At 43.5% G+C, this 144179-nt stretch overlaps 4 protein-coding genes, 3 long non-coding RNA genes and 1 pseudogene across 9 annotated transcripts; 5 read left to right on the plus strand and 3 right to left on the minus strand.

The window, feature by feature from the left end:
* Positions 1–12154: 12154 nt before the first annotated feature.
* crfb4 (cytokine receptor family member b4) lies at positions 12155–22884 on the plus strand. Of its 2 annotated transcripts, none has more exons than XM_077239071.1 (7): positions 12155–12424; positions 13118–13244; positions 13555–13721; positions 20494–20648; positions 21216–21363; positions 22015–22169; positions 22244–22884. In XM_077239071.1, the coding sequence occupies exons 1-7, from the start codon at positions 12361–12363 to the stop codon at positions 22484–22486; spliced, it is 1059 nt and encodes a 352-aa protein (XP_077095186.1). In that variant the 5' UTR covers positions 12155–12360; the 3' UTR covers positions 22487–22884. The 2 variants fall into 2 exon arrangements, with proteins under 2 accessions (XP_077095186.1, XP_077095197.1); XM_077239082.1 differs by having other exon boundaries at positions 12165–12424; positions 13127–13244.
* Positions 22885–39490: 16606 nt separating this feature from the next.
* LOC143747110 (uncharacterized) lies at positions 39491–49145 on the minus strand. Its single transcript, XR_013206671.1, has 4 exons — positions 48766–49145; positions 48248–48657; positions 40340–40406; positions 39491–40231 (listed from the first exon to the last, which is right to left on the minus strand). It is a non-coding gene; the product is annotated as an uncharacterized LOC143747110 (long non-coding RNA).
* A 41973-nt stretch (positions 49146–91118) lies between these two features.
* Positions 91119–96814, minus strand: LOC143746566 (tripartite motif-containing protein 16-like; annotated as a pseudogene). Its single transcript, XR_013206579.1, has 6 exons — positions 95926–96814; positions 94597–94692; positions 94276–94509; positions 92843–92996; positions 92654–92701; positions 91119–92121 (listed from the first exon to the last, which is right to left on the minus strand). The product of XR_013206579.1 is annotated as a tripartite motif-containing protein 16-like (transcript).
* Positions 96815–107708: 10894 nt separating this feature from the next.
* On the minus strand, positions 107709–115827 carry LOC143747096 (uncharacterized). Its single transcript, XR_013206668.1, has 3 exons — positions 115679–115827; positions 115300–115397; positions 107709–107801 (listed from the first exon to the last, which is right to left on the minus strand). It is a non-coding gene; the product is annotated as an uncharacterized LOC143747096 (long non-coding RNA).
* A 12568-nt stretch (positions 115828–128395) lies between these two features.
* LOC143747138 (uncharacterized) lies at positions 128396–128848 on the plus strand. Its single transcript, XR_013206678.1, has 3 exons — positions 128396–128493; positions 128636–128680; positions 128767–128848. It is a non-coding gene; the product is annotated as an uncharacterized LOC143747138 (long non-coding RNA).
* Positions 128849–129113: 265 nt separating this feature from the next.
* LOC143747254 (uncharacterized) lies at positions 129114–130695 on the plus strand. The gene is made up of 4 exons (XM_077239914.1): positions 129114–129864; positions 129952–130091; positions 130222–130423; positions 130529–130695. The coding sequence occupies exons 1-4, from the start codon at positions 129114–129116 to the stop codon at positions 130693–130695; spliced, it is 1260 nt and encodes a 419-aa protein (XP_077096029.1).
* Positions 130696–130784: 89 nt separating this feature from the next.
* LOC143747262 (uncharacterized) lies at positions 130785–132934 on the plus strand. Its single transcript, XM_077239926.1, has 6 exons — positions 130785–131017; positions 131141–131288; positions 131667–132365; positions 132459–132577; positions 132709–132870; positions 132920–132934. Exons 1-6 carry the CDS (start codon positions 130892–130894, stop codon positions 132932–132934), a joined length of 1269 nt encoding a protein of 422 aa, XP_077096041.1. The 5' UTR covers positions 130785–130891.
* Positions 132935–133212: 278 nt separating this feature from the next.
* LOC143746925 (uncharacterized) lies at positions 133213–135825 on the plus strand. The gene is made up of 11 exons (XM_077239217.1): positions 133213–133285; positions 133530–133604; positions 133686–133774; positions 133887–133989; positions 134080–134196; positions 134283–134386; positions 134466–134621; positions 134693–134756; positions 134899–135027; positions 135256–135351; positions 135509–135825. Exons 3-11 carry the CDS (start codon positions 133728–133730, stop codon positions 135599–135601), a joined length of 909 nt encoding a protein of 302 aa, XP_077095332.1. The 5' UTR covers positions 133213–133285; positions 133530–133604; positions 133686–133727; the 3' UTR covers positions 135602–135825.
* Positions 135826–144179: the final 8354 nt, after the last annotated feature.

A 144179-nucleotide genomic window follows, 5' to 3' on the forward strand; every position in this document is an offset into this window, starting at 1 on the left:
CATCCGGTGCAAACCGGCATTAGCTTCGAAAATTGCCGAAGCAAGCCGATCACAGGGATGCAGGAAGTATGGCAGGGTGACGCATCGTCTCGTTCCCTGTTCTCAGGGAACTATGGTTACAATAGTAACCTGAGACGTTCCCTTACGAAGGGAACTCAACGATGCGTCCATCGACGCAATGGGAACGAGAATACCCAAAGCGCCAGACTTTCAAATGCCTGAGTGTCAGCCTGTTGTCACACTGCACCAAGCACCTGGGATCCTGGGGCAGCATCCAGGTCCAAGCTGTAAAACCTCATGAATGTGAGCGGTGAGGACCAGCCCGCCGCATCACAAACGTCTTGGAGAGAACTCCAGATAATACGCTTAGAAGCCATACTCCTAGTGGAATGAGCCCTGACCACCAAATGGTTGGCCAGAAGACTCACAAGCAAGAAGAATAGTCTCGACTATCTATATGCTCAATAGGTTGGATTTTCTCGACAGAGAAGTCCGATGAACATAAGTGTCCAGTGCTCGCACTGGCACAAGAGGTTCAGCTTTTCCTGGTCCGAAAAATGGGGGAGGACAGAAACCTGCAGCACAATAGGCCTCGGAATAATGGTAGGCACCTTTGGAACATATCCATGTTTCGGGTAAGATTGCCTTGGCCATCCCGGTGCACTCAAGGCAGGTGGGGACCGAAAGGGCCTGAAGGTCTGACTCTTATAGGGACGAAATAGCTAGCAGAAAATAGTCTTAAAAGAAAGGAACTTCTCTGAGACCAAATCTAAGGGCTCGAAGGGAGCCCCAGATAGGCCTTCTAGAACTATTGCAAGGTCCCAAGCCAGCACCTTAGTGCAAGTTGCATGCCTCAGCCTCAAAGTGCCACGAAGGAAACGAGTGATCAGGGGGTCTCGACCCAAAAATGTACTACCCACCAGGGCGTGGAAAGCCGCAATGGCCGCCACACATATTATACCTTAAGCGTGGAAGGACATAGACCTGATACAAAGCGTTCTTGCAGAAACTCGAATACTGTGTTTACTGAACAGTTAACCGGATCCCACTGACGCTGGTAACACCAAGAAGTGAAAAACTCTCGAAATAGTGAATATAGTTTCCTCGTAGCGGGAGCTCTGGAGCTTAGAATGGTCTAAACAACCTCGGTTGAGAGACCACTCTCTATGAGTTGGGCCCCCTCAGAGGCCAAACCCACAGTTCCCAAATCCCCTGCCGGGGGTGCAATATTGCATCCCCTGCCTGAGACAGAAGGTCTCTCCTGATCGGGACCTCCAAGGGAGGTCCGTCGAGGAGAAAAATTAGGTCCGCAAACCAAATTCAGCTCGGCCAGGGTGGTGCTACTAAATAGGCTTATTCCATCCTGGCGGATTCACTCCAGAACTCCTGGGAGCAGAGCAACGGAGGGAAATGCGTACAGACGTAGCCTCGGCCACGTCTGCACCATAGCATCCAGCCCCGAGGGGACTGGTTGAGTGAGGGATAACCAGAGTGGACAGTGCGTCGTATGCTGAGACGAGAACAAATCCACTTCTGCCTGGCCGTAAAACTCCCATATTTGCTCCACCGCCTCGGGGTGGAGTCCCCTGGCCTCAGCCCCTGCCTCGACAGGGTGTCTGCTCCAATATTCTGGCCCCCCCCCGGAATATACACTGCCCTCAGACAGCGTAATTTCTTGAGGGACCAAAATAAGAGGCCACCAACGTGTTGTCTGTGGGTCAAGAACCAGAGTTTCCTCCATATAACCAAGGCGCGGGGATACTGCCGCGTGATCTTGATCGTAAGGAGTGGGTTTCCCCTCAGGGAGAACCCTCTGGTCCTGAGCCACCTCTGTAAAGGTCTCACGTACAGCAGGTCAAAGGGTATCACATTGGACGCTGCTGCCCTGAGGCCTAACAGTCACCAGAACAACACATGATGGCCCCTCAGGTCTGGGAGGAGATGTCTCAACGCATTGAAGACGACCATCATCTCTAGGCAATTCATGTGCCAAGAGAGATGATGACTCCTCCACAAGCCCTGAGCTGAGCGGCCTTCCAATACCGCTCCCCAGCCGGTGAGGGAAGCATCTGTCGAGATCAAAACTCGATGGCAAAGAGCTCCCAACACCGGACCCTGGGTTAAGAACCAGTGTTTCCTCCATATAACCAAGGTGCGGAGACACCGCCGCGTGATCTTGATCATACGAAGTGGGTTTCCCCTCGGGGAGAACCCTCTGGTCCTGAGCCACCACTGTAAAGGTCTCATGTACAGCAGGCCAAAAGTTATCACGTTGAACGCTGCTGTCACAAGACCCAACAGTCTCTCTAACTGTTTTACAGTGCGTGACTGGCCTAGCCTCAGCTCTTTTGTGGCTGTTAGGATAGCAGCTACACGAACGGGCGACAGAGTGGCCCGCATCGTCACTGAATCCCATACCACACCAAGGAAAGTGGTTCTCTGTACTGGAGAAAGCACACTCTTCTTGGCATTGAGCCTCAACCCCAACATCTGCATAGGAGCGAGAACGACACCTCGGTGCCGAACCGCTAACTGTTCTGATTCCGCTAGAATCAGCCAGTCATCTATGCAATTCATAATGCATATGCACTGCAGCCTGGCGGGGCCAGAGCTGCGTCTACACGCTTCGTGAATGTGCGGGGTGATAGAGCTAGACCGAAAGGAAGTGCCTGATACTGGTGTTCTTTGCCCCAAAGAAAACCTCAGGAACCTCCTGTGCTGAGGGAGGATGGAGATATGGAAGTATGCGTCTTTTAGATCTATCGTGACAAACCAGTCCTCGGATCTGATTTGAGTCACGATCTGTTTGAGTGTCAGCATTTTGGAATTGAGTTCCAGCACCAAACACTCCAACAGACGAAGATCTAGTATGTGACGCAGCTCTCCATCCTTTTTTGGAACAATGAGATAACGACTGTAAAGACCCGACGCAATGTCGGGTGAGTACACCTGCTCTATAGCTTCCTTTGCTAACAGGGCCTTTACCTCTTGCTCCATTACCAGAGCCTGCTCGGGATGCACCACTGTGGGCAGCACCCCGTTGTAACGAGGAGGACGAGAACCAAACTGGATTCTGTATCCTTTCTCTACAATCTGCAGGACCCAATGAGAAATATTCGGCAGAAGCTTCCACGCTGCCAGAAAATTTACTAAGGGAACCAGCCTCTCGAGGCTGGTCTCTGGTGTTATCGAGACAGCCAATTCCGGAGCCTGAAACATAATGGCAGGAACTACCTGAACTGGCCGCTCTAAGGCCCCCCTCAGAGGGCGCGAAACCGATGCTGTGCCGCAGCATAGCATCAGCGACTCGCTGGAGACCGCTGCGCCCTGAAGCACCGAGGGTGGCAGGGTTGGCAGAACGGTCTCGTGAGGACCCCGAAATGGAACGGGCACCGTAAAATGAGGTGTACACCGCTCCACTTCGGTCGGGGCTGTCCTCACAGGCCTGATGCGTGAACATCAGGACCTTTTTTTTTTCTTTTGAGCCGCAGCCTTCTCAGCATGAAGAACGGTCCTCGGATCCGGCTTCTGCTTTGAAGGCTTTGGCTGCTGTGTTGTGTATGAGAAACTAGACGGCTGGAGCTGCTCACGCCCAGCAGCCCCAGGGGGTTGGACATAGCGAGGGAGAGATTATCTTGTATCTTTCTCTATGATTCCCATCAAATTGAGCCAGAGGTGTCTCTCAGTGACCACAAGGGCTGCCATCCCTGAGAGATAAATCTGTGGCCCGACGGAGTTCTCAAACCCCATCGGGCCAAACTCCCTCACTTCTGTCCAAATACCGCAGCAGGTCAGCCTGATATGCTTGTAGCACTGCTATGGTGTGCAAGCAGGCCCATGCTAGACCCACTGCCATATATGCTTTTCCCACTAGATTAAAAAATAGTTTTCTTTAATGGTTTAGTGAGAGAAGCCGACGCCTTCAGGTACAATACTGAACCGGGAGACAGATAGCTCGCAAGCGTCTGTTCTACCCGGGGTATTGCCCCATAGCCATACCCTCTTAACCCCCAAATATCTGAATATACATGAATGTGGGGGCTAAAAGACAAGAGGAGTAAGGCTTTTTCCATGATCTAGACAGCTCGCTGTGCAGATCGGGAAAAATGGAAGGCCCCGTGATGGAGGTGGAAAAACAGAGGGAAGGAAACTCGTTTAATCTATTTTATTTTTAGGACGAGTGCCCCCTTATTTCTGCTGGCCATAAATATTTAATTTATCTACAGCCTTAGTAAACACTTCCACCAGCTTATTATTTTTATATATATATTTTATATATATTCACTTTATTTTATATATAATATATAAACTATCATATATATATATATATATATAGGTTATATATATTTCTCATACGCTGGGGAAAGAGATGGCAAATTCACTTCCCCCATGATTGTGTCACTTTCAATGCCCAGCACATCTACCTCCTCGGAGGTAGAGCACTGAAGCATTGATTTCTCTCTCTCCCCGGGCGGAAGAGACCGCAGCGCGGGCTTCCGAGACCGGCGAGAGAGCACTGGATCCCTCGTGGAAAGGGAGGAGATAAGATCCGCGGACCCGTCTCCAACCCCGTAAAGAGATCCTATTCGCGATCCACAGGAATGCATTCTCCGCGCTGCCTCGGCAGACGCGGGACCTGTCACCCTGAGAATTGCGAGCCCGGCCACTTTCCTCGAAAAGTGACAGGCGGGAGCGGAGCATGCGAAGCGAAAGCTTCTCACAATGTTGGCAATCAGCCCCCTCGGAGGCTGATACCGCATGCTCTACTCCCAAACCCATCACACAAAGCTCGTGTGTGTCCCTACTCGTTAAATAGCGCGAGCAGGGAGAACACAGAGTTTGTGCAATTGTTTAGTTTCCATAAATATATATATCAGACAGACAACAGTAAATATAACAGACAGTTTGACACAGATCGCTTGCTGAGGCAACAGAAGCTGATGCCGGTTTGCACCGGATGTGCTTTTATCATATCCTGGTCATGACGTCACCCGCCCGTGACGCTCATTCTTTCCATTGGACTAGTTGACATAGATGCTTCAGACGCAGTCACGCTGGGGGCGTTCCCATGGCGTCGATGGACGCATCGTTGAGTTCCCTTCGTAAGGGAACTACAAAATTCGACTGCTTTACGGCATACGTCACTTTAGCCTGGCTCCGCCCTCCTACGCACTTCCGCTCAATTTCATTTTCCTTCAGTACTACGTCTGGGATTGCGCTGTAGACTTTGGTTTTCTCCGATCAATTTTTTACCGGGCCAATCAGCGAACAGAGGGAGTGGCTGAGAACGATGACGTTGATGTCGACTTGTGCGTTATTTTGAGTTGTAGTTCACAATAAGAAAGATGCGAGCGAAGCCATTCGGTCCGTTGTGGCAACGCTGCCGAATATCAAGAAGTTAAAGCCGGAGCAAGAACAATCTTTGCTTAGTTTTGTGTTTATGGCCATCCTCCCACGGGGTTCGGGAAAAGACATATGTCACGACCAAACGTTAGCGATTGGTTATGGCAGATAGAGTGACTCTGGGCAGATCCAATAGTTTTAGACTTCAATAGAATACCCGCCTACAAGGAAGTTAACGCTTGTCAATGGAGCGGTGCCAGACTCTCTGTACAAATGAAATGTACGAGAGTCTGGTAGAACCAGGCTAACGTCATTTCCCCCACTTCCTCAGATTCTGACGTGAGAGCCCAACTAGCGTTTGTTTGCCTTTTGTATGTTGTTGTCATGGCCGAAGCAGCAACTAAAAGGAGAAGGCAAAGGTTTTGTCAGAGGAGACTAAAAGAAGAAAAAGGGAGAGTGACAAATTAAAAGACCAGACGAGGATCACTATTGGATGGAGAGCAAGACAGTTTGAAGACGGTGAGAGTGTGCGCGCACGACCGTCTCTCTCTCTCTCTCTATCCTCGTTCTTTCAGTAACATGCACCCTGTCACAAGCGCAGCAGTCATCTGTAAAGTGTTTATAAATTTATAAATAAGTCAGGGAGCTGACTATCGCGCGAGATGTAAAAGGCTGAATAACATGGCCTGGCCATGTTACGGAATCTATCTGGTCCTCCATTTATCTTCATGAATCAAGTAATGCTAGTAGAGTAGCGAATTATCAATCTGGTAGCTACACTAACATGCTAGTTTACGATGGTTATAATAAATAATCTTTCAGGATAACTATCCTATTGTCTGCAGGCTGATAGTCATGTTTGTTTATTTATTTTTCTGGTGAAAGTGTCTTGCCTCTGGCTATAATGCAAAAACGATGTTCAAATTTGCAGATTCATCTATGGTAGCTTGATATTATAATATTGACAATATATGGCTATTACCTACCACACAAACATTGAATTGAATTAGCATATCCGTTATGTAAAACAGTAGACAATAGGCTACTATAATGACACTGGCTTGTAAACGTGAGCAACGCGATCTTTTGACGTTTGAAAAAAATAAAACCCATGAAATTATATTCATATGACATGCTGAAATATATGCCACTGTACCTGGGATGAAGACATTTCACACGCAACGCTGGCAGTCCGCCCGCGAGAACTCAAGACAGTATCAGCTTGTCAACAAATGCACACGCGTATCGCCTGGTGTAACCATGACAGATTTTACGACAGTAGTAGAAGACAATACTGTTTCCCAACTGTAGGGGGACCCGAGAGCAAAAACCACAAAAACGACATAGTGTTGCTTTAACTTTGGGCTTCATGTGTGCATCTAAACTATCAAATATACATAAAAATGTAAAAATGACCAGCTTTCACTGAAACACAGTTTATTCACTTAAACACAGTTTATGTATTAAATGGACGTAAATAGTTGGGATAAAACAATGGTGTATCAGTCACTATTAGATCTGCAGTCGGTCTTAAAGGGGCAGCGTCTAATAAACCTGTGACGATTGAGCCATTAATGCGAATCAAACAACAAAAAGCAGAGAACATCACTCACAGCTCTTTAATGAATAACTTAAACTTTAATAAGCATTAATCTATCGATGATAAACTATGCAGTGTTATTTTACATTTGATTACTAAATTAGATTTCTTTTCAGACAGAAACACTTAACACTTAATTTCAGACCTTCCTGAAATTAAAGCACTGTGTATATAATTTGTATCTTTGTGTAATTGTATTCTTTTTTTGACCATGTGTTTGTACTTGTTTTTGCTTATCGTATCCTATCTCATGTATATAAAACAAAAAAGCCTGCACACTGCTGCATAACAAATAGATATTTTATTGGTTTTGTTAAAGCATTGCTTTTTCTTTTGCTATAGATATTTTACATTTCAAAATATAAAGCAAATGTTAATTATTACCCGAATGTAAACACCAAAAAGAACCGATAAGAATACCGTTAATGTACCGGACCGATAAGCAGTATCGGTAAGAGTAGTAATACCGTTAAAACCTTAACGATACCCATCCCTAGTATGAATGTTTGGAGAAAAAAAAGTTTTGATCATAAATTTACAAGAAAAATTAGGAAGAAAATCATATTCAGCACGGAAAAAACGAGGACAAAAATAAGCATTATCCTCTTTAAAACTACTGATTATTTTTACACAAAATTCATCCTAATTTCTTTCCTCATGAAGACTTTAATTACTGAAGTCGAGTGTGTCCCGTATTTCTGGCATCAGTTTTACTGCGCTTTAGTGCTGAGAGTGTGCGCTCGACAGAAGCCGTGGACAGTCTCCGCCAGTAGCGGTCTTAGGCACAGGCGAACCGGGTGGCATTTTTTCATGTCACATGGGGGGCGGCACGAGCAGTAAAAAAAAAAAAAATCCTCTGCCCTGCGAAGCGGTTTTCTATTATCTATCATTTCACTGTGTGGGGAATTGGCAAATTGGCGTCCCTGCTTGCTGAGAAGGTGCCGTGTGTGACGCCGGTTTCACACTGCACGCGTTAAGCCTGTTTTATGCTTCTGCGTCAAATCGACGGCGTTCCCCCGCAGACCCCTCTGCGTCGCCGCGAACCCCTCTCCGACCCCTCCGCCGTAGCTCGATGTGCACCTCCAAAAAATTGTAACTACGCGTCGAGGCGACGCAGACCCCAAGGGCTGTGATTGGTCAGATGCACCGCGATGCAAGCAACCTGACGCAGAACCATAAAACAGCCACGACGCCGTAGGAGTGACGGCGTAGCTACGCCATGGAGTTGACGCAGAAGTATAATGAGGCCTTTAGTAGTGCGGCGCGGCAGCGCGTAGCAGGAGCACTGTATCAGCAATACTCTAATGGAATTAGTGGGCTAAAGTCAGTCACACCATCTCGACTTTCTTCCAAAATAACGCACATTTCATTCATAATATTATAAATACAGGCCTATAGTTCCTGCAAATTTTTGTTTTTCTGAATTGTGTGAAATGGCTAATAAAAATAAGTAATACAAAACGATTATGTGGGTCACCTCACCAAGGTGAATTGGTTTAGTCTTGACTTCGGCCGTGACTCGTGACGTGAGTGACAGTGTTGGGGGGGGGGGTCTGTTGATTGTCGAGTGCCAAATGAACAGAGATGGACAGGAAAAGGTCAAAGCCATCAGGTGCACAATTTAGAAAAAAAAGAAAAGAAGAAGAGGAGAAACGAAAGGCTAATGTTAATTGTGGGTAACTCGTCTCTTACATTTCTTAGACTTTTTGCTATGATGCTTGTTATGCTTATACAACAATAATTCGGTTTTAAGTCAACAAACACGAGATCTAATTTCACCATAATATTGTGCTTTGCAACAAAACTGTTACAAGTTCAGTTATTATTTATTTCCATCAGTTGGGTTAACGTTAGGCCCTGTTTCAAGTCATGTATACTTTTCTTGACCTCAACTACAGTTGAAGCTACAATTCAATTCAATTCAATTCAAATTTATTTGTATAGCGCTTTTCACAATACACATTGTCTCAAAGCAGCTTTACAGAAAGTGCATTTCGGAAATGTACATAGAAAAATACAGTTAGTTAATCATGTATTAATTTAGGGCATAACATATCGCCGGCTTTGAGTCGTCTCTTCACAGGCGTCGAGTCGTCTCTTCACAGGCGTTGGGGCATCTGAAGTCTCCGTGAGAGGCTGGATACAAACTGGAGCTGACGAACAGCAGAAAGGCAGATGGGAAATAATTAGCATAGCTGATGTTCATAATGTTAATGCATTCGAACTGATTCAGCAGTAGTATTAAAGGTTAAGCATTAAGTGAATGCTTGGTTAAATAGATGCGTCTTTAATCTAGTTTTAAACTGGGACAGCGAGTCTGAGTCTCGTACAATATCAGGAAGGCTATTCCAGAGTTTAGGAGCTAAATGCGAGAACGCCCTCCCTCCTTTAGTGGACTTAGATATCCTAGGAATGACCAGAAGCCTCGAATTTAGTGATCTTAAAGAGCGCGATGGATTGTAGGGCGATAGAAGGTCTGTTAAATACACAGGAGCTAAACCATTTAGGGCTTTATAGGTCAGTAGGAATACTTTGCAATTGATACGTAACTTAATAGGTAACCAGTGTAGAGATGATAAAATAGGTGTTATATGATCATATTTTCTTGATCTAGTAAGAACTCTAGCAGCTGCATTTTGCACTAACTGTAGCTTGTTTATTGAGGATGCAGGACAGCCAGCTAATAAAGCATTACAGTAATCTAGTCTCGAGGTCATGAATGCATGAACTAACTTTTCTGCATCCGAAACAGATAGCATGTTGCGTAGCTTAGCAATGTTTCTAAGGTGGAAAAAGGCTGTTCTTGTAACATATGAAATATGATTTTCGAAAGTCAAGTTGCGGTCTAGTATAACACCCAGGTCTTTTACTGTAGTGGATAAAGTAACAGGACATCCTTCTAAATTAAAGTTGTATTGTAAGGGATTTTGTGGGTAGTTTTTTGGACCAATAAGTAGTACCTCCGTTTTATCTGAATTTAATAGCAGGAAATTACACGTCATCCAGCATTTTATATCATTTAGACACTAAATAATAAAACTATATTTTATTAAATATAAAATAATAAAACAATGACATTTTGATGAAAAATTACATTTGTACCTCTGTAGTTTCAGGTCAAGAAAAATCTTCATGACACAGTTAAAATGGCCTCATGATGACAGACAATCTTCTGTTCTTAGTGCAATAGTGTAATAATTAGATTCTCTTTAGCGTGTTTTCACATATGTGTGATAAAGTATTTGTGCTATAGAATATTTATTCTATATTTTATTTGTATATTATTCTTAATGTTTTATTATTTGTCGCTCTGCTCTTGTTAAATATTTTATACATCTGATTGTATATATTTTTGGCACATTTATGTATATAGTGTATATTTAAGTTCTGATAACTTACACTGTCATAGTTTGTGCAGAATTGTTTCATTGTCTTTTGGCAATGTTGGATGAAATGAAGGATTTGTGCAATTGAGAAATATAAATTTCTCTGAAAATCAATGAGATCAGCGGGACTTTTGCCTTCAAAATCAGACCTGGCATGATCGAACAGCTCCGGGACTCTGCGTTAAGCTGAATAAGGCATTTTTCCAATAGGTTTGAACCTGCTGGGGGTCGAGGAGGGAGAGAAACATTAATTTGTGGGTTGAGAAACTAATAAATCTAAATATATTTTGGTTTATGCAGTTCGCTACAGATGCGGTTAGCTAGCTCTGACTACCATAGTCCGCGCTCTGAACATCCAATCAAAGGACGTGAAAATGTTTATGTTATTGGTCGCCTGCTATATGTCTCCGGTGATTAAATCTGACTGATTATCTGATTGGTTAAAGCAATAGTTTCATTGCCATTCATTGTAAGCTACAGGCGCCACACTGTCGATTCTGAAGGCCTCAAGCAGATTTATTTGGCCATGGCAACACATGATGACTGAAATATGATTGGATAAAAGCTCTAACATAAACATACACTACTGGAAGCAGCGCAAACAAGAGAAAAGCTATGAAATTAAGAGAATGGACTATTGTGAATAATTTAATACACATTCATGGACAAAATATATTAAAGCGCAGGTCAGTGATTCTGATGTGTTTATGCCGGCAGAGAAGGCCTTGGCCCTGACGGCCCACCACTGATGTTTATAGTGCTATACCACTATAAAGAGTGGCAGATACTGTTTGTACCAGTGTTGTTGTATGTTAAACAGTATATATAATTATACACCACGCTTTTGCCAGATAACTACTGCATCTCTATAATTGGCTAAAATGCCCAGAGAGCCTCTACTCTTCCCTGTCATCTCTGGTTGACCTCTGACCTACTTTCTGTACGATCTGAATTTCTGCGTTTTGAATTTTAGAATATTGAATTTGATGTTCCGAATTTCTTCTGTACTTTTTAAAAACTGGATATTTGCTAAGAATTCAGAACAAAAAATCTGCAGTTTGAAAATACATGTCTTTACATGAAAAGATATACAAATATTCTACCATAAAACATTTTAATTGTGGTAAATTGTAAATACTTGTTTAAAAAAAAAATTCAGAACTATGTAAAATGTTATTCAATTTTGTTAAATTACACTTGCGTTTTTTTGTTGTTGTTTTTTTGTGAGACTTACCCATATTTAAGTGCTGATAAAAAAATAATTGCTGGAGCTAGAATAAAACAGTTTTTATTTTAAATGCAGAGGCTCTGTTCTTTCTTTTGATATATTGCATGTTCAGATATTCATGTAACAAAATATTCTGGGGGCCATGACATTTTTAAGAAAATGATCCAAAATGCTGATGTTGGCTGTAAGGCAACTTAAAAAATAAATAAAAAAAACGCTGGTGGGGAAAGAGTATGATCATTTAATCTCATATAGGCCTACTGTATTTATTTATATGAAATTCAAATAGTATACAAAGCCTTGAAAAAAACCCTGCGTTTTAAAAATAATCAATTTTATCTGTTTAAAATACTAATATAAACTTTGACAAATGCTGAATAAATAAATTCAATTATGAGCGTTCAAGAAGAGTGAAACAAACTCAACAATATATCAGTGGAACGAACCAACTATTTATAAAGAAAAATCATATTAAAAAACAAAACATTTTATTTTATTATTAAAAAATGTGCAGCAAATATACATTTAATCTAGCCTATAAATGACCACATGACGACATACTACAAACGTTTTTATTGTGTTCAATAACTCCGCCTCTCACGGGGTTTCTTGTAAACACGGTATAATGCGAGTTCATCTGCACACTTCTTTCGCTCTCCTTCTAGACTGCACTTCCTCTCTCTCTCACACACACACACACACACACACACACGGAAACAAACGACACGCCGTGCACGCGCTCTCAGAGAGCACTTAATAACACACTGGATTTTATAAAGGCGAATCTGCTCGGTTGATGAAGAATGAAGAGCGATTTCTCCTGTGTGTCTGTGGTCTCGTTGTTTTATATCGTCTACGTCAGCGCAGGTGAGTTTCATTCGTAATATGTTATAGAGACTTTTACACGAATTAAACTTCTGTAATAATATTAATGATGATGATTAAAACTCTACTAGTTCATATCATTGTTTGACACTGCTTTGCAATTGTCAAACTTTAGTCGTGTCGTCAAACCGGTTCGGGGAAAACCGTCCGTGTGACAGTAAATGATCGTGAACTTCCTGATAATCTTCATAAATGATTCAGACAGCAACAGACATTCATACACTTCTCTGGACTGAGTGTTTAAAAACTCTTAACCACTCATATTTAAACTCATACACTAATTTTGTATTATAAATATTAACCTAATTTTGTATTCAGGCCTATAAAACGCACTTAAGTTGCAGTGACGATCATTGACCAAACAAATATGTTTGTGTTCTACCACGAGTTGTTGAAAAATACACAATGTATATCCTTACAAAGTGATAACATACACTTTTTTTCTTCTTTTTCCCCTCTCCTAGGCACGAAAATATGATAAATTGTATTATTTGTTTAACATTTATTGGTCTAGATAATGTCCTTCCACTTGTGTTATTTCAGGGTTTTCATGACTTTCATAAAGTATGTGGAAAAGAGTAATAATAAATATGAATATGCTGGCAGTGTGTATTTTCCAGTGATGTATTTTAGTAAAGCTTTGTTTTAATGTGTGTATGTGTGTGTGTGTTTGAGTGTTAACAGAGAGCGTCCCAATCCCTGAGAATGTGATCGTGAAGTCACTGGACATGGGATTAGTTCTGGAATGGGATCCGCCACAAAACACCACTAATCAACTGTTTAACTACACCGCTGAAGTGAAGTAAGTTAATTATGATACTCACTTTACTGCTTACTGTTGAAATAATATGCGTGACATTTACAAATATAATTAAATGGCTTCATACTATTAGAATATTCCTGGTTAAAAACGTCGGTGGCTTGCTCTTGTCTCTGAAAACAAGAGGAAAATCTGTATAATAAAACACAAAGACCAAACTTGTGTACATTAATGCACTTATAATGATGTAATTGAGGGTTTAGAAGCTGAAATATGCTTTTCTATGTTGATGAAAGTCTGGTTATGCATTTCTGTAATGTTATCGTTTCATTTTCTCCCTGTATGTGTGTAGAGCGTGGAGAGATTATGAGCCAGTGTGTGTCCGCAGCTCATCACTAAGATGTGATTTCACTAATGATGTCACCACTTTTGGACTTTACCAGCTTCGCGTTCGGGCAGAACTACATGGAGAGACGTCTGACTGGGTGGAGACTGGAGAGTTTGCAGTGGATAAAATAAGTGAGTCACATCATTTCTGATATTTATGCTTATTCTGACTTTGTTGGCAGTAGACATGTTTGTAAATCATCCCACTGAAGCTTGTCTGGGCCACTAGAACACAACCAGATGTTTCTAGAGGACCTTGAGCTACACTGAACATCAATGATTTTTATCCCTCTAGTGTCACACGTATAAAGAAGTATCCAGAACCCTTCTGGTTGTTGCAGCCTTATGCCAAAATGGTTCAAATTACCTTTTTTTTCCCTCTGACATCAATCTACACTTCATTCTTCTTAATGACAGAGCCAAAACACAATTTGTGATAACTCTGTAAATGTTTGAAAAATAAAAAAAACTGAAATATAGAAATGCGGCAATCGGACGATTTTCCGCATGTTCACATTTTCCGGAGCCGGTCTGGTTTGTTTCCAGCGACACAGGCAATAACTGTGCGTTCTCACTCTCTCTCTCCAACAGTGAAGCGACACACACCCGCCTCAGTTAAATAGTGCTCGTATGGGGCATAGTTTTACTAATTCCTGCAGGTTTTGTACTTGTAAGGGGAGTAGGGATCGACTGATATGGATTTTTTTAGTGCCGATACCGATTATTTTCCATCAGCCGATAAACGATACAGGCTGACGATATTTGGAGCCGATACTGCTTTTGCTCATCAATTTACATCATAAAAATGACACGATGATCGCAATTTAAAAAAGGAACATTTAATGAACTTAAAAAAACAATATTTAACAAATAGTAAAAACGTGAGGCTGAACAAGTTAAAAAAAAAGAGTTCAGTGCTGAAGATAAATATTTAATCATAAATAAAATAATTACACTATTGCACACAGTAGCAACAAGCAACCAGCATAATAAAGTGCACACTGTACTTAATTTTAAAAGTAACCAACTATTCACAAACTACAGGTCCTTCTCAAAAAATTAGCATATTGTGATAAAGTTCATTATTTTCCATAATGTAATGATAAAAATTAAACTTTCATATATTTTAGATTCATTGCACACCAACTGAAATATTTCAGGTCTTTTATTGTTTTAATACTGATGATTTTGGCATACAGCTCATGAAAACCCAAAATTCCTATCTCAAAAAATTAGCATATCATGAAAAGGGTCTCTAAACGAGCTATTAACCTAATCATCTGAATCAACTAATTAACTCTAAACACCTGCAAAAGATTCCTGAGGCTTTTAAAAACTCCCAGTCTGTTTCATTACTCAAAACCGCAATCATGGGTAAGACTGCCGCCCTGACTGCTGTCCAGAAGGCCATCATTGACACCCTCAAGCAAGAGGGTAAGACACAGAAAGACATTTCTGAACAAATAGGCTGTTCCCAGAGTGCTGTATCAAGGCACCTCAGTGGGAAGTCTGTGGGAAGGAAAAAGTGTGGCAAAAAACGCTGCACAACGAGAAGAGGTGACCGGACCCTGAGGAAGATTGTGGAGAAAGACCGTTTCCAGACCTTGGGGACCTGCGGAAGCAGTGGACTGAGTCTGGAGTAGAAACATCCAGAGCCACCGTGCACAGGCGTGTGCAGGAAATGGGCTACAGGTGCCGCATTCCCCAGGTCAAGCCACTTTTGAACCAGAAACAGCAGCAGAAGCGCCTGACCTGGGCTACAGAGAAGCAGCACTGGACTGTTGCTCAGTGGTCCAAAGTACTTTTTTCGGATGAAAGCAAATTTTGCATGTCATTCGGAAATCAAGGTGCCAGAGTCTGGAGGAAGACTGGGGAGAAGGAAATGCCAAAATGCCTGAAGTCCAGTGTCAAGTACCCACAGTCAGTGATGGTCTGGGGTGCCATGCCAGCTGCTGGTGTTGGTCCACTGTGTTTTATCAAGGGCAGGGTCAATGCAGCTAGCTATCAGGAGATTTTGGAGCACTTCATGCTTCCATCTGCTGAAAAGCTTTATGGAGATGAAGATTTCATTTTTCAGCACGACCTGGCACCTGCTCACAGTGCCAAAACCACTGGTAAATGGTTTACTGACCATGGTATTACGGTGCTCAATTGGCCTGCCAACTCTCCTGACCTGAACCCCATAGAGAATCTGTGGGATATTGTGAAGAGAAAGTTTAGAGACGCAAGACCCGACACTCTGGATGAGCTTAAGGCCGCTATCGAAGCATCCTGGGCCTCCATAACACCTCAGCAGTGCCACAGGCTGATTGCCTCCATGCCACGCCGCATTGAAGCAGTCATTTCTGCAAAAGGATTCCCAACCAAGTATTGAGTGCATAACTGAACATAATTATTTGAAGGTTGACTTTTTTTTGTATTAAAAACACTTCTTTTATTGGTCGGATGATTTATGCCAATTTTTTGAGATAGGAATTTTGGGTTTTCATGAGCTGTATGCCAAAATCATCAGTATTAAACAATAAAAGACCTGAAATATTTCAGTTGGTGTGCAATGAATCTAAAATATATGCGATTTTAATTTTTATCATTACATTATGGAAAATAATGAACTTTATCACAATATGCTAATTTTTTGAGAAGGACCTGTACTTGAACCTAGTCATTTAATGGACAAGTTCGGTATTTTACACTTAAAGCCCTGTTTTAAGATCGTTTCTGATGAAATAGAACGGTTAAGATTGAAATTTGGACAAATGCTGCTGTCCCGAGAATTTTCGGCTTGTGTGTTAGCACCCCCCCCCCCCCACCTATACAATGGTTTCATAGGGGCACTGGAACAATATCATTCATAAAACGCATTAAACTTTAGTTTACAAAGACGTGAAACTCACCGAGTGGTCTGGGGTATTCACTGATATGCTCACACAAACATCGCTGCAAAAGATTGCATGCACCAGTCAGTCCGCAACAGTATCTGTCGGAGCATCTGACAGGGCAAACTGCTTTAAACTTGTTAACTATATCTTACCAGTTATTTTGAAGCGCTTATTATTGCTTGTGTCATGTTTAGGACATATTGTGCTACTTTCACTGATCATCACAACATTTCCTTTGTCAACACATTTAAATAATTTAAGAAAACAATAAACCTGAAAAGTAGCCATTGAAATAAAGTGCTTGAATTGTAATGTAAGGGCCTGTTCACGTATCGCGTCTTTTGCGCGCTCAATTTCGTTATTTCAAATGTAGGTGCGCGGTATGCGCGCTCATAATGGAAGCGGCATGGTTGCGGTGCTACACGCTCGTTTTTTCCAAGCGCGTCCGCGCCATCTCAACTTTTCAGAATGCCGCAAGCTTTTTCCTTGCTGTAACGGAGAGCGCAGCTGATGGTTGCGCTTAGCAACGACAGACGCCTCCGGAGCGCAACCGCCCTAGCGCTTTGGAAAAAGGAGAACACGGCACGCCTAGCGTTTTTAGGCGTTTTAGCGTTTTAGACTGCCATGGTTTAAATTTTTCTACATAAAGAGAGGGAGACACACACACACTACACACACCACATGCGTCCAAACATCAGCCAGGTAGTCGCTGAATAAAACTCCCACAAATACCATGGAACAACGTTGGCATTACTTAATCCTATGACCAGTGTTCGTAACAGTTACCGTATGCATACGGATAGTCTACAACTTCGCTATTTGCAGCTCCCTAAATACAATGGCAAGCAGTTTTATAGACGAGGCATTCAGCATTCGCCTTTTCCATTTTACCAAATTGAGTGGCTTACTGCGCTTAAATGCATACAAAATTATGGTCAAAATGGCCGTCTTGGCGAGTATTCAGGTAAACAGTCAGATTTAAAACATAAATAGTTGAGAAAGACAACGCATATTGTGCAACAGCATATTGGATCCATGCATAAACTCTTAGACAGCAGCAGGTTTATCACTGTCATGTTAATCAAAGAACAAAAGACAAAGAAAATCACTCTCTACTCTTGACTGAAGGACTTTTGTAACTTTAACATTAATCAATCAGAAAGACTGGTACCATTACCTTTAAGTATCAACTTTGAATATATTCAAATATATTAGCTTTATATCGGCCATCCTGCTCTTTAAAGGGATAGTTCACCCAAAAATGAAAATTCTGTCAGTATTTACTCTCCCTCATGTTGTTCCAACCCCGCAAGACCTTCGTTCATCTTCAGAACACGAATTAAGATATTTTTGATGAAATCTGAGAGCTGGATCACTCCTCCATAGGCTTCTAAGGGACTGAAACTTGTTCCCCGAAAAGTTATTAAAGACATCGTTAAAATAGTCCAAGTGACTACAGTGGCTCAATCTTAAGTTTATCAAGCGACGAGAATACTTTTTGTGCGCAAAAAACAAACAAAAATAACGACTTTATTTCAACTACTCATTTCCTTCTCTTTGGGCCTCTAGTCAGTTAACTAAGTGTAATAGCGTAAAGCTACGTTACACAACGTCTCACAACGTCACAACAACATACAACAACAGAAGGTTCCGCTATTACGCTAGTGAACTGACTCGAGGCCCACAGAGAAGGAAATGAATAGTTGAAATAAAGTCGTTATTTTTGTTTTTTTGCGCACAAAAAGTATTCTCGTCATTTGATAAACTTAAGATTGAGCCACTATAGTCACTTGGACTATTTTAACGATGTCTTTAATAACTTTTCGGGGCCTGCAAGTTCAATCCCTTAGAAGCCTATGGAGGAGTGATCCAGCTCTCAGATTTCATCAAAAATATCTTAATTCGTGTTCTGAAGATGAACGAAGGTCTTGCGGGGTTGAACAACATGAGGGAGAGTAATTACTGACAGAATTTTCATTTTTGGGTGAACTAACCCTTTAAGATATTGGCACAAAAAACAATATCAGTCGACCACTAGTTTAATGACTATTTTGACCAATGATTGTTTAATGCAATACTGTTTTTTAAACTGTGTTAATAGATAAGGCCATAGGCTTGTTCCGTCTGGATATTCTCAATAGTACACCTCAAAATTGTGTTGATCGCGATTCAGATCATGATTGTTTGTTATGGGATTGTGGTGTGAGATTTTGCGCAGATTGCAAATCCCTACATCAAAAGAAAATGCCTGCAGACTCAGAGACAGGATTGTGTGGATACACAGATCTGGTGAAGACTGACAAATATTTCTGCTGTGTTGAAGGTTCCCGAGAGCACAGTGGCCTTCATGAGTTAGCACACTTACTAGTGGTCAACCGATGTTGTTGTTTTTTATGGCCGATATTTTAGAGAGCAGGGTGGCCGATATAAAGCCCATATATATATGTATATATATATACTTTATATTTATTTGAATCAATATTTAATAAATTAGAAAACAAATCCTTAAAATAAACAGATGGCAACTTCTTATATCTGCAATCCTATAACAGTATTTTTCACAAATAAAGTAATAGTTTAAAATTATACGAATATGTGAATAAAAAGGAAATAAACACTGTAACAGGGCACTCAGTAATCTGGTCATTTCAAGGTGCAATGTGTAAAAAATTTGAGTATCTATTAACAGAAATGCAATATGACATCCATAACTATGTTGTCAGTGGTGTATAAAGAACTTACTTAATAAACCGTAATGTTTTTATTACCTTAGAATGAGACATTTATATCTACATAACCGCGGGCTCCTCCTTCTATGAAGGTCGACATATTGTGACGTCATGTTTCTACCGTAGCCGACAGCGAACACACAGTGCTACAGAGCGCGTTTCGTCACTACCTTGAAAGAGAAGCCGCAGAAAGCTAGAAGCTAGCCATAAACACCGTGAGTAGTGACGTTTCCCTTGTCAGTGGTGTAAAATATGTAGTTGGATTGTTTCATGTAACTTAGTTCTTCTCCCTCGCGGTGTTATGGCTTTGCTATGTGGGGATAAATGTGCTGCACGTTCCCGAGACAGCTGATTAGTACTCTCGTCATTGACCGTAAAACAGTTACAGGAATCACCAACCCGTCGATCTTGGAAGCATTTTAAGTCGATCGCGAAGAGTTTTCAAAATCAGAGAAAAAAAGCCTATTGTGTGTAGTAAGTGGTGTCTAGGGGATGCGGAGGCGCGCGCGCTGTACAATCACGCCATTTTTGCCGCGCGCACCTTTGGGCTCATTCTGACGCGTCCAGTATAAACAATGCTTTACGCTTTTACCAGCTCAGCCACAGTAACAGCTCATATTGAGCCAGCTAAACTTTTACTTTCCTGTTAGAAAAAATATATAGTTGCATAGTTTCATGTGGTTCTTCTCCCTCGCTGTATTATGGGTTTGCTATGTGGGGAGAAATGTGCTGGTTTCGTTCGTGAGACAATCAGCTGATTACTATTATTATATTATATATTAAGACCCTTGATCCTCACCTGACTATGGCTTTGTAAACTTTATCCATGGTGTGGTTTATAATGGACTGTGGTACAGAAACAGTGACAATGTTACACACTCTTGGTTTACTCTGGCTATTCTCTGCTGTCTCAGACGAAGATATGTTTGTCCAGTTTCAGGCACCGTAGCTTCTTCGAAAGGGAGTGGTGAGTAGTGGGCTGAGCCATTAGTGCAACTCGCAACCGAACCGCTAGATGTCGCTAAAATCTACACACTGCACCTTTCATGTGCACTGGTGGCCTAATCATATGTTTTCAAATAAAGACAAGGTATTTGTGGAATGAGGAATGAAAATTAAATACAGCATTTCAGCATAAGACTGCAACAAAAAGCTGAGTTTTTCTGAATGCACAGTATATCAACCAGTGCATTTGATTAATTATCCTAAAAAATATTTTCTGTCTCGCTGTAACTGTTTTATGTAATACATCTGATTGTTATACGTGTATAACACAGCATTGCCCTGTCTGTGCAGCTGAGATCAGCGCTCCTCATGTCGATCTGAGCAGCAGAAAAGGACAAACCGAAGTTGAAATCACTGATCCTCCAATGAGAAGGAGAAACTTGAGGGATGTCTTTACACAGGTTTCATACCTCATCCGTTTTTGGAGAAAAGGAGAGGCAAAAAAGGTAATGAATGCAATGGTTTCTAAAGTTTTTGTGCTGGTCAGTCTACATACACTACAACAGATCAAACACACATCTCTGCGCATGTGAAGGATGCGGTTTTACATGGATATCGGGACACGAGTGAAGTACAAAGTACACGAATTCGTTTAGGCTTTAAAATAAATGTTCGTACTGAATGCCATTTATAATTAGTTTATTTTATAGGCTACTTATTTTTGTTCTGAATACTGTTGAATTCAAAGGATTTGTTCTGGACTGAGGGAAACTAAAATACATGTTTATAATGTTTGTAAATATTTTGTTTTTGTTTTTACATTAAGGTCAATTAGACAATTGTGCCATTTACTGATGGGGATAGTTTGCACCAATAAAACAAGCATATTGTGTTCATTATCCCACCCACAATAACTTTGTGGGGTCTTGAGGAAAAAAAATTAACCTATAAATACAATACCAAATACAGTACCTCCCAATTTGAAAAGACATTTCCCCCTTCAATAGCAAACTAAATAGGATAAGGCCAGGCCAGTTCATGCTCAATGTGTTTTTGTTGTTTATTCTCAACAGGAAGAACTAAAAAGAGACCAGAACAGAATTATGTTACCAAATCTGGAGCCTTTGGTGAACTACTGCGTCGAAGTGGCGGTTTTGTATTTGTACAATAAAAAAACCAGCCAGTTCAGCAACATGACATGTGTGACCAACTCTCCCAGCAGTAAGCTTTCACCCATACACAGCAGCTTGTGTTCTTTACACATTTACTGATTGTGTTATTGTGATGTTCTCTCAAAGACTACATTTACATGCACCCTCATAATGAGATTTAGGCAATATTGCAAACTTTACCTCATGTTAACACATTACTTAGATCAAATAGATGCAATTAAGCTCATAATCATAGTACAATATGTGGCGTATGCAGATTTGAATCAATAAACAGGCATTTGTTCCACTCTGATCGAAGTGTGCATGTGCTTGTGACGAACACAAATGATGTTTTCATGTGCAGATTCATAAACACAGCTGTAAAGAAGGCATGATGACAAGGTTGCATGACATGAATATAATGCAGTGTATTGATGGTCGAAAAAATCGGAATGAAGACATTCTAGGTGCATAAGCAAAAAAATTAACTGTGTCCATAGAAATCTGTTTTGCATTTGACGCATGTAGATTAAAACCGTGGCCAGTAACCCCGACTGTATGAGGGCATCATTTGTGCATGTAAATAATGGCAGTAAAAATAACCATGATTCTTAGCGAATAGTGAGAATTGCGTTGAAGTCACATTAATAATCACATTATTGGTGCACATGTAAACATGGTCAGTCTCTACATCTGTGACATGAGTTGTGTGTCTGCTCAGGTGAGGTCGAGCCCTGGGTCATAGCAGTCGTGCTCCTGTGCAGTTTTCTGGTGGTGTTAGTCGCTATTGTCCTGATCTTTCTGGCCATGTGGTACGGTTATAAAGGATGCAGAATTATTTTCCCTGATACGAAACTGCCAGAGAACCTCAAACAGGTAATGCACGGGTAAGAAGAGGTGATGGATAGTGAACTGTTTTGTGTTACTGACATTCTCTCGTTTTCTCCTAGTTTTTGTCACAGCAGTCCCAGTCGCCCATACTCTCTGCCATGCAGGAGAGCACTCAGCAGAAGGAGCACTTTCATGAGCTGAGGATATTTCACACGGAGCCGGACAGCTCTCAGACGGAGGGATCCGGGATTCAGACAGAGAAGGAGGAGTGTTGTGCCGGAGCAGACGTTACACAGAGAAGCGAGGAGAAATCTGAAACGGCCAGCACCACATCAGAAGAGCAGCATTTACTCTCTGAATAGAGACTGTTGTGATGCCAAACCATATTTATGTAAAGAAAATCCGGCGGCTTTTTTAAAATGCTTTAAGACAAACCATGTGTACATTCATAAGTCGACAGCATTGCTGAGTATTTTCTCCTGAACCCTCTGGGCCCTAACGGTATTTTGGGGCCCTGAAGAAGTTTTGACATTTGTGCTTTTTCAGTTGCTTAAAAACATATGAATGGCTAAAGTCTGATTACACTGTATTCAGCACAAACAGGGCTACAGTCATATGTGAGCAACATGTACATAAAAGTTTGTAGTTTTGAGAAAATAACGTTTATGCTTGTTTGTTTTTTTTAACTAAAATTTTAAGTAACTGAAATAAGGCCGTATAACACATAATAAACATTTGTTCATAAGGCTTTTCAAAACTGGATCTTGCTGCATAGAGTTTTTTCTTCAAAACGATGTGAAAATCATCCTGAGTAGGCCTTAGGCTCTCCTGATGACTTCGGGCACTCTCATGGTTCTTTACTGCCTCGACTTTAAAATTATTAGTTCCCGCCACGATATTGTATGTTTTGTTTTTTTCTTTAGCGTACATCCGGCAATCCTGACAAAACATGACGACATTTTCGTGATCAAACACAAGCCATTCATGACCCGTCAACCATTTGGCATTACATTTTCTTTTTCTTCGTTTCTGTCCTCATCCCCTGCCTCGTTCCTCTTCTCGCCCCCAGAAGTCTGTCCCAACCACAGCCGCATTTAGTTTAATCTTAACTTTTTACTTTACTTTACTAGCTAACTCCCTCCCTCTTTCAGTCTATGCTCCCTGCTCTGGCTCCGTTCGTTCTTCTTCTTCCTTGTGTTTTCTGGTGGACGCTCCGTTCGTTTCCATGGTTTCTCGTGCTGGTTTCACTGCAAACTGCACACAGCCAAGGGGCGTGCGTATGAAACGTCATCACCTAGCATTACAGCACTGTTCATGGGAAATGTAGGAAGTACTGCCAGGGGGATGAATGACCGAGAACAGAGACTTATGTATCATGCATGTAATGCCTCATGCATCACCGGCCAAACTGGCTAGTAAGTTTTTATCAACACCCGACAAAATGAATGTTAACCCGCATTTGGCGGGTGTTAATTTAGAACCCTGTGTGTATATGTATGTATATATATACATACAGGTGCTGGTCATATAATTAGAATATCATCAAAAAGTTGATTTAAGTAATTCCATTCAAAAAGTGAAATTTAGATATTATATTCATTCATTACACACAGACTGATATATTTCAAATGTTTGTCATTTAATTGTGATGATTAAAACTGACAACTAATGAAAATCCCAAATTCAGTATTTCCGAAAATTAGAATATTATTTAAGACCATGTAAGGAATCTGGGTCAGGATTTGGGGATATGTATTCAAAAATTAGTCATTTACAACTAATAATTATTCATATGGGTTTGACCCAGATAATCATACATGTTAAATCTCCCAAAAAGAGATAATATATTCCCTGCATCTGCATTCATATATGTACTTAGACAATTAACCACACAGGATTATAATTAATTGCATATGTAGACTATATTTTACAGACAGGTTAAAATTTGCTCAGTTGTATATCAATACTTAATCAAAACAGATTATAATTAAATATTTAATATATCAATTATGTCTATCATGGATCGATCGTCGGGATAATCTTTAAGGGGATTAATTTATGACAGAATCATCTGCTTGTCCAGCAAACCTGACCATTCGATCTCATCAAACCTCACAAAATTATCCTACTTTATAGACTTTCAAGAAAAGCTATTCCTCTGCCCACAAGGAACAACTTTCCTGTTCTATAACGATACCTCTTATCAATAAATTTGTAAAGCACGTAGCTGAATCGTACATTAAAGGGACTTGTATATGAGCAAGAGACAGAATCAATAAATGAATATAATGAATTTAGTAAAGGAAAACCATGTATACAGTTACTAACGTTACAAGGAATAAAATGTATTTACAACAAAATACAACAACAATGAAAGAGAATGCATCAATAAAGAGAGAGAGAATGAGAGAGAGAGAGAATCTGGAAGGATCAGTGGCAAATTACAGACCTTAAAACCTTTGAGAGGCAACGCGGCAGAGGTGTCAAAAGTATTCACATTCGTTACTCAAGTAGAAGTATAGATACTAGGGTTTAAAAAGACTTCTGTAGAAGTTGAAGTATCAACTCAACCTTTTTACTCAAGTAAAAGTGTAAAAGTAACTGGTTTCAAAACTACTTAAAGTATAAAAGTAAAAGTAATGCAAAGAAAAAATGCCATTAAGGACAAAAGCTTAGGCCGCTCCACAGGGGCACTACCACCTCCTCAAAACAACATGTTTCTAAAGGCCATGACTATAACGTTATATTAAAATGTTAATGTTGAAAAATTTGGGATGCACTACCTGTTTCAGCCGCATATATGCCCATAGAAAATGAATTTCAGTCCAATTTCCATTTTAGTAAAATGCAAATACATTAAAGAACCATATGTGTGTACTACTGAGCATTAACGTGTTTTATGGAGTGGAAGATATGATGACTAGTTGCCTATAAGTATTGTAATGGTGCAAACTTCAGAGGCATGTTATCATGGTATATGTTTATACTTCTCTTTAAGGGTGTAGGTTTGATTTTGAGATTGGTGTGGACTGGGGACATCCACAGAAGCGGAGGAATCAGGAAATTAATAGGATAATGTATTAAGGTTTTTAGTCTATATTGACCTTAACAAATACGTTAATTCATTAATTCTGTAATGTTACAGGCAACTAATAAAGACAAGGAGGCAGTTTAACAGAAACTTAACTTTACTCCGTTCATAGTGCAATGCAATAGTGCAATACTGTCTTGTTCCTTGCTTTTTAAAGAAGCCAAACACGTCGGCATCTTTCATTAAAAGGATATAGTTCACCCAAAAATGAAAATCATTTAGGCTACTCACTCTCAAGTTGTTTCAAAGCAGTTTCTTTCTTCTGCTGAACACAAAAGAAGATATTTTGAAGAATGTCGATAACCAAACAGTTGATTGTAGCCATTGACTTCCATCGTAGGAAAAAAAAAATACCATAGAAGTCAATGGCTATCATCAACTGTTTGGTTATCGACATTCTTCAAAATATCTTCTTTTGTGTTCAGCAGAAGAAAGAATCTGGTTTGAAACAACTTGAGAGTGAGTAAATGATGACAGAATTTTCATTTTTAAATAAGTGAACTTATCCCTTTAACAGAAATTTACTGTTGGCATATATGTTTTGCATCAATACTGTCAAGTTTGTCCTGTTGGACACGACACACAGCAATACTGTCAAGTGTCATTGTGACCATTGCTCTGAGACATGTTTTCAGCGTCCTAAGTGCACTGAAACTTCTTTCAGTCCAGCTGATGAGACTGGGATGACAAGGGTTCAACTTGATCAAACAGGCCTCTCATTTCAACAGACCAAACAATGTTATTTTTTCATGTTTTATAGGGACTTTCCATAGACATAATGATTTTTATACTGTACAAACTGTGTATTCTACCCCCCTACACTAACCCTGTCACAGATAACTTTCTGCATTTTCAAAAAACATCACTTAGTCATATTTATAAGCCGTTTTCAAATAAAATTGAAAAAAAATCCCGACAAGGATTTCGGATATTGCTATCTTTATGGGGAAATTTTGATTCTATAATGTAGGGTTACACACACACTCTCTCTCTCTCGCTCGCTCTTTCACACACACACACACACACACACACACACACACACACACACACACACACTCTCTCACGCTCTTTCACACACACACACACACACACACACACACTCTCTCTCTCTCTCTCTCGCTCTTTCACACACACACACACACACACACACACACACACACACACACACACACACTCTCTCTCTCTCTCTCTCTCTCTCTCTCTCTCTCTCTCACACACACACACACACACACACACACACACACACACACACACACTCTTGATTATGTTTGCCACTTATCCCGCGATTGTCTTACAGTACTATATTGTAAAAACGGCTGTCCCCAAATCAATATTTGACGCGATTTCCCCCGTATTCTTGAGCAGAAAACTGTTGATTTCTCCGTCACTTACCGCATCTAGGTTTCATAATTCCTTCGGATGAGTTTTGCCGCTTCACACAACCAAATGTAACAGCCTCTCACAAGTTAGAAAGATAACACAGAGCCAATCAGTTTAGCGATGTTCAGGAGGTGGGACTCAGATCTATTAAACGTTTGTGTAATTGGCCATTTTTTGAACGATGACAACCCGAAATGAAAACAAGCCGAAATGAAATAGGAGTAACGAGGAGTAGAAAGTACAGATAATTGCGTGAAAATGTAAGGAGTAGAAGTAAAAAGTCGGCTGAAAAATAATTACTCAAGTAAAGTATAGATACCCAAAATTTCTGCTTTTTTCTGCGGGCAGAATTTCTTTTGTCTTGTCAGGACAGTCATTTAGATGTTTTATGGCCGTGGCCGAATTCGGTCAGAATCATTCCAAAATATGGTACAGCACACTAAAATACATTTTACAGTATGTTCATATACATATATGGCTTGGTCAGCCCTAGGGCATTCTGTAGGTATCAAGCAAGATATGTGACCCGTCACAGAAACCAGGGACACAAGTCGGCAGCACATCTTTAGAGCAAAATGAGAAAGAAGAGGTTTTTTTCAAGATTGGTGAATTTAAATTTTTTGGAGAATCTGTTAATTGAAATCACGAAGAAGCCTCTCCATGTTTGAGATAGCAGTATTGGTATATTTAAAAGCTTACATTTTGAGCTTGAAATCGGCTTGTTTTCGGAGATTCTAGCATGCAGTAGGGGCGTGGCGTGTCATTGTCTGTGTGTATTTCCATACTGAATAACCCGGCGCTTTTGCCTCCGCCCTCCAAGTGAACCACATGGCTACTTATTATGCTGTGCTCTGGCCGGCTCTATCTGATATCAAAATTCAATGAAGATGGATGCCGCAAAGATTGTCGCAGACGAAATGAACCGTGGCAGTTACACCAAAAATGTTTTCGCCGCACTTCGTGGGCTCGGGAATCTGAACCGGAGGTATGGGTGCGGCGCGCGCGCCCTCAGTGCTTGAATACGGCGGCTCCGCTCGCTGACAGCGGTGGCTGGCTGTTTCATGTGTGACGTCCCGATTGCTTTGAATGGGGAACGTTTTGTGAACAGGCAACAGAGTTAATGGACTGGCAACAATCTCCATAGAACATGAACTGGCACAGAGAATCGAAAAAGAGGATGCAGTTAAGACCTTTGCTGCTGTTGTGGCAAAAATTCTGTTAAACATCATCACTGCGTAAGAGACACTCAGAGTCAAATTAATAAAAAGAAAAGTATTTATTCTTGCAAGAATAGGTTCAGTCTAGTACACAGAAGTTACGCTGTGCAAGAGAGTGACACACAACAGGAAGATATGAGACAGCCTTTATACTGTTTTCAAGGTTCCTCCTCACCCGCTGTACCTTTCACCCACTCAGTTAAGGTCCTTACTGCTGTTCAGTTTCTACTTAAAGACACAAACTGGTACTGAAATAAACTGGCCAAAACTGACCGTCCCTAAGGTCAGAGGTCCTGTCCCATATGTTCCTGAAAAGTCACGCACAAGCACGTACACACATATACTTTTATACATTGAATAGGTTCTTTCTCTTATGATACCTGTTTGGGATCAATGAATATTAAAATTTCCACAACAATTCCCCCCTTTTTATCATTCAGATTACCCAATCATAATAATAAAAATGATAGAACAAATTTTAAGTCATTTCATCACACTTATACTCTTCATCTCTGGTTTTCACATAACTGACCACTCTCTTAAACATTTGTGAAATAACATTTGGAAAAGTAAAAAGCTTAGGCTGTTTTTGTGGGGATAGTCCCTTAAGTATTAGCAAGCAAGTAAAGACTTTATCTGCGGCCGGGCTGAATGAATAAGCACTGTTATTGCACTCCCGACCTAGGTCGGACCCTCAGTCACCTCAGTATAAACAAGAAATAGTGTATAGTTTAAGTAGGAAACACATCAATTTAACACCCTGGTTATCTAAACACATCTTGAAACCCACATGGCATTTCAACAGGCTAAGAAATACGAAGAAATAAAAGTAGAATAAAATCCCTCATTTCGACCCCTCTCCTTGTACGTCATCACATAGCGGATAACCACAGCTTTTAACCTTCTGTTCATATCAAAAACATTCATAGAAAGAAAGAAAAAGAAAAGGAAACATACACTTTAGCACATGTCACAGTAGCTCCCACTACTTGTATCATCATATTTTGTTCATCCAATTGAACAGACTCCCAGCTTTAACCAGTTTCTGTACTGAGCTGGAAACACACTATAATGCATGGTAAACATAACAATATTGATAATCATATCGCTGAAATTGGTAGTACAGTACCCCCAACCCCCCAAAGATTAACCAATCTTATCCATTTACCATCAGTCCACACCCATTTCCATACATCGCCTCCATTTTCCTAACCATATTTTCTTAACTTTTAACACCATATTTAATAAAATCTATCCTGAAAAGGTTTTATATTTTTTTTATCCATTCTTTTAACCAATGTAGTTGTTCAAAATTAACTCTAATATTTCAAATACGGACCATCTTTTAGCTTATTACCATACATATTCTCCCATGATCGGCCTTTCTTACCCTTAATGGAAAGCCTAATCAAGTTTCTTCAATAATAATCCCTATAATTTACCTGAAATATTTTCTAATGAATCCTTAACCAATCAAATCATTTGATCTAAGCCCTATTTTGATTCAATCAAATAAAATCATCAAAATCATCACAAAAACACATTCTTTTGCTAAACTCAAACCATTAGTTGGTGCATCTTCCTCCAGGTGTGTTGGTCATCTCGTTTGCCCCATGGACATTCCGTCTTCACCAGGGTGACACTTTGCGTGCCGTAGCCATGGTCTTCCATCGCTGGTGAGGGAGGCTGTTACTAGCACGAGCCTTTGACCCCTCACGTTGTCCTCCTATTTGATTGTCGAGGCCTGTCGGTGTAGTCTAAGGTGAGAGGCTTCGACCCAGGTGTCCCACTCTCCAACCATTTTCTGATCATTACCAGATTTGCCCCTTAGATCACGATGTACCCCTACTGGAGTGAACCATCTCCTGCTTTGACCTGTGAATGAAGACCTTAAGGTTTTGTTAGTGACCGCTTGTCTTGCCGCTCGTCCCCTTTGGTGTGACCTGTGGAATCAACAACCTGAAACATTATCTCCGGATAATTTCTTGCTCACTTAATAGCACTCGGGGTCCTTTTACCATGAAAAACACTCAACCCACTTTGCTCATGTCCACAACACAATATTTATACATTTGGAACAGAATTAGTTCTGTTTTCTGCAATCCTTCCTGACATTCTGCAAAAGGAAAATCTTAAGTTATGCGCTGCGCAGGTGTGGCCTTGTTTCTTTCTGCCACACTAATAACCCAGGCCAGGATAGTAAGTCAAATTCATCCATAACCATTATTTTATTGGGCACATTCTGCCCTGCATCAAAAGTCTGCATGCTCTGTAAAGAAAAACAAATGTCGAGGTTATTTTCAGATAGTAAAGTACACGTAGTTTCTTTTGTCTGCTGTGCTGCCACGACCTTCGCTGCTGCATCTGCCCTGGCGTCTCCTGTTGAAACAGTCCTGCAATTTTGTTATCAGCGTGTGCGGCACACTTACAGACAGCAATTTTGTTAGGGAGAAGAATGGCTTCTTGCCAGGCTTTTACCCTATTAAGCCCCTTGTCCTCCCAACATATACCGTCCCTTAATAAACCAAATTTTGTCAATTGTTATCCAAATTGTTACCATCCCCCCTTTTGATGCATGAATCATCTCGTGCATCAATCTAACATAATGGTGTTTGGATAAAGTTTGCCATCAACACTAACCCAAACATTGTCCCAAAGCCAAAATTCCTCCAGACATCTTTCTCTGCCTCTGAAACAAAAATATTACTTAAAGCTACAAACACATCTTCTTATCAGAGTATTTGGAGGGCAACGGCCCTCAGTCTTACAGTGTATCCTGCTTTTCAGGCCTGTTGTTTGGTCTCTTATGCCAGTCATCTACAAACATTTTCAAAGTCATCAATTGTTTCTGTCAGGTCAGGTCGTGCTGTACAGACTTGGTCAAAGTCAGTCAAACAACATTTTCCCCCTTTTGTTCACAATATTCATAAATGTGAAGGACTCTCTGGATAATTTGTTATTGACTTAGCCAATATGTCACTTTGTTATTGCCTTCAAATCTATAACATTTTAGTTTATCTCAACCCATGATGGACATCTCTCTACAACTTCACAAATTCAATTTACATAAATGCTTTTAATCCATAGATTGATTCCTAATTACCAGTAGCAGACAGAGCTGGATAACTAATCCATTTAAAGCTCGTCCCATTTTCTGCATCATCTTGTCATCAGATTGACTCAAAACTATTAGCTTCCTTAAAACTTGTCATTTGCCTTAACCCATCTGTAATGATAAAACCCTCATTCCAGAGGTTAATGACACAATATACACACTATTCAGACACAGTATTCGTACCCCAAACTAACACATACAAGACATAGAGTGCAGTCACCATCACACACACTCATATTAGACACATATTTTAACTGTTCATTTTTAATGTTCGCTTTTCATTATATCATCTCTAAAAAGATTTAAATTTTAAGTAAGATTTTAAACTTCACATTTTACTGTAGCTTTTACCTAATTTTACATGGTCTCTTAACCAGTTTCAAAGCATGTCTGTTCATTATTCATTTCATCTTAGCAAAGTCAGCTGGGTTGTTTTGGTTCATTATCACTATTTTGTTCTTTAGCTTGCTCTAGCAGGCCGATAACAGAAAGACAGACACAGTTACCATCCCTTCCTCCACTCAAGCAGTCTCTCTCACTATAAACAAATAATCTTTTTCAACAGCCTCCTATCACTGTAATTTAGACAAATTGTAATATTAAATTTATTACATTAACCTTTTACCATTCACCTTTGTTATCCAGACTCTTCTCAAATCTACAAAAGCCTGTCTTCATCTTTAGCCACCACCATGCCTAACGACCTTCAGGAGTTAAAACTATGTTATAGACATATTAGCTCAACATTAACTCTTCTATACATTTTACTTGCCCATATGGCAATCAACATCATGTCCCTCATATAATTAAATTTTGTTACTGTCTCCGCAGCAAATAATGGCAATCACCTCATGGAATCAGCTGGCTTTTGAAAGTCCACTCCCGTTAATCATTTATCTTTAATTTTCTTCTCTTCAGGGTGTCGTCCCCTGGCATAGTTGCAGACACTTGTCACAATGAAAAACAAGCCATACAACGAATGTGGTTTCTGGGGAGTGGTATAGAGGAGCTTTGTTTCTGGGGCAGACTGCAGTAACTCGTCACCGCTTCATCTCCCCTTAACGGTATAAGGACGCTGCTGGCCTCACAGCTCCTGCTCAACTCTCATACCTGTCTCACATAACACACCTCCATTCAGGAGATGCCCAGTGACTTTACGTGACCCCCCCTGCCTTAGGTTGCCCCCTGTCTGGCCAAAGAAGGTCTTACCCGTCATAGAGATGGTCACTCGTGCCCACTGGTAACCGCTTTTTCCCATACAATCAGTTTTCTTCAACAGAACTCAGCTGTTTTCTGGAGCTTAGGAAAGGCACGTTCAAGAGTCACCAGAGCCATTCCGATTGCCTAATAGTGTTCACAGGGAGACAGGTTAATAACAACAGTATTTAATCACTTAAATCCATTAACTATCTTAAAAGCAGCAACCTAGCTACTTAGACTACTCAGTGAATTTAGATCACAACCGTACATTCAGTGTACTTCATCTGTAGCCGGAGCCATCGGTCCTGAATGGTGGAGACTAAATGAGACAAAGTTGTTACTGGTCCTAAAATACGCTAATCAAAATGTCACCTCTATCGTTTAAGGTCTGTATTATTATTTTAAAGACTTCTTTAAAGTCATTCAGTTTTACATTTAAAACATTTACAAATACAAATTGCCCTCTGAACGGCAATGATTTCTTTTAACCTCTCCATGTCTATCATTTTCAACTGAAACACTGTGCTTTACTATCAATAACTTATTTTCACTTATGACACAGGCTGAGATAACAGCTTTTAGCTGACATTGAATGAGAGAGACTCTGAGGCATCCAAGACTGGTACACTGCCCTCTTATAAACTTCTAACATCAAACTTTATCTACCATATTTTAACACTAGCCCAGCTTAAGGCCTCTTTGCCAGAAATTACATACGTTTTCAAATAAACATAGTTTTACAGTTGTCCTTTGCCCACGTCGGGGAATCTAGACATTACAAATTTCCAATCAGATTGAGTCTCTGTCGCACTGGCTGTTTCAGCCACAGCACACATCAGATTTAGATAAGCGAACTGTTTCATTACAGCCAACAGCAGACTTATCTTTTGAAATCAAAACATCAGCTTCTAGCTCTTTCATGGTCAACTTTTCAAGCTATTTGTTTACTCAGATGCCTTTCAACACATTTTACATTTAGCAACTGTTAATTCAGTAGCCTACTACTTCTGCTTATTTGTTCTTACATAAAAATAATTATTCTAGTTCTCAATAACGTTTCACATTTCTCAATCTCAATTACCATAGTTTAATATTTGACTTAAATTTTTCCTAGGAGTTTATCAATCTCCAATCGGGATTCACACTAACCTTTACGAGGCTATCACACTCTGCTTATGATACATTTTGATACACATACATCTTTTGCAGTTATCATTTTCCATGAGATTAGTCTCTCTATATAACCTAAACCCTTTTTTAAAATGTTTAATTAACACACAATCATCCTTTTAGTTACTTTTATATATTTTATCACATTTGTTGGAGTCATTATCTGTAATTTTACATTAACCTGTATTCATCAGTTCACTTATAAAAATTACTATTATAGATCTTTTCTTCAAAAGGATTCACTTTAAGACTTCAATCTTTTGACCTTGTTTTTATCTCTTACTCTTTCTCAGACGAAAACTTTAATATCGTTATTTAAACACTGATCTACTTTCAAACCCACATTATTACCAGAAATGTGTCACTATCACATTTTAAAACACCTTCCCAGTGGGCATTTGAAGTTACATGTTAGATGGTCCTGCTGACCACAATTAAAGCACTCTCTGTCGGCTCCAACTTACTGCACACCCTTGAAGCAGTGTGTGTCCCAAACAGGAATGTAAACAGAGCCACTGATTAAGCAGTTCTCTGTATTCTTTTACAGTCCACCAGTGGCTGATTTAATCACAATAGCCAAATCATAATCTTCATCATTATCATTGGCCGCACATTAATTTTAATAAGCTGCATCGAAATGCTCAAAATATTCTAAGTTGTTTTCACAAAGTTTTCGTTTAACTTTAGTCATACTTGTCCAGGGAAATTATCCTGACCCATAATTTCATTTATAAAACAGACAATATCTTTTGCTTCAATGACTTAATATCAACAAAATATCCAACATTATACATTATTGATTTCTAGAATCTTTGGTCAAAGTTGTCTTTACATTTTACTAATTTGGTATTATCATCAACAACCCTAATTACAGAACAAGTACTTTTATCTAACATCCGGAAACCGAGGTGAATAAGCAAACCCTGTTTCTGTACCCCCAGCATAGCTGGACCCTAGGTTCAAAACACAATGGTTATCAAACTAAAACTAAACCTAATTTCAATCATTATTTTACCATTAAAATATAGATTTTTTCCCATTTTGCTTAATGAAACATTCCTTATCTTTATATCACATTAATCCCCGTTAATCATACTCAATGCCTTATTTTTATTCTGAAACTCATTTTTCATACAGTTAATTTGACTTCCATAAATTCTGTCAGATATTTTATTTTCATCACATATAGTTTTCTACTATATTCCTTCTCAATCTTTCCCTACATGTCAGTTCCTTCTGCATCCTCTGTTCTACATGCTAATTCTTTCTTTTCTCTACATGCCAGTTCCTTCATTATCTAACCAGTACATGATTGTTTGCTAACAATCCCCACACACATATCTCACACACCAACCTTTTTGTTTTTCACTTCCCTCTTCCATCAAGTCTCTCACTTACAGTTCCCTCTATTTCACACACACAGCCTTATTGCTGCTTGCTACTTCAATCCTTATCATGTAAATTTAAGTTCTCAGACATCTAATGTCATGCATCCATTTACTGGATGAAGAAGTAAAACCCTATTTCTCTCGACAGTTCTTTTTTATCTGCCCCTTTAAGACAACAATCCATTGTTTGTCCACATTGCTTACACATGTTGAACACAGCCATAACAACCTTTTTTGTTTCTCACTGCCCTGTTCAATTGATTCTCGCACTACTTTCAGTCTAGTTGTGCTCAGTGTTCCCTCCCTGGGGAAATCATGGTATTTTCTCAGTTTTTTCAATATCTAAAACATAAATTTTCCCCCATAATTTTCTCATTTGATAGAAAAACCGGTGTATCAAATTTTGCATGCTTACCTTGAGACTTCCCCATATTGGCTGCTTCTCTGTTCTCTGTGGATTTCTCTTCAACGCGCGTTTTCCTGATCTGTTAGGCGTCCCCAACAGACCCGATTTTTCCTTTTAACCCAAATCGGTCGGGTTGCACTATTAGTGCCCTCCTAATTAAGGTTTACCAAAAACTGTTCTGGTTCCCCCTATCTAGCCTCAGTACCTAAAAACAATTTGCTCCGTGGCGGAACAACTCATTTTCAGGTTACCTATCTGTTTGAAATCTCTTGATCTGTTACAGACCTCAATTAATCTCAGATAATTTCCTCTCGTATCTGTTTGAAACCTCTTGATCTATATATAGATCTCAATTAATCTCAGATTACGTACCACAGAAACAGCCCTCAGCCAATATGGTTCACTCACATTTCATACCCGAAACAAAATACTTTTCCCCAAAAGAAAATATTTTAGACGTCTCTTACCAGAGATATGTTGGTTGCCACGGGTTCGCTTTCTTTTGATTCCAGTGGAGCCCCTCCCGGACCCGATAGCGGTCGGCCCCTCTCTCTCAAGCTTACGAGGTAGAGCTGGAACTGCTCAGTCCAGGTGGCCAAACACCGTCCGCTCTCAGGTCCAGAAGGCACTTCCAAGGAATCCCACTTCTGACACCAAAATTGTTGTGGCAAAAATTCTGTTAAACATCATCACTGCGTAAGAGACACTCAGAATCAAATTAATAAAAAGAAAAGTATTTATGCTTGCAAGAATAGGTTCAGTCTAGTACACAGAAGTTACGCTGTGCAAGAGAGTGACACACAACAGGAAGATATGAGACAGCCTTTATACTGTTTTCAAGGTTCCTCCTCACCCGCTGTACCTTTCACCCACTCAGATAAGGTCCTTACTGCTGTTCAGTTTCTACTTAAAGACACAAACTGGTACTGAGATAAACTGGCCAAAACTGACCGTCCCTAAGGTCAGAGGTCTTGTCCCATATTTTCCTGAAACGTCACGCACAAGCACGTACACACATATACTTTTATACATTGAATAGGTTCTTTCTCTTATGATACCTGTTTGGGATCAATGAATATTAAAATTTCCACAACACTGCGATGAAGGCCTGCCGTGCGCGTTTCTGAAATGTAAGTTAAGCTTCATTTGCTCTTTAGTCGTTATTTAAGATGCTGAACCTGCTGATGATATAATGTGCTTATGGACATTTCATTTGTGTGTGTGTGTATACGCACATAATAAAGTGGTGTAAAGAGATTTGCAACAGTAATTTGAGGAGGTGAAATGTGATTATTTGGAAAATTCCTGTCATGACTGCTTAAAGAAAAATGCCAGCAGGCATTTGCCTCCTGCATAAACTTTAATATTGTTGACATTTTGGGCACACGAGCGTTGTGCACTATTTGCGTTATATGTAGGCCTATGGCTTATTGGTCTTTGTGTGTTGTTGCTGGTTTTGCGTTATATGTATATGGCATATTGGTCTTTGTGTGTTGTTGCTGGTTTTGCGTTATATGTATATGGCATATTGGTCTTTGTGTGTTGTTGCTGGTTTTGCGTTACATGTAGGCTATATGGCATATTGGTCTTTGTGTGTTGTTGCTGGTACGTTGCAAATAGAGTGGCAGCACAATTGTTTTTCGCCTAGTGCGGCAGAAGTGCACTCATTCGAAGTGCAAAAAAAACTGTAAAGCACAGGGGGGAGCTTTACAGGGGGTATGGCTTATCTAAATGAGATGTAAATGAGCCCTATTGTTACTCCCAGCAGCAGAGACAGGTGAGAACTGCACAATGTTTAGAGGTCGTTTTCTCATCTTTGAGCTTTTTTAAATGCCTACCTTCATAAGGCCACAACTTCTCCAAATATTATCAGATTTCCACATGTTACACATCGTTGGAAAGCTTGGAGATTACACTTTCAGAATCTATGAAGAACTCAAAATGCCCCAGAACCGACTTGTGTCCCTAGTTTCCGTGACCGGTCACATATGTAAGGAAGATTATATTGTAAAGGTACATTAAAAAGCATAATTAAAAACCCTTGTAGTTTGTTTAGAACTACTATACACTCACAGATCCTTCCATAGGACCTGGGCAATCGGACGAACATAAGAACATATCAAATATATCTCAGTAAAGTCTACTAAATGAGGAAATTAGTGAAAGTCCTTGGATATGTGTGTATGCTTGGGTGCGGAATGTGTGTGTGCGTTTCGTAGAAAGTATTTCTGGCCGCCTGACCTGGCTCTGAGGAGATAGCGATTTTGAGGCCTGACCCCCGGCTGTGTGTGTGTGTGTGTGTGTGTGTGTGTGTGTGTGTGTGTGTGTGTGTGTGTGTGTGTGTGTGTGTGTGTGTGTGTGTGTGTGTGTGTGTGTGTGTGTGTGTTGTACACAAGTCCCTTCTTGCTGGAAAGGGGGAGGCTTGGTTTTAACTCAGTTCGCTATGAAAGTGTCAATGAACGCCATTAGGGACAGACTCTGTGGTGCCCGGCCTGAGTTATGGACCAGAGTCAGAGAGGTTAGAAGCATTCTTACATGTATAAGTAAATGAGTCGTCCTGACACAGTCCAGATACACTACATACTCTACAACCAAAACAAAAAAAGGATTTTTAGAAATGTTGGCCAACTGAAAAGTATGAACATGAAAAGTATGAGCATGTACAGCACTCAATACTTAGTTGGGGCTCCTTTTGCCTGAATTACTGCAGCAATGCGGCGTGGCATGGAGTTGATCAGTCTGTGGCACTGCTCAGGTGTTATGAGAGCCCAGGTTGCTCTGATAGTGGCCTTCAGCTCTTCTGCATTGTTGGGTCTGGCGTATCACATCTTCCTCTTCACAATACCCCATAGATTTTCTATAGGGTTAAGGGAAGGCGAGTTTGCTGGCCAATTAAGAACAGGGATACCATGGTCCTTAAGAACAGGGATACCATGGTCCTTAAACCAGGTACTGGTAGCTTTGGCACTGTGTGCAGGTGCCAAGTCCTGCTGGAAAATTAAATCTGCATCTCCATAAAGTTGGTCAGCAGCAGGAAGCATGAAGTGCTCTAAAACTTCCTGGTAGACGGCTGCGTTGACCTTGGACCTCAGAAAACACAGTGGACCAACACCAGCAGATGACATGGCACCCCAAACCATCACTGACTGTGGAAACTTTACACTGGACTTTAAGCAATGTGGATTCTGTGCCTCTCCTCTCTTCCTCCAGACTCTGGGACCTTGATTTCCAAAGGTTTCCAAAATGCAAAATTTACTTTCATCAGAGAACATAACTTTGGACCACTCAGCAGCAGTCCAGTCCTTTTTGTCTTTAGCTTCAAGCTGGTGTATATCTCTGGAAATTATAATTTTTTGGTCACACCGGGTCAAATTTGCAACTTCAAGCTGGTGTATATCTCTGGAAATAGACCAGTTAACTACAGCAGATAACTGGATTTCCTCCGTTCTCCAGGGCAAACATCAATGATGAATCAGAATGCAGCGGACTTTGGATGGAAAACACTCAGAACAGTAGATAACTGGATTTCCTCCGTTCTCCAGGACAACATCAATGATGAATCAGAATACAGCAGGCTTCGAATGAGAGAATCAGAACAGCAGATAACTGGACTTCCTCTGTTGGTGTATAGAGATATACACCAGTTTGAAGTTGCAAATTTGACCCGGTGTGACCAAAAAATAATAATTTCCAGAGATATACACCAGCTTGAAGTTGCAAATATGACCCGGTGTGACAAAAAAAAAAAATTCTGACGCTGTGTCTTGTTCAAGAGTGGCTTGACACAAGGAATGCGATAGCTGAAAACCACGTCTTGCATCCGTCTGTGGGTGGTGGTTCTTGAAGCACTGACTCCAGCTGCAGTCCACTCTTTGTGAATCTCCCCCACATTTTTGAATGGGTTTTGTTTCACAATCCTGTCCAGGTTGCGGTTATGCCTATTGCTTGTACACTTTTTTCTACCACATTTTTTCCTTCCCTTCACCTCTCTATTAATGTGCTTGGACATAGAGCTCTGTGAACAGCCAGCCTCTTTAGCAATGACCTTTTGTCAGTTTTGTCAGTGCAACAGACTGATCGACTCCATGCCACGCCGCATTGCTGCAGTAATTCAGGCAAAAGGAGCCCCAACTAAGTATTGAGTGCTGTACATGCTCATACTTTTCATGTTCATAATTTTCAGTTGGCCAACAAGTAATATTCTAATTTTCAGAGATACTGAATTTGGGATTTTCATTAGTTGTCAGTTTCAATCATCACAATTAAATGAAATAAACATTTGAAATATATCAGTCTGTGTGTAATTAATTAATATAATATCTAAATTTCACTTTTTGAATGGAATTACTGTGCGGTATGTGCATACCGATGTGCTGGACCCTCCAACACACACCACCCTCACCAAATACCACTCTGGGGAGCTAAACCAAAAGGGACACCACGAGGCAGGACAGCAAGGTAAAAGAATAGTTTGCTTTATTGAATATAAAGTACTCTAAAACAGTCTCAGATAGACACAGGACCCTTCAGGACTGATTATCTCAGTTCTCCTAGAACAACATCAATGACGAATCAGAATGCAGCAGCTTCGACTGAGAGAGTCAGAACAGCAGATAACTGGATTTCCTCTGCTCTCCAGGACATCAATGATGAATCAGAATGCAACGGGCTTTGGATGAGAAACACTCAGAACAGCAGATAACTGGACTTCCTCCGTTCTCAAGGACAACATCGATGACGAGTCAGAATACAACAGGCTTCGAGTGTGAAACACTCAGAACAACAGTTACCTGGATTTTCCACGTCCTCCACAACAGCAATGGTGAAACAGAATGCAGCGGCTTCGAATGAGAGACTCGGAACAGCAGATAACTGGATTTCCTCCGTTCTCCAGGGCAAACATCAATGATGAATCAGAATGCAGCGGGCTTCGGATGGGAAACACTCAGAACAGCAGATAACTGGACTTCGTCCGTTCTCCAGGACAACATCGATGACGAGTCAGAATACAGCAAGCTTCGAGTGCGAAACACTCACAACAACAGTTAACTGGATTTTCCCCGTCCTCCACAACAGCAATGGTGAAACAGAATGCAGCGGCTTCAAATGAGAGACTCAGAACAGCAGATAACTGGATTTCCTCTGTTCTCCAGGGCAAACATCAATGATGAATCAGAATGCAGCGGGCTTCTGATGGAAAACACCCAGAACAGCAGATAACTGGATTTCCTTCGTTCTCCAGGACAACATCAATGATGAATCAGAATACAGCAGGCTTCGAATGAGAGACTCAGAACAGCAGATAACTGGATTTCCTCCGTTCTCCAGGGCAACATCAATGATGAATCAGAATGCAGCGGGCTTCGGATTGGAAACACTCAGAACAGCTGATAACTGGATTTCCTCCGTTCTCCGGGACAACATCAATGATGAATCAGAATGCAGTGGGCTTCGGATGGGAAACACTGCGTATAGCGGATAACTGGATTTCCTCCGTTCTCCGGGACAACATCAATGATGAATCAGAATGCAGCGGGCTTCGGATGGGAAACACTCAGAACAGCTGATAACTGGATTTCCTCCGTTCTCCGGGACAACATCAATGATGAATCAGAATGCAGTGGGCTTCGGATGGGAAACACTGCGAATAGCTGATAACTGGATTTCCTCCGTTCTCCGGGACAACATCAATGATGAATCAGAATGCAGTGGGCTTCGGATGGGAAACACTGCGAATAGCGGATAACTGGATTTCCTCTGTTCTCCAGGGCAACATCAATGATGAATCAGAATGCAGTGGGCTTCGGATGGGAAACACTGCGAATAGCGGATAACTGGATTTCCTCTGTTCTCCAGGGCAACATCAATGATGAATCAGAATACAGTGGGCTTCGGATGGGAAACACTGCGAATAGCGGATAACTGGATTTCCTCCGTTCTCCAGGGCAACATCAATGATGAATCAGAATGCAGTGGGCTTCGGATGGGAAGCACTGCGAATAGCGGATAACTGGATTTCCTCTGTTCTCCAGGGCAACATCAATGATGAATCAATCACCTGCACAGAGCTTCACACACAACTGATTTTACTATTTCCTGGCATTCCGTAGACCGGACAGTCCCCGACAAAGATTTACAAACGAAGGTAATAACTAATCTTCCCCACCCTCGTGCAAGCATCAAACCTTCATTCCTTCACACGTGCCACTTCAATCTTCCAACACTGCATTACCACACTACCTCAAAGTGAACTTAAGCCTCCACTCCGTCCAGCCAGGGTCCTCCAATCCACAGCTCTGATCTTTGAGAGGGAAATGCCAGGCGACGCAACGCTGAAGAGACTCGAATCCTCGATCACCAGCCTCAACGACACACACAAAGGATCACATCGGCGGGTAAAACACACCACGATTATGCCGAATTATTCTCATGAAGTCCAGATGAAATCATCACTCAAGTAACGGAATTTATGTACTTAACTTCTCCCAAGATCGTGATATCTATAATCACAAGATCGCTCTCTCCATCTGCCCAGTTTTCCTCATCAATTTCCACCTGCTCCAAAGCCCGATTTCTTCTCCCGTTTTCTTCTCTGTCCGCGCTCGCTTCTTTCGCCTCTGTCTTCCTCACAACCACTTTTTATATCTTCTATAGAGGATACGTGCTTCAATTAATGCCCAGATCAGCTTCTAACCAGCTGCAGCTGCCGCTCGTTTTTCTCCGAACCAGCCGCCGTCGGCCATGACATCAAACCGGAACCGGCCTGATGTCACACCGGAAGTGCCTCCCCGGGGAAACCAACATCCCATCTTTCTAGTTCCTCCTTATTCAAACGGTGACACAGGCACACCCAGTCAAGGCTGTGAAGTCCTCACTCCTAGCAGGAATATTGTGGAGAAGAACATGGGGAGCCCGAAGGAGCTTGTCCAGCTACCACATGGTAAAGCCTGCCTTCACTGCATTGTGGAGGGTGTGAAGCCCACAGCTTCCAGCCTTGACCAGTTGAGCTCCACACAGCTCTGCATGCTCCTTCTGGAGACGGTCTCCCAACTTCAAGTTGACATTGTGGCCGTCCATACTGATGGAGACAAGCTGCCTCATATTCAGTTTTGCAACACATTCCTGTGAATGAAAATATGCCTTAAATGTTTATTCTTGAAATACACAGGCAATCAAATCAAGATGTATTTATATAGCACTTTTCATACATAATGCAGCACAAAGTGCTTTACATTATTAAATTGTATTGTTATGTAAATAACCATTAGAAATTCAACTATTTGTTGTTCAGATTTACGAAAGCAAAAATACAATAACATACCAGTATTTTTTATACCTGAAACAAACAAGTACTGAATACTGAACAAACAAACAAACAAACAAACACACACACACACACACACACACACACACACACACACACACACACACACAGAGAGAAATAATGAAATGCTAGTAGACTATTAGATACACTTAATTTGATGTGATGCAACAGGAGCTGTTCCGTGTCCCAGGAATTGAGAGCCCAGACACTTAGATTGGACACAGTCATCATCCCAAAAACGAACATGTACGTCGAGCTGATTCTTCTTTGTTAACTGATTGAGAGACTCGTCAAACATTAACACAAACGGGCCCGATTTGTTGATGGTGTCAACGAGCTGCTGCTTAAAGAAGGTTGCAAGCCCGAATCTATTGATGTAACCAGTTTTGTCCTTGCCACAGGTGAATGTCTTTGCTGTCCGAAATTGTTTCAGTAGCAATAGCTTATTTCAGAATGTCTGAATCTGGAAACATTGACTTGAAAATATGAGAAATACCTTCGTTTGAGTTTAGTGATTAGTGATGCATTGCAGTATTGAGACACCAGATAACCTCCGTGCGCATCGTTGTCGACACCCTGATGTTGGCAGACGACGGGGGTCATGTGACCGCTCTGGACAGAAATAGATAATAATTCCCTAACTTTATAACAAACAAGCGAGTAGTCAGTTTTTAACAGTTATATGCTGCGTTTTTGAACTCAAATTATACTTTTTTCTTTCTTTCTTATTTCTATCATGGTGGTTCTTTTCCATATGAATGTGGTACTAAATATTTGGTAATATTTTAAACTATCTATGATGGGAAAAATCACTTTGATAAATATACCTATATATAGCCTAATAACAACATGCAGTTACGTGAATTAAAACCGAACGACTCGAACCCGAGAGATGAACTAATCAATTCTGTATCTGGTACTACAGACTGCATAGCTCAGTTTATGAGGATGTCACGTGATGAACGAACGGCTCAGATCGGGAGGTTAGGTAAACTACTAACAGACTGCATAGCCTGAAGACCCAGATAAATGATTTAATCATTTCTGTTTCTCATAATTTTGCTTTTTCCTTGCATTGCAATTTTCTTTATTATTATAAATGCGATCAACATTTTATGTGTTTGGAGAATTTGGCTATTAACATTATAGAAACAAGGACCAAAGCCAACTTTTTGCTATCATTAAACGGCTTTCCTGAGGTAAATATAACGTTATGTGACATAATTGTTCTCCAGCTGTTTTATTCACACCTTTCCGCGGTTGAAAAACACTGATTGATCGATATTATGTAGGAGGCATATACATTTCAGTAAGTTGCACTGTATCTTTCAACATACTGTAATGTCATTATAACAGCTGGAATATACTAGTTAATGTTATGATGTTCAACAGTGTTAATCTAATACGAAGTGGTTCTATCCCGTGGTCCCTGGTTCACGTTAAGGGACGGGGTTTTAGCAGGGTCAAGGTGGCTAGAGAGGGGGAAAGACGAGGTGTGTGTGGTTCGGAGTGAGTTCAACAGCAAGTGCAGTGAGCTATATTTCTTTTAGCCTGTTATGTACGGCATGGGTTACGGCATTAACAGTAACAGTACTACTAGTAGCGAAACGCTACATTTGGTGTCAGAAGTGATGGACCTCAACGTACAAGCTGAGCATTCGCCGATGAGATGGAGTACGGGGCATGGCTGAAAGTGAAACACGAGATGCAGACCGTAAGGGGAAAAGGTGAGTGCTTGTGAACACACAGTCCGGCAGCAGATCCACACTGGGTTTCGAGCGATGCGGCCAAGATGAAAGAGGCTATCATGTTACAAGCTGCTGAAGCTGGCTTCACACCTCCCTTGCACAGTGAGTTTGTACATAAGCAGAATGGCACCGACATGACAGCACATATGCGGAAAAATACACTCTCGCAATGACGTGAAGACACAGGAAGTAAACAAACATGGCGGCGCCCAGGCCTGCAGCAAATACTTAAAGAGACTGAGACATATTCACTATTAAAATACCACGGTTCTCCGGTAAGATGGATAGGGATGCATTCAATGCCTAGTTTGAACTATTAGCTAATGCTGCAGGCTGGTCTGAAAACCATAAAGCTTTGCAGTTAGCGCTGTGCCTCACTGATAATGCGGCTGCCTGCCTGTTGTTGAATCCTGAAGAGAGAAATGATTATAATACATAGATTTGGGCTCTTCATAGGCGGTTCGGACAATGTATCTGATCAGACATTGCCCCAGGATCGGTCAAATGCAGAGTGGCAGCAGCAGGCCTGAAACGGCATCCACATAAATGCCACTTTATGAGGCGGGAGGTTGAGTTCTTTGGACACAAGTTTGGGAGGGAAGGCATAGGCACTCTGGAGGACAAAATTCACACCATTAGAGACTAGCCAATCTCTACTTTCTAGGGGTCGCCTCTTACTATAGAATGTTTGTAAGGGGTTTTCGTGCATAGAGTCGCCGCTCTTCCGCCTCCAGCAGAAAGACCAAACCTTTGTCTGGACTGACGAGTGCCAGAAGGCTTTCGATACCCAAGTATTGATTGAAGCTCCAGTTCTTGTTCCACCTGACACCACACTGCCTTTTGTTTTAGACATGGACGCAAGCAACGTCGGCATGGGGGAAGTGTTATCACAGGAAAGACCAGATGGGGAGAAGGTGGTGGCATACTTTAGCAGGGTCTTTAATGAGTGCGAGAAACGCTATTGTCTCACCAGACATGAGCTCCTTGCAGTGGTGATAGCAGTGAGGCACTTCAAATACTACCTGTGCAGCTCACCATTAAAGATAAGGACAGATCATGCTGCTCTTCAACGGTTGATGTCCTTCAAGGAGCCTGAATGTCAAGTGGCCTAATAGCTGGAAGAACTCCAGTCATACGACTTCACAGTAGTTCATAGACCCGGGTCTAGCCACGCCAACGCAGATGTTTTGTCACGTTGCCCCTGTGCCGCCTAGGCCTGACATGCTGGCTGTACCTGCTGGACCAGAGTATGCAAGGAAGTTGCAGGATCGGCTGGAAACAGCCCATGTGTTTGCCAGGGATCAAATGGAAAAGGCTGGCATGAGACAGAAGAGGAACTATGATGTTAGGAGCAATAAATATTAAAATAAATATTAAATAAAATAAGAAATATATAAGGTGCCATGCAGGGCTGCCAACTGTCACGCATTCAGCGTGAGACTCACGCAATTGACACTTTTCACACACACATCCTAACACACACATGAAACAATTCATTCAAATCTATGCAGCCTGAAATTCCCCTCAATCATTAAAAAAAACCATTCAACCGAGCAATAGCCCTCAAGCTCCTTATCTGACTGAAATCCACGCAGGACTCCCTGTCACACACACAGAAGGGGACAGACAGATGGTAATGTGAAATGGTTTTATTATGTAAAAGCAGAGTGATGGGACAACAGCGGGAACCCGATGATGGTGAACGGATGGTGACTGGATGATAGGTGAGGAAGACTTAGCTGGCGATGACTGAAGTGGAAACTCTGTGCAGGTGAAGGATGAACATGATGACTGGAGATCTGGATCGGGATGACGGACAGGAGACAGACGAAAGACAGGATGATCTCAGGTGAGTGTTCAGGTAAGGAGTCTGACTGTTTACGTAGCAGTAATGTTGACGAGACCAGACACTGATGTGAGGGTGATGCAGGTTGATATACAGGTCCTTCTAAAAAATTAGCATATTGTGATAAAGTTCATTATTTTCCATAATGTAATGATAAAAATTAAACTTTAATATATTTTAGATTCATTGCACACCAATTGAAATATTTCAGGTCTTTTATTGTTTTAATACTGATGATTTTGGCATACAGCTCATGAAAACCCAAAATTCCTATCTCAAAAAATTAGCATATTTCATCCGACCAATAAAAGAAGTGTTTTTAATACAAAAAAAGTCAACCTTCAAATAATTATGTTCAGTTATGCACTCAATACTTGGTCGGGAATCCTTTTGCAGAAATGACTGCTTCAATGCGGCATGGCATGGAGGCAATCAGCCTGTGGCACTGCTGAGGTGTTATGGAGGCCCAGGATGCTTCGATAGCGTCCTTAAGCTCATCCAGAGTGTTGGGTCTTACGTCTCTCAACTTTCTCTTCACAATATCCCACAGATTCTCTATGGGGTTCAGGTCAGGAGAGTTGGCAGGCCAATTGAGCACAGTAATACCATGGTCAGTAAACCATTTACCAGTGGTTTTGGCACTGTGAGCAGGTGCCAGGTTGTGCTGAACAATGAAATCTTCATCTCCATAAAGCTTTTCAGCAGATGGAAGCATGAAGTGCTCCAAAATCTCCTGATAGCTAGCTGCATTGACCCTGCCCTTGATAAAACAGTGGACCAACACCAGCAGCTGACATGGCACCCCAGACCATCACTGACTGTGGGTACTTGACACTGGACTTCAGGCATTTTGGCATTTCCTTCTCCCCAGTCTTCCTCCAGACACCTTGATTTCTGAATGACATTGCAAATTTGCTTTCATCTGAAAAAAGTACTTTGGACCACTGAGCAACAGTCCAGTGCTGCTTCTCTGTAGCCCAGGTCAGGCGCTTCTGCCGCTGTTTCTAGTTCAAAAGTGGCTTGACCTGGGGAATGCGGCACCTGTAGCCCATTTCCTGCACACGCCTGTGCACGGTGGCTCTGGATGTTTCTACTCCAGACTCAGTCCACTGCTTCCGCAGGTCCCCCAAGGTCTGGAATCGGTCCTTCTCCACAATCTTCCTCAGGGTCCGGTCACCTCTTCTCGTTGTGCAGCGTTTTTTGCCACACTTTTTCCTTCCCACAGACTTCCCACTGAGGTGCCTTGATACAGCACTCTGGGAACAGCCTATTTGTTCAGTAATTTCTTTCTGTGTCTTACCCTCTTGAGGGTGTCAATGATGGCCTTCTGGACAGCAGTCAGGTCGGCAGTCTTACCCATGATTGCGGTTTTGAGTAATGAAACAGGCCGGGAGTTTTTAAAAGCCTCAGGAATCTTTTGCAGGTGTTTAGAGTTAATTAGTTGATTCAGATGATTAGGTTATTGGCTCGTTTAGAGACCCTTTTCATGATATGCAAATTTTTTGAGATAGGAATTTTGGGTTTTCATGAGCTGTATGCCAAAATCATCAGTATTAAAACAATAAAAGACCTGAAATATTTCAGTTGGTGTGCAATGAATCTAAAATATATGAAAGTTTAATTTGTATCATTACATTATGGAAAATAATGAACTTTATCACAATATGCTAATTTTTTGAGAAGGACCTGTAGTTTTGCTAGTTGTCTGTAAAATGTAAATTTTAAAGGCAAATAAAAAAAGATACTGATAAAAGATACAATCTGATTCTGAGGAACAAAATGACTTCATTAATTTAAGTCTTTCTGCTCTTTTTTAAGACCTCTTCCAAGCCTTAATTTGTTTAAAGGCGAATTAATTAATTTTATGTGCATACCGATGTGCTGGACCCTCCAACACACACCACCCTCACCAAATACCACTCTGGGGAGCTAAACCAAAAGGGACACCACGAGGCAGGACAGCAAGGTAAAAGAATAGTTTGCTTTATTGAATATAAAGTACTCTAAAACAGTCTCAGATAGACACAGGACCCTTCAGGACTGATTATCTCAGTTCTCCTAGAACAACATCAATGACGAATCAGAATGCAGCAGCTTCGACTGAGAGAGTCAGAACAGCAGATAACTGGATTTCCTCTGCTCTCCAGGACATCAATGATGAATCAGAATGCAACGGGCTTTGGATGAGAAACACTCAGAACAGCAGATAACTGGACTTCCTCCGTTCTCAAGGACAACATCGATGACGAGTCAGAATACAACAGGCTTCGAGTGTGAAACACTCAGAACAACAGTTACCTGGATTTTCCACGTCCTCCACAACAGCAATGGTGAAACAGAATGCAGCGGCTTCGAATGAGAGACTCGGAACAGCAGATAACTGGATTTCCTCCGTTCTCCAGGGCAAACATCAATGATGAATCAGAATGCAGCGGGCTTCGGATGGGAAACACTCAGAACAGCAGATAACTGGACTTCGTCCGTTCTCCAGGACAACATCGATGACGAGTCAGAATACAGCAAGCTTCGAGTGCGAAACACTCACAACAACAGTTAACTGGATTTTCCCCGTCCTCCACAACAGCAATGGTGAAACAGAATGCAGCGGCTTCAAATGAGAGACTCAGAACAGCAGATAACTGGATTTCCTCTGTTCTCCAGGGCAAACATCAATGATGAATCAGAATGCAGCGGGCTTCTGATGGAAAACACCCAGAACAGCAGATAACTGGATTTCCTTCGTTCTCCAGGACAACATCAATGATGAATCAGAATACAGCAGGCTTCGAATGAGAGACTCAGAACAGCAGATAACTGGATTTCCTCCGTTCTCCAGGGCAACATCAATGATGAATCAGAATGCAGCGGGCTTCGGATTGGAAACACTCAGAACAGCTGATAACTGGATTTCCTCCGTTCTCCGGGACAACATCAATGATGAATCAGAATGCAGTGGGCTTCGGATGGGAAACACTGCGTATAGCGGATAACTGGATTTCCTCCGTTCTCCGGGACAACATCAATGATGAATCAGAATGCAGCGGGCTTCGGATGGGAAACACTCAGAACAGCTGATAACTGGATTTCCTCCGTTCTCCGGGACAACATCAATGATGAATCAGAATGCAGTGGGCTTCGGATGGGAAACACTGCGAATAGCTGATAACTGGATTTCCTCCGTTCTCCGGGACAACATCAATGATGAATCAGAATGCAGTGGGCTTCGGATGGGAAACACTGCGAATAGCGGATAACTGGATTTCCTCTGTTCTCCAGGGCAACATCAATGATGAATCAGAATGCAGTGGGCTTCGGATGGGAAACACTGCGAATAGCGGATAACTGGATTTCCTCTGTTCTCCAGGGCAACATCAATGATGAATCAGAATACAGTGGGCTTCGGATGGGAAACACTGCGAATAGCGGATAACTGGATTTCCTCCGTTCTCCAGGGCAACATCAATGATGAATCAGAATGCAGTGGGCTTCGGATGGGAAGCACTGCGAATAGCGGATAACGTCTACGGTTACGTATGTAACCCTCGTTCCCTGAGTAGGGAACGGAGACGTTACGTCGGATGACGACGAATGGGGTTTCGCTTAGAAAGCCTATCAACTTCGAGTATTACAAAACGAGCCAATGGCAAAGAAATGCCATGGGTCTGCGGAATTTGCATGGCGTAACTCCGCCCCACCTCGTGGGTATAAAAGGAGGAAGCCGGCAGCAAGCAGATATGTTTCTTCGCTGAGGAGCCAAGACTGAGCTCAGGCGATCCCCGCGGTACAGCGGAAAGTGGCAGGCAGACGTAACGTCTCCGTTCCCTACTCAGGGAACGAGGGTTACATACGTAACCGTAGACGTTCCCTTTCGTTGTCACTCCGAGTTACGTCGGATGACGACGAATGGGGTTACCAGTCTAATCACGCCACCTTCTCAGCTGTCTTCCAGTGCCCTGCGTAAATCGAGATCCCTGTCAGCCTGGACAAAGGACTCCATATAACACAGGAATACCAAGGTACACTGGGAAGCATATCCCAAGCTAGGGGAAGTATGCAATTAATGCCAGCCCGGAGGGGGGGGACTTAGAGAATACACATATGACCCGAAGGAAGCATATGGGAAACACTGGGGTGTCCAGCCGCAGGTGGAATATTTCAACCCCAGGGGTGGCAAGGTGGCTTGCCAAGGGAAAGACACACGCTCAGAGAGGCTTACAGTGGAAATACACATGTGGGGGTCGCTCAGAGGAGGGACCATGCACACGGGAGGCACCTAGCCGACGCACAGGCAATAGACACTGGCGCCGACGTCAGGAGTGCTGGAGGAGCTCAGGGCTTTCGGAGAAGCTCACCTGAGAAAAATATCGCACGTATCCAGTCCGTGGAGTGGAATGGCGAGCAAGCGAAGACACCTGAGCGGGTCCGGTACTAGCTGGTTGAAGCGAGTACACGAGAGGACACAGGCTCCACTCGGAGATTATAGAATCTGGCGAATGTGTTAGGTGTCGCCCAGCCTGCAGCTCTGCAGATGTCTGTTAGCGAGGCGCCATGCGCTAGAGCCCAAGAGGACGCCACACTCCGGGTGGAGTGGGCAGTCACACCAAGGGGGCACGGTCGACCTTGCTGCTGGTAAGCCAAGGCAATGGTGTCCACTATCCAGTGAGACAACCTTTGCTTGGAGAGAGCCTTTCCCTTCAGCTTCCCACCATAACAGACAAAGAGCTGGTCTGAGGTCCTGAAACACTGCGTTCTGTCTACATAGGCGCGGAGAGCGCGTACTGGACAGAGCAGTGCCAAGGCTGGGTCTGCCTCCTCCGAGGGCAGCGCTTGCAGGTTCACCACCTGGTCCCGGAAGGGAGTGGTAGGAACCTTGGGCACATATCCAGGCCGGGGTCTCAGGATCACGTGAGAGTAAGCCGGCCCAAATTCCAGGCACGCTTCGTCAACGGAGAATGCGTGCAGGTCCCCAACCCTCTTGATGGAGGCCAGTGCAACCAGAAGCGCTGTCTTCATCGACAGGAACTTAAGCTCAACTGATTGCAGGGGCTCAAAGGGAGCACTCTTCAGGGCAGTTAGAACCACTGGGAGGTCCCAAGAGGGAACGAGAGGAGGACGAGGAGGATTTAGTCTCCTCGCTCCTCTCAGGAACCTGATGATCAGGTCGTGCTTCCCTACCGACTTACCTTCGATGAGGTCATGATGAGCGGCAATGGCGGCAACATAGACCTTCAGGGTGGAGGGAGACAGCCTTCGCTCCAGCCCCTGTTGAAGGAAGGAAAGCAAAACACTGATCGAGCATCTCCGGGGGTCTTCTCGGTGAGAAGAGCACCAGTTGACGAAGAGGTTCCACTTCAACGCATAGACGTGTCTCGTGGACGACGCTCTAGCGGAAGTGATGGTAGCCACCACCGCTGGTGGTAGGGTACTCAAACCTGCCTCGTCCCATCCAGGAGCCACACGTGGAGGTTCCAAAGATCGGGACGAGGGTGCCATAGGGTGCCCCGTCCCTGAGAAAGAAGGTTCTTCCTCAGAGGGATCGGCCAGGGAGGTGCTGTCGCGAGGAGTACTAGTTCGGGGAACCAGGTCCGGTTGGGCCAGTAAGGGGCAACCAGAATGACCTGCTCCTCGTCCTCCCTGACCTTGCGCAAAGTGTGCGCAAGAAGGCTCACTGGGGGAAACGCATACTTGCGGCCCTGCGGCCAGCTGTGCGCCAGAGCATCTGTGCCGAGCGTGCCCTCGGTCAGGGAATAGAACTGGGCGCAGTGGGTCGAGTCGTGAGAGGCAAACAGATCTATCTGCGCGTCCCCGAACTGGTCCCAAATCAGCTGAACCGACTGGGGATGGAGTCGCCATTCTCCAGGGAGGGGCTGAAGCCGTGAGAGCTCGTCGGCTGCACAGTTCAGCGCTCCGGGAATGAAGATGGCTCGAAGCGACCTCAGATGCTTCTGACTCCATAGGAGGAGGTGGCGAGCGAGTTGTGACATACGGCGGGAGCGTAGACCACCTTGATGGTTGATGTACGCTACAGTGGCGGTATTGTCTGAGCGGACTAGTACGTGTTGACCCCTGAGCAACGCCCGGAAGCGGTGCAGGGCAAGGCGTACTGCCAACAACTCGAGGCAATTGACATGCCACAGCCGCTGGGGTCCTGTCCAGGAGCCCGCAGCAGCATGTCCATTGCACATGGCGCCCCAGCCCGTGGTGGAGGCATCTGTTGAGACAACAACATGCCGGGAAGCTCGAGCCAGGGGGACACCGGCCCTGAGAAAATCGAGGTTCGACCACGGGGTGAAGAACTGACGGCAGGTCGGAGTAACTGGTACTCGGAACGTGCCGTGTTGCCATGCCCACCTCGGGACTCGGTCGCGAAGCCAAAGCTGAAGCGGTCTCATATGAAGCAATCCGAGCGGCGTGACCGCGGCTGCAGATGCCATATGCCCCAGGAGCCTCTGAAAAAGTTTCAGTGGAACCGCACTCTTGCCCTCGAATTGTCTTAGGCAAGTCAGCAGTGACTGCGCGCGCTCGCTCGTAAGCTGCGCGGACATGGCGACCGAGTCGATGTCCATACCGAGAAAAGAGATCCTCTGCACGGGGCAAAGTTTGCTCTTCTCCCAGTTGACCCGAAGGCCCAGACGGGCTAGGTGCCGGAGCACTAGGTCCCTGTGTTCGCAAACCTGATCTCGAGAGTGAGCTAGGATCAGCCAGTCGTCGATATAACTCAGGATGCGAACCCCTTGCTCTCGAAGGGGAACAAGGGCCGCCTCGACGACCTTCGTGAAGATGCGAGGAGACAGGGCTAGCCCGAAAGGGAGAACCGCGTACTGGTATGCCTGCCCCTCGAAAGCAAACCGGAGGAACGGTCTGTGTCGAGGAAGAATGGAGACATGAAAGTAGGCGTCCTTCAGGTCGATCGCTGCAAACCAATCCTGGGGCCGTATGCATTCGAAAACGCGTTTGGCGGTGAGCATCTTGAACGGCATCCGATGAAGGGAGCGGTTCAGCACGCGCAAGTCCAGGATTGGCCGTAACCCACCGGTTTTCTTGGGGACAATGAAGTAGGGGCTGTAGAAGCCGGACCTCATCTCGGCTGGAGGGACAGTCTCGATTGCACCCTTCGCCAGCAGGGTGGCAATCTCTGCTCTCATGATAGGGGCATTGCCACCGACCAAAGTGGAGCGGACTCCCCTGAAGCGGGGAGGAGACCGTGCGAACTGAATCGCATAGCCGAGCCTGACGGTACGCGCGATCCAGTGGGACAGACGGGGAAGCTCTAGCCAGGCTCCCAGGAACTGAACCAACGGGATCATGCGGGCCACAGGCGTCCCCCCGGAGGGGCAGCGAGGCGGAGTAACTGGCCCAGATGTGGACGGCATAGCGGCCCGGAGAGGGGGCACAGTTAGCAACCGCACCCTGGCAGAGGGGGCCAGGGGAGGACCAGGCTGGTCGTCCCGCGGGGGCCTGCTCTGCCAGGGGTCTGGCGACAGAGGGGGACAAGGGCGAAGCGGTCCGTGGACGGCACGCCGTGTCAACCGCCTCTGGGACAGAGGGGGGCGAGGAGAGCACGGCTTGTGGGCGGCGCTCTGTGTCGCCCGAGAACTCTGTGAGCTCAGGGAAGAGGGGATTGTTTCTGTCTTTAACCACATTAGGGTGCTGCCCACCCGTGGGTGAGCAGCGGGGAGTGGAGAACAAAAGATTCTCCCCCGGCCCTCCACCGGGGGAAGGAGTGGTCCTGCTACCACCTCCTGAGAAACAATCATCATCCCTGAGCAGCCCGTCTCAGGAGCGCCGCTTGGCCCGGCGTTTAGCGGGGGGCGGGGCAGGAGAGGGCTGTGGCGCCTTCTTACGGCTTCCTCCGCGACCGGCCCTGGGTGGAGGCTGCTGCGTGGTCCGGGCGGGAGGGGCGGGAGCCGCAGGAGGGCGCCCTCGGCGGGAAACAGGTCGAGGCGTCTGCCCGGCCGGCAAGGTGGAGGCAGCAGCGGGCCGGCGGGGCAGAATGTGTTTGATGGCCTCGGTCTGTTTCTGGGCAGTTGAAAACTGTTGGGCAAAGTCTTCAACTGCACCGCCGAAGAGGCCGGCCTGGGACAAGGGGGCGTTAAGCAGACGGGTCCGCTCAGCGTCCCGCATGTCAGCCAGGTTCAGCCACAGATGTCGCTCCTGGACCACAGCTGTGGACATCACCAAACCCAGGGAGCGCGCGGTAACCTTCGTCGCCCGGAGAGCAAGGTCGGTCGCGGCGCGCAGCTCATCAAAGAGCCCTGGGTTTGTCCTACCCTCGTGCATGTCTCTGAGCATCTGGGCCTGGTAGACCTGCAGAGTGGCCATAGCATGCAGTGAAGCAGCCGCCTGTCCCGCCGCTCTGTAAGACTTCGCCACCAGGGTCGACGAAAATCTACAGGCTTTGGATGGGTGCTTAGGCTCGCCCCGAGAAGAAGCACTCTGCGGACATAGTTGCATGGCAACAGAGCGTTCAACCGGGGGAAGCCCAGTGTACCCACGGGCAGCTGCCTCATCGAGGGGAGGAAAGGCGGATGAGACCAGCGAGCGGTCCCGAGAAGACAGGGGGGTCTTCCAGGACTTCGAGATCTCATCATGCACATCCGGGAAGAAAGGTATTGGGGTTTGCCGAGGACGAGGGTCGGCGGCCTTACCCAAAAACCAATCGTCCAGCCGCGAGCGCTCAGGACAGGGTGGAGGCCTCCACTCAAGTCCGATGCTCGCGGCTGCCCGGGAAAGCATGGCCGTCATCTCCGGATCAGACTCGAGCACAGCCGTATGCACACCGGAAGGTGGCAGCTGTGACGAGCCCTCACTTCCAGAAGAGTCAAACCCGCCTAGTGATGCTGCAACAGACATGGCATCTTCCTCTGTAGCTTCAACTGAAGCCCGCGGGCCACCAGAGGGTAGACCCGCGGGAATCAGCAGTTCACTAGCGGGCACCGTCATTGAAGAGGGGGGCTGGGGTCGCGGACACATAGTCGGCGCCTTGTTCCAGACCGTAACCCTCAGATCACCCTGGCCACCAGCCGCAGGACGGGGGGTGGATGAGGGGACTCTCACTCTTGCGAGTTCACGGAGTCTCGACCGTAATGACGCGATGGTCATGTTCCCACAGAGAGAACATGAGTCATCCACGAGCGCTGCTCTAGCATGATCAATGCCCAAACATACTATGCAACGCTCGTGCCCATCAGAGTCCGATACCAATCTGCCGCAACCAGAAGTACACGGGCGAGACATCTTTAAAAAGACGTGCCACGTGTAAGCTCTTTTAGTGAGAGAAAACTCAAGTGTTGAAGCACCCGGGGAGAAACGCACCGACTGGCAGACCACTGCAACAGATCAGCAGGAAGCACGCTCTCGCCGTAGATCGCCGTCACACCAACACTCGAGGTACTCGTTTGTAAAGCTGACAATTCAGAGATGGCTTGTGGAGAGAAGAATACACTTGGCTCCGAAGCGAAAACATATCTGCTTGCTGCCGGCTTCCTCCTTTTATACCCACGAGGTGGGGCGGAGTTACGCCATGCAAATTCCGCAGACCCATGGCATTTCTTTGCCATTGGCTCGTTTTGTAATACTCGAAGTTGATAGGCTTTCTAAGCGAAACCCCATTCGTCGTCATCCGACGTAACTCGGAGTGACAACGAAAGGGAACTGGATTTCCTCTGTTCTCCAGGGCAACATCAATGATGAATCAATCACCTGCACAGAGCTTCACACACAACTGATTTTACTATTTCCTGGCATTCCGTAGACCGGACAGTCCCCGACAAAGATTTACAAACGAAGGTAATAACTAATCTTCCCCACCCTCGTGCAAGCATCAAACCTTCATTCCTTCACACGTGCCACTTCAATCTTCCAACACTGCATTACCACACTACCTCAAAGTGAACTTAAGCCTCCACTCCGTCCAGCCAGGGTCCTCCAATCCACAGCTCTGATCTTTGAGAGGGAAATGCCAGGCGACGCAACGCTGAAGAGACTCGAATCCTCGATCACCAGCCTCAACGACACACACAAAGGATCACATCGGCGGGTAAAACACACCACGATTATGCCGAATTATTCTCATGAAGTCCAGATGAAATCATCACTCAAGTAACGGAATTTATGTACTTAACTTCTCCCAAGATCGTGATATCTATAATCACAAGATCGCTCTCTCCATCTGCCCAGTTTTCCTCATCAATTTCCACCTGCTCCAAAGCCCGATTTCTTCTCCCGTTTTCTTCTCTGTCCGCGCTCGCTTCTTTCGCCTCTGTCTTCCTCACAACCACTTTTTATATCTTCTATAGAGGATACGTGCTTCAATTAATGCCCAGATCAGCTTCTAACCAGCTGCAGCTGCCGCTCGTTTTTCTCCGAACCAGCCGCCGTCGGCCATGACATCAAACCGGAACCGGCCTGATGTCACACCGGAAGTGCCTCCCCGGGGAAACCAACATCCCATCTTTCTAGTTCCTCCTTATTCAAACGGTGACACAGGCACACCCAGTCAAGGCTGTGAAGTCCTCACTCCTAGCAGGAATATTGTGGAGAAGAACATGGGGAGCCCGAAGGAGCTTGTCCAGCTACCACATGGTAAAGCCTGCCTTCACTGCATTGTGGAGGGTGTGAAGCCCACAGCTTCCAGCCTTGACCAGTTGAGCTCCACACAGCTCTGCATGCTCCTTCTGGAGACGGTCTCCCAACTTCAAGTTGACATTGTGGCCGTCCATACTGATGGAGACAAGCTGCCTCATATTCAGTTTTGCAACACATTCCTGTGAATGAAAATATGCCTTAAATGTTTATTCTTGAAATACACAGGCAATCAAATCAAGATGTATTTATATAGCACTTTTCATACATAATGCAGCACAAAGTGCTTTACATTATTAAATTGTATTGTTATGTAAATAACCATTAGAAATTCAACTATTTGTTGTTCAGATTTACGAAAGCAAAAATACAATAACATACCAGTATTTTTTATACCTGAAACAAACAAGTACTGAATACTGAACAAACAAACAAACAAACAAACACACACACACACACACACACACACACACACACACACACACACACACACAGAGAGAAATAATGAAATGCTAGTAGACTATTAGATACACTTAATTTGATGTGATGCAACAGGAGCTGTTCCGTGTCCCAGGAATTGAGAGCCCAGACACTTAGATTGGACACAGTCATCATCCCAAAAACGAACATGTACGTCGAGCTGATTCTTCTTTGTTAACTGATTGAGAGACTCGTCAAACATTAACACAAACGGGCCCGATTTGTTGATGGTGTCAACGAGCTGCTGCTTAAAGAAGGTTGCAAGCCCGAATCTATTGATGTAACCAGTTTTGTCCTTGCCACAGGTGAATGTCTTTGCTGTCCGAAATTGTTTCAGTAGCAATAGCTTATTTCAGAATGTCTGAATCTGGAAACATTGACTTGAAAATATGAGAAATACCTTCGTTTGAGTTTAGTGATTAGTGATGCATTGCAGTATTGAGACACCAGATAACCTCCGTGCGCATCGTTGTCGACACCCTGATGTTGGCAGACGACGGGGGTCATGTGACCGCTCTGGACAGAAATAGATAATAATTCCCTAACTTTATAACAAACAAGCGAGTAGTCAGTTTTTAACAGTTATATGCTGCGTTTTTGAACTCAAATTATACTTTTTTCTTTCTTTCTTATTTCTATCATGGTGGTTCTTTTCCATATGAATGTGGTACTAAATATTTGGTAATATTTTAAACTATCTATGATGGGAAAAATCACTTTGATAAATATACCTATATATAGCCTAATAACAACATGCAGTTACGTGAATTAAAACCGAACGACTCGAACCCGAGAGATGAACTAATCAATTCTGTATCTGGTACTACAGACTGCATAGCTCAGTTTATGAGGATGTCACGTGATGAACGAACGGCTCAGATCGGGAGGTTAGGTAAACTACTAACAGACTGCATAGCCTGAAGACCCAGATAAATGATTTAATCATTTCTGTTTCTCATAATTTTGCTTTTTCCTTGCATTGCAATTTTCTTTATTATTATAAATGCGATCAACATTTTATGTGTTTGGAGAATTTGGCTATTAACATTATAGAAACAAGGACCAAAGCCAACTTTTTGCTATCATTAAACGGCTTTCCTGAGGTAAATATAACGTTATGTGACATAATTGTTCTCCAGCTGTTTTATTCACACCTTTCCGCGGTTGAAAAACACTGATTGATCGATATTATGTAGGAGGCATATACATTTCAGTAAGTTGCACTGTATCTTTCAACATACTGTAATGTCATTATAACAGCTGGAATATACTAGTTAATGTTATGATGTTCAACAGTGTTAATCTAATACGAAGTGGTTCTATCCCGTGGTCCCTGGTTCACGTTAAGGGACGGGGTTTTAGCAGGGTCAAGGTGGCTAGAGAGGGGGAAAGACGAGGTGTGTGTGGTTCGGAGTGAGTTCAACAGCAAGTGCAGTGAGCTATATTTCTTTTAGCCTGTTATGTACGGCATGGGTTACGGCATTAACAGTAACAGTACTACTAGTAGCGAAACGCTACATTTGGTGTCAGAAGTGATGGACCTCAACGTACAAGCTGAGCATTCGCCGATGAGATGGAGTACGGGGCATGGCTGAAAGTGAAACACGAGATGCAGACCGTAAGGGGAAAAGGTGAGTGCTTGTGAACACACAGTCCGGCAGCAGATCCACACTGGGTTTCGAGCGATGCGGCCAAGATGAAAGAGGCTATCATGTTACAAGCTGCTGAAGCTGGCTTCACACCTCCCTTGCACAGTGAGTTTGTACATAAGCAGAATGGCACCGACATGACAGCACATATGCGGAAAAATACACTCTCGCAATGACGTGAAGACACAGGAAGTAAACAAACATGGCGGCGCCCAGGCCTGCAGCAAATACTTAAAGAGACTGAGACATATTCACTATTAAAATACCACGGTTCTCCGGTAAGATGGATAGGGATGCATTCAATGCCTAGTTTGAACTATTAGCTAATGCTGCAGGCTGGTCTGAAAACCATAAAGCTTTGCAGTTAGCGCTGTGCCTCACTGATAATGCGGCTGCCTGCCTGTTGTTGAATCCTGAAGAGAGAAATGATTATAATACATAGATTTGGGCTCTTCATAGGCGGTTCGGACAATGTATCTGATCAGACATTGCCCCAGGATCGGTCAAATGCAGAGTGGCAGCAGCAGGCCTGAAACGGCATCCACATAAATGCCACTTTATGAGGCGGGAGGTTGAGTTCTTTGGACACAAGTTTGGGAGGGAAGGCATAGGCACTCTGGAGGACAAAATTCACACCATTAGAGACTAGCCAATCTCTACTTTCTAGGGGTCGCCTCTTACTATAGAATGTTTGTAAGGGGTTTTCGTGCATAGAGTCGCCGCTCTTCCGCCTCCAGCAGAAAGACCAAACCTTTGTCTGGACTGACGAGTGCCAGAAGGCTTTCGATACCCAAGTATTGATTGAAGCTCCAGTTCTTGTTCCACCTGACACCACACTGCCTTTTGTTTTAGACATGGACGCAAGCAACGTCGGCATGGGGGAAGTGTTATCACAGGAAAGACCAGATGGGGAGAAGGTGGTGGCATACTTTAGCAGGGTCTTTAATGAGTGCGAGAAACGCTATTGTCTCACCAGACATGAGCTCCTTGCAGTGGTGATAGCAGTGAGGCACTTCAAATACTACCTGTGCAGCTCACCATTAAAGATAAGGACAGATCATGCTGCTCTTCAACGGTTGATGTCCTTCAAGGAGCCTGAATGTCAAGTGGCCTAATAGCTGGAAGAACTCCAGTCATACGACTTCACAGTAGTTCATAGACCCGGGTCTAGCCACGCCAACGCAGATGTTTTGTCACGTTGCCCCTGTGCCGCCTAGGCCTGACATGCTGGCTGTACCTGCTGGACCAGAGTATGCAAGGAAGTTGCAGGATCGGCTGGAAACAGCCCATGTGTTTGCCAGGGATCAAATGGAAAAGGCTGGCATGAGACAGAAGAGGAACTATGATGTTAGGAGCAATAAATATTAAAATAAATATTAAATAAAATAAGAAATATATAAGGTGCCATGCAGGGCTGCCAACTGTCACGCATTCAGCGTGAGACTCACGCAATTGACACTTTTCACACACACATCCTAACACACACATGAAACAATTCATTCAAATCTATGCAGCCTGAAATTCCCCTCAATCATTAAAAAAAAACCATTCAACCGAGCAATAGCCCTCAAGCTCCTTATCTGACTGAAATCCACGCAGGACTCCCTGTCACACACACAGAAGGGGACAGACAGATGGTAATGTGAAATGGTTTTATTATGTAAAAGCAGAGTGATGGGACAACAGCGGGAACCCGATGATGGTGAACGGATGGTGACTGGATGATAGGTGAGGAAGACTTAGCTGGCGATGACTGAAGTGGAAACTCTGTGCAGGTGAAGGATGAACATGATGACTGGAGATCTGGATCGGGATGACGGACAGGAGACAGACGAAAGACAGGATGATCTCAGGTGAGTGTTCAGGTAAGGAGTCTGACTGTTTACGTAGCAGTAATGTTGACGAGACCAGACACTGATGTGAGGGTGATGCAGGTTGATATACAGGTCCTTCTAAAAAATTAGCATATTGTGATAAAGTTCATTATTTTCCATAATGTAATGATAAAAATTAAACTTTAATATATTTTAGATTCATTGCACACCAATTGAAATATTTCAGGTCTTTTATTGTTTTAATACTGATGATTTTGGCATACAGCTCATGAAAACCCAAAATTCCTATCTCAAAAAATTAGCATATTTCATCCGACCAATAAAAGAAGTGTTTTTAATACAAAAAAAGTCAACCTTCAAATAATTATGTTCAGTTATGCACTCAATACTTGGTCGGGAATCCTTTTGCAGAAATGACTGCTTCAATGCGGCGTGGCATGGAGGCAATCAGCCTGTGGCACTGCTGAGGTGTTATGGAGGCCCAGGATGCTTCGATAGCGTCCTTAAGCTCATCCAGAGTGTTGGGTCTTACGTCTCTCAACTTTCTCTTCACAATATCCCACAGATTCTCTATGGGGTTCAGGTCAGGAGAGTTGGCAGGCCAATTGAGCACAGTAATACCATGGTCAGTAAACCATTTACCAGTGGTTTTGGCACTGTGAGCAGGTGCCAGGTTGTGCTGAACAATGAAATCTTCATCTCCATAAAGCTTTTCAGCAGATGGAAGCATGAAGTGCTCCAAAATCTCCTGATAGCTAGCTGCATTGACCCTGCCCTTGATAAAACAGTGGACCAACACCAGCAGCTGACATGGCACCCCAGACCATCACTGACTGTGGGTACTTGACACTGGACTTCAGGCATTTTGGCATTTCCTTCTCCCCAGTCTTCCTCCAGACACCTTGATTTCTGAATGACATTGCAAATTTGCTTTCATCTGAAAAAAGTACTTTGGACCACTGAGCAACAGTCCAGTGCTGCTTCTCTGTAGCCCAGGTCAGGCGCTTCTGCCGCTGTTTCTAGTTCAAAAGTGGCTTGACCTGGGGAATGCGGCACCTGTAGCCCATTTCCTGCACACGCCTGTGCACGGTGGCTCTGGATGTTTCTACTCCAGACTCAGTCCACTGCTTCCGCAGGTCCCCCAAGGTCTGGAATCGGTCCTTCTCCACAATCTTCCTCAGGGTCCGGTCACCTCTTCTCGTTGTGCAGCGTTTTTTGCCACACTTTTTCCTTCCCACAGACTTCCCACTGAGGTGCCTTGATACAGCACTCTGGGAACAGCCTATTTGTTCAGTAATTTCTTTCTGTGTCTTACCCTCTTGAGGGTGTCAATGATGGCCTTCTGGACAGCAGTCAGGTCGGCAGTCTTACCCATGATTGCGGTTTTGAGTAATGAAACAGGCTGGGAGTTTTTAAAAGCCTCAGGAATCTTTTGCAGGTGTTTAGAGTTAATTAGTTGATTCAGATGATTAGGTTATTGGCTCGTTTAGAGACCCTTTTCATGATATGCAAATTTTTTGAGATAGGAATTTTGGGTTTTCATGAGCTGTATGCCAAAATCATCAGTATTAAAACAATAAAAGACCTGAAATATTTCAGTTGGTGTGCAATGAATCTAAAATATATGAAAGTTTAATTTGTATCATTACATTATGGAAAATAATGAACTTTATCACAATATGCTAATTTTTTTAGAAGGACCTGTAGTTTTGCTAGTTGTCTGTAAAATGTAAATTTTAAAGGCAAATAAAAAAAGATACTGATAAAAGATACAATCTGATTCTGAGGAACAAAATGACTTCATTAATTTAAGTCTTTCTGCTCTTTTTTAAGACCTCTTCCAAGCCTTAATTTGTTTAAAGGCGAATTAATTAATTTTACATATAATTTTAAGACCGCAGAATCCCTGTCCTTTCGAATGCTAACATATATCATAAAACATGTCATAACTTTTTTTAAATCTGGCATCTCTTACAATTAAAAGCCATTAACACAAACGCACAATTGTTAAAACAGCATAAATAATGCTTTTTGACTTAGGCCTTACTGCCGTCGAATCCATCGCTTTCAAGCAAATGAACTTGTACATGCGCAATTCAGCAATCAGTGTGGCACACGTATGTATTATAAACAGACGATACGTCATACTTTGCGCAAGCATGGTAACACAAACGTGACGAAAATACGTAATGTCACCGCGCTACAGTCTGCCGCGAGGGGTATCTCGGAAATACTGTGACTCACTCGCTGACTCAGAGAGGACGCACACACAGAGACACACTTATAAGGTGTGTTGGACATCGGCTGCGGCTGCATGTAACCGATCGGCGAGAGTTGCCGCATGCAGGCGGGAGGAGCTGCAAACGGAGACATGAAGTCGGACACTTTCTGGTTCCCGTAGTGACCGCTCACGTGGAAATTTACATTTATGATTATTAATAATAATCATAAATGTTTCTTGAACATTAAATCATCATATTAGAATGATTTCTGAAGGATCATGTGACACTGAAGACTGGAGTAATGATGGTGAAAATTCAGCTTTGATCACAGGAATAAATTACACTTTATTATATAATCAAAAAGAGAGAGAGAAAAAAGTTATTTTACAGTAATACTTAACAATTTTCATCATAAGAACATTTTTCCACAATTGAAGCTTTTCCTTATTGCTTAAAATGACAGATGTCAAGCTCCTGAAAGGTCAAATACTAAAACCACTAGAAAGGCTCCATAAAAACAGTCCACATTCTGCACTACATCTAGATCACACCAGAGCCTCCTGTAATATGTATATATATGATGTATATATGGACTGATTTTATGGTAGGTATGGAACTGTTCCTCTATGTAAAAGAGCTGTTCTGGATTGTTCTGGTATCCAGATAAAGGTGCTTTGGCATATTAGACTTTTCTTACTCGTGGTTTTCTAATAACCTGTTTTCAAATCTGCTGCTCTTAATGATTCAAACCAACTGTAGAAGATGAAAATATTTAACCATTATATACGCTTCACTGGCTATGGTCAATCACTCAAAGTCAGGACTGTCTGATGTTCGATTTCAAAATAAAAGCCTCATAAAATGTCATATTTCAGATTGACTTCAGAAATATAGAGCAACTAGTTGTTGATGGTTGTATGGACCAGATATTTGATATGTGAAACAATTTCATTTCATAGTTTAAACTAATATGATTATTAATTTGCAGAAATTTAGTTTAGGGCCATTTGTCCGACTGTGGCTACTTAGAATTTAAAACATGATTTGATCATTTGAACCTTTCTTCTCAGACACATTACATAAAATGTGTATTTAGAAATGTTGCTTATAGCAATGACATTTAAACTTACACAACTAAGAATCGTGTGAAAACAGTATCTAAATTTATATACAAAACAGGTTATATATGACTTTTTGGAATTCAACATCAGACAGTCCTGACATTGTGTGAGTGATTTCTACTATCTTTGTACTTTCATTCTGAAATGAAATTGATGTGTGGAAACAGGGAGTTTCCTTTTATATAACTTTTTATTTTACTTTTCGTGAACTGTAGCAGTAGGCATTCGCTCTGCCTACTAACACTCGGCTGAATGGTGATTTAGCTCTAGTTATGAGGTTTAAAAATGTGGGTGGTGCACGTTACCTGAGAGGGCAGCACACGTGACATCATGTAATTGCTGTCGTTCTGGCGCGGTGTGGGGGAGCTAGAAAGGTAGGAGCTGCGGGCCAGCGACTCTTTTGTGAATGATTTCTGTGGCACCGGGTGATATGGACTTCTTTGTTGAAGTGGACAGGGGAATTAATCGGCATACACTCTGCGGCACTCATTGTTGTGCAAGCTTCCGGTAAAGCAGATGAGTTTCACAGTGCTTGGAGAACGTGCTGTTTCAGGTATGCTTTCAACCTTTTATATTTAATGCTTCATTTCCACCTCAAGTCCGTCTGGTGAGTTTCCTTTTTGTCTTGTGTTTCGATCCAGGTGTGTTTCCTATGCCTGTGAAAAGTTATGGTGGGTATGGTGGGTTGCCAAGTCCCTTGGCAGGTCAACACATCATCATATTACATTAATAAAAAAAGAATACTTGTAAAATAGAAACAAAACAAAAAAGAAACAAAAAAAGAAGATAAAAGAGAAAGAAGAAGCAAATAGAATAATTAAATAAGTACAATACAAAGAAGGACAGTACCTGAGATAAGGTATTAGTGACTGGCAACTATTGGTGCAACTATTGGTGACTGCAGTTTTGATTATTTTTAATCCATCTCTTTAATGTGAATTTGAATGATAGATAGTTGGCGCTTTCTCTGAGTTCAGTAGGGAGACAATTTGTTTGTTAATCTGTTTCTTTTTTGGGCTCAAGCGCTTTTCGAGGCCCCAGTACGATGTAAACAAACACCTAGTGAAAAGACTCCTGCCCTCCTGCCCTGCACTCTCTACTGGCAATGCGATCATGCTGTGTGCGTCTGTATGAATTAACGTGAGTCCATCTATTAATCTGATTGTCTTTTTTATGCCTTTTATGATTTACTGTCACTCTGTTAACATGTGCACTTCTGATAGATTCCTTTGTTTGTCAGACATGTCCCATGAGGGAAGATTTTTTGTTTGAATTATGTTTAAAGCCTGTTCAGTTGTGATTAGGAAACTCAACTCTCCTTTGTTCATTTGTTTGATTGATCACTGTCACTAATTGTATTATTTCTTTGTTATCTCCTTACGCAGCACACAGACAATGCATTGAACCTGTTGGAAACCTTCTTCTTAAGTGTAGAAAAACTCAGAAGCGAAGACCAGGAGATGATCAAATAAAATACTCCTGGTGTTGACAAAACTCTTGCCTTATCCCTGCCTCATTCATCACTCCATATCACCTGATGTCTTCTGACCGAGACTCTGTTAGCTCACCAAACCCTCACTTTACCTGAACCATTCCCATCACCCTACAGTTCCTTCAATGGTCCTTTGAGCCGGAGACTGAGTGAGGGATACCATGGCAGGCATTGATATGGATGGAAAATATGAAAGAGTTGGAGAGGGCTCTCCCAGTCAATGCCTATAGGACCTTATCCAGGTGAGAGAGGCACCAACCTGACCACTATGGCTTCCCGGCTCCTGTTGGGAAAGACTAGTAAGCCCAAGAGCCTCCCTCATCACAGCCAAGCAACCAAACCATCTCCTAATACGACAGCAGTCGAGGATGGAAACGTGGAGGAGGAAGAGGAGACAGTAGCCGAGGAGGGAGAAGTGGAGGAAAAAGAAATCACCCACTATTATGTCCAGCCCTAATCGGCAGAGGATCATTCAGTTCCACAACTAGCCCCACAACCAGCTCCACCCTCACAGGGAGTGGGGAGACCTAATAGATCTAGAGGCAAGAGGGATAAGCAGGAGTCATTACCAAGGTTGAAGTTGAAGAAGGCCACCTCTTATAATTACACTTGTGGCAGTGGAAGTTCCTGAAGCTCGGGCAAGAACCACCAGGTGGAGCTCACTCCTCTACAGGCAGCCATGATTGAGGAGAGGAGGAAACGTGGAGATCTGCGAGAGATCCAAATTAAAATCCGGGAGGAGCAAGCTCTAGATGGCAGGACTCTAGAACTCGACAGGCAAGCACAAGCAGCTTTGACGGAGCGAGAGTGGATGTCCCGATGAGCCGAGTCTTCAAAAAACAGAAGACTAGGAAAGCATCAGGCCCAGACGGCATCTCATCTGCTTGTTTAAAAGCCTGCGCTGACCAACTGGCCCCGGTCTTCACACAGATCTTCAACAGATCATTGGAGCAGTGTGAAGTTCCCTGCTGCTTCAAACGCTCCACTATCATTCCTGTCCCCAAAAAACCCAAAATCACTGGACTTAATGATTACAGACCTGTCGCTCTCACGTCTGTGGTCATGAAGTCGTTTGAAAGACTGGTGTTGGCCCACCTGAAGGACATCACTGGACCCCTGCTGGATCCCTTTCAGTTTGCTTACAGAGCAAACAGGTCTGTGGGTGATGCAGTCAACATGGGACTGCATTATATCCTGCAACATCTCGACAGACCAGGGACTTATGCAAGGATCCTCTTTGTGGACTTCAGTTCGGCCTTCAATACCATCATGCCTGGTCTTCTCACAGCCAAACTGACCCAGCTCTCCATACCATCCTCGATCTGTCAGTGGATCACCAGCTTCCTGACGGACCGGCAGCAGCGAGTGAGACTGGGGAAACACACATCCAAGACACTCACAATCAGCACTGGTGCTCCCCAAGGGTGCGTTCTCTCCCCACTGCTCTTCTCCCTGTACACTAATGACTGCACTTCTAAAGACCCCACTGTCAAGCTCCTGAAATTTGCAGACGACACCACTGTCATCGGTCTCATCCGAAACGGTGACGAGTCTGCTTACAGACTGGAGGTTGAACAGCTGGCTGCCTGGTGCAGTTATAACAACCTTGAGCTGAACACGCTCAAAACAGTGGAGATGATCGTGGACTTCAGGAGGAACAGCTCAGCACTCCTCCCACTCACCATCATGAACAGCACTGTGGAAGCAGTGGAGTCATTCAGGTTCCTGGGCACTATCATCTCTCAGGACCTGAAGTGGGACAATCACATTGACTCCACTGTGAAAAAGGCCCAGCAGAGACTGTACTTCCTTCGCCAGCTGAGGAAGTTCAACCTGCCACAGGATCTGCTGATTCAGTTCTACTCAGCCGTCATTGAGTCTGTCTTGTGCGCTTCCATCACTGTCTGGTTTGGTTCAGCTACCAAATCAGACATCAGGAGACTACAACGGACAGTCCGGACTGCGGAGAGGATTATTGGTGCCCCCCTGCCAAACCTCCAGGACCTGTACTCTTCCAGAGTGAGGAAGAGAGCAGGTAAAATCATCACAGACTCCACTCACCCTGGACACCACCTGTTTGAACTGTTACCGTCAAGACGGAGACTCAGATCACTGGCCACAAGAACATCTCGGCACAGGAACAGTTTCTTCCCCCAGGCCATTTCCCTCCTGAACAGTTAACACTCCTCCCAAGGCATATGCCTGTAAGTGCAATACTCCCACTGTTTAGTGCAATATCCCACAACTCAGGTGATACTTATATGTAGATTTATTTATTTATAATATTCAAAACACTGTAAATAGGTTCATAATCTGTAAATCTGAAAATGTCTATTCTGACTAAACCCAACTGTGATAGTTGTATTCTCATATATTTATATTTTTATTTTTTATTCTTATAATTTGTAGTATTATGTTTCATGTTGTATTTGTATATGTCCACTGGAAGCCTCAGTACCAAAACAAATTCCTTGTGTGTGCAAGCACACTTGGCAATAAAGCTCTTTCTGATTCTGATTCTGATTTCTCTGACTCTACAGCGACGGCTGCGGAGAGTTCAACGAGAATTGGAAGAGGCTCGGCTAATAACCTCATTCACCGGAGAAGTGACCACAGAACATCCAACTGCTCAGCCACTTCAAGAATCGGCTCCTTTTTCAATGAGCTCCAGGGTTTTGGATTCAGGTGAACCTGTCGACCTGTTTTCAGAGCAGCAAGCTCCCTGTTTTAGTCCTCAAATATCTGTCTCCGATTCAGTTCCAGTGAATCAGCCAACCACTTCTTCGTTCCAATCCTTAACTCAGCCAGTCAATGCTGTGATTCAGTCTGAGACTCTCCATCCTTTTCAAGGGAGCCACCCAGCAGTACCGACATCCAGTCCAGAGCAGGCAACTCCTTCTGCCCCTTCGTTCCTCCATTTAGTGCGGACCGTACCTCGTCCTGACAAGAGTCACAGTTCCTCAGATCCAGTTCCTAAAATGCCCGCACCTCTTTCCTTGCTTAACCCTCTGGGGTCAACAAACGCGCCAGTACGTTTTGCTCGATTTTTTTCACATAGCAGCAAAAATACTGTCATTTTTTGTCATACAGACTTAACCTGTTAACCGTTTCCAGAGCGTCGGCGCACTGAAGCGTTTTTTTTTTTATTTAGTTCAAATTTACTATCAGATTTAATGTTATACCTTGACAAACTATACATCATTAAAAATATATAATACTCAAGATTCAGTATTTGACCACTATTGTATTCTGAGAAACTTATAGTGACAGTTATGTCTTAATTTGTGTCAGGAGTTATGAAATGAAAAAATGAGTCGATACCTTTAATATGAATTATGAGCGTCAGCTGGTCCATTCATAAAAAACACTCCGTGCTGTCGTCATGACAGCGATTCGCAAAACATCGTCCCTCAGGGCTTTAGCTCAAAAATGTGCAGACTTGGAGAAATATTGATATATTCTCATAGATTCACATCATATTTCTATAGACAGGAATAATATTTGTTGAATTTATACCCAAATGCGTCGATGTAATCATTATGATCGCTTCTTACTGAGATGTGCTGTGTTTTCAATTCATACCAATAGCCTGAGGGCGCTATATGCACAATAACAGTCCATATATGGATCACGAAGAAGACCCATAGTCATGTGACATTCCAGGACGTCACTGATACAGAAAGTAGCTGACAGAGATCGCTGTAACATGCAGATAAAGATGTTTTGAAGACAATAAACATGATTGCAATGATATTTGAGTTACCTGTGTTCTTCAAGCCATGCCAGGTATTTCATAATAATAGATTATATTTATAATGTAATGCTAATCGATATAGATTTCATCATCGTGCAGAACACTATAAATAATACATTTTCTGTCGGATTTTTTTTTATCTGAAGCCAAATTAGATCACAGAAGATTATTTAAAACACTCGACTTGCGTTATAAACTAAGTTTGGAGCACAAACATGGTTTTAATCTCATAAATGGTCGTGTATTGATGGTGTGCTAAGCTAACATGCTAGCTAGCCCAGGTGCACCTGCCACCAGCAGTTATTGTTTTATGATTTTTTTCTAAATAGGAATGCTTACTGAAATGTTTCAGTGCATTTGATACCAGTTTCAAATATTTAGTGAGATCTTTGATAAAAGAAATTAGGGTTTGAAACCCTATGAATAGCCTGTGAATAGCCAGTCGTTAGTAGCTATAATGCAGACAAAAGAAATGCATATTTAGAGCCATAACCAGTCTGGAGAGGTGTAAATGTGTGCAGGGGAGACTGACTCTGAATGGGGCTCGTTTGCACCACAAAACAATAGAGACAATAGACTGATTAGATGACTCAGAAGATGACTAAACATCAGTTTGCATTTTAGAGTCTAATCAAAATAAAGTAATTTGACATGATCTTGAAAAACATTTAACTAAATACAGAGTTTTAGACTTATCATTTTCAGATTTTAAATATAAAATGGTCACACATATGGCTTTAGCTGCAGTGCATTTCTAGATTCCTCCAGGGCCAACTTCAATTTTATTTTTATGAAGATGTTTCATAAAAGTAAATTTCTAATAACTTTACAAAACTTTGAAGCTATTTAAACATTTTTTTTTCATTATGACAATAATTATTTCTACATTTACAATAAACTACTAGGTGTCAGCTTTCAAATGAGATCATACTTGTGCTTTTAGTGCAAAGGGTTCATGAACTGTATCTGTTTAAGTTTGGGTATGCCATTTCTGGGGATTTTTCAAAAGTGGCCTTGAAGGTTAACAGGTTAAGAAATATGAAAAAATTAACTGGTAAATGCTTACTTTTTTATGTCGAAATGTCCACTAATGTCCACTTACAATCGAAATAAAACATTGTGCTTTTGTAAAATAAAGAAAATAAACAGGGTGTGCTTTCTGAATCTCAATCTCCGTGAACATTTTTCTGGAGCACGTCTCTAAACTTAAACAAAACTCTTAAATACTTTTGAATTATCTAATTCAAAACTAAAATAAATGTTCTCTATTTATGTAATCTATATAAAAAGAGAGAAATGTCAGCCGTTCTCATTATCGTTCTCGCAGCTCATTATTCTGCTAATGTGACACGCCCACGGAGATCGCGCGCGCTATTCAAACGCAAATGATCTCAGGCAACACATGCAAACGTGTCAACGCCCACATCAACTCAATAAAACACACCAAGTTTAATCAAATTAATTTACTATGTCGTCTTGCGAGGCTTTGAGGAATAATCCTGGGACATTTACGTCAGAACATGTGCTGGTTTATTTTCATTTCAAGGAGCAACGGATCTAACCGAGAATTGTGAATAGTAAGTTTTTTACTCTTGTGCTTTGTTCTAATCGTGATATGGAATAGTGTCTGTAAACCATAGACTGTAAAAAAATATGGACGTAGTATCCATGACGTCACCCGTAGGTTTCTGAAGAGCGTTTTTGAAGCCTAAAGTGGGCGGAGTCACTCGTCGCCATCTTGGAAGCGCGTCACAGTGCGTCACTCCCGGATAAGCGAAAATGGGCAAAAAGGCGGGACGTGGGTGGTGTTGAGGTGCCTGGATGCTGAAACTACGCCCGCCTAGCTCGACGTGATCGAGTTTGCTCAGGCTAAGCTAATGTGCTACTGGCCTCGTGCTAAAGTGACAGCTGACTTGAAGTAGACCTAAAGCCAATAGTTAAAGTTTATGTTTTTGCCCTTGGAAATACTATAATAGTTAAAAGACATAACTAACCATGAGACTAACGTGTATTGTGATGCATTATCATTCTCATGCAGTAACTTACAATATTTGCTCTGAGTGTGTGTGTGTGTGTGTGTGTGTGTGACAGTGATAAATGCGCATACATGTCAGTCAGCGCGGCAATGCACGTCAAGTTCGTAGAGAGCTTTATTCAGTCCATTTTAAATTCTGATAGATATTACCTAAGAAGTTCAAGTAATGCACTAGAAATCCGCGCTCATTTAAGGGACGAAAAGAAAGCACTGACACCTGCAGGATTTAATCTGACGGTAACGTTACTTTTTATTGAACACTAAAAGCATATTATAACATAGTCTATCTGCTCCGTAAGATCAACGGTAAGTTACAGCAGAACGAGTGTGGCCTCTATATCTTAGACGTTTTTAAATCTGAACTCCAAAAAGCAACGATATTGTCAGACATCCATGAGTGCATGTTCACAGAGGAAAACAACTGAAGAACAGCGCTGGTTGTTCTCTCGATACTCGACAACGACGGAATCCAACGGCGTGGGCGAAGGTATAAGGGCGGCGTGTAATAAACTGTATGAAATAATCCCGAAAAGAGTACAAACACGGCAGAGATGACAAGTTCAGCAGCTGGAATCAGCTGAGGTGACATGATGGCTAACAGAGAGCAGACAAACGGCTAGTAATAACAGCAGCGGCAATCCACCTGTCACTCAAGTGGCCACGCCCTTGATTATGCAGGAATTTAATGCTTAATATAATTTAAACGGATGAGTTATAAAAAAATTCACCCCCCTCACAGTTGTCATGAAGGGCAAAATTAGCTGTATAGACCAAAACAACTTAAGGCACCAGGCTGTAAACATAATTTTTTCGGCTGTAAAGTTGGGCATTTTAACATGGGGGAGATACAGATTTGGCTCACTTTTGCAGTCAGCCTCAAGCGGCCAGTCGATGAATTGCAGTTTAATTCACTTCCGTGTTGGTTTCAAGAGGGAGACAGGGAGGTTGCCGCTTGCTGTAAACGCAAAAAGACTGTTTAAATTTGAATCATGTTTCTCTGTGTGAATGAATGAACGGCACAGATGGGTGCTGTTGTTTACTATGTTACAGATGACATATAAAAGACAACATTTCGTAGTTTTGGATAGATTATAAAGTTTTTACTCTAAAATTGACATCAAATAAGCTTTTGTTAGCCAGTTTCTGCACATATGTTAAATATATAGTAGCCTATGTTTTGTCAAAAATAAACTCATCAACTAAGATGTTATTATAGGTTTGTTCCAATGTAAGCTATATCAAACTAATGAATCCTTAACTTTAAAATGTGTATGTTAAATGTATTGGCCTACTTTAAAAAAAATAGGCTACTTTATAAGAAATTTATGGGAAAAGACCATTTTCTTTTCAAGATGTTTCCAACTCTAACTTTGAACCAATTCTGTAGAATGGCCTATACAGCCTATTTTAACAAACAGGATTTGTTTCCAGGTATGACTATGCACTAAAAATGTGCTTTTGACTTTCATTTATTTTTGGATATATATATCCCAAACTTTTGAAAGGCAGTGTATATATATATGTATATATATATATATATATATATATATATATATATATACACTGCCTTTCAAAAGTTTGGGGTCGGTAAGATTTTTAATGTTTTTAAAGTATCTTAAATTTTTAAAGTCTCTTCTGCTCAACAAGGCTGCATTTATACAAAACAAACCCAGTATTTTGAAATATTATTTCAATATAAAACAGCTGTTGAATGTGAATTCTATGTGAATATATAGTAATGTGTAATTTATTCCTGTGATCAAAGCTGAATTTTCAGCATCATTACTCCAGTCTTCAGTGTCACATGATCCTTCAGAAATCATTCTAATATGATTAATTGATGCTCAAAAAACATTTATCATTATTATAAATGTTGAAAACAGTTATTTAAATTTTTATTTCAGGATTCTTTGATGAAAAGGAAATTCAAAAGAACAGCATTTATCTGAAATAGAATCTTTTGTAACATTAAATACTACCTTTCAAAACTGTGGGGTCAGTAAGAATTTAAATTTAATTTTTGGGGGGAAATAAATAAAACAAATCAATACTTTTATTCATCGAGGAGGAATTAAATTGTTCAAAAGTGACAGTAAATACATTTATAATGTTACCAAAGATTCTATTTCAAATAAATGCTGTTGTTTTTAACTTTCTGTTCATCAAAGAATCCTAAAAAAAGGTACACAACTGTTTTCAACATTGATAATAATCATAAATATTTCTTGAGCATCAAATCATCATACTAGAATGATTTCTGAAGGATCATGTGACACTGAAGACTGGAGTATTGATGCTGAAAATTCAGCTTTGATCACAGGAATAAATTACACTTTACTATATATTCATATAGAAAACAGCTGTTTTACATTAAAATAGTATGTCACAATATTACTGGGTTTGTTTTGTATTTTTAATCAAATAAATGCAGCCTTGGTGAGCAGAAGAGACTTCTTTTAAAAACATTAAAAATCTTACCGACCCCTAACTTTTGAACGGCAGTGTATGTAAATATATTTATTTATTTTTTCTCTCTCGCATTCTTTCTTGTGTGACACCTGAATGAAAGGCTCATTATGCAGCTCATTATGTGGGTCATTGTCTTCTCAGGTGTGAACCAAATAATTATTCATGATTGGGTTGGACCATTCACGCCCCCACGCATATATTGTCTTTCCAAACACAAAGTGTTTTACAAAATTTAAATCAATCTATTGTTTTATCTGAATGATTAGGCAGGATGATTTTCAGATAATTTTGAAGCAAAAACTCTAGGTGACAAGATCCATTAGTCAAAAGTATTGTGGACACATATTTAGTATGTGTTTTATTTCAGAAACTTTAATTTTTAGTTTTTTCAATAACCATGCATAAACAATATTCTCTTAAAAATACAAAAATTACATACATGTTGCTCACATATTATGGTAGCCCTGTTTGTGCAAAATAGAGTGTAATGACACCTTTGCCATTAATATGTTTATAAGCAACTGAAAAAAGTACAAATGTCAGGGCATGTCAAAACATCTCAAGGACCCAGAGGGTTAAAGGGTTAGTTCACCCAAAAATGAAAATCTGTCAATAAGAGCTGGATCACTCCTCCATAGGCGTCTTAAGGGATTGAAACTTGCCAGCCCCAAAAAGTTATTAAAGACATCGTTAAAATAGTCCAAGTAACAACAGTGGCTCAATCTTAGTTTATTAAGTTTATTAAGCAACGAGAATACTTTTTGTGCGCAAATACAAACAAAAATAACAACTTTATTTCAACTATTGATTTCCTTCTCTGTGGGCCTCTAATCAGTTAACGTAGTGTGATAGCGTAGTGCTACGTCACACGTAAGCTCACTATTGGCCGACGCTGGTCATGTGTGTGATGCGTGTGATATATAACAACAGAAGCTCTACGCTATTACACTAGTCAACCGACTCGAGGCCCACAGAGAAAGAAATGAATAGTTGAAATAAAGTCGTTATTTTTGTGTTTTTTGCACACAAAAAGTATTCTCGTCGTTTGATAAATTTAAGATTGAGCCACTGTAGTCACTATTTTAACGATGTCTTTAATAACTTTTTGGGGAACAAGTTTCAATCCCTTAAGAAGCCTATGGAGGATTGATCCAGCTCTCAGATTTAATCAAAAATATCTTAATTCGTGTTCTGAAGATTAACGAAGGTCTTACGGGGTTGGAACAACATGAGGGTGAGTAATTACTGACAGAATTTTCATTTTTGGGTGAACTAACCCTTTAAGCCCAATGAAAGGACCTCAGAGTATGGACAACCACGGCAGTTGGTCCAAAGTGAACTAGCCAGCATTCTTCATTCACCCCCAGTCAGATTCTGAGTTAGCAATACATTCCAGGAGTTTGCTCTTTCTGTATAGTCATTGATCGGCATGCTGCGATCAGTGGATGGTGCAGGTGGAAGTGAGTTGCAGTGTGGCTGTCATGTCGACAGGCTACTAACCAAGCTCCCCCTTCCCTACCGGGACAGTTTCGTTGGGCACTGTTTGAATCGCGGCATCCTGAAAGATGGCACAGACCAAACATATACCTTGGAAAACGTCTCTGGCTCCAGGTGAAAGCCAAGGCCAAGAGTATTGTACAACAAGTCTCAGTCCCTGTTTCAATGGAGAAACGAGAGCCAGTCCAGAAGAGCCAAGGGAGAAGGGTGACGCCTACCACTATGTACCCAAGTAATACAGCCACTGTGGGAAGCCAGCCTAGCGTTCAAGGAGGCCGTGACAAAAGGGTGACCATCCTTAGTAAACCCAAATTTCAACCTTTCTGTCCATACTGTAACAACAACGACCACTTCCTGGGAACCTGTCCAAAAGTGAAGTTTAGCCCGTTAGAACTGAGAACTTGGATAGAGAAGAATGATCGTTGCTACAGATTCCCACACCGTACAGAGAAGTAAGTATCTAAACAGGATATATTTTTTGCCTGGAACTGCTTGAGACTAAGACTGCTGTTAAAGAAGTAGGTGAGGTCTTGCGGTATACTACCCCACTGTTCAGAGCACCCTGAACAGTCTGAGGTTATTCTCCATAGTTCATACCTTGTTGCCCTGGCTCCGGGGAACTAAGCGTAGACTGAAGAAGGACCAAGAGCTAGTCGAGATCTACAACCAAGAGATCCAGAAGCTCATTGATATGGAGTATGTGAAGGAGGTGGATCTCAATGATGACCAGCCAAGGTCAGAATCTTGGCTAGTCCCACATCATGTTATCAAACAAGCCAGTGGGAAACACAGACTGGCTTTCAACTGCTCTTTCCAGCTTCATGGTCTCAGCCTGAATGGTAGCCTTCTTCCTGGTCCAACTCTCGGTCCTTCTCTTCTTGGCGTGCTCCTCCGTTTCCGTGAGCATAGTGTGGCCATCAGTGGTGACATAAAATCTATGTTCCACTAAGTTCACCTACTTCCTGCTGACCGGCCATTACTCAGGTTTCTCTGGCGAACCAAGGCTCCGGCAACTCGCCCAAAGACCTACGGGTGGCAAGTGTTACCTTTTGGTACAACTTGTAGTCCTTGTTGCGCCATTTACGCCCTGCAGCGTCATGCGAAGGATCACCCCGAGAGTGACCATGAAGTGTTGAACTCAGTGCTCAGAGCTTTCCATGTTGACAATTGCCTGCAAAGCTTTAACACATCAGCTACCGCCAAAGCCCTGCTGGACAAACTTCATGCCACACTATCCCAAGGGTGATTCGAAATCCGTCAGTGGACGAGTAATGACTCCAGTGTGGTAGAACACCTCCCCCCTGAGGTAAGATCTGTGAGCACTGACTTGTGGCTCTCTCAAGCGGGTGTTGATCCTGAAGAATCCACCTTAGGCTTGCGTTGGAGCTGCCTTCCTGATAGCCTGGGATATAAACACTGGGTGACGCCCCTTAGGATTCCCACACTCCACCTCATCTACCACAGTCTTGCCAGTCATTATGACCCATTATGGTACATCTTATACCACCCGGGCTAAAGTGCTGGTACAGGACTTGTGGAAAACCAAACAAGGCTGGGATGACCCCATCACTCCGTCCGAACTGGCAGATCAGTGGCTGAAGTGGGAACATGAACTGTCTGAGCTCCCAAACATCAGCCTGCCGCGCTGCTATGTGCCCCCTTGTGTGGACCAGTCGGGTATATACCGAGAGCTTCATGTCTTCTGTGATGCCGCGGAACGGGCCTATGGCGCTGTGGCTTATTTGCATGTCCATGACAATCAAAATCACATTCATGTGGCCTTCATCATGGCCCGTTTGAGAGCGTCACCAAACAGACAGTTGTCAATACCCCGACTCGAACTGATTGCTGCCTTATTAGTGGCACAGTTAGCCACCACCTTGAGGTCTGAACTTACCTTGTCATTGGCTCAAACTATTCTTTGGAGTGACTGACTCCACCTGTGTCAGTGCTGACCTGGTTGAAATCTGAGTCGTACCACTATAAGGTCTTTGTTGGCAACCGGATCACAGAAATCCAGGAACTTACAGACAGTGATGACTGGAGATATGTCGAGAGTTCAAATAACCCAGCGGATGTCCTGACCCGAGGCAAGAAACTATGTGACTTGGCTCGACCCAACTGCTGGACGACCAGACCGCTCTTCCTGCAGAAGCCTGAGAATTGCTGGCCTGTTGCCGCTGATGTTGCCCATCCATCACCATTTGCAGACAGCACAACATTGAAGAAAGCTGCTCTGTGTCTGAATGTTTCTGCTGCTACCAGTACATTGACAGACGTCTCCTAGTATCAAAACTGGAGTGACTTCATCAATGCCACTGAGCAGGCACAAACTCAGGCTGACAAAGTCTCCATAGGGGCATCAGCCGAAACCTTAATCTTACAGCAAGCACAGGCGTACAGTTTCCCTGAAGAACTTGATGCTCTCCAGAAATGGAAACCTCTCCATAGACAAAGTCTTCTCCTCTCATTATCTCCTGAACTGGATCCAGATGTGGGGCTGATGAGAGTGGGCGGAAGATTACGTCGATCCCAGGACCTGGAGCCTGACATCATTTACCCAATTATTCTAGACCCGAAGCATCCTACTACGCAGCTCATCATTAAGGACTATGAGAGGTGAGGGTGGGAACAACATGAGGGTGAGTAATTACTGACAGAATTTTCATTTTTGGGTGAACTATCCCCTTAAGGCCATTGCACACTGAGTCCGAAATTCGCATCCGACATTTTCGCAAGTAAACTTCGAAACTTTCGTCCATAATAAAAAAAAAAATCGGATCGGGTTCGTTTTTCTGCGTTTTTCGCATCCACAGCCAGCATTTTGAGTTTTTTTGACAATTCAGAGCCACCGTACAAGCGAACGACAAAATCCAGAATGGCGTCTGACAAGTTGATACACTTCGTCTCGCAGCACAAAGTACTGTATGAAAAACAAAATGCGGATCTCTCGATCGGATTAGAAAAGGAATAAACCTCCCCTTTCAATCAGATCGAAATTTCGGATTGATTAAGGTGTGATTGAGCAGCCAATTCGATTACTAATGTATTATTTGGGTACAAAATATAACCTGTATACAGCTGTTCTGTCTGCCCAGCGCTTCCGCCGGCTGTGTGTGTGTGTGTCTCCATACCTTAGACATACTGCCAGTCTCTGTTCAGGATCGATTGGTTCACGGAAATTGGTGGTCTTGTTTTTAATATGTGGCTCCAGTATTGCTAGCAAAGCATCAAACTGTTCCACTGACATTCTGAGGTAAATTTTGAATCGCTCGGGATAATTTTGCAACTCCTTGATAAGGAACTGAATCTCTCCTTCCTCTCGGCGCAATCTCAGGATTGGATGGACCCAATATTTCTTTCTTTTTCTCTTTTTAAGAAGATAGAGGGTAATAAAATCATCCTAACTGCTTTATGAATCCATTTGCTATTTTTTGCGTTTTTTTCCGCAAAGGTTTAATAAATACGCATGGGACCAGAGGTGGAAAGTAACGAATTACATTTACTCGCGTTACGTAATTGAGTAGTTTTTTTGTGTACTTCTACTTTTTAAAGTAGTTTTTAAAATCTGTACTTTTACTTTTACTTAAGTAAGTTTTCTTTGAAGTATTGTACTTCGCTACATTTGAAATCATATCCGTTACTGAGTAAAAAATAACAATACAAGGGGGAAAAAAAAAATCACACACTCCGGAAACTACTGAATTGATTGAAGGGCGGGAGAACAAACGCGCAAAAAAGGTAATGCAGACCCAGCTGAAGCTGAAAGCTAAGCGCCAAGCGAATTATGGCCAGTATGAAAAGTAGAAAAAAAGCGTAGTTGTCCTCGAGGATAGATATCCAATTTGCAAAAAATGTGGACGCAAAGTGGCTGCAAAAAGAGGATATAGGACACCATCCCTCCTGCAGATAAAGGTATGTCCCGATTTACGTGATGCAAAGGGAATCCCGGAATCCAGTCATGAAAATGGAATTCACTTAATGCAGATGTCACGTAAAACATGCAAAATAATGGATGGATGAATACATGGAAAGTAGAATAAATCCAATCGCGACATGGTCTGTGAATATTTAAGCTAAGCACAAAAATACTGCATGTAAATATATAACCCTATTTGTTCTGCTGAGCTGCGTTAGTCTACTACATACTGAAGTACTCGTGACGTTCATGGTGTTTTCAGCGTCTCACAAACAATTTGAGGATATGAATACATGAACATTTCCAGAGCTGCTCTGAGAGAACGCCTAATGAGCATTTTCATAATTTTATTTGAGAAAAACCATTGTCAAATACACTTTGAAACAGGTCTTCACTACAACCCGTCAAAATAAAAGTTCGGTTTTACTAGGAGAAATCATGACAGAAATATATTACTATTGTAGGCATACAATAGAACGTAGCCTACTTCTCAAAATAATAATAATAACAGCAATAATAATACATTTTATTTGAACATTATTTAAAGGAATATTTTTTTTTGTCCATGGTTTAATTTAGTAAATCTGTTTTTGCAGCGCTTCCCCAAAAAATAAAAAGACACAAGTTTAAATTTACATTTGATTACCACCGTTTTTGATAATATATTTGGATTAAACCATAAAAAGTAGGGGTGTAACGATACACAAAACTGACAGTTTGGTTTTCCCACGGTTTTGACGTCTCGGTTCGGTTTAGAAAGCTAAAAAAAAAAATTAAACAGTGGTTTAATGAAAAAATGGTGTCTTTGTCTTTAAATTAATTCAATTACAATTAGACGTTTTGCAAGGATTAAAAATCTGCTAATGCTGTAAACTAGGGAGCCGCACATTACTATAACATTAAAGGTTAACAACAGAGCCTAAATTTAGATGCTATTTATTTTTTAGATATAATAATCAACACCCAACACATTGTATGAAAACATGTAAACTGAACAAAAGGCAGTTTTTGCATTAACTTTACTCTAATTTGTTATTGAAATATAATAATTTACACAGTTGCTGTCATTTTCATGAAAGATATTTTAAACGTACATTAAATAATCAAGATATAATTAACAGGTTAAGTAAAATATAATATATAGGATAATATTGTGCATTTATTTAGTGCAAGAGTTAATTTCTCTAGGAACCAACAAGTTGTGGACACTGAATCACTTGCCTGCTGAGGTAAATATAATGCTAGTGACAAGCTATGCAGTTCCCTTTCGAACGGTCACTTCGTATTGCGTAGCTATACGCAGTGGGGAAACTACTTTTCCTCGATTTACTGAAGCCTTTATGTAAAGCGCATTTGCAGCTGCACAGCTAGAACATGAGCGTCTGGCTCGCTCATAGGCTGCGCTGCGGCAACTGCACATCCAATGGCGCAGGCGCCTCTGACGTGCAACCAATGAGATCACTCTGCGTCATACACGTCAGAGCCCGCCAAGGGGGCGTGACCTCAGTCTATAATAGCCCCCGAATTCGCCATTATAGCAGATTTTACTCCTTCAGCGACAAACTTCACGTCTCTGACCATTTATTGAGCCTTCGCCGTCGAACAAGCCTTCAGCCTGAGCCAGCTACAGTTCAGCAGACGACACATTTCACCGTGTTTCTCCTGACGCCGTCTCTCCTGTGGCTATCCGGCGATATCCTTTTCATTGCTCATTGTATATTGTATTATTTGTACGAGCGTTGTTCAAATGCCTCGTGTTAAGACCTGCGCCACGTGCGGATGCAAGCTGCACGAGGCGGACGAACACGCTAGCTGCATTCCATGCCTGGGACTTCACCACGCGGAGAATGCACTGTCTGCCGGCGGATGTGCGGCCTGCGAGAGCATGCCTATCTCCGTGCTGCGAACTCGGCTAGCCCTCTCCCGTGACGGCGACGCCGCCTCTCCCGCGCTTCCTTTTCCGGCCCTACTTCAGCCAAGGAAGAAGAAGCGCCGCAGCCAACGGCAGCCGGAGAACATGGATGTTAGTGAACGCACGCCGGCCTCGTCCCCGCGTGCCTCACTCTCTCCAACCCGTTCATCTCCGGTCCTGTTCGAGGGAGATCAGCGCCCCCCCCCACGTGGCGGGCCTTGTCTCCTTCGGCGGGCCTAGCGAGCACGACGACAGCCTGTCTATCGCTGCGTCTGAGGAAGAATGGCCGGGCTCTTTCGACCCCGTCATGGCTTCCCAGCCAACGCCCAACGCCTCAGCTACCAGGACTAACTCCGACGCGGAAATGCTTCGGATCCTGACGCAGGCCGTAGCGGACCTCGAGCTCGAGTGGGCCGCGCCCGCTGAACCCCCTCGAAGCCGGCTGGATGGCTGGTTTCTGCCAGGGCACCAACAGGCCCCTCGTCACAAGCCAGCGCCATTTTTTCCTGAGGTACACGAGGAGCTTACCAAGGCCTGCCGCACTCCTTATTCTACACGAGGCCCCGCAGTTTTCGCGACGCTCTCCTCCGTGGACGGAGCAGCGGAAAAAGGCTATGAGTCGTTGCCGCCCCTCGAAGAGGCGTTGGCCGCTCATCTCTGCCCGAACACAGCTGCTAGCTGGCGAACTAGAGCTGTGCATCCCAACAAGCCGTGCCGTAGCACTTCAGCCCTCGCCGGACGCGCGTATTCCGCCTCCGGTCAGGCTGCATCGGCCCTGCACACGATGGCCGTGCTGCAGGTTTACCAGGCCAAACTCCTCCGGTCTATGGACGAGGCTGGCCCGGACCCTGAGGCTTTTCGGGACCTTCGGAGCGCCACAGACCTGGCCCTGAGAGCTACTAAGGCCACAGCGCAGGCTATCGGGAGGAATATGGCCAGTTTGGTCGTGCTCGAGCGCCACCTCTGGCTTACCCTCACTGACATTAAGGACGCGGAGAGAACAAAGTTCCTCGACGCCCCAGTATCCAGCACCGGACTCTTCGGCCCGGCAGTGAAGGGGTTCTCAGAAAGATACACCCGAGGCACAGAAAGCGTCCCAGGCCATGCGTCACTTCCTGCCTAAGCGCTCTAGCTCGGCGTCGAGTGCTCACAAGCTAGCCCCGCCGACGCCTCGGCCAACAAAGCCCACGAAGCAGGCCTCTCAGCCCCGCCCTGCGGCTGATGCCCAGCGCCAGCCGAGAGCAACCAAGCGCTTCCCGCTTCCCCGACGCCAAGGCCCCAGACCAAGCGCCGCGCCTCACACAGCGCCGCCAAAGTCGTCCTAGCATGCAGGGGAAAGAGAGAGGGCACGGGTCCCGCACTCGCCGGACCACCCTCGAAGAAGTCAACAAAACTTCCCACAGCCCCTTGTTCAGTTCAGGTGGCTGGGGATTTTATTACTATAAACAGGCCCGGAACAGTAAGCGCGTTCTTGCAAACAAACGCCGTTTTCACGGCGACCCATATAAAGCACAAAAAGAGTATGTTTCACAAACACAACACGTGGGTTCACGGTCCCCCTTCATCAGGCGGCCCCTCCCCCGTTATAATACTGCCTTCCCTACACGCAAATGCTTGTACAGTCAGTCCAATACTCAATGTGTGCACAAATCACAATATAAGGGTATCAGGTCCCCCTTCACTAGGCGGCCCCTCCCCTGTTGTAACACTGACTTCCCCACACGCGAATGCCTGTACAGTCAGTCCAATACTCAATGTATGCACAAATCACATGATAAGGGTATCCGGTCCCCCTACATTAGGCGACCAGCCCCAGTCAGTGTGTCAAGCCCTAGCCACACGTGTTCTAGCCTGGCAAGCTATCCCCGGTGTGTCGAGTTGGGTCATAAACACTATAAAGCGAGGTTACTCGCTCCAATTCGCTCGCAGACCCCCGAAATTTCAGGCGGTTCTCGAGACTTCGGTGAGAAGCAACGTGGGTCACGTGCTTCGCACCGAAGTACAGAATCTATTAGCAAAAGGGGCGATAGAATTAGTCCCCCCCGCGCTAAAACACATGGGTTTTTACAGCCGCTATTTTCTGATTCCGAAAAAAGACGGCGGTCTGAGACCCATTCTAGATTTGAGACATTTGAACAAAGCTCTCATGAGACGGCCGTTCAAAATGTTAACTATCAAACATATCCTCGCGCAAGTGCGCACGGGGGATTGGTTTGTCACAATGGATCTGAAAGACGCTTACTTTCACATTCAGATAAACCCTCGTCACAGGCCATTCTTGAGATTCGCCTTCGAGGGCCAAGCTTATCAATACACCGTTCTGCCGTTCGGTCTATCGTTAGCACCCCGTACATTCACGAAGTGTGTGGATGCAGCGCTTTCTCCTCTGAGACATCAGGGAGTGCGTGTGTTAAATTATCTCGACGACTGGCTGGTGCTGGCACAGTCGAGAATCGAGCTATTAGCTCAGGGATTTGATTCTCAGCCATCTAAAATGCCTGGGTTTCACAATCAATGTTTCAAAAAGCAAACTAACCCCCAGCCAGAGTGTGATCTTTCTGGGTACAGTTTTAGACTTGAGAGCGATGACAGCGCGACTCACACCAGAGCGCGCGCTCTCAGTGCGAGCGCTTACAGGCACTTTCAGAGCGCGCGAGCACGCGCCACTGAAGAAATTTCAGAAACTGCTTGGTCTCATGGCAGCAGCATCGCCAGTACTCCGCTTGGGATTACTGCGCATGCGCCCGCTGCAGCATTGGCTGAAACGGCGTGTGCCAACTCACGCATGGCAGTCAGGCAACTTGCGCGTTATGGTAAATCACGGTTGTTTAAGAACCCTGATTCCCTGGCGAGCGCAGAACTGGTACCACGAGGGGGTGACAATGGGAACAATTTCCAGAAGGAAAATGGTTCTTACAGATGCGTCCAACCTGGGTTGGGGAGCGCTGCACGAGGGCATGCCTGCATCCGGCCTCTGGTCGAGCACGGAGCAGAGCTTACATATCACCTGTCTGCAGATGAAAGCAGTTGGATTGGCCCTGAAAGCATTTCTGTCGAACCTCAGGGGTCACCACGTTTTAGTCCGCACAGACAATATATCAGTGGTGGCCTACATAAATCGCCAGGGGGGCATCAGGTCAGGAAACCTGCATGCGATGGCGAGAGACCTCCTCTTATGGGCACAAACCAACCTGAGCTCTCTGAGAGCAGCGCATATACCGGGCATCCAGAATGTGGGCGCGGATATGCTTTCACGGGGCAACACTCCCCTCGGCGAGTGGTCCCTGAACCCACAGACGGTCAGTCTGATATGGAAGGTGTTTGGCGAGGCCGAAGTCGACCTGTTTGCCTCGAGAATCAACACCCACTGCAAATTGTTCTTCTCGAAGGACAGGGACGCGCTGGCCCATGTCTGGCCCAACCGTCCCCTTTATGCCTTTCCCCCCGTCTCGATGATTCCGCAAGTCATCAAACGGGTCAGAGAGAGCGGGTGCCCAGTCCTTCTGGTGGCCCCTCTCTGGAAAACCAGACCGTGGTTCCCGGAACTGGTTCAGTTATCGGACACAATCCCATGGCCTGTCCCACTGAGGAAAGACCTCCTCACACAGGCGAACGGGACATTGTGGCATCCGAGACACGATTTATGGGCCCTCCATGTGTGGTCCCTCAACGGGTACCCAAAGACCTTCCTGAGAAGGTCTTAAGCACTATATCTGAAGCCAGGGCCCCGTCGACTCGGCGCCTTTACGCTTCGAAATGGTCGAATGGTCAAACCCCTCTCGCTGAAGACCGCTCTCCTTATGGCTTCGGCATCTATCAAGCGAGTGGGAGATCTGCAGGCACTCTCTGTGAGCCCTGCATGTTTGGAGTGGGGTCCAGATGACTCCAGAGTCGTCCTCAAGCCCAGACATGGTTACGTTCCTAAAGTGCTCTCAACACCGTTCAGAGCACAGGTGGTGACGTTATCAGCCCTCCCTCCTTCTGCAGAGGATGGAGAGGTTAATCTTCTCTGCCCTGTCAGAGCGCTGAGAATCTATCTGGAGCGTTCTGCGTCTTTTAGACAATCAGAACAGCTTTTTGTCTGCTTTGGTGGTAGATCCAAGGGGGATCCAGTCACTAAGCAAAGACTGTCTAGATGGATAGTGGATGCTATTTCTATGGCTTATACCGCAGCGGGTCAAGTTTGCCCTATAGGCGTCAAGGCCCATTCAACCAGAGGTATGGCCTCGTCATGGGCTTGGTCATCTGGCATTCCCATTAGTGATATTTGTGATGCGGCCGGCTGGTCCTCACCTTCCACATTTATGAGTTTTTATAATATGGAAGTGCCTTCCCTGCAGGCGAAGGTGCTTTCGGTATGATTAAGACCCGTTGGTGGCCGGTCTTGTCATATATTACTGTGCACAATCACATTCACATATATACATGAAACCCGCTGCTGGCCGGTTGTAGTTCATACATAAACCCGCTGTGGCTGGTTATATTTATATATATATAAACCCGCTTTTGGCCGGTTATATGACATATATAAAACCCGCTTTGGCCGGTTATATGACATATATAAATTCCATACATATATAAAACCCGCTTCGGCCGGTTATATTCCATAACAGATATCAACCCGCTTTAGCTGGTTAAGATTTCATATATAAACCCACTTGACTGGGTATATGTTCGTATACTAATAACCCCGACAGAGTCTGGGTTCATTGGTGTAGTATATTGGGTATTTCTACTGATGTATACTACTGAGACCTGACGGTGTCTGGTCTATTTTTACATAAATTATGCGGTTATGGCTTGTTCTGTACGCTCAGGGGTCCTGAGTTGCAGTGACAGCCAGTTACTCAGTGCGGCGTTTTGTATGGCGTCCCCACTGCGTATAGCTACGCAATACGAAGTGACCGTTCGAAAGGGAACTACTCGGTTACTCACGTAACCTCAGTTCCCTGAGTTAGGGAACGAGTATTGCGTAGCCAGCCGCACTATGGTAACATGGCAAGTTGTCGCTTCAGTCGTTAAACCTGCTATAATGGCGAATTCGGGGGCTATTATAGACTGAGGTCACGCCCCCTTGGCGGGCTCTGACGTGTATGACGCAGAGTGATCTCATTGGTTGCACGTCAGAGGCGCCTGCGCCATTGGATGTGCAGTTGCTGCAGCGCAGCCTATGAGCGAGCCAGACGCTCATGTTCTAGCTGTGCAGCTGCAAATGCGCTTTACATAAAGGCTTCAGTAAATCGAGGAAAAGGAGTTTCCCCACTGCGTATAGCTACGCAATACTCGTTCCCTAACTCAGGGAACTGAGGTTACGTGAGTAACCGAGTAGTTTTATTGACGTCTTTGCGCTGCTGAAACACTGATTGAGCGATTACACGAGTTATGATGCCTTTCAGTAAGTATACTGTATTTTTCAACATACCTTCAGGTGTCCATTCATGTTTATTCTGTAACTGAGGAAGAGATGACCGCGTTTACTCCGCTTGAAATGAGGAGCAAGTACAGCGATCTGTCACGCCACATTAAAGAGCGCCAAAACGGCATTTACTGTTTGATTTTTGTGATCAAATAGTCAGAATTTGAAGATTACACCTTGCTTATTATCGAAAGTAACAAAACACGGAGCTTGCTATTTGGTGTTAATGGTGGTTAGGCTACAAAACTGAATTCGTTATGTACACATTCCAGGCAGTGTTACCAGATCTCGCGGGACAAAAAAGCAACCAGGCCCATGAAAACAAGCCCAAAACAAGCGACTTTTTCTCATAGACAGTAAAAGAGCTTTTTCTATGGAGCCCCCCTAGGTTCCAGGAAGAGAAAAATAAATAAACTGTGTCTGTGCACGGTTTTACAATCCGTGGTGACAGATAGTTTTAAACTGTGGGTACAGATTGTCAATTTACATCCATGTGGACAGATTGGTAAACTGTGCCTAGTTTTGTAAAACTGTGCACACGGTAGTTTATTTTTCTTCTGTAATGAAGCTTGGCTGTCCATCTAGTGAAAAATGTTGGTACTGCGGCCAAATAAAATCTTACTGAAAGCTAATTTTTTGAGATATCAACCTACAATTTGGAACACAACTTCTTCAGATTTTTGGCTTACATTTTCTGGCAGTTTTAGAGTAAAATATATTTTGTAATATATATATTTTACATAAAATATAAATAATTATATTTTTACACTGTTCATTTTCATAAACTCAAACTTGTATAACTTTTTTTCTGTTTCACTTTCATCATTTCATAAAACTTCACTTCAACAATAATCTGGCAAATTTCTTCTTTAAAACAAGACCAACCATAGGTCTATATTCCAAAGCATTCTTGAATTACAACCATTTAAGTTTGAATAGTGATTTTCATGTCTATGTGAAAAAAGGGGGAGTGACAGTTAAAGGGTTAAACAATATTACACTATAATATCTATATCTATAATATCTAAAATATAATTTATATATAAAAACTCTCCTACAGTCCAGTCACCATCAGTCGCGACGGTCGCGACTCGCACGTATTTTCATTTAAACGTCACTCACTGACGTTTTCCTAACCAGAAAAAAAAAAACGATTGCCCTGCTCTGCCTCTGATTGGCTAGTACTCATTGCCATCTGGGTCAGAGCCAATTAGAAGCAGGATGTGGGTGGGAAAAAACTCTGTGTATAGGGAAAGGGGAGAGACAGAGGGAACAGGCAAGACAAACTCCTACGTTTAAATAACATATAGAAAATATCTGCTTGACAACGAGCTGAGAACAAGCCCAAATAAGCAACTACACTTTAGAAACAAGCCCAAAAAAACCACAAACCACGACTACCAATATTTGTAAGCGACTTTACAGAAAAACAAGCCCAAAGTCGCTTATAATAAGCGGACTTGGCAACACTGATTCCAGGTCCAATCAATGAGCCGGGCTGAGCGGGGCCGGGGTAGCTTGCAGGTCGGGGCGTGTTCGGTACGCAATGAGAGTATCGCCATTCGAATCGTGGGTTCTGTATCGCGGTTCTTCGGTTTGGTTCGAATATCGTTACACCCTTAATAAAAAGAAACATTAATTTTCTGAATAAAATACATTTCATAGGACAATATTATTCTTAAACATTTTAATAAATTATTAATGTTAAAAATAAGTTGTTAATCTAATTCATTATTAATTATCGAATTTAATTGATTAGACATGTTTTATTGAAATTTTAATAAACAAACAAATTATTTCAAGTTTGTTATAATAAAAGCTTTTGTTCAACCAAAAAAAAATCCTGTTTTCATTAATTTAACTGTCATTTTAACTGATGATAATAATAATAATACCCATAATTTAATATTACAGTTTATTTATTTAACAATTGATTAATACTGTAAACCGTGATATTTTCTGAGACGTTACCATACTGTGAAAATCTTATACCATTACAACCCTACACGGGAGGGTCCCCCACCCCACCCCCGCTGTTAAAAAAGTAACTCAGTAACTTTTACTCTGAGTCAATTTTAAATGAGCTACTTTTTACTTTTACTTGAGTAGATTTTTAGACCGGTACTTTTACTTGTACTTAAGTAAAATTTCATTGAAGTAGTAGTACTTTTACTTGAGTAGAATATTTTATTACTCTTTCCACCTCTGCATGGGACTCAGTGTGCAAGGTTTCTGTGCGTGACAAATTTTTAGGCGGACGAACACGAAAAAACGCATACAAAAATTTCGGACTCAGTGTGCAATGGCCTTTACGTGTGTGTTCTTTATCGTAGTCCTGGAGGGCAAGGAAAATAAGGGTGGCAGCCCTCCTCATCTTGGTAGTGGTATTTCGGAGTGCTTGCTGTGCCACACAGAGGTGTTCGACCTAGTGCGGCGTGAGTGAACGTGTGCTTGTGTTTTCTTTGTTTTTTTGTTTTAGGAGAATAGAGAGGCCCTTCTGGGTTGAGTGACTTTGGCTGCCGACCCCAGTTTAAGTCTCCAGGTGTGTCCAATTTTGAATATCCTCCTTGTTGATGGTGTTTTCTTTTTTTGTGATTGTTTAAATTTAATGTTAATTAATTGCATTTTAATTAAAGCTGAGTAGGGAGTTTTGAGAAAATGTTGACTTAGCCTGAAAATTTGAACAAGCACAACTTACAGGTCCAACCCCCTTTCTCTGCTGCGCTACAGCCCTCCCTCCACAGCTCCTCCCTCCACAGCTCCTCCCTCCACAGATCCTCCCTCCACAGCTCTTCCCTCCACAGATCCTCCCTCCACAGATCCTCCCTCCACAGCTCCTCCCTCCACAGCTCCTCCCTCCACAGCTCCTCCCTCCACAGCTCCTCATCCACAGCTCCTCCCTCCACAGCTCCTCCCTCCACAGCTCCTCATCCACAGCTCCTCCCCCACAGCTCCTCCCCCCACAGCTCCTCCCTCCACAGCTCCTCCTCCACAGCTCCTCCCTCCACAGCTCCTCCCTCCACAGATCCTCCCTCCACAGATCCTCCCTCCACAGATCCTCCCTCCACAGCCCTCCCTCCACAGCCCTCCCTCCACAGCTCCTCCCTCCACAGCTCCTCCCTCCACAGCTCCTCCCTCCACAGATCCTCCCTCCACAGCTCCTCCTTCCACAGCTCCTCCCTCCACAGATCCTCCCTCCACAGCTCCTACCCCCACAGCTCCTCCCTCCACAGCTCCTCCCCCACAGCTCCTCCCTCCACAGATCCTCCCTCCACAGCTCCTCCCTCCACAGCTCCTCCCTCCACAGCTCCTCCCCCACAGCTCCTCCCCCACAGCTCCTCCCTCCACAGATCCTCCCTCCACAGCTCCTCCCTCCACAGCTCCTCCCTCCACAGCTCCTCCCCCACAGCTCCTCCCTCCACAGATCCTCCCTCCACAGATCCTCCCTCCACAGCTCCTCCCTCCACAGATCCTCCCTCCACAGCTCCTCCCTCCACAGCTCCTCCCCCACAGCTCCTCCCTCCACAGCTCCTCCCTCCACAGCTCCTCCCCCACAGCTCCTCCCTCCACAGATCCTCCCCCACAGCTCCTCCCTCCACAGCTCCTCCCTCCACAGATCCTCCCTCCACAGCTCCTCCCCCACAGCGGAGCCTGCCGTGAACGCGCAGGCTAGTAAGCAGGACCACCGATGACGGCGGATTATAAACAGAGAGGGGTGATCAGCGTGTACACGAGCGTGATTGACACTGCTAAGACATTCCTCCTGGCTCTGATTGGTTGTTTCTGACTGGGAGCGGTGTATTTCTGCAAATGGCAATAGGACCACAGGGAGGAGCCAGAGGAGCTTGATTTTTTCACAGATTTGCCTCATTCTACTGTCAGGACATAATGACAGTTTTAACAAATATTTGTTTACAAAAGTTACCTACTGCAGCTTTAATAAAAGTGATTTTATTGTTTGTATACTTCACCCATGTCTCATGCCTGACTCCAACCGGCACAAGCCTGTTAGCCTTGTGTGCTCCTAGTTGTCTAGGGCGATTCCCTGGTAGTAAGACCCAGGGTAGCGTAGCTGGCTTATTTATTTGGTGTCCCTGTCTCTGAGTCCCGATCGCTACAAACAAAAGAGCAAAGAAATAGACACACATTCTCTCACATATAAATATGCACATATACATCTACAAACACACAAACACAAGGCACACATGAGAGATAATGAGACAAAGCAATATTGTTATTGAGTTTAGCTGGGAATTGTCACAGGCTGGTTGAAGCAGGAAAGGCAGCTGGATCTCAATTGCAGCAGAGTTTATTTAAACAAACTAGAATATTTACAGACAGGATACAAAGGGAAAATGAACGGTACAACCAAGCATGTAGCGACGACGACAAACAAGGAACAGACTGAAAACCAGGGCTTAAATACACAGAACAGATTAGGGGAACGAGACACAGCTGGGGCAAATGAACTCATAATGACTAATTAACCAGACAACAGGTGACAGGGATTAAATCAATGAAAACACAGGTACAAACTGGGTGTCACAGGCAAACATAACAAACACAAAACGTGACAGGAATATTATATCAGCTTCAAGCTCACACTTACTCAACCATAATCTGAACATGTTATTAATGTAATAAAGAGAAAGTAAGAGACTCTATAACATCTCAGTGTTTATGATTTATCATGCAGCTCAGAGCATTATGGGTAGAATCTCTCTCTACAGTCTATTCTGATTCATCCACACATTCACTGATGATCCAATATTATAAACCATAAACCCAGGATAGAGCGGTTGAGTGAATGTGGTCTGGACTTTGTGGATGAGGCTCATTGTGTCAGAGGACAGAAGGACAGAGTTCCTGCACTGTGATCCACATACACTCCTATTCTCCTGTAATCCACACACACTCCTGCTCTACTGTCATCCACACACACTCCTATTCTCCTGTAATCCACACACACTCCTGTACTACTGTGATCCACACACACTCCTATTCTCCTGTAATCCACACACACTCCTGTACTACTGTCATCCACACACACTCCTATTCTCCTGTAATCCACACACACTCCTGTACTACTGTCATCCACACACACTCCTATTCTCCTGTAATCCACACACACTCCTGTACTACTGTCATCCACACACACTCCTATTCTCCTGTAATCCACACACACTCCTGTACTACTGTCATCCACACACACTCCTATTCTCGTGTGATCCACACACACTCCTGTACTACTGTGATCCACACACACTCCTATTCTCCTGTAATCCACACACACTCCTATTCTACTGTAATCCACACACACTCCTGCTCTACTGTCATCCACACACACTCCTGTACTACTGTTGATGGGCTTTACAGGGAGTTTAGTCTGTATGTTATTGTGTCTGAATGAGTAACTGGAGGAAGAGCAGATCAAACTCCAGGACTGATCATTACGTCCAAACACACACTCATTACCTGATCCCTTCCTGCTGATGCTCTTATATGACACTGATATAAACATTTTAGTCCCACTCCACTCAATCTCCCAGTAACATCGTCCACACACACTCTCTCTACACAACACCTGAGGATTATATCCATCAAATCTGTCTGGATGATCAGGATACGACTGAAGCTCTGGGAAAGTGTCAGTAATCACTCTGTTCCTCTCAGACAGACGGATGTATTCATTCACTGTGTTCAGATCCAGATTGATCTGATGGGAATCTGATGGAGATAAAACACATCAGAATCAGGAATTATGAATCTGTCTGATCTTTTAATGAAGATGAACTCTTCATGTTCAATATGTCATCAGTGTCTCAGAATCAGAATAAGCTTTATTTGCCAAGTTTGCACAAACAAACGAGGAATTTGCTGTGGTTTTTACAGGAGCTCTTGGTTCATGCATACATACATATATACATTCATATATGACATGAGAACAGACACTTAAATGAGACTAAGGAAAACACATAAATAAAATAAACAATAGTAATTATAAAAATGTGGTATACATCTGAAACAGAAGACTTATGTACAGATTTGTGCATTATGCACTGTATGAACAGCTCTATAAATAAAATTTGTATATGTGTTTAAAATTTGTATAAATCTCAGTACAGTTTACCAGAAATCCTGTGCAAATCATCATTTACATGATCAACTATAAACCTCTTCTGTCATGTTTTCTTTCACTTCTCCAGAAGAACATGAACACACTCAGAGAGTTTTTCTGCTTGTTTACTTAGTGACTTACATTGTAGGAAGTCGTTCCTGGTTCTGGGAACAATGTTGGAGGAAGTGACTGTGGAAATCAACAGACATGAAGAGTGTGATTATCATGTCAAGAGAAAATGATCCCTGCATCCGTTCCTAAGACATTTCTAATATGATCTTCTACATGATCTGAGATGATGGAGGATGATTTCTGAGAACAGGACTTTACCTCTGTCAGAGATCTTCTTCTCTTTGCAGAAATCCTCCAGTTTGTCTCTCAGCTGACGGACAGATTCTCTCACGCCATCAAAAGAGGAGAGAGAACTGAAGGGATTGTCATTTACGTCTGTAGATTCAGGAGGAGCTGAGAGAGACTGGAAACTCTACAGAAAACACAAATCAAAGCTCATCACCTCCACACTTCATCAATAACCTCCTCTACTGTCAGATCTGTGCGGCTCTTGATGATCTTTAGTAACTCTCCTCAATCCAGCACTTTCACAGCATCAGCTTCATTCTGCTCATATTCATTATGTGACATTACAGATACAAGTTCTAGCGTTTGACATTCACACTATATGTGAACTTCCTATCAATTTAAGCTCAATATTAGCTTCAGAAATACACACTTTTATTAGAAATGCTGTGATCATAAATCGAAAAATATTTAGTGTGTTTTAAAATGATATTTAACATTTTTTTTAAATTACAGCAACAGTGAAAAATAAGCACAGAAAAACTCACATTTGTCCAGAAAACATGAAAGTGATTCATTCACATGTGGAAATAAAATCTAGAGGTCAGTAATATACCAATATCTATCTCACATTAAATATTTTAAATAATCATATAATTATCCTGATCAAATGCATCAATCTCCATCTTAGCTGTATTATATTGTGTAAATTGGTCTCTAAACAAGTTTAATACACTGGGAATGTTATTAAAACCTTTGTTTTATTCACATAACTCAAAGGCAAAGTTTGCTAAATTCATATCTGTGTGATGAAAAAGCATTATTTCCCATTCATTTTATTTTCTATGAAATGTGAAGTACTAAACAATAATTTAATATATGCTTGGATTTGGACTAATAAAAATGTTCAGAAACGGCCCTGGTCTCATTGTAGACTTGAGTAGATTAGCTCAGGAAGAGAAGTTCAAAAGCTACGGGGCAGATTGAACATTATTTATAACTTTTGAGCAGTTAGTGGCACTGAAATTCACAAGGACTCTTAGGACACGATCCCAAGGTCATGTTTTGTGTGGTTTCAGTATGTTGAAGCATTGCTAATATACAGACTTCATGTTTAGGGTCTTCATGGTCAAATTCATCAATGTGTGAAAGGGAAACAATTATGAAAATACTGTCAATTCTGTCAAGTTTGAAGATCATCTGATATAACTTTTATAAATAATCAATTTGCCACCATCAAGTTAACTGATTTCACCATGATGTAATAAATCAGAAGGGGAAAAAAAATCTAAAAAAGTTGAAATGTGAGTGAATATGATCAGATGAGAGTCTGACTGATGATTAAATAATAACGGAACACACAGATCAACACTTCAGTCAGCGGCTCATTCTGCTCTCATCAAATGTTTCTCTGAGAGTCTCTTGCTCAAGTCTACTATGATCCTGTTCTTCTGGATCTCTGTTACCTGCAGGAAATGTATGTGATCCTGTGTGTGCGAAAGCTGCTCCAGCTCAGCGTATCTCCTCCTCAGATCATTGATCTCCTGCTCCAGTCGCTCCAGTCGTTCTTCAGCTCGACTCACTGCAGCCTTTTCCTGATCTCTGATCCGCTGTGTCGCCTCAGAGCGGCTTCTCTCAATGGAGCGGATGAGCTCAGTGAAGATCCTCTCGCTGTCCTCCACTGCTGTGTGTGCAGAGCGCTGTTAGGACACACATCACAATCACACAGTGAGCTTCAGTGAGTCCTGACTGAGACTTCTCAAACTTCTCTTCTTCTCCAGACTCACCTTATGAGACTCTACAGCCTCTCTCAGCTGCTGAAGATCTTTCTCTCTCTGCTGGATCCTCTGCTGGAACGACCTCTGCGTCTCCTTCAGCTGCTTCTGCAGCACAAACAAATAACAGAGATGGCACTTTATACTGTCACTATATCATCATGTGAAGAGTTGAATCCAGTGACAGTAGAATTAATAATCAATGGCTGGAGGTTCAAACTCCTGAAGGGATGATTGATCATTTTTACCACCATTGCACATGAATTTACATGAAGCATAACCTGTTTCACACTGCAAGCATAAGCATCATAAAAGTGAAGCTGACACAGATGTAAAGCTTCATAATGACAGAGTTTCTGCTGAATAACAGACTTTTTTTGTTTGATTAACAGTTCCAGCGATTGAAGGGAGCATCCTTTGATCGCTTTCTATGTATAATTTATTCAAAGTTTAAATAACAGAATATTTTCATCCTACTAAGAGGAACTATGTGAAGTTGATCGTTTAGTCACTGGTTTGATTGACTGACACATAGACAAAGAACATCTGACTGTACATGAATCCTTATATCAGAAATCACTGGTCACAGATCAGACATTTCAATTAAGAGTTACTTGTTACATTTTGATGTTACAGTTACATGTTGTGGCATTACTGTGGAGTACATATCGTAAAAGTCTGTTTGCAAAGCGTGTGCCGATAATTTACATAATTTGCTAATAATTTCTAAAGAATCCACAGTAGTGAATACAAATAAATAATGCTCAACTGAGACATTCACAGAAACCACATTCCTAGCATTAGGATCCTTTGGAAGGTAATGTTGTTTTTAGTCGAGTGATCCTGCATCTTCTCTCCTCGTGATCTGATCGCACTAACACGCTAGTGGGCCAACGTTACGATGATGAAGTAGGCATTGATTTTCTTCTGCAGAGGCGTCTTTAGTTGTACTAGTACGTCATAAAGAGGCACATTCCACAACCAGTTTGCTGGGCTTGGTGTAAATAAAAGCTGTTTTTAGACTACCAAGGAAGTTTTCAGTTCCGAAACTTACAGGACATTCTTATAGTATGATGACGTCTTGAATGTCAAAAGCTCAAGAAAAATTTTATTTCTCAGTGACTGACCTCTTTATAGCCTATTTGTTGATAAATGTGTACGGTGTATTTTCACCATATTTTCTGTTTAGTTAAATGCGAAGCACAAATACGCTCAGCAGTGAAAGTCCACTTACAGCTACTCTTCACTTCTGTGACGTTTGCAGTGTGAATGATGTTTCCTGATCATATGGTGCCAATATAAATAGTGTCAACATTATTTCATCAGTGTGTAGTTTCATACCTGTTTCTCTGTCCTCTGTGCTGCAGCTGATACAGTGTCGTGGTTTTTATGTTCGTCCATCGTACACAGCACACATATAAACTTGTGGTCAGTGCGACAGAAAACCTCAAGGAGTTTATCATGTGTTTGGCAGATCATCTCCTGCAGTCGTCCAGTGGCATCAGTCAAATTGTGTCTCTTTCCTTTAAACCAACTCTCATGTTGTTCAAGGTGACTTTGACAGTAAGAGATCAGACAAACCAGACAGGACTTGACGGCTTTGTGTTTTCTTCCAGTACAGACGTCACACTCCACATCTCCAGCTCCAGCGTAACAGTCAGCAGGAAGTTTAGTCTTCTTCAGTTTCTCCACCAGTTCAGCCAGCATGGTGTTTTTAGCTAAAGCAGGTCTTGGACTGAAGGTCTGTCTGCACTGAGGGCAGCTGTAGACTCTCTTCTGATCCTCCTGATCCCAGCAGCCTGTAATACAGATCTTACAGTAACTGTGTCCACAGGGAATGGCCACCGGATCCTTCAGGAGATCCAGACACACTGGACACAGGAACTCATCCTGAGAAAATCTGGCTTCTGCCATTTTACTGCATGAGACACACAAACACACAACAGCTCAACTGCACTTCAGTTTAATTGAACTCATGTGATTCCTGATTTCTGGTTCTGTGTTTGAGTGACATGTGTAAAACAGGTTAATCTGCAAGTCTGTAAATCAGGTTCCTCGTTCCTGGTCCTGGAGAGCCTTATTCATGTAGAGTTCAGTTTCAACCATACTCCCACACACCTGGATGTTATTTTAAATGCAAAAACCTTTCTTAGTTGATTCAGTTTTGTTCAGTAACAGCCGGAACGAAACTCTGTTGTGTCTCTCCAGGATTAGAAAGAGGAACCCTGCTGTAAAGTCGCAGATCATAAACGTCCACTAGATGTCAGTCTCAGACAGGCACTCAAAAAGTTACTGAGAATCAGGAATACTGCATCCTAATGACTACACTTGTACGGCATTAAAAGTGTGTCTAGTTACAGACGTGAAAAGTACTTATAAATACTTCCATTACATTACTTGAGTACATTTTCCAATTTTGTTATAATTATATAATTAAATGATACTTTTACTTGAGTTGAATAAAAATAAAGTATTTAACTTCGCTACATTTATTTTTCACCAAAAGTACAGACGGAGCAACAGGGCGAGCTGGAGCGTTTCAAACTACAGCGATGAAGCCCTCCGCTTTCAGTCAATAGCATACAGGTATGAAGCGCTTCAGCCAATAGCATACAGGTCTGAAGCGCTTCTGCCTATAACAGACAGGTCTGAAGCTATTCTGCCTATAACAGACAGGTCTGAAGCGCTTCTGCCTGTAACAGACAGGTCTGAAGCGCTTCTGCCTATAACAGACAGGTCTGAAGCGCTTCAGCCAATTCCTTCTGCCCATTGCGTCCCTGCATTACCGAGTCCTCACAGCATTCTCGACTTTCTAGCCTGCATTTTCTACTCTGTTCTGACTGTTGTCTAATAAACTGTCTTTTGACTCGCATCTGGATCCATTGCCTTTTTACGTTACAGACCCTGACCGAACGACCTGACCACCATTATGGATCCAGCGAAATCGTCCGATCTTCAGGATTTTCTGTCCAACAACAGTGCTCGTATGGATCATCAAGAGGAACAGATAGTCGCCAATGGCCGGGCAGTACAGGCTCTGGTAACGCAGGTGTCTGAGCTCACCACCCAGCTACAACTTCTGAGAGCTCCCACTGCTACAACTTCTGAGAGCTCCCACTGCGCCACCCCCGCCGCCCGCTCCCCACATTCCACCGAACATCGTCAACTACCATGAGCCGTGCATCCCCACTCCTGAGAGGTATTCCGGTGAGCCGAACCTCTGTAGATCATTTTTAACTGAATGTTCAATATTTTTTACTCTCTAGCCTGTAACATTTGCCTCTGAGCAGTCCAAGGTGGCATTGGTGATCACCCCACAATCCAGACGCGCGGCTCTGTGGGGAACGGCGGTGTGGGAGAACCAACATCCCTGCTGTTCCTAATTCCATGCACTCGAGGAGACGACGAGACGGGTGTTCGATCGTGCTGTAGTTCGTTGTGAGTCAGCCCGTAGACTTGCGGACCTGCGCCAGGACAACAGACCCGTCTCTGACTATATCGAGTTCCGGACTCTGGCAGCCAAGTGCAAATGGAACGAGGAGGCGCAGTGGGACATGTTCCTGCATGGGTTGGCTGAACATGTTCAAAGGAAAATCTACACACTGGAATTGACTACCCATGAGTCTTAATGGGCTTATTGTACTGCCTTTGCGCGTGGATGCGCGCCTTCAACAACGGGAGAATTGTTTACATCAAGCCCTGGTTCAGGAGTTCCCTGAGCATTCCAGTCTCGGAAGAGGAAACACGTCAGCCCCCCGATCGATCAAGAACCCATACAGGTTGGTAGAGCTTGGCTTTCCCGGGAGGAGAGGGAGCGTCGGAGAGCTAGAGGACTCTGTCTTTACTGCGGCACGGCTGGACACTATCTGATTAACTGTCCAGTAAAAGACCAAGCCCGACAGTAGAACAGAGGTTACTGTCGGGTGGATTATCCGTGGCCAAACCCTCATCAGCGACTCTCCTCCAGGTTAGACTGCAATGGGCAGACCAGTCTCACACCTGCCATGCGTTGGTGGACTCCAGAGCGGGGGATAATCACATGGACTACTCCCTGGCTCGGCGTCTCCGGGTTCCCATCACTTCCCTCGACCACAGGATTTCTGTTAACGCCCTGAACGGACAGGAACTCCCGGGCATCACACAGTCCACCGGTTTCCTCACCCTTGTTACCACGGGTAATCAGATCGAGAGAACTTCCTTTCTCCTCACAGACTCACCATTTGGGCCGATTGTGTTGGGACATCCGTGGCTGGTGAAACACAAACCCAAAATTAAATGGGGTCAGAGCTTGGGTTGGAGTAACCAGTGTTATGCCTCTTGTCTTGTGTCTGCTTGTCCGTCTGCCTCTTGTTCTGTGTTGCAGGAGTATCTCGACCGTAAGGAAGTGTTCAGTAAGTCCCGGGCTGCTTCTCTTCCTCCGCACCGTCTCTATGACTGTGCTATAGATTTACTACCAGGTACATCTCCCCCTAAGGGCAAATTATATTCGCTTTCTGTTCCAGAAAGGGAGGTCATGGAGTAATATATTTCTGATTCTCTGGCAGCCGGGATCATTTGTCCTTCCTCGTCCTTCCTTGGTTCTTTTTCGTGGGGAAGAAGGATGGTTCTCTGCGACCATGCATTGATTACTGAGGGTTGAACAAAATCAAGGTAAAGAATACTTATCCTTTGCCGTTGATGTCTTCAGCCTTCGAGCGGATGCAGGGAGCATCTCTTTTCACAAAACTGGACACACTGCTTACCATTTGGTCCGCATAAGGAAGGGGGGTGAGTGGAAAACGGCGTTTAATACCACCAGGGGACATTTTGAATATTTGGTTATGCCTTTCAGCCTGTCCAACTACCCCGGCGTTTTCCAAGCACTCGTCAATGACGTGTTGAGAGACGTGATTGATCAGTTCATTTATGTCTACCTGGATGACATATTGACAATTTCTTCCTCTTTCCAGGAACACGTTCAACATGCCAGGTGAGTGTTCCAGAGAATGCTCGAGAATGGGCTTTTGTCCAGGCGGAGAAGTGCGCGTTTCATGCACAGTCAGTTCCGTTTTTGGGATACATTGTCTCGTCCGAGGGAATGGGCATGGATCCTGATAAAGTTAAGGCTGTGGTAGATTGGCCAATTCCAGATTCCCGCAAGGCCCTGCAGAGGTTCCTGGGATTTGCCAATACTGATCCATCACGTCAGTTCATGGTGGAGGTAGACACGTCAGATGTAGGAGCAGTTCTTTCGCAGCGCTTTGCCACGCACGACAAGATGCATCCTTGCGCATTTTTTTTCTCATCGTTTATCGACTGCCGAACGTAATTAAGAAATTGGTAGCAGAGAGTTGTTGGCAGTCAAGATAGCATTGGAGGAATGGCGCCACTGGTTAGAGGGAGCGGGGGAACCCTTTATCGTCTGGACTGATCATAAGAACCTCGAGTACATCAGATCCGCTAAATGACTGAACTCCAGGCAGGCTCAGTGGGCACTTTTTTTCGGTCGTTTTGATTTTTTGACTTTCATACCGTCCGGGTTCCAAGAACATCATACCCGACGCGTTGTCTCGGATTTTTGATTGCTCCGAATGCCCATCTACTCCCGAGTGCATTCTACCTGAGAAACTTATTGTCTCTACACTCACATGGGAGGTTGAGTCGAAGGTTCGCACAGCCTTAGAAGGGGTAACGCCTCCGCCCGATTGCCCACCGGGTCGGTTATTTGTGCCGGAGGGGGTCTGGCCAGACGTTATTCGGTGGGGTCATGATTCCAATATAGCGTGTCAGGTATGTATACTTTGCATTAGAATACAATTACCCTGTCTCATTGTTTGGCGTATTTAGCTAATATATTATGTATAATGGTTTATTATTTTGTTTATTTCCTGGAAAAAGCTGTATATGGGTAATTACGAAACTGTAACATAATGTTACGTTCCCAATTAGTTTTCTAGGGCAAAAAGGAAGTAACGTTTTAAAGCAAAAGTTAACAGCAACAAAGAGAAGTTAACTTATCTGAGTCCCAGTACACAATACACAAAGTAAGATGTACAATAAATGTATTTACAATAAATAATACATAATACAGCGGAAAAAGAACCCTAAACAAACAACTCCAGAAAAAGAAAAGGGAATGAAGCATGTTCTTCAGGAGCGGGTAAAGCCAAAACAACAAACAATACCTGGTAGAAGGAGATCTAATTAACCTACAACAAAAAATACAAAAAAATATACAGAACTCTTACCTTACTTCATAACTAACAAAAACAGGAAAAAAATGAGAATAAAAGAAAATGGCACCCAACTCCCTAGTGCTCCAACACTCAACAACGGGCAAACAACTCAAAGCTGTAAACTACAGCCACAAGACATTTAAGTTTGATCTTATTTAAGCTTAACACATCAAGCTGCCACTACAGCCATAACAACACACATAAGATTAAAACACACCAACAAGAGGAACACTCTGGGACTGGCAACAACAGCAGCAGCAGCAGCAGCAGCAGTCTCAGGCTCTTGGGAGAAGAAATCTCTCATCGTCTCTCTCTCCGGCTCTGCTTAAATACTGGACCTCTTGCCACTGATGAGGAGCAGCTGGTAAGTCCAATCACCTAGATTAGGACAGGGAGGAGCACAGGAAATTGGACAGAACACACAACAAAAACTACAACTCCCAAGAGGCCGTTAGGTCCAATGGCAGCACACACAAATAATACATCAAATGAATGACACTTACACATTATTATACAACACAAATGCCTACGTCCTGGGACCTAACAATATGTATTGTATTTAAAATACAATGAATTTGAGTGTTAGGCTGGAGAGCATTACAGAGTGATATGTGTGTGCAGAAGCGGCTGTACAGAGTTGAATTCAAGGTGAAAGAGAAGGATGACACCACTTATGTTTTATTAAGAATAAAATGTTTTATTCATATTATTTTATTGTATGTGGTAACGCTTTAGGTAATTACCATTCTGTAATTATCACGTACCTATAAAGTACGTAAGTGAGGGAACAATATGTAAAGTTTGGGGAATAAAGGGGTAACAACCAGGTCAATTAACAAATTATTTATACTGAAAGAATTTTAGAACTAAGGGGAACTTATTCTTCTATTATGATACAACAATCTTACATTTGGGAGCAATTTAGCGAGAACATACACTGCGTTTGTCATGCATTGTACAGGGAGGTACATCTTACATTTGGGAGCAATTTAGCAGGGAGGAAACCTGGGGGAAACTCCAATCGAGAACGGAAGCGAAGACAAGACAAGATCGAGTTCGCTGGTCCTGTCTCCTGTTATCCAGATACTGAGGCCACTTGATGTGAACAAATGTAAGCACGCCAGGTCCTGATTGGCTGATGATCTTACGTTAATCGGTGATCACATGTTAATGTCAAGTGTAAACGCAGCTTATTTTCCTCTATGCTGCTGCTCTGACAGGTGTTGATTGCATTTTGTAGAAGCCCATTTGCTGGTTATCAACTATTGCTCCATCATTTATCTCCTGCAGGAAATAACCCAGCAATTCAAGCAGCCAAAGAAGCACAGCAAGCTGAAATGTGGATATTTCTCTCCTCAAATGGACTCTTTCTATCCTGTTCCTCCAAAATCTATTTCAAGCTCTTTGCAAAAGAGGTTATCCCAGACAAAAATTAAGACAGATCTATAAAGAACACAACCAAAACAACACAAACCCAAGGCCTAAACCTCCCAGAGATAACCAAGCTCTGTTACCAGCCATCTACACATATTCCTTTACCACTACCAAATTTACTATAAATAAAATAAAATTACCAAACAATACTGGCACCCATCCAAAAAGACGTTGAAACTAACATCATTGCAGTGTTCAAAAGAAACACAAACCTTCTGGATGTAATGATTCACAGCCGACTATTGAAAAATGAAGTGGAAGAAAAACCTCAGAAACTTCTAAAAAGTATTAAACCCTGGAGACGCCCGGAAGTAGTCACATTACAAAATATCCTGATGAATACAAAAACTGCATACATGCCATTACATGTACCCTATGCAAAAAAAAAAAAAAAAATACATTGGACAAACCCAAAATACCATTAAAAAACAAGACTTTACCACCATAGATAAAACGTCAGAACCCAAAGAGATAATACCAAGGGGACAATTCTGATAAACCTCTTCGAAGACGTGGTCTACATAAATTTTATATACAGGGAATAGATCACAACCCAACTGGACAACCAATGAAAAACTTTATAAGGAACATTGGTGGATTCAAAAACTCAACACAAGAATCCCCAGCAACTTAAATGAAAGAAGAGAAACATAAACTGTATTTAGTTCTGTCTATAAAATCTATCTAGCCTAGTTTTTTTTTTGTATTCAGTGCAGGGCATTGCTACTGGGGTGAAAGGTGGTGACAATTACAGTAGTTTTGCTATATATTCCCCTACTCTTATGAATCAATATAGTATACTACATCGTCAGCTTGTATGCCTGAGAGTTTACCTCAAAAACCTCAATAACATGCAATTATTTAAAGAAGTTTTCCAAAAATGTCCTGTTTCTCCCCTGCATTAAAATGGTTTAGTCCAATGATTAATTATTTCAGCACAGCAGAGGGATCCAATTAAATCGCAAGTCCCACCCCAGCTAGTAAACAGAACCAACCAGATTTGATGCTGCTTCGTGAACAGTTGATGTTAAAAGCATGGTTCGAATTACGTGGGAGCCAGTGGGAGCTGAGCTCCCATAGAGTGAGTATGAGCTGCCATGAAAGCAGTAAAATCCTACACCTGTGGGGGCTCTAAAAATCATCAGCACCATCATTTCGAATTACAAATAAAGCACTTTTTCCTTCAATAATCGAGGCATATTTGTTAACCCTTTCGCACGTACGTTCATAGCGGTGTGATTAGAACAGTCAGTGCATCACGTGATCAACTGCTAAATTCTAAAGTGCTTTCGCGCGTTGGCTGGCGCTGAGCCAGAGACAGATGCGCTCAATATATCACAGCTATTCAGTGTTTTTAACCAGATCATGTTTATTTCAGGTTTCAGACATTTAAATACAAAAGTAGCTGACTAGCAAAAAAATGATTTGGGGGGACGCTAGGTAGGCCCCCACCAATATTTTAGCGAACTCCTTTCAGGGTTTTCCTGCATGGAATTACGAGGCAGGAGGCACTCCGGCTCTCAACAAAACTCGGCCTTTGGCCATTAAGTTTGCCGATAGTGCTGCGCGGGTCGGGCGAGACAAATAATTAAAAAAATTAGCCTACATTCAAATTAATCGAGGATGGATGACAGATAAATCATTATAATGTTTTGATTTTAATAAAGACACGTAACTCTTATCATGGTAAAACGAAATGAGCATCACTCTTTTACTTTCGTTTTCAACAACGTAATTCTCTTTAGAGAAAATCAATCAAGGAAAACATATCAGGGCATTTACTACAGTTGTAATTTTTCAATGTAAATTATTTAATTTGATTGGTAACAGCCTACTGTCTTATTATTCTGATTTAATGTATTGATCAAATTAAGGAATATTTTAAAAGAAAGATGGAGCATAGGCTACATAAAATTAGAGGGAAAAATGCCCTATTTTAAAGGTAAAAAATGTATTCTGATAAGAGTGTTTGCCAACAGTGATGTAATGAAACATTGACAATTTAACTTTGAAGGGAGTAAAAAGCCTCTGTTTAGGATATTAAGGAAATGTAATTTTGGCCAAAGAATAACTTTTAATTTAAATAAATGTTAATTTTAAATCAGCCTACTTCAGTGTGATATTTTACCATATTATCATGCTTAACATTGAGAATTTGAAAAATTGTAATGATGATCAGATGCAGACCTAAATCAAAGAATATCATATGTTTGGGCGGTTGGGTTATTTTTAACAGCGGATTCGGGTGACTCAAAGTGCACCAGATTAATGAATTTATCTTTAAAATGTACAACATTTTCTTCCTGGGGGGGCATGCCCCCAGACCCCGCTACAGGTAACGAACTCCACCCAAATATTCTCTACTCCTGTATTAATAAACGTATGTTTCACTCAAAATAATGAAGTGCAGTATTTAGCTATTTATTTATCACATACACCACACCTGCTTGTGGGTTACTTTTTTTTCTTTCTTTTTTTTAAAGAGACCCCCACAAAGATGAAATCATAATTCGAACCCTTGTTAAAAGTGAAGTTACAGTGGAAGAGAGACTGACTGGAAATGTCGTTAAAAAAATCGGTGTACCAGTAACGCCATGAAAAGCAGGAGAGAGAGGCCAGGATAACTACTCACTTAAAAAAGTTGGGTTAAAAATGACCCAACAGCTAACCCAATGGTGGGTTGATATAGCACCGACCTATTGTTGGGTTATTTTAACCCAATAAATTAGGTAACTAGTTTTACCCAATAAATTGGGTTAAAAAAAAACTAATCTGTTGGGTTATTTGGCCAAAATGCTTTAATCAACCTATTATTAATATTATTTATAATTACTATTATTGCCATGTAAATAAATAACTCACAACTTAAGTATATTAACAATGCTTTATTTACATTCAATTAGACATTGCATTCAAAAGTAATTGTTGCAATTGTTTTGATGTACTTACCTAAAGGTAAGAAATTGTTTCAATAAATAAAATAAAAAAAGTAATGCAATTATAAATTGCCTCGTAAGGCGACGTGTTGAGGGAACACCTCCAGGCACAGAATATTAATGTTAAAATTAATTTAGAGTTATGTTTTAAGTTCTAAGAAACATGGAACACAAAAACACAAATAAACAGTTGTTGTCAAGTCAAGTCACCTTTATTTATATAGCGCTTTTCACAATACAAATTGTTTCAAAGCAGCTTTACAGAGATAACAGGAAAGTAAAGTTGTAATAGTATTGTTAAATTCAAAATTAAATCTTAAATGTCCCCAACTAAGCAAGCCAAAAGCCAATGGTGAATAAAAGCAAAAAAAGGCGACAGTGGCAAGGAACCAAAACTCCATCAGGTGACCGAGTTGAGAAAAAAACCTTGGGAGAACCCAGGCTCAGTCGGGGGGCCAGTCCTCCTTTGGCCAACAAACGAACAGTGTATGATTATGATTTAGGCGGCATAATAGGTCAGAAGTCAGATTGGATCAGAACTTTCACGATATTTATCCAGTTCATCTGGTTGGGGTCGGAGTCATCACGCCGGTATGGAGATGAGTTTGTTGAGGTGTCCATGAGGCCTTCACAGTGTTGATGAGGCTGGCACTTCAGGGATGCGTTGTCATCGTGTCCATGTGATGGTCCTTCCTCAGATCTGGATACGGCCTGGATCTGGCAGTTTGCGGTAAACCTTGGGATAAACAGAGAGACTAATATTAGCGTAGACGCCATCCTTCTTATGATGTACAAAGTACATCAGGATTTATGGGAAGTGTTCCCGGTTCCGGCTGATCTAAACTATGCAGCCTAACATTGAATTATAGCAATGTATAATGTGTTATGTGTATGCTAAGCCAAAGAGATGTGTTTTTAGTCTAGATTTGAACTGACAGACTGTGTCTGCTTCCCGGAACATGTTGGGAAGATTGTTCCAAAGTTTTGGTGCCAAGTAGTAAAAGGATCTACCGCCAGCAGTTGATTTTGATATTCTAGGTATTATCAACTGGCCAGAATTTTGAGATCGCAATAGACATGAAGGACTATAATGGGTTAGGAGCTAGCTCAAATACAGGGGAGCAAAGCCATTTAGTGCTTTGTAAGTAATTAGCAATATTTTAAAGTGTATACGATGTTTAATAGGGAGCCAATGCAGTGTTTACAGAACCGGGCTAATATGGTCATACTTCCTGGTTCTGGTAAGAACTCTAGCGGCGGCGTTTTGTATTAGCTGTAGTTTGTTTATTAAGCGTGCAGGGCAACCACCCAGTAGAGCATTACAATAATCTAGCCTTGAGGTCATGAACGCATGGACTAATTGTTCCGCATTTGTCAATGAGAGCATATGACGTAATTTAGATATATTTTTAAGATGGAAAAATGCGTTTTTACAGACACTAGACACGTGACTTTCAAATGAGAGATTGCTATCAAAGAGCACATCCAGGTTCCTAACCAACAAAGAAGACTTAACAGAGCAGCCATCAAGTGTTAGACGGTATTCTAAGTTATTACGTGTGGAAGTTTTGTCCAATAATTAGAATCTGTGTTTTTTCAGAATTTAGTAGTAGGAAATTACTAGTCATCCAATTTTTTATAACAGCTATGCATTCCGTTAATTTTGTGAATTGGTAAATTTCGTTAGGTTTTGAGGAAATATAGAGCGGAGTATCATCAGCATAACAGTAAAAACTAATTCCATGTTTCCTAATGATATCTACTAATGGTAGCATGTACAGAGTGAACAGCAGCGGTCCTAGTACTGAGGCTTGTGGTACGCCATACTGAACTTTTGACCGATAGAGTGCGGATAGTTATGACGTCACTTTGTAGGACAACTCGGAAGTTAGCGGCGCATGGGTTCCCTTTGATCGAAAAGCTATGCATTTTCCCCATAGACTTTTGGAAAATCGCAAAAAATAAGATCTGTGTTCAACAAAGAGTTGTGACCCTTACACATTTTGTCTATCAAGATAATCTTTACAAGTTAATCCAAAATTTATACATTTTGAAGCCTATATAAAGTTTTAAAAACCACAAGCAAACACAATAAAGTTTAAAAAAACCACAAGCAGGTTATAACTGGTGGGTTTTATGTCATATATCAAAACGTGAAAATATTTAGAGGCTTTGTTAACCACAGACCTTATTTCAGGCCATTTAGCAAAAACCCATTCAAAAAACCCATAGACTTTAGGGCAAGAGAACCGGAAGTGCTAAAATGCTAACTCACTTACACGTTTTGGCCTACAAAGTGACGTCATAACTTTGGCACTCTATGGAGGAAAGATAGCTGGCAGGGTTTTTAAAGCAACATCTCCAAGAGTGTCTTTACATAAAACAGAAAGAAAAATGGATTAATCTTTAAACAAGTGCATTATATTATAGACAAAATATTATAACTTGACATGAAAGTACAGAGCTGTTGTGCAGAATTTTCTCACCAGAAGAAATGTTTGTTAACAGGAAGAAGATCCAAGGCTCTCTTCTCAGTCCTGCAATATGAAAGGATTCGCTGAGATGCATGTCCCCAAATTTCAAAAAGTTTATCTTTGGCATGTGGGTATAAAATACCAAAGTCCTGAGCATTCTAAAAATTAGGAAAGAAAAAGAAAAGTTAAAATCACACCAACACCTCATATGTAAGTGATAATGTAGAGCGAGGCGGTGTTATAGTGAAGACAACCCCGACAGGCTGATTATGACCCCGACGTGAAGCGGAGCTTGAATCAGCCTGAAGGGTATTCGCTTTAACAACCGCCTCGCATTATCCCGCTTATTACATGGCTACCTACCAAATAAATCAATAATTTGACACAAAATATTGATTTAAAAAGGAGTTTATTGATTTAAAAACGATTGTATTGCTTCCGCTAAAGAAAATAGTCTGTTCCGTATCTACGGTTAGAATCCTGCGTCCATGGCAACGCTCTGTTTTTCATGGCAACGGTGTTAGCAGCGGTCTTATCAAGAAATAACACACCACATTCTACATTAGAATTCAACCAAGCCATGTAATAAGGTGCAGTAACAATGAATGGACATCTGTTTATCAATATAAATATATATTATTATATTTTTTATTATTTATATTATATTATAATATAGAGCTTCTGCAATTGCCATGTATTGTGGTAAATGACCTCCATTTAAAATGTCCTTTTACTGCTATGTGTTATTTAAAAAGTAATAAGTTAAAGTTTATTATAAAGCAATAAAGTCTCAACCAACCGTCATTTTATTTAATGGGCATGTGGCGATCTGAAAAGTGTTATGTAACTCAACTGACTATTGTAATAACTTACTATCTTATTGAGTAGTTATATTTTGTAACTTTTAATCTTTATAGAGGCGGGATCTAAAGCAATGAAAAAAAAAAGCCGAGCTTCATGTCTGGATCTGAAGAGTGTTGTTCTACAACGAGCGAGTGTGTCGGCGCTTCTTTGGGAAGTCTCTCCTGGTGTCGGTGGTTACAGCGCGAGTGCAGCGGTGATCGCGAGCTTCAAGCTCTCAACTGCTGTTTTCACAGCAACCAAATTTCTGTTTGTGTTTGTTTGTCTGACGGTCGGTTTAGGGCGAGAAAGTGAGTGCTTCACTGGCACAGGGTGCACCATTCCTGTGTCAGTGTTGCCGCGGTCATTCCCCTGTGTGCTCCGGCACTGGTGAGAGGTTTTCACTTCCTAAAAGAGCAACACGGGTGCGTTTGCGTCTTTTTCAAGATGTCATTCCGCCCGTACGTTTCTGGGTGCGGTCGTTCCCTGTCTCTCTCTGATGGTCACAATTGTTGTATCACGTGTTTGGGCTTACAGCACGCTGAGGCAGCTTTTGTGGACAGCTCATGTTTTCACTGTGGGAACATGACTGTCGCAGTGTTGAGGGCGAGACTCGCCTTCGTCCGCGGAGAGCGAGTCCCCATTGCCATGCCCCACCCCCGGGTGCTGCATGGGATGGGTGACCGGAGGGTAGTGTTGGATGTCCCGCCCGGTAACCATTCCCTGTGGGCTCCTCACCCCTCCCTTCCACTGCTACCATTGGAGCCTCCGGTGTTATCTGCTGGTCCATCTGTAATGGGTGGGCCAGCGGTTCCACTCGGGGCTCCCCTGGGGGACAGGATGTCGATTGCAGCATCGGAGGGTGAGCTGATGTCTGGAGATGACGACTCGGCTGCGTTGTCTCCCTCCGGGAGTTCAATGTTGCCCGAGCCGGATCCAGAGTTATCAGCTATGCTGAAACGGGCCGCCGAGGCTGTCGGGCTCGAGTGGAACCCTCCACCGTGTCCTGTTCAGTCTCGGTTGGATGATTGGTATCTCGGGGCGGGCCGTGCTGGTTCTCAGCCCGCCGCCCCAGTGCCCTTCTTTCCCGAAGTGCATGAAGAGCTGACTTGGTCGTGGACGGCACCTTTTACTGCTGAAAACGACTTGAGTAGTTCTTCCTCCCTCACTACCCTTGTCGGAGGAGCGGTGAAGGGTTATGAGGCTATCCCTCCAGTGGAGCGGTCTGTTGCGACTCTTTTATGTCCAACGGCCGCTGCATCCTGGGTGGGGGATCCTTGTTTCCCCTCGCGGGCCTGTGAGTTCGCGTCAGGATTGGCGGTCAGAGCTTACAGAGCTTGCGGGCAAGCCGCTTCCTCTTGGCATGCCTTGGCGTTGTTGCAGGTCTACCAGGCCAAAACACTCATGGACATGCACGAGGGTAGTTTGGACCGGGCGCTCGTGAGTGAGCTCCGCACCGCCACTGACCTCGCCCTCCGGGGTACGAGTGTCGCGGCGTGTGCGGTCGGTCTAGCGATGTCCACTTTGGTGGTCCAGGAACGCCATCGTTGGCTCAGCCTCGTTGAGATGGCGGATGCGGACAAGGTTCGGTTCCTGGACTCCCCAGTTTCCCAGGTTGGGTTGTTCGGCGACGTGGCGGAGAGCTGCGCCCAACAGTTCTCTGCCACCCAGGTTCGGACGGAGGCTCCCCGACACACCCTATCCCGGCGGCCCGCTGTTGCCTCCACCCTGCCGCCGGAGATAGTCCCTCCGCCCGTTCCTCGCCGAGGGCGCCCCCCTGCCGCTGCCTCCGGTTCCGCGGGGTCTCCGCAACAGCCTTCACCCAGGCCCCAGCGTAGAACCAGCAGCAGGCAGGCCGCCCAGTCTGTCTCAGTCACCGCCCAGCCAGGGGGCGAGTGTCAGAAACGTTCCTGAGACAGGCCACCCAGGGATGGGGGGACTAGCTCTTCAGACGGTTACCGTTCCACCATTGGTTCTCCGGAGTCCAGTGGTACCCCAATTGTCAGATGAGCGAATTTCTCCGTCCCTGGGTCCCAAGAGGCCGAGGCTGGTGGCTTGCGACCCTGTGGAACAGCCTTGCTCCCCCCAGCCCCCTCTTGTTCGCCAGCCCGCAACACGAGGCGGTCGAGGACCCGGTCATCCGCCTTCTCTCCCGTCCTCTGTTGCCCCGTGGAGACAGGTAAGTGCAGCACGGCTCACTCAGACCCCGCTTCGGGCCGCCCACGGGCCTTCCGAGCCGGGTCCCTGCCCTCCACTGCGCTGCCCCGCCCCGGGTATGCCTGTGTTACCCTTGGTCCCCCTGGTTCGGTTCGTCGAGGCCTGGAAAGTGCTCTCCAACCCGTCCGGCTGGCTCCTCCGTACCATCAGGCTCGGCTACACGATTCAGTTCCGCCGGAGTCCGCCCAGGTACAGTGGCATTCGCCACACTTCAGTGTCGAGCGAATCTGCTCCTGTCATGCGCGCGGAGATCGCGGTCCTGCTGGCGAAGGACGCGATAGAGCCGGTGTCGGTAGCCGATATGAAGGCCGGCTTTTACAGCCCGTACTTCATTATACCCAAGAAAGGGGGTGGGTTACGACCAATCCTGGACCTGCGAGTCCTGAATCGGGCCCTTCACAAGCTCCCGTTCAGAATGCTGACGCAGAAATGCATCTTCCAATGTGTCCGTCCCCAGGATTGGTTTGCAGCGATCGACCTGAAGGACGCGTACTTTCATGTCTCCATCCTGCCGTGACACAGGCCATTCCTGCGTTTCGCGTTCGAGGGTCAGGCGTATCAGTACAAAGTCTTACCCTTCGGGCTGGCCCTGTCACCCCGTGTCTTTACGAAAGTTACGGAGGCAGCCCTCGCTCCCATGAGAGAGCAGGGCATTCGCGTTCTCAACTATCTCGACGACTGGCTGATACTAGCTCAGTCTCGGGAGCTGTTATGCGAACACAGGGATTTGCTGCTCCAGCACATCAGCCAGCTGGGTCTTCAGGTCAACTGGGAGAAGAGCAAACTCGCCCCTGTGCAGAGGATCTCTTTTCTCGGTTTGGAGCTGGACTCGGTCCAACACACGGCGCGCCTCACAGAGGATCGTGCCCGGTCGGTGCTGAACTGCCTGAATTTTATCAAGGGCAGAACAGTGGTTTTTCTGAAACAGTTTCAGAGGCTCCTGGGGCATATGGCAGCCGCAGCCGCAGTTACGCCGCTCGGCCTGCTTCATATGAGACCACTCCAGCACTGGCTTCGCGACCGAGTCCCGAGGTGGGCGTGGCGGAGAGGCACGCTCCCTGTGAGAATCACCGCGGCCTGCCTCCAAACCTTCTGCCCGTGGTCGGACCTTTCGTTTCTCCGGGCCGATGTGTCCCTAGAACAAGTGTCCAGGCATGCTGTGGTCTTCACAGACACCTCCAACACTGGCTGGGGGGCCACGTACAACGGGCATGCAGTAGCTGGCACCTGGACGGGGTCCCACCTGCATTGGCACATCAACTGCCTCGAGTTGTTAGCAGTACTCCTTGCTTTGAGACGCCTCAGGACGACGCTGCTCGGCAAGCACGTACTGGTCCGGACGGACAGCACTGCGGCCGTTGCGTACATCAACCACCAAGGTGGTCTACGTTCCCGCCGCATGTCACAACTCGCCCGCCACCTCCTCCTATGGGGTCAGAAGCATCTGAGGTCGCTTCGTGCCGTTCACATCCCTGGCCTGCTCAATCGTGCCGCCGACAAGCTCTCACGACAGATTGTGGCCTCGGGAGAATGGCGGCTCCATCCCCAGGCGGTCCAGCTGATATGGGACCACTTCGGGGCCGCACAGATAGATCTGTTTGCCTCTCCGGACTCGTCCCATTGCCAGTTGTTTTATTCCCTCGAAACGGATGCACTGGCTCACAGCTGGCCCCGGGGCCTCCGCAAGTATGCGTTTCCCCCAGTGGGCCTTATTGCACAACTACTGTGCAAAGTCAGGGAGGAAGAGGAGCAGGTTTTGCTAGTTGCTCCTTATTGGCCCAACCGAACCTGGTTCCCCGAACTTTTTCTCCTCTCGACAGCTCCTCCCTGGCCTATTCCTCTGAGAGAGGACCTACTCTCTCAGGGACGGGGCACCATATGGCACCCGCGTCCAGACTATTGGAGACTCCATGTGTGGTCCCTGGACGGGACGCGGAGGTTTTAGGTAGTCTACCACAGGCAGTCGTAGATACCATCACGTCAGCGAGAGCCCCCTCTACGAGGCTTGCTTACTCCCTGAAGTGGAAACTGTTCGTTGAGTGGTGTGCTTCTCAAGGAGAAGACCCCCGAAGGTGTTCGGTCATTTCCGTGCTTTCTTTCCTGCAAGAGGCTTTGGAGCGTCGGCTGTCCCCCTCCACCCTCAAAGTGTATGTCGCCGCTATTGCCGCACATCACGATGCAGTAGACGGGAAATCCCTGGGGAAGCATGACTTGATCGTCAGGTTCCTGAGGGGAGCGAGGAGGTTGAATCCGCCTCGCCCCCCCTCTATACCCTCTTGGGACTTATCTCTGGTGCTAACCGCACTGCAGAGGCCGCCCTTCGAGCCTTTGCAGGTAGCAGAGTTAAAAATTCTGTCCCAAAAGACAGTTCTCCTACTTGCTTTGGCCTCCATCAAGAGGGTAGGGGACCTGCACGCATTTTCGGTCAGCGAATCGTGCCTGGAATTCGGGCCGGCTAACTCTCACGTTATCCTGAGACCCCGGCCTGGATATGTGCCCAAGGTTCCTACCACCCCCTTTCGGGACCAGGTGGTGAACCTGCAAGCGCTGCCCCCGGAGGAGGCAGACCCAGCCCTGGCTTTTCTCTGCCCCGTTCGCGCCCTGCACTTGTACGTGGACAGATCGCAAAGCTTTAGGACCTCAGAGCAGCTCTTCGTCTGTTATGGAGGTCAGCGGAAGGGAAAGGCTGTCTCCAAGCAGAGGTTGGCCCACTGGATAGTGGATGCCATCATCTTGGCGTATGAGTCCCAAGGTGAACCCTGTCCCCCCGGACTGCGAGCTCACTCCACAATGAGTGTTGCCGCTTCTTGGGCGTTGGCGCAGGGTGCCTCGCTGACAGGTGTCTGTAGAGCTGCGGGCTGGGCGACACCTAATACGTTTGCTAGATTCTATAGCCTACGTGTCGAGCCGGTTGCTTCCCGTGTGCTCTCTTCTCATAGAAGCCAGTAACACCGTGAGCCCCGGTTCAGTGTCGGCTTGCTGCGCCATTCCCCTCTTACGGACCGGATACGTGCGCCATTTCGCTCCGGTGGAATTCCCTTGTCCGGAACCTGTTGAGCTCCTCCGTACCCCCCCCAACGTCGGACGTGGCGGAACGTCTGGTGTTAGGCCTACCACTCGTATGCAGTGTGGAACCTGTGTTAGGCTGGGTCCATATGTTGCGGTCCCTACGGCGACCCCATATGTGTATTCTTCCACGATACGGCTCCCCAAGGTGAGCCCGTGTCTTTCCCTTGGCAGAGTCCTGCCGTCACTGTAAATTGGTGTGTCTCCCCCCTCTCTAGGCTGGAGCCACCCCAGTGACATTCCATATGTTATACTGCCCGGCTCTCCGCCCAGTTCATATGTGTATTTCCCCCCCCCTTTCGGGTTGGTTGGGCTCCGCAGCGTCCCTTCCTTCCAAGGTTGGGCACGCTTTCCCAGTGTTACCAAGTCTAACTGAGTGGGTCTTGTGGAACAGCAGCGACTTCCTGGCCTAAGCCCTGTCCTTTTCCGCTAGAACGTCGGGAGGATCAGAAGGCTTTTGTCTAGGCACTGGAAGGTGGCAGCGTTAGTGGCGTGTTCAATGGTTGATCCCATTTCAGTCGCGTCGACTACGTCCGACGTTATCGACTGAAAGGGAACGTCCTGGTTGCGTATGCAACCCACCGTTCCCTGAAGGAGGGAACGGAGGACGTAGTCCCCTTGCCACTACCGCTGGACCACCGCTGACTCCGAGTTACGCTCGGCTCCTCAGCGAAAAGCAAATGGTGCGTGCATCCACTTCCGTATTTATACCCGCGCTGCGGGGCGGAGTGTGAGATGCAAATCTCGCACGCCAATGTGTATTGGCTCGTTCAATAATACTCGAAGACGATAGGCTCCCTAGCGTGATCCCATTTCAGTCGCGTCGACTACGTCCTCTGTTCCCTCCTTCAGGGAACGGTGGGTTGCATACGCAACCAGGACGTTCCGTATCTACGGTTAGAATCCTGCGTCTATGGCAAGGCTCTGTTTTTCATGGCAACGGTGTGTTATACTTAGCAGCAGTCTGTTATCAAGAAATAACACACCACATTCTACATTAGAATTCAACCAAGCCATGTAATAAGGTGCAGTAACAATGAATGGACATCTGTTTATCAATATAAATATATATTATTATATTTTTTATTATTTATATTATATTATAATATAGAGCTTCTGCAATTGCCATGTATTGTGGTAAATGACCTCCATTTAAAATGTCCTTTTACTGCTATGTGTTATTTAAAAAGTAATAAGTTAAAAGTTTATTATAAAGCAATAAAGTCTCAACCAACCGTCATTTTATTTAATGGGCATGTGGCTATCTGAAAAGTGTTATGTAACTCAACTGACTATTGTAATAACTTACTATCTTATTTAGTAGTAGTATTTTGTAACTTTTAATCTTTATAGAGGCGGGATCTAAAGCAATGAAAAAAAAAGCACACGGAATAAATGGTCCGAAAAAAGGACATGTCCGGGAAAAAGAGGACGTATGGTCACCCTAGTTTAACACTTTGTAGTATTTTAAATTCACACTGTAGTTGGGATACATTTGCGCTACAATGTAGGCCTTTATATAACACAGCATACCTTCTTCCTGTAAGTGACTGCGACACAGGATGGATGGACCAGGCTTCCGCTGCGTCTTGAAGCCGAGCGCGCCGGTTAATATCTGAAAATATTAATAACTTTCCCAAAAAGTATTGGAAAGAACATAGAAAGCTAGGAAGAGTATCACAACCGAGTACTAAGAAATTGGCTGGCTATATGGCCATATTGGTGTCGTTAGTCGCAGATAGCGGACAAAAAGCAGTCATACAGGGGAGATATAAACATACAAATAATTGGCTGAACATTCAGAACGAAAAACGGCAATAATACTATGTAAGAGCTTAAAGTCATGTTATAACGAAAAAAAATAATAACATAGGCTACAATATGCATACTGTGTAGTGTAATATTAACTCACTCGTGTATCTTCTGTCAGCTGTGGTGGTCAACCGTTGAAATTTGAATTTCAACCTAACGGGCTGCGTTGTTATAGAAACAACCCAATAAATGTTCCGAATAACCCAACAGAACGACCCAATATTTTTAACCCAGCTATTGGGTACACAAAATAACTAGGGGTGTCCCCGACTAAGGATTTTCATAGTCGAATCAGAATCATCAAGTCTTCCCCATAGTCGACTAATAGTCGAATTGTGTGTGGGGTTGGGGGCGGAGCTTTAACATTTTAAAGCCGCGATGTACAGAACAAAGAAGAAAATGTATAAAAACATTTCGGATCAATAAAACTAAGAAATAACTTGAATAACTGCAGAAAGGCCACACTGCAGACAGATTAAATCGCCTAAATTGCCTGTACGAGCAGGCTCTAAGTACAGAGCGCAAGATCCATGCACCGAAAAATAATCAACAATTAATTTACAGAATTAAATTAGAACAGAATATACCTTTCTAATAAATAAAAATACAAAACGAAATAAGTATGAATCAAGTCACAAAATCCAGAAAAAATGTGTGGAAAGTGCAGGGGAACATATATTCAAAACACAAGCCACAAATAGTTAAATTAGATAACCCTGAGTGATCAATAAATACAATTAAAATAAAGAAATTCTTAAAATAACGAAAGTATAGCCAGAATTGTCAACTTTGTCTTTTTAACTGCAGAAACAACATTAAACACTAAACTCGATTGACAGTTTAGCCCCAGCTAACAAAAAAAGGTCCCCAGAACGTCCCCTAAATGGCCTGCGCGAACGTCCCCCCGAACGTCCCCGTGTAGGGTCCGCTTGATGTCCCGTGGACCTTCGCGAAGACGTCCTCCGGACGTTCAAGAGGACGTTCCCAGGACCACCAGCGGCCATTCGGGACGTTTATGGGACTTTCGCGTTTAGTCCCCTGAATTTTATTTTATTTTACTTCTGGCTAACCAAAGAAAACAGACACGGTGTAAGGAACAAAGTAAATTGTTTATTTAAACAATTTTAAAGGTGTTGTGCTATTTCCGTGTGTGTGTGTGTGTGTGTGTGTCTTCAAATGCGCTGGCAGCTGTGTGTGTGTGTGTGTGTGTTTGTCGGTCAGCTGTGGGTAATCCGATGGCAATTCTCCCCCTTTGGCATCTACCTAGAACAACAAAATGAACATAGTGTTATGATTTTATATGTCTATACATCCATATGTGAAATATAACGTTGTCTCATTTCAGCTTAACATATAATGTTAGCTTCGTAGTGTTAGCATAACTGTTATCAGCGGTAGCCTACATTGCGGACAACTTCAGGACACGTTTTAAAAGGTAACATTTTCATATAATTTAAAGATGGACAGTGGTTATGGTAACTAATGTTTAATAATCTAAAAATTAAAAATACCTTTTAGACAGACGAACGAGAAAACACAAGGCTGCGTCTGAGGAGGACCGTTAACTGTCACTACGAAGCTGAGCGTTGCCATGGATACAAACCGCGTAACATAAGGAATGACGTCACTCGCTTAGGTGCATTTGATCCTATGATTTGATCGTCACTTGCTTGTTTCTCCAATTTTTTTTGTTATTTGATCTGCATGTGCTATCAGTCTTAAGTGCGATAATTAGAAAAATATTTTTCCTAAAATAAATTATTTTTAATAAAACCAGTCGTCTGACCAACAGTTTGACAGGTAAATGTTTAGGATACTTTTATTTGTCTTACCTGTGTTATTTTCCACTTTCTTTCCAGCAATTTTTCCATTCTTCATGTTTTCCATTCTGCATTCATCATTTGAAGTCGATGCATTCTTTTAGAGCTCCTGGGATTCAACCTCTTCGTGCATGTGGAATAGCCTTTATAAATTGTAGCTCATATTCAATTGAATCAATTATCATGTTTTTGATGTTTGAATTATAACGGGTGAAAACAATCTCGTGATTTTATTACATCTTTAATTAGTGATAGAATTTACATGAAGTAACATAAAAGTTATTATCTTAACATTAAAACACTAACATTTTTAGCACGAACATAATTTTACAATTAATGCAAATAGCTTGCATTTATATTTTAGTTTAATTATCAGTAGGGGTTCAATCTTCAACTGGCTGGCAGGAGCCGCCACTGGCAGGTCACGTGACCTGTCAGTGGCTGGCTGGCAGCTGCCAGTCTGCCACTGGCAGCTGCCAGTCTGCCACTGACAGTTGCCAGTCTGACACTGGCAGCTGCCAGTCAGCCACTGACAGGTGCAGTGGCTGACAGTGGCTGGCTATGGTAGTCTATTTGGCAAGTTTCAGAAACCATCGATTTTGGACAGTTTTTTGTGTTTTGTGTTCCTCCCTTTCTAGCTCATTTATTATGAATCTGTTGATATGAATAATGTTCTTTAGTATGATTGCTGTTTTGTGAACTGTTATCCCAATATAACCAGTCAAATGGCCGTGATCAGACTGGCAGCTTACAGACGCTCGCTGGACGCTCATCCAGTCAGTCGCGGCTGAGACTGCGAGTCTAACGCGTCGCCTGACACTCTCGCTACAAGGAAATACATTGTTTTCTTTTTATAAATATAAACCCATGTCTTTATTCTTGTGGAGGAATGCTGTTTTGTGGACTGTTATCCCAATATAACCAGTCAAATGGCCGTGATCAGACTGGCAGCTACAGACGCTCGCTGGACGCTCATCCAGTCAGCCTCGGCTGATCCCGCGAGTTTAACGCGTCGCCTGACACTTTCGCTACAAGGAAATACATTGTTTTCTTTTTATAAATATAATGCCATGCCTTTATTCTTGTGGAGGAATGATGTTTTAGGGACTGTTATCCCAATATAACCAGTCAAATGGCCGTGATCAGACTGGCAGCTTACAGACGCTCGCTGGACGCTCATCCAGTCAGCCTCGGCTGAGACTGCGAGTCTAACGCGTCGCCTGACACTCTCGCTACAAGGAAATAAATTGTTTTCTTTTTATAAATATAATGCCATGCCTTTATTCTTGTGGAGGAATGATGTTTTGTGGACTGTTATCCCAATATAACCAGTCAAATGGCCGTGATCAGACTGGCAGCTTACAGACGCTCGCTGGACGCTCATCCAGTCAGCCGCGGCTGAGACTGCGAGTCTAACGTGTCGCCTGACACTCTCGCTACAAGGAAATACATTGTTTTCTTTTTATAAATATAAACCCATGTCTTTATTCTTGTGGAGGAATGATGTTTTGGGGACTGTTATCCCAATATAACCAGTCAAATGGCCGTGATCAGACTGGCAGCTTACAGACGCTCGCTGGACGCTCATCCAGTCAGCCTCGGCTGATCCCGCGAGTCTAACGTGTCGCCTGACACTCTCGCTACAAGGAAATACATTGTTCCCTTTCGTTGTCACTCCGAGTTACGTCGGATGACGACGAATGGGGTTTCGCTTAGAAAGCCTATCAACTTCGAGTATTACAAAACGAGCCAATGGCAAAGAAATGCCATGGGTCTGCGGAATTTGCATGGCGTAACTCCGCCCCACCTCGTGGGTATAAAAGGAGGAAGCCGGCAGCAAGCAGATATGTTTTTCGCTTCGGAGCCAAGTGTATTCTTCTCTCCACAAGCCATCTCTGAATTGTCAGCTTTACAAACGAGTACCTCGAGTGTTGGTGTGACGGCGATCTACGGCGAGAGCGTGCTTCCTGCTGATCTGTTGCAGTGGTCTGCCAGTCGGTGCGTTTCTCCCCGGGTGCTTCAACACTTGAGTTTTCTCTCACTAAAAGAGCTTACACGTGGCACGTCTTTTTAAAGATGTCTCGCCCGTGTACTTCTGGTTGCGGCAGATTGGTATCGGACTCTGATGGGCACGAGCGTTGCATAGTATGTTTGGGCATTGATCATGCTAGAGCAGCGCTCGTGGATGACTCATGTTCTCTCTGTGGGAACATGACCATCGCGTCATTACGGTCGAGACTCCGTGAACTCGCAAGAGTGAGAGTCCCCTCATCCACCCCCCGTCCTGCGGCTGGTGGCCAGGGTGATCTGAGGGTTACGGTCTGGAACAAGGCGCCGACTATGTGTCCGCGACCCCAGCCCCCCTCTTCAATGACGGTGCCCGCTAGTGAACTGCTGATTCCCGCGGGTCTACCCTCTGGTGGCCCGCGGGCTTCAGTTGAAGCTACAGAGGAAGATGCCATGTCTGTTGCAGCATCACTAGGCGGGTTTGACTCTTCTGGAAGTGAGGGCTCGTCACAGCTGCCACCTTCCGGTGTGCATACGGCTGTGCTCGAGTCTGATCCGGAGATGACGGCCATGCTTTCCCGGGCAGCCGCGAGCATCGGACTTGAGTGGAGGCCTCCACCCTGTCCTGAGCGCTCGCGGCTGGACGATTGGTTTTTGGGTAAGGCCGCCGACCCTCGTCCTCGGCAAACCCCAATACCTTTCTTCCCGGATGTGCATGATGAGATCTCGAAGTCCTGGAAGACCCCCCTGTCTTCTCGGGACCGCTCGCTGGTCTCATCCGCCTTTCCTCCCCTCGATGAGGCAGCTGCCCGTGGGTACACTGGGCTTCCCCCGGTTGAACGCTCTGTTGCCATGCAACTATGTCCTCAGAGTGCTTCTTCTCGGGGCGAGCCTAAGCACCCATCCAAAGCCTGTAGATTTTCGTCGACCCTGGTGGCGAAGTCTTACAGAGCGGCGGGACAGGCGGCTGCTTCACTGCATGCTATGGCCACTCTGCAGGTCTACCAGGCCCAGATGCTCAGAGACATGCACGAGGGTAGGACAAACCCAGGGCTCTTTGATGAGCTGCGCGCCGCGACCGACCTTGCTCTCCGGGCGACGAAGGTTACCGCGCGCTCCCTGGGTTTGGTGATGTCCACAGCTGTGGTCCAGGAGCGACATCTGTGGCTGAACCTGGCTGACATGCGGGACGCTGAGCGGACCCGTCTGCTTAACGCCCCCTTGTCCCAGGCCGGCCTCTTCGGCGGTGCAGTTGAAGACTTTGCCCAACAGTTTTCAACTGCCCAGAAACAGACCGAGGCCATCAAACACATTCTGCCCCGCCGGCCCGCTGCTGCCTCCACCTTGCCGGCCGGGCAGACGCCTCGACCTGTTTCCCGCCGAGGGCGCCCTCCTGCGGCTCCCGCCCCTCCCGCCCGGACCACGCAGCAGCCTCCACCCAGGGCCGGTCGCGGAGGAAGCCGTAAGAAGGCGCCACAGCCCTCTCCTGCCCCGCCCCCCGCTAAACGCCGGGCCAAGCGGCGCTCCTGAGACGGGCTGCTCAGGGATGATGATTGTTTCTCAGGAGGTGGTAGCAGGACCACTCCTTCCCCCGGTGGAGGGCCGGGGGAGAATCTTTTGTTCTCCACTCCCCGCTGCTCACCCACGGGTGGGCAGCACCCTAATGTGGTTAAAGACAGAAACAATCCCCTCTTCCCTGAGCTCACAGAGTTCTCGGGCGACACAGAGCGCCGCCCACAAGCCGTGCTCTCCTCGCCCCCCTCTGTCCCAGAGGCGGTTGACACGGCGTGCCGTCCACGGACCGCTTCGCCCTTGTCCCCCTCTGTCGCCAGACCCCTGGCAGAGCAGGCCCCCGCGGGACGACCAGCCTGGTCCTCCCCTGGCCCCCTCTGCCAGGGTGCGGTTGCTAACTGTGCCCCCTCTCCGGGCCGCTATGCCGTCCACATCTGGGCCAGTTACTCCGCCTCGCTGCCCCTCCGGGGGGACGCCTGTGGCCCGCATGATCCCGTTGGTTCAGTTCCTGGGAGCCTGGCTAGAGCTTCCCCGTCTGTCCCACTGGATCGCGCGTACCGTCAGGCTCGGCTATGCGATTCAGTTCGCACGGTCTCCTCCCCGCTTCAGGGGAGTCCGCTCCACTTTGGTCGGTGGCAATGCCCCTATCATGAGAGCAGAGATTGCCACCCTGCTGGCGAAGGGTGCAATCGAGACTGTCCCTCCAGCCGAGATGAGGTCCGGCTTCTACAGCCCCTACTTCATTGTCCCCAAGAAAACCGGTGGGTTACGGCCAATCCTGGACTTGCGCGTGCTGAACCGCTCCCTTCATCGGATGCCGTTCAAGATGCTCACCGCCAAACGCGTTTTCGAATGCATACGGCCCCAGGATTGGTTTGCAGCGATCGACCTGAAGGACGCCTACTTTCATGTCTCCATTCTTCCTCGACACAGACCGTTCCTCCGGTTTGCTTTCGAGGGGCAGGCATACCAGTACGCGGTTCTCCCTTTCGGGCTAGCCCTGTCTCCTCGCATCTTCACGAAGGTCGTCGAGGCGGCCCTTGTTCCCCTTCGAGAGCAAGGGGTTCGCATCCTGAGTTATATCGACGACTGGCTGATCCTAGCTCACTCTCGAGATCAGGTTTGCGAACACAGGGACCTAGTGCTCCGGCACCTAGCCCGTCTGGGCCTTCGGGTCAACTGGGAGAAGAGCAAACTTTGCCCCGTGCAGAGGATCTCTTTTCTCGGTATGGACATCGACTCGGTCGCCATGTCCGCGCAGCTTACGAGCGAGCGCGCGCAGTCACTGCTGACTTGCCTAAGACAATTCGAGGGCAAGAGTGCGGTTCCACTGAAACTTTTTCAGAGGCTCCTGGGGCATATGGCATCTGCAGCCGCGGTCACGCCGCTCGGATTGCTTCATATGAGACCGCTTCAGCTTTGGCTTCGCGACCGAGTCCCGAGGTGGGCATGGCAACACGGCACGTTCCGAGTACCAGTTACTCCGACCTGCCGTCAGTTCTTCACCCCGTGGTCGAACCTCGATTTTCTCAGGGCCGGTGTCCCCCTGGCTCGAGCTTCCCGGCATGTTGTTGTCTCAACAGATGCCTCCACCACGGGCTGGGGCGCCATGTGCAATGGACATGCTGCTGCGGGCTCCTGGACAGGACCCCAGCGGCTGTGGCATGTCAATTGCCTCGAGTTGTTGGCAGTACGCCTTGCCCTGCACCGCTTCCGGGCGTTGCTCAGGGGTCAACACGTACTAGTCCGCTCAGACAATACCGCCACTGTAGCGTACATCAACCATCAAGGTGGTCTACGCTCCCGCCGTATGTCACAACTCGCTCGCCACCTCCTCCTATGGAGTCAGAAGCATCTGAGGTCGCTTCGAGCCATCTTCATTCCCGGAGCGCTGAACTGTGCAGCCGACGAGCTCTCACGGCTTCAGCCCCTCCCTGGAGAATGGCGACTCCATCCCCAGTCGGTTCAGCTGATTTGGGACCAGTTCGGGGACGCGCAGATAGATCTGTTTGCCTCTCACGACTCGACCCACTGCGCCCAGTTCTATTCCCTGACCGAGGGCACGCTCGGCACAGATGCTCTGGCGCACAGCTGGCCGCAGGGCCGCAAGTATGCGTTTCCCCCAGTGAGCCTTCTTGCGCACACTTTGCGCAAGGTCAGGGAGGACGAGGAGCAGGTCATTCTGGTTGCCCCTTACTGGCCCAACCGGACCTGGTTCCCCGAACTAGTACTCCTCGCGACAGCACCTCCCTGGCCGATCCCTCTGAGGAAGAACCTTCTTTCTCAGGGACGGGGCACCCTATGGCACCCTCGTCCCGATCTTTGGAACCTCCACGTGTGGCTCCTGGATGGGACGAGGCAGGTTTGAGTACCCTACCACCAGCGGTGGTGGCTACCATCACTTCCGCTAGAGCGTCGTCCACGAGACACGTCTATGCGTTGAAGTGGAACCTCTTCGTCAACTGGTGCTCTTCTCACCGAGAAGACCCCCGGAGATGCTCGATCAGTGTTTTGCTTTCCTTCCTTCAACAGGGGCTGGAGCGAAGGCTGTCTCCCTCCACCCTGAAGGTCTATGTTGCCGCCATTGCCGCACATCATGACCTCATCGAAGGTAAGTCGGTAGGGAAGCACGACCTGATCATCAGGTTCCTGAGAGGAGCGAGGAGACTAAATCCTCCTCGTCCTCCTCTCGTTCCCTCTTGGGACCTCTCAGTGGTTCTAACTGCCCTGAAGAGTGCTCCCTTTGAGCCCCTGCAATCAGTTGAGCTTAAGTTCCTGTCGATGAAGACAGCGCTTCTGGTTGCACTGGCCTCCATCAAGAGGGTTGGGGACCTGCACGCATTCTCCGTTGACGAAGCGTGCCTGGAATTTGGGCCGGCTTACTCTCACGTGATCCTGAGACCCCGGCCTGGATATGTGCCCAAGGTTCCTACCACTCCCTTCCGGGACCAGGTGGTGAACCTGCAAGCGCTGCCCTCGGAGGAGGCAGACCCAGCCTTGGCACTGCTCTGTCCAGTACGCGCTCTCCGCGCCTATGTAGACAGAACGCAGTGTTTCAGGACCTCAGACCAGCTCTTTGTCTGTTATGGTGGGAAGCTGAAGGGAAAGGCTCTCTCCAAGCAAAGGTTGTCTCACTGGATAGTGGACACCATTGCCTTGGCTTACCAGCAGCAAGGTCGACCGTGCCCCCTTGGTGTGACTGCCCACTCCACCCGGAGTGTGGCGTCCTCTTGGGCTCTAGCGCATGGCGCCTCGCTAACAGACATCTGCAGAGCTGCAGGCTGGGCGACACCTAACACATTCGCCAGATTCTATAATCTCCGAGTGGAGCCTGTGTCCTCTCGTGTACTCGCTTCAACCAGCTAGTACCGGACCCGCTCAGGTGTCTTCGCTTGCTCGCCATTCCACTCCACGGACTGGATACGTGCGATATTTTTCTCAGGTGAGCTTCTCCGAAAGCCCTGAGCTCCTCCAGCACTCCTGACGTCGGCGCCAGTGTCTATTGCCTGTGCGTCGGCTAGGTGCCTCCCGTGTGCATGGTCCCTCCTCTGAGCGACCCCCACATGTGTATTTCCACTGTAAGCCTCTCTGAGCGTGTGTCTTTCCCTTGGCAAGCCACCTTGCCACCCCTGGGGTTGAAATTTTCCACCTGCGGCTGGACACCCCAGTGTTTCCCATATGCTTCCTTCGGGTCATATGTGTATTCTCTAAGTCCCCCCCCTCCGGGCTGGCATTAATTGCATACTTCCCCTAGCTTGGGATATGCTTCCCAGTGTACCTTGGTATTCCTGTGTTATATGGAGTCCTTTGTCCAGGCTGACAGGGATCTCGATTTACGCAGGGCACTGGAAGACAGCTGAGAAGGTGGCGTGATTAGACTGGTAACCCCATTCGTCGTCATCCGACGTAACTCGGAGTGACAACGAAAGGGAACGTCTACGGTTACGTATGTAACCCTCGTTCCCTGAGTAGGGAACGGAGACGTTACGTCTGCCTGCCACTTTCCGCTGTACCGCGGGGATCGCCTGAGCTCAGTCTTGGCTCCTCAGCGAAGAAACATATCTGCTTGCTGCCGGCTTCCTCCTTTTATACCCACGAGGTGGGGCGGAGTTACGCCATGCAAATTCCGCAGACCCATGGCATTTCTTTGCCATTGGCTCGTTTTGTAATACTCGAAGTTGATAGGCTTTCTAAGCGAAACCCCATTCGTCGTCATCCGACGTAACGTCTCCGTTCCCTACTCAGGGAACGAGGGTTACATACGTAACCGTAGACGTTTTCTTTTTATAAATATAAACCCATGTCTTTATTCTTGTGGAGGAATGATGTTTTAGGGACTGTTATCCCAATATAACCAGTCAAATGGCCGTGATCAGACTGGCAGCTTACAGACGCTCGCTGGACGCTCATCCAGTCAGCCGCGGCTGAGACTGCGAGTCTAACGTGTCGCCTGACACTCTCGCTACAAGGAAATACATTGTTTTCTTTTTATAAATATAAACCCATGTCTTTATTCTTGTGGAGGAATGATGTTTTGGGGACTGTTATCCCAATATAACCAGTCAAATGGCCGTGATCAGACTGGCAGCTTACAGACGCTCGCTGGACGCTCATCCAGTCACCCTCGGCTGATCCCGCGAGTCTAACGTGTCGCCTGACACTCTCGCTACAAGGAAATACATTGTTTTCTTTTTATAAATATAAACCCATGTCTTTATTCTTGTGGAGGAATGATGTTTTAGGGACTGTTATCCCAATATAACCAGTCAAATGGCCGTGATCAGACTGGCAGCTTACAGACGCTCGCTGGACGCTCATCCAGTCAGCCGCGGCTGAGACTGCGAGTCTAACGTGTCGCCTGACACTCTCGCTACAAGGAAATACATTGTTTTCTTTTTATAAATATAAACCCATGTCTTTATTCTTGTGGAGGAATGATGTTTTGGGGACTGTTATCCCAATATAACCAGTCAAATGGCCGTGATCAGACTGGCAGCTTACAGACGCTCGCTGGACGCTCATCCAGTCAGCCTCGGCTGATCCCGCGAGTCTAACGTGTCGCCTGACACTCTCGCTACAAGGAAATACATTGTTTTCTTTTTATAAATATAAACCCATGTCTTTATTCTTGTGGAGGAATGATGTTTTAGGGACTGTTATCCCAATATAACCAGTCAAATGGCCGTGATCAGACTGGCAGCTTACAGACGCTCGCTGGACGCTCATCCAGTCAGCCGCGGCTGAGACTGCGAGTCTAACGTGTCGCCTGACACTCTCGCTACAAGGAAATACATTGTTTTCTTTTTATAAATATAAACCCATGTCTTTATTCTTGTGGAGGAATGATGTTTTGGGGACTGTTATCCCAATATAACCAGTCAAATGGCCGTGATCAGACTGGCAGCTTACAGACGCTCGCTGGACGCTCATCCAGTCACCCTCGGCTGATCCCGCGAGTCTAACGTGTCGCCTGACACTCTCGCTACAAGGAAATACATTGTTTTCTTTTTATAAATATAAACCCATGTCTTTATTCTTGTGGAGGAATGATGTTTTAGGGACTGTTATCCCAATATAACCAGTCAAATGGCCGTGATCAGACTGGCAGCTTACAGACGCTCGCTGGACGCTCATCCAGTCAGCCTCGGCTGATCCCGCGAGTTTAACGCGTCGCCTGACACTTTCGCTACAAGGAAATAAATTGTTTTCTTTTTATAAATATAATGCCATGCCTTTATTCTTGTGGAGGAATGATGTTTTGTGGACTGTTATCCCAATATAACCAGTCAAATGGCCGTGATCAGACTGGCAGCTTACAAACGCTCGCTGGACGCTGTATCCATCTATTCACAGGCCTAACAGTGAGTGAATCTTTCTCTATTGTTCCCTAATGGTTTAACACTTTAACAAATTATATAATTATATTCAATAGCCTAACTATATTGTGAACTACACACATATATATAGCCTATATATATATTAATAATGATTTGAACTAAATATTTAGATAAACTTGTTTGTAACGTCACTTGTGTGCTGGGATCTGACTGTTTGAATCGCCTACCTACCCGACCCCACTAAACGGTGGGATCCTATGACGAAAGAAAGAATTGTGAGGTGTATGTCGTATTGCCACTTCAGTAAACGGGATTAAAATAATTTAGCCTATAATTGATGTATGCTACGTAAACAATTGTGAACTATATCATAATTTCGAATAAACTACCCAGGGCAATAAAAATGGGATCTTACGAAGTGGGAGGTAAGTTTAGTCTTAGGCTAATTGTAGCCTTGTATGTTGCCACTTCAAAAATAATGGATCGCAGACTTCCAGAACTTTACAGAAAACCATAATTTTAAATGATAATAATTATGATGACTTTAGATTATGTGTTCATATTAATCTGTACTACAAAGGCTAAGTGCAGTATCTACGCAGACAAAGAAACGGAGAAAAAGGCCTTTAAAGTTTTTATACCAGCCAGTCAAACATGTAGCTAATGGGTTGATTAGTGGTAATGCATCTCCAAAACGGGATATAATTTAACCCAGATATTTTTTCACAAGACAGAACACATGTCATAAAGCCCATTACAAGTCTTAACTCATTTTTGACCAAATGTGTAGTACTGCGCTTTGCCTTTTTAGGGCAGCTATGATGTCGCTTGTTTCAGATTGTAAAGTAGACTATATGGAATGTATTTTTTTGTATTCTTATTTACTTTTGTTCAGTAGGTCTCTGAATTTACACCTGATAATCCACAATCATGACAGGCAAGTATTGTTACATTTACATTTTCTTTTCCTGACTGCAACCCCTTTTTTTGGCCTATGACATAACCTCTGTGTTTCAGGGGTTGGGTTATGTGCATCTGCTCAGTGTAATGTTTACATATTAACCCTAAGACAAAACACAATATATATATATATTTTTTTTTTGTGATCTTAACATTCTCATTTCGTTTCTGAATGAAAGCTAACGCCAATCTAAAATAAAAAGTAAACATACATGCATTTTGGGTTTTGTCAGACTGATGTATTGCAACATTATCATAAGACATTTACTTTTCATGACACCTCTGGACATTATGTTTTAAAAGAGATGGTCAGTGCTGTAATAAGCACATTATTTACACTTTAAATTGCTCAAAACTGTTTTTTTTATATCATGTACTGTATACAAAATTCTAAAGCTGTTTCAAATCTATCTTTCCTTTTCAGAGAGGCAATTTGTGTTTACCTCAGAGGATGAACTATATAGTCTCAGTGAAGACACTAATTGTCCTTATTGTAGGACTGCAGTCACACTGACACAGGCACATCTGTTACAGCGGCATTTTAGATATGCAATATTTTACAAAGAAGAAAAAAATGGTAATTTACACTATTCATTTATCAGTGGATCCTCTTGTTAGACATTTCTTACTCTGTGTTTTTATCTACATTATTATAGTGAAGTTGATCATACCCTGCTACTGCACTGATGGAGTGCAAGGTCGGAGTCACTGGCATTGCCCAAAGTGCAGAAGTACTGTAGCAAGAGCAGGGGATTTCAAGGCTCATCTAAAAAAACATGGTTTGTGTTATTTATTCCTTTTACCTAGCAAAATTTACTGTATTATTTTGAATATGTAGCTGTATTCATTATACAAAAATATTAATCAATTATAATTTAATAGAACTGGCACTAATAACAATTTTATTCTCTGGATTCATAGGTTATGAAGTGACAGAAAAATCAGAAAAACAAAAAAATCAAAAAGGTTTGACCATTTCTCTGTAACATCAGTTACTTGTTTTAGCAATCTATTTTGGAATGTTACATCTTTTTTTTTTCTTTATTACTTAGTGACCCAACAACCCACCCATGAGCAAAAAGATTATGTTTCCGAGGACAGTGTTTCAGAGGAGCAAGCCAATTCACAAATGCAACAAGAAGCCCATGGAGTTTTGCAGACAGAATCCCCAAAGAGTCGTTTCAAATGTCATAAATGCGGAGCTGACTTTTCAAACACATCTAATCTGAAGAGGCATGAGAAAATGCAACATGGCTTGGAGCAACCTATGCTTTGCATTGATCAAATAAATGCACTATACGTCACACCAAAGGAAGTACATGGGCCAAGAGTGCCAGTCCATGTCAAGAAATCTCTACTCCTAGGACAAATATACTGTGAGTCAGATATTTGCAGAGACATGGCAAAGATAGCAGCCCAGAGTGGACACCCTGCAACTGAATGCCACCACCTTCGAAGAACTATCTCTGCACAATGCTACATTCCTCCACAAACACTAAACTCTACATCTTTGGAGCAAATGTTAGATAAAGGACTAATCTCAAAGTCAAGAGCCAAGGAATGCAAGGACTTACATTTGAAGGCCAGTGAAGAGGAGGTTGATTGTGTCTTCCCAATTTTTTGGGGGGAATATGGCCTGTCACAGACCTACATTTACTTTTCAGTTTTTACTAACCTCAAAGACAACTGGTGTCAGCTTGGGCGAACAATTGTGACATTCGACACATTGTCTGGTAAATGGCACTGTCAATGTAGGGGCAGTAAACACAGACAGAGTTGTGTCCACAGACACGTATGCATGTGGTGGATATTTCAGGAGCGTCCATCATTATTGAGAGAGCATTCTACTGCAAGTCCTGAAGAAATAGAGGACCTTGAGGAGAAAGAGCAAGAGAGGGATGATGAATCAAAACCATCAAATGAGACAGCATCAGCAGTTATTAAAATGACTGAGTACTTTTTGAGGTACAAGAAAATCCCAGAAAATCTTCCACAAGACCTCAAATTAACAGAAATGACGATACCTGAAAGCTTTGTGCCTAAAGAGACACAATGCCCTTACTGCCCTGGACCATGCTACCCTGACCTCAGTGAACCAATCCTGAAGACAAAGCATGCAACCATTTATGCTTTGTTTTCTGTGCACAGAGGTATGTGTCACAGTTAATGAGTTGTAGTGGAAACATATTGTTGTTGTATATAATTATATATATTTTATTTATGTATATTCTGTTCAGGTGTTGCAGTCTACATAAAGGAATGCCCTGTTTGTGGAACCCCAGTCAGATTCCAAGAATATGACTCTGGATTTCACAATTTCAACAACAAAGTGTTCCTCATAATCCCGTTGTGCTCCCTTTTGACAACAGGTCTTTCAGTAAGTAAAAAAACAAACAAAACAAAAAAAAACAATCAGTGAATTTTAGCCAACATGATTTAATATTTACCTGAACATTATCTTGCCCATTGAGCTAACTACAATGTTAATTTATCTATACCTGCAACAGAACCACATTGCTGTCGGACGTTTTCTGCGTACGTTGGGGGAACACAGCAAAGTGTACATTCCTCACAACACAATACGGAAAGCTTTTTACCACTTCTCTGCTTTGAGGAGCTACACCTACAATTACTTTAGTTACCGCTGTGGCCATCATCCTCCTATTTTGATTGCTGACACCAACTGGAAAGTGGCCTTTGACTTACCAGGTAGGAATTCAGTGTACACATTCATGAAAAAAATGCTTTACCCTCAAAAGTTGGCAACAACAGTTTCCACTGTCTGCTCATAAAATACTTACTCTTTCTGTACAGTGCATCTCATGAGACGACCAGACCTGACAAACACAACTGCACAGGACACACAGGTGAATGTTTCATCTCGATGGGAAAACCTTGAAAAAGAGATCATTGCAACAGGACTTTGTGATGGTAAGCTGTTTAATATAATTCATAAACATTATTATGCCTACTTGTTTTAAATTTTATTTACAATTCCTTGCCTCCATCTCTCCCTCCCCTATGTCCTTCATTTCTTCTCTCCCAACTTACTCACTCAGTCACTAACTCACCTACTCACTCCCTCTCTTCCTCCCTCCATCAGGGTCATGTCAAAACCCATTTTCTAGCTCCCTGACATATTCTGCCTTTACACCATGGATTGGTCAGTACTCCAGAATGTCTGATGTCATACCCAAGACTGAGATTTTGAAAGGCCTCTCCCAGAAGGACCGATTGTGGACAAAGAGGACAGATGAGGAATTTGATGAGGACCGGATTTTGCAAGTTTTAGAGCTCAAAGGGGTAAAACATTTTGATGTTTGCTGATGCTTGTCATTTGCCAAAACTACTTAAACAAAAAAAAACAATTAAAAACCATATGCATATTTTCCCCCATCACTTTTCTCCCATGTTTTCCCCCATTAGCCTCGAAGAGAAGATCTTACAATGGCATGCAATGCTCTAGGCATTTCAGCTAGTGGATCACAGTCTGACCTCATTAATAGGCTTGAGGAACTTCTGTTGTACATGGATATATATCCAAAAATGTTCGTAAAGCTTCACAAAGCAGGAGGTAAGATACAAATGTAGACAATTACAAGCATGGTACAGAATGAACAATACATTTGTTTTATATATCTGGACATTAAGAACAAAAAAAAGTAAATAAAAAAAAGTATATAAATGCCGCGGTTTAATAAAATAAAATAAAACTATCATTCTAACATACTTAAAAGGCCCACAGAAGAGAAAAGCACTATAATGTTACCTCCATCTATCATAACCATTTTGCCCTGATTGATAATGAATCATAGACATTATTGACTGCCAGTTGAATGAAAGAAATATATTTATATTTTACATTTGACTGGCAAACTATATATGTCATTGTGAAAAAATATTACATGAAATTAGCAATTGTTCTGCATTTTCCCCATTTTTTTCCCCACAGGAGGGGTACTGCATCTTGGGTGCACCCATGGTGTGGTTTATTATCAGTCACCCCTGTGGTGGCAGGAATCTGCTCGAGACCATGGAGATGGTCTCTTGAGTTTTAAATATCCACCCACGGTCTTCATCTCAGATATAGCCGGACGTGTTGCCAGACATGTAAATAATAGGACTCGTCAAAAGTTTTTTCAGCCACATGATGGCAGGCTATGTGCTCCAACATCTGAAAACATTTCTGCTGCATTGGAAAAAAAACTCACTGTGCAGAAAGAATGGGTGAATACTCTTCGAAGCTCAATGGGGCCACATAAACACGAAGACCAAACAAGTGACAGATTCACCCGCCCTCACCCTCTGACTGGAACTCATGAACGGTACTCCCTCTATGACCGTTTTCATGAGAAAAACCAAAAAAGGCCTGAAGAGAGACTGCGAAGCATCAAACTTTTGCCAGATCTTGCCAGTATTGTTAATTCATCTTCAGCAGAGCAAATTAACAAAGAGCTGTCAACCAGCAGGTATTTCCTCTGCCAACTGAAGGACATTCATTACATGTTCGCCTTGCGGCTGTGTTTCCATCTGCACAATCAGAGGATCAATGATAACTTTTTGCAGGACATTCAAAAAATGTCTCAAAAAGATGTGCACCTAGGGCTACATGGACACCTATTAATAGGTGTGGATGAGGAAACAAACAAAGGTAATATAGTTCATGAAATAAAAGTTAATTTACTATAAATATTATTAACATAAACTTTTATTTGTATCTCAATACAATGTCATATCTTTGCAGAGATGTACCAAAGAACATCTGCAAAGTCATTAACTGACCCACAAGCTGAACCAGACAAAGTTGAGGAAGATATGGAGAGTTTCACTGTGTCATTGTTTCCTATAAGTGAACAAAATAAGGTACAGACTGTCTTTTTGTATGTTAAATTATAGCAAAAATATTGGAATAGTTTACATGAACAAAAAACTACACCTGTAGTATTTTCTGCTTCATTTATATGCAATGAATGGGTTCTGTTTTTGAACTACAGGACAAGCTGAAACAACTTTACATTTCCTGGAGGAGAGAGAGACAAATAATTCACAGATTTTCAGCATACGCAACACTGTATATTGCAGACTTAAGAAGTGTTTGCCCCTCTTCTCTTTTAGAGGAAGACCCAAACAAGAACATGCCTTGGTTAAGTGATAATGTAAGTGTGCTTACAATGTTCTTATGTTTGCTTTACAATTCTTTATTAGGAACTCAGCACATGACACTGCACACAGTTCATGTAATATAACTACACTCCCATTCATAATGTACTCATCTAATTTGTTTGTATATTAAAGTCTGTAATTTATTTAAAAGGCAGTGAACTGTCGTCTTGCTCAAATTGCAGCAGAAACTCCGCATGTAAGTAACTGACTATTCAATGGTCTTAGCAGATAAGCATTTGTCTTATGAGATTTGTCATATTGCTCTGTGAATGTTAAAAATGCAGTATAATGAATTTCCGTTCACTTCATGCACAGGTTGTTGCCTTATACACAGATGTGTACATTTTGTGGTACAGAGAGTGGACAAAAAACAAAGCCATTTCAAGGTCACATGTGCAAGATCTTGAGGTATACTTGAGTAACTGTATAACAATTGAGGTTTTTCACACACACACACACACACACACACACACACACACACACACACACACACACACACACACACACACACACACACACACACACACACACACACATATATATATATATATGTGTGTGTGTGTGTGTGTGTGTGTGTGTGTGTGTGTGTGTGTGTGTGTGTGTGTGTGTGTGTGTGTGTGTGTGTGTGTGTGTGTGTGTATTTCCACTGTAGAATGCTCAAAAAATCCTGCTCCCAAGAATCGTTGGTGGTAATACACCAGAACGGGGAAACCACTTTATACTCTGTGTAAGGTTTTCAAGAAACTCGGTTGTGCTGTAACATTGAATTGATATGCTGACTGTAACTTTTTATATGATTTTTTCACAGGTTTTCGATGTCTCTGGAAAACAAGTGCGTATTTATGATTCAATGGAGATCTACAATTCTATTGAAAAAAATGACATGGATATTCTGAGGTAATTCATTTCTCATCTGTAGTGTAGAAACGTTAACTTTTTATTAATAATAAATAGAAGATGTGAGAGATGCATGACATGAGAGCTCTGTTTGAATCTAAAATCTGTAAAGAGAGGCTTTCCAAAAACTTGGGTCACTGGATGGCTGGACTGTTTGCAACCCAGAACAGTGGATGCAGCGAGATGGTGTGAACTGTGGGGTATTTGTTTGCACTGTAAGGTTTATCTTTCACTTCACTATTACAATTTTTTTCAGAATGTGCTTTTTTGGCCCATTAACCGCTTCATTGTTTTTTGTTTTAAAGGCAGCTGAAATGGAAGCCAAAAAAATGAAAATGTCTTCTGAAGTGCTGCAAACTTGTCAGCTAGTACACCTGCGTGTTTACCATGCCACAAGCATGTTGAAAGATGTGATGACTGAAGTAAGACAAACAGGAGTTAAGATTTTCAATACAATTGGTAAAAAATAAATAAAACAATATTAAAACTCATATATAATACTGGACAGGACTTTCCGACTGCAATTGGAGAAAGAGAGGAAGGTGAAATAGAGACCAACACCTGCATGGCCCAGGACATAAAAGCATGTGTTTATCAAAACACTGGAAATAAGTAAGTACCACACAAATTGCAAGTATTAGTGTAAATTAATATTGCTGCTTTGACTTTACAATAATGTATCAATTTTTAGAATCCTGCATCCACACATCAAACGGATGAAGTGGGTTCAGTGTGATCTGTGCAACAAATGGTTACACACTGATTGTGCTGGCATAGACCCTACAACAATTCGCAAAGACACGCCCTTCAGCTGTGGATGTGATCAACAACCATATTCTTTTCAAAGGTAAGCAAAATAACCATAACATAAAACAAAAGCTCACTGAACTGCTTTTAATGTGTATGTCTATTTTACAGCACCCTCACAGCTTTGAAACAGGGACTTTTGGTTGACACACTTGTGGAGGAAGAAGAAATTGTGGTAATTGTTCTTGAAATTTTAAATAAAATAGCACATAACCATGTTTGTATGAAACATGTAATAATTAAATTTAGGATCAACATATATAGCACATTGACCATTTATATTGTGCTGTAAAACATTTTTTTTTTTTTTTTTGTAGAAACTTCATCATGACCTCACATCTGGTGCTGTTAGATCACACAGAATGTTTTTACATAAACATCCCAGTTATGCCCCCAAACTGAAAAACCAATGTAACCTACGGATCTCTGTTTTTGACCAAGAACAGGTAAAATAATATTTATTTGTAATAAAAATATGTTTAAAATTAACTTGGTTCTTGCAGCATGAATTGACATCACAATTACTTATTTTTTTATAGATTCATACTGTTACAGATAATCAATATCTTGACATTCATTATAATCCGAAACAATTGGAATGTAATGAAATTATTCTTAGATGCTGATTTTTTTTTAAACACTGATATACATATCCGCATTGTTGCTTTTCATAGACTGAGGGAATCATTGACAAGGTGTACAGTGCTTTGGCATTGAAAAAAACTGATTTATCGAGCCCTTCATATGCTATGGAAGTCATGACACCTGAGGTAAATCATGTTTTGTGAAGAACACAATAATAATTCAAGAGCTAATGATAGATATTTGAAATATAGTGTGTGAATTATGCAGTTACCAATTCTACATCTAATGCACACATTCTAATGTGTGATAAGATTTTAATGACTGTTTTTTCCTTTATTATAGATAACCATTCTGATTCTCAGAAAGACAGAGGGGTTCCACAGATTCCAAGCGGAAATGGCTTTTGCAACTGCACACTGTCTGTGTGTTGAATAATATGCGACAAGCAATGGCCTATATAGAATCTTTTTTTTTTTTTTTGTAAATAGTTTTTTTCCCCTTTGTTTTTATTTTTTAATAGATTTTTTTTCTTGGGTTTTATTTGTAAATTGTCTTTGTAAATTTGAAAATATAGTGATACAGTGTGTGCTTTTAAGTGATTTTACCGTTAAAGTTGGCATTCTTTTATTGAATTATTAAAAAGCTTTCTTTTAACAAATTATTTAAAAGCATCTCTGTATTTTGTCCTGGTGTCAGAAAAATGGTCAAAGCAATGACAACTAATCATGTTATTGGTATTAATTATTGGTATTAGGCTACTCTGCATCTACATTATTACACAACTTTTTCACAAGGATTAAAATCGTCACAACTAAGGCAGTATCCGCAAACTAGATTTATTTCCTTAGAATGAGAGGCAGGCAACAGTAACTAAGCAACCAGTCTGATCAGAGCCATTTGATTGCTTTAATTATGATAACATTCTCTAAAACACCAATTATAGACAAGAATAAAGGCATGTGTAACCCCTCACACCTGGGTCCAACTCGACCCGCTCCGAGCGGACCTCGAACCCGGGTGTCCGTCATGAGAGTCGGGCACTCTAACAGGAGGCTAAAGACTGTAGCCTCTAGCGTCTGTCGCTAGAGCGCTTATTGAGATCGGGGAGTGAGGTTTACTCGCACAGCAACTACTAACTGGCCTCCGTTACACATTGCATTATATTTATAAAAAGAAAACAATGTATTTCCTTGTAGCGAGAGTGTCAGGCGACACGTTACACTCGCAGTCTCAGCCGCGACTGACTGGATGAGCGTCCAGCGAGCGTCTGTAAGCTGCCAGTCTGATCACGGCCATTTGACTGGTTATATTGGGATAACAGTTCACAAAACAGCAATCATACTAAAGAACATTATTCATATCAACAGATTCATAATAAATGAGCTAGAAAGGGAGGAACACAAAACACAAAAACTGTCCAAAATCGATGGTTTCTGAAACTTGCCAAATAGACTACCATTGCCAGCCACTGTCAGCCACTGCACCTGTCAGTGTCAGACTGGCAACTGTCAGTGGCAGACTGGCAGCTGCCACTGGCAAACTGGTAGCTGCCAGTGGCAGACTGGCAGCTGCCAGCCAGCCACTGACAGGTCACGTGACCTGCCAGTGGCGGCTCCTGCCAGCCAGTTGAAGATTGAACCCCCACTCTTAATTATTCGTTTGTCTGAGTTGCAAAGTGTCAGGTTTGATGATAGCAAACGCATGGGCGACTGGATTTTGCAAGTGTTGTCATGGAAATGGCAGGTGAGGGACGAAATAGGGACGTTCGCAAACTGGTCCGAACAAATGTCCTCAGAACGTCCGTCAGCGAACGTTACAAAGCGGACCAAATGCGAACGTCATCGTAATGGCCGTCAGCGAACGTTCCAAAGCGGACCTAATGCGGACCTAAAGGGACGTTTGAAAAGTCCGGGGGACGTCCCTTGTTTGCTGGGGCTAAAATTGTTCACAGCATCCAAAAATCAAATTAGAACCGGCTGAAATGTTTTGAAATCACTTGTACCCTTCCTGATCGAGAGAAAGAAAATGTAGTCTTTCACTCTGTCTGTGTCTCGGTGTCCATTTGAGTCTTTTCAAATTGTGTGCGTGGATAAAATACATTCTAAAACGCTTAACTTGAAAAATGTTTAACGGCTTAATGTCATAAGACAGTTATATTAAAAGATTAAATTCTGTACACACCTTATTAATAAATACTTTATAGCCTACAGAAAAGCAGATGAGCCCAGAATATGAACGCAACGCGTTTAATTAAACGTTAATTTTCCTCCCATTGAAAACAATTATAGAAAACGCTTTACCTGACTTTATATAGGCGGAACACATTGCGTTCATATTCTGGGTTCATCTGCTCATCTGCACATGGTTTCTTAATAAGATACGTACTACATACATTAAGCCACGTAAAAGTGCCTTTTAAGCGTTTTAAAAGCGTTTTTCACGTTAAGCGTTTTAGAATGTCCCGAGGAAAACCAACTTGTTAACGTTGGCCTGCAGAAGTGCGATCATGGTTTTCCTGATGCTAAATCCAGCCTTGGAGAATATCCTTTCTGATGGTGTGCATGATCCACACTTTAGATTTTCTTATCCCAGACATTTTTAAAGATTTAAATCCCTGCCGCCAAAACGCTCCTCTCTCGGTCACGGATCGAAAGTGAAACTTAAATCTGTCACGGGGTGTTTGAATTCACGCACGTTAAAATATTAATTAAAAGCTTCTTCCTTTAAACATTTGTATTTACAGCATTATTATAATAGACTCCTATATTAACGTATTGACAGAAAACCGGTAGTTCTATGTGAAATCAGACATTGAGCAGCCTTATAACCTCTGCGAAGATTCGACCATGAGATTGGTTGTCGAATCAGGCTCCTCCTATCGATGCTTCGAATCTTCGACTATCCGGGGTCATCCCTAAAAATAACCCAACGTTTTTCATAATCAGCCTAACAAAATGTTCATCAAGACAGTGTGTCACGGATGGAACAGTAGTCAGACAGGTGGTAAGTATAATTAGTTTATTTACAGGTGTAGCAGAAGCAGACGGAGATATGGTGAGTGTTCAAACAGATGATAGTCAGATGGTAACTTAGCTGAAGGATAACAAGAGTCTCTGTTGCAGATGCGGATGGGGGATCACACGGAATGATGTACTCTGAAGGCTGAAGACGGAAGAGGATATCCACAGGCAAGGGATCGAAGAGAGTCCAACGGGAATCAGGTGAGTATCATGGGAGAGTCTGTGTGTCATGTAGCGACGAGACCAGACAATGAGTGTGTGAAAGGGAGCTGAATATAAAGGGAGGTGGAATGATGAGGTGCAGGTGATGGTGATCAGAACTCCGGTGATAATGAACGAGTGGGAGGAGTGAGTGAATGACTGGGAGGAGTGGATGGAGCTGGTGGAATCCTGACACAGTGTAGGAATGTCAATGTAATGGGATGCCGTGAACGGATCATATTGCTGCCCGGTTTACTTTAGCGCACTTTTTTATTATCTTCATCAAGAGCAAAGACCATGAAAAATTTAGCCTTTTTTATTTTACATTTGACCGTTTACTGCAGTTGCTATACACAACTGACCGGAAATACATTTTATATAGTATTGCTGGTAGGCCTACTTTTTATATCAATTTTATATAATGATTTTTAAAGTGAGTGGCTTACAGTAGAGGGCTGCATTGGGATTGGGCTCCCACAGGTCCCAACTCAAATCTCGCAGGAGCTGGCGACTTTACCTTTGCAGTATTTAAGACTGCATGTGGAACAACTTGGGTAAATACATATTGTTGTTACAAAATTTAGTTACATGATTCCTCTTACACGTGTACTTTAATTACTGAAGTGAAAAAAGTGTTGTTACCAATGTCCTGTTACACATTTGTACTTACACATACCATTCCGTGAGTTGATACATATGTGTTGTTACACAAGTATTACAGCTTATTATAGTAGATACTATGTACACATGTAGTTACTATGTAAGTTCACACGTATTAGGGCCACTCAATATAAAGTGGGACCCATTTGAGTACTTTTTAGCTTTTTGTTAGACTCACAAACCTCAGTCTGTGAAACCCTGATATACTGTAATATTTAATGTTGTTCATAACGAAAAATGGAATATATTTTCTGTCTATTTGTATCAATATTTCACAAGATTATCCTATTGAAATATATGTGATAAAAGAGTTAGTTCAAAAGTAATCTAAAAGTAATCATAGGCAGGTTATATTACCTTAAATGTGTAATGTATAAAAACAATACATACATATATATACATTTACAACTTTTCCACAGGATTAATATTTGTTGTTTTGGTAGTGGTACACAAATGTGTTGTTTTGGTATTAATTTTTGTTGTTTTGGTAGTGGTACTTAAAAAGTATGTGTTTAATAAGACATTAGTTATAAGCGAATAATTATGACGGTACTATGCTATAAAAGTAGTTTATGATATATGTATATATACATATATACAACTAATAAAATTAATGTATTAAGACAGTGATATTAAAAAAACAAACCCAGTAAAGACCATACTTATAAAGCATACTATGTACAGAAAAGCAGATGAGCGCAGAATATGAACGCAATGTGTTTAATTATACAGTATAGCGTTTCCTATGGGAGGAAAACGCTTAACGCAACGGATTGTGTTCATATTCTGCGCTCACCTGCTTTTCTGTACATAGTCTACTTTAATAATATGGTGTGTACAGAATTTGATCTTTTAATAAGACTTAGTACATTAAGCCACTTCAAAAGTTTTAGAATGTTTTTTCCACGCACACAATTTGATAAGACTCAAACGGACACAGGCAGAGTGAAAGACTGATTTTTTTTCAAAACCTTTCAAAACATTTCAGACTGTTCCAATTATATTTTTGGATGCTGAAAACATGTTTAGCTAAAAAGACTGTCACTCCAGTTTAGCATTTATTATTGTTTCTGCAGTTAAAAAGATAATGTTTAAAAAATATATTTAAAAAATACTTTGAAACAGCAGATTTTACGTAAATAGCCGATTCCAGTCTCAGTCTGAGGCATAGTCAGGTTTTGAAGTTCTTTCCATTACATGAATATACACCGTAAAAAAGGACTCTTTGATTTGGTTTTGTTCAATGTCCCTGGTCAGCATGGAGGCAACCTCACCCTTTTAGCAGCCATTAGCAATCATAGCAATTCTCCAAGCACATGCTGGGGCCATACAACACTGAACATCTTCTCACATTTCTGGATGGTCTAAGGAGTGTTTTGTTTGAGCGAGAGCAGCAGTGCATCCCGTCTATGTCGTGGTTTGGGACAATGTCCGCTTTCACCGTATAGTCGGAATAGGACAGTAGTTTAGCATCTACCAGCAATTCATAAATGCATTCCTTCCACCATACAGGCCTTTCCTCAACCCAATAGAAGAGTTTTCCTCTGCGTGGAGGTGAACAGTCGATGACCCAAACCCATATACTAGTAAACATCTCCTACAGGCAATGAAACTGGCCTGTGTCGACATCGACGAGCAGCTTTCAAAGCTGGATCCAACACAACCAAGGGGTTTTTGAGCATTACCAGGGAAGGGACAACATTGCCTGTGAGATAAATGAAGTCCTCTGTCCGAACCCAGCTCTAAATGTGATCCTGAGGCAGAATAAACGTCCTGAATTTTATCTATTTATTTTTTGAGAGTAACATGGTTTCAGTATATTCATCATACTTGGGTGTGATTTAGTTTAGTTTTACGTGGCAAAATGTGTTCACTATGCACAATAAAGATTCTTCTATGTAACTACTTGCTCTGGACACTGTGTTCTTCATTTCTTGATGTAGTGTCTATTGAATGATCAGTAGTGTTTATGAGGAACCAAAACTCCATCAGTGACAGAATGGAGAAAAAATCCATTCAGAGAAAAAGTCGGGGGGCGGTTCTTCTCTGGCCAACGAACGAACAGTGTATAATTATGATTCTGACAGCATTACAGGTCAGAGGTCAGATTGGATCGCAACATTATATTATGCAGTTCATCTGGTTGAAGACCGGAGTCATCACGCATGTATGGAGACGAGTTTGTTGAGGATCAGTGCCGATGGCTGTCGTGTGGATGAGGCCTTCACAGGGGAGTCTAGTGGACACAATCTCTGCCGACACTTCAGGGATGCGTTGTGGTTGTGTCTAGGTGCAAGTCCACCATCTGATCTGGATACGGCCCGGGTCCGGCTGATTACAGTTAACCTCGGAATAAACAGAAACACTAAAGTTAGAATAGATGCCATTCTTTTTGATGATGTAGCGAATATATCAGGTGTATTCATACATTTATACCTGAATACATTCATACCTGAATACACCACAGTTATAGGAAGTGTTCCCGGTTCCGGATGACCTAATTTATGCAGCCTAATATAATCATTTAACTGATTTGAATAATAGGAATGTATAGTGTTCTATGTTGTAACACCTCTCTTTATTTAAGATGATACATCTCAGGGGTTCGACAGAATTCGACTGGTACTGATAAGAAAACCACTTCATCAGACAAATAAAATTTTGTTTTATTCCCAAGTGCACAGCAGATAAACTACATAAACAACCGAGCAGTCTTTGTCTTTTCGCATCAAACAGAGTCAATAATAAAGTAAACTGATTGGTCAGAGTTAGATGAATAAGAAGATGATGGAGATGAAAATGATTAGGATCCAAACGGTTATTTGAGAGTGATGCAATGTTATAATCCAGAAAGCCAAATGAGTGTGAAATGTAGATAAACAGCCCTGTAGATCCTGAGCATCAAAACCCGTTGCTTATTGAAGAACGAGTGATATATAGTGATCAAATAAGAGACCACCTGCAGCATGAGCCAACAAAGGTTTCAAACAACTTTCACCAAATATCCCAACTGTCCAAAAAGTCCTTTCTATAAAAGAAAGCAAATAGTTCACAGTAGCCTTTGTAATTTCCAATATATCCCATATTTAACATTTATTAAACCATATACACTCACGTTTGAGCGTAAACTTAAACAGTTGTTAAACAGGACTTATGAGAAAGTAGGCAGTCATGAGTTCAACCGTGAGGTTTCCCTCTACCAAAACAAACTAACTTGCTCGTCTGTGATAGGGCTTATATCCGGTAATCAAATCACTCTAGCGCCCTCAAGTGGCTGCTAGTGGTAACACACGTTGGCCCCTTATACACCATTCTCAAGGGAAAAATTAAAACCAATATACAAAACCAAGTAACGTTTTATACTGTTACAATGTGTGTGCCAGGTTGAAGAGTGTGTCTGCTTCTCGGACAATGTTAGGGAGACTGTTCAAAAGTTTTGGTGCTAAATAGGAAAAGGATCTACCGCCAGCAGTCGATTTTGATATTCTAGGTATTATCAACTGGCCATAATTTTGAGATCGCAATAGACGTGAAGGACTATAATGCGTTAAGAGCTCGATCAAGTGCTGCGGAGCTAAACCATTTAGTGCTTTGTAAGTAATCAGCAATATTTTAAAATTTATACGATGTTTAATAGGGAGCCAATGCAGTTTTGTCAGAACCGGGCTAATATGGTCATACTTCCTGGTTCTGGTAAGAACTCTAGCGGCTGCGTTTGCATTTATTGCTACAAACTGATAACGGTCAGATAAGTATGATTTAAACAATCCTAATGCAATTCCACTAATGCCAACATAATTTTCGAGTCTATTTAAAAGAATGTTGTGGTCTATAGTATGAAATGCAGCACTTAAATCGAGTAACACTAATAGAGAGATACAACCATGATTGGATGATAAGAGCAAATCATTTGTGACTCTAATGAGAGCTGTCTCAGTACTATGGTACGGTCTAAATACTGACTGAAAATCCTTGCAGATACCATTTTCTTTCTAGAAAGGAACATAGTTGTGAGGCATCATCGACACCCCCACCCCCAGGGCGGCAATTGGTGTTTTGCGTAAAGGACACATTTAACCAGCAGAAGCCCTGAATAGCTACCCTATTGATCAAACAACAAAGATTTTGACACTCAGGGTGTCAACATTATGTAATACCTGCTTGGGTGAATTTCACCCCCAACAATCGAAGGAAAATACAATCAGCAAGAGTTTCCCCCCAACAGACATTCCCCCGTAAAAACATATTTGACACCCACTGACCAGTAAGTTTGAGTGACACATGGATTCCCTGTCAATCATGAGTGACACTGGGGGGCATAAATCAATCAAAAGTGACATGTGATATATATCAATACTACTGAGCCATACTGGCCATACATGTCCCGTCGCCTGTCGGTTGGGCCTCGTGTTGACACCGTTCCTGTGAAGCAATTGGTTAATCAAAAACACATTGAAATACAAACCTCTCCGACACTCTGTTTAAAAGAAAAAGCGGTGACTTTGCCTCCATATAGAGGGGATTGGTCCTTGGAGGAGGAAGCACCTCTCCAGGGGCTCCCAGGGCTCCCTCTGGTGGCTGAAACTGAGCCCATATCTTACCCCTTTCCCCCAATGTCGACACCAATCGCCTTCTCAGACCACTCTCAGCACAGCGATCTTCTCTTTATGAAGAAAAGTATTAGCGTTATTAAAAAAAAATAAAAAAATATTAGTATTGGCGTGGTATTTGAACAGGGTTAGGCTAGTGGTGTACAGCTCGCACTTTCTCCAGTGTTACTTAGACCTGGGGAGAACACAAACCAAAATCCATCCAGACTGTCAACAGACACGAGCAGCAATGAGCCCCAAATTGTTGTGAGCCCATCTTCCAGCTCTCTGTTCTACTAAATCATCAATATGATGAGCTAGGAGATCCATACAGATCTCCCCATCATATTGATCATTTTGAAACAGTTGCAGGCCCTTACAGGCCTCCTCTTCAAAATGCAAAAAAGTCAAAAGAGAAAGGCTAGGGAATCAGGTCCTCATCAGGATGTAGTGGTGCGACACAAGCACGCTCGCTGTGGTTTTTTCGTGAAGCTCCAGAGACTCGAGACGAGGATGGGTTTCCTCACCCACTGTACTCTGATT

This window comes from Siphateles boraxobius, unplaced genomic scaffold (genome assembly GCF_051911475.1).
Source record: "Siphateles boraxobius isolate OS27281-9 unplaced genomic scaffold, OSU_SipBor_1 100, whole genome shotgun sequence".
Taxonomy (NCBI): domain Eukaryota; kingdom Metazoa; phylum Chordata; class Actinopteri; order Cypriniformes; family Leuciscidae; genus Siphateles; species Siphateles boraxobius.

Excerpts from the sequence above, each read along its gene's own strand:
- crfb4 (XM_077239071.1), top strand. The coding sequence starts at position 12,361 with ATGAAGAGCGATTTCTCCTGTGTGTCTGTGGTCTCGTTGTTTTATATC. Across the intron at positions 12,425-13,117 it reads TATCGTCTACGTCAGCGCAG|TGTTAACAGAGAGCGTCCCA; the intron begins GTGAGTTTCATT and ends TGTGTGTTTGAG. Across the intron at positions 13,722-20,493 it reads GTTTGCAGTGGATAAAATAA|CTGAGATCAGCGCTCCTCAT; the intron begins GTGAGTCACATC and ends CTGTCTGTGCAG.
- LOC143747254 (XM_077239914.1), top strand. The coding sequence starts at position 129,114 with ATGGCAAAGATAGCAGCCCAGAGTGGACACCCTGCAACTGAATGCCAC. Across the intron at positions 129,865-129,951 it reads TTTGTTTTCTGTGCACAGAG|GTGTTGCAGTCTACATAAAG; the intron begins GTATGTGTCACA and ends TATTCTGTTCAG. Across the intron at positions 130,424-130,528 it reads AGTGGCCTTTGACTTACCAG|TGCATCTCATGAGACGACCA; the intron begins GTAGGAATTCAG and ends CTTTCTGTACAG.
- LOC143747262 (XM_077239926.1), top strand. The coding sequence starts at position 130,892 with ATGTCTGATGTCATACCCAAGACTGAGATTTTGAAAGGCCTCTCCCAG. Across the intron at positions 131,018-131,140 it reads AAGTTTTAGAGCTCAAAGGG|CCTCGAAGAGAAGATCTTAC; the intron begins GTAAAACATTTT and ends TTCCCCCATTAG. Across the intron at positions 132,366-132,458 it reads GGATGAGGAAACAAACAAAG|AGATGTACCAAAGAACATCT; the intron begins GTAATATAGTTC and ends ATATCTTTGCAG.
- LOC143746925 (XM_077239217.1), top strand. The coding sequence starts at position 133,728 with ATGGAGATCTACAATTCTATTGAAAAAAATGACATGGATATTCTGAG. Across the intron at positions 135,028-135,255 it reads CTGTTTTTGACCAAGAACAG|ACTGAGGGAATCATTGACAA; the intron begins GTAAAATAATAT and ends TGCTTTTCATAG. Across the intron at positions 135,352-135,508 it reads TGGAAGTCATGACACCTGAG|ATAACCATTCTGATTCTCAG; the intron begins GTAAATCATGTT and ends CCTTTATTATAG.